The sequence below is a fragment of the Lichenostomus cassidix genome, chromosome 14, assembly GCF_008360975.1.
Source record: "Lichenostomus cassidix isolate B80296 chromosome 14, HeHo_3.0, whole genome shotgun sequence".
NCBI lineage: Eukaryota > Metazoa > Chordata > Aves > Passeriformes > Meliphagidae > Lichenostomus > Lichenostomus cassidix.
Window position 1 is genome coordinate 1,566,189 of NC_139495.1, and position 134,778 is coordinate 1,700,966.

General features: G+C 49.6%; 1 protein-coding gene across 1 annotated transcript; it reads right to left on the minus strand.

Moving 5' to 3' along the window:
• Positions 1 to 17,369: 17,369 nt before the first annotated feature.
• On the minus strand, positions 17,370 to 103,066 carry LOC146430591 (lipase maturation factor 1-like). The gene is made up of 9 exons (XM_085075319.1): positions 103,051 to 103,066; positions 102,166 to 102,314; positions 91,746 to 91,811; positions 59,120 to 59,287; positions 36,828 to 36,996; positions 33,614 to 33,767; positions 31,266 to 31,449; positions 23,646 to 23,758; positions 17,370 to 18,022 (listed from the first exon to the last, which is right to left on the minus strand). Exons 1-9 carry the CDS (start codon positions 103,064 to 103,066, stop codon positions 17,848 to 17,850), a joined length of 1,194 nt encoding a protein of 397 aa, XP_084931445.1. The 3' UTR covers positions 17,370 to 17,847.
• Positions 103,067 to 134,778: the final 31,712 nt, after the last annotated feature.

The window sequence follows — 134,778 nt, forward strand, 5'->3', positions numbered from 1 at the left end:
ACCTCCACCCCCAAGCCCAGCCAGCAGATCTTATCTCCCAGAGGTTTATTTCCAGTCCTCTTTTCAAGACATGATGTCAGGATTCTAATAACCTGACTCAGGCAAATCCTGGATGGAATTACCATTGTGTTTATCAATTCCCTCCTCTCTTTTCTTCTCCTGTCCCCATTAATCATGGGACAGCAGGATGGAAAAGTCCTGTTAGCCCAACCTGCCAGCCAAGGCAGACCTGCTCCTTGCTCCTCCATCTTCTGTTCCATCCAGGTTATTTTTAAACATTCCCCTGGGGAGCAGAATTGTTGAATTGCAGGAGTGAGGAGTGGAAAAGACCTCTGAGCTCATGCAGTGTCTGCTGGCCAGGCCAGCCCTGCAGCACAGCCTGCCCTGCCTCAGCTTCCACCTTGGGCTCCCTGGGGATTCTCCTGCTGGAGAGCAGATCTCACACCCGGGTTTGTGTTGATGTCATGTTGGAAAGGAAAACCGTGCTGGATTCAGCTGGCTGAAGGGGTTTTGAGGCTGATTTTGGGGTGGAGGAGTGGGATTTGCCCTGGTTGGGTCATGGGGCACTCAGGACCTGGGAATTGCTGGGAATGGAGTTATTCTGCTCCAAACCTCTGGGCATTCCCTGCTGCCGTGCCAAACCTGGGGCTTAGGAACAACATGGACAAGGTGGACAGCCCAAATGGGGACAGGCTAATTAGCTGCAGCCTCCCTGTTAATTGGTTTTGAGGCAGCAAAGGCACAGATCTCCCTGCAAACATCCATCCTGCCCGGAGCACCTGAGCTCCTCCTGCAGCCACAGTGCCCAAAGCTGCTCCGCTTGCCCCTGGCACCCTCAGGGGGCTGGGATGGCTGCTGGGGGCTCCCTTGGGCGCTGGGGGCTCCCTTGGGTGCTGGGGGCACCCTTGGGTGCTGGACCTGCCCAGCCAAGGTGCCCAAAGTGCCCTGGATCCCCGGCGACACTCAGCTCTGCCCCAGCCTTATCAGCCTCCAGTAATCACAAATAATTGGTGGCTCCCCAGTGGCCTGATCTAATAGCAGCACGAATAAAGTTATTTTGAACAGTTGTTCATGAGTTCATCTCCTGGAAAGCCTCGGGCCCAGCTGTTGCTGTGCTTTTGATTAAAAAAAAAAAAAAAAAAAAAAAAAAAAATTAAACCGGGGATTATCGGGGCTAAGCACGTCTCAGCGCTCCCTCCTCCCCGTGTCAGGTGCCCGGCCGGGCTATAAACCCCTCTTTGTGTGCTGCTGCCTCGGCCCTTTCTCCCGGAGCTGGCAGCGGCACGGCGGCGGTTTGGCAGCGCTCCGGGATGCCGGGCAGGGATGCTGGCAGCTCGCGGTGCCCAGCCCGCCTGGCAGCAGCCGCAGCGGCCAAATGGGCAGCCAGGCCTCCGGCCAAGTCCCTTTGTTAATGGTCAAGCTATGGGGAGCTGGGCGGGGAGAGGAGAATTGGATTCGGCACGAGGAGGGGGGAGGGAGGGAGCGGGGATGGGATATTGGGATATTGGGATATTGGGATATTGGGATATTGGGATATTGGGATATTGGGATGGGGATAGGGCCCTGCGGGTCTCCAGCCCGCAGAGGGGGAGGTGGCACTCCGGAGGCTTGAGGACAGTGTAACGGCGAAGGAGCTGCAGCGCTAACTGTCCCCAAAGCCCCAGAGTGGCGCTGTCCCCTCAGAGCCCCTGGCTGTCCCCGCCGCCCGCCCCGGGCAGGGGAGATCCCTAGATCCCTGGGATCGCAGACCCCCAGCCCATCCCGGCACTGCCACCGCCCCCGTCACCTCCCGGTGTCCCCCAGGACACACTCCGGGCTCGGCGGGACTCAGGGGCTTTCCAGCTCCTCCTTCCCCAGCCCGACCCCCGCTCTGACCACCCCGGGCAGGCAGGATGGCGCGGGATGGCAGTGTCCCCTGTCCCCTGCCCGGAGGTGGCCGCGGGACCCTGCAGAGGTGGGGAGAGCGAGGCTGAGGCTCCCAAAATCCGGGCCGGAGCAGCTCGGGTGAGCTCAGCTCTCCCCGCTCCGGGCTCTGGCCGGGACCAGCCGTGCTCTGGGACCAGGGTGGGTGATGGTCAGTGCCTTGAGCCCCCCTCGGCCATCCCCGTGCCCAGGACAGCTGTGCCATCCACATCTGGCAGCTCTCAACCCCAAACCCAGCTGGGCACACATCCCGGCAGCTGGACGGCAGAGTGACAACCTCATCCCCTTCCCACACCTGCGGCAGCCCGCTCGGCTCTGCCCGGCTGCAATTCCCTGCTCAGAGCCCTCTGGAGGAGCAGCCAGGCCGTGCGGAGGAACTCTCGCCGAGGCAGAACAATCCGGGCCTGCAGCACTCGGGGATGCTCTTGCTGAGAAAGGCTAATTAGGGAGAGGATTCGGACAAGGAGGAAGAGTTTCACACTTAACTCCCCTTGTCCAATCGGTCAGGGAGGAGCAGAGCCCTTCCGTGCACCCACCCAGGGAGGTCCCAATTTTAAAAACAGAGAGATGAACTCGCACCAATCGTCACCCAAAGGTTGGGAGAAGTTGGGAGCAATGCAAGTGGAAAAAGGAAAATGAGATCAAAAAGCAGAAAAAAATCGATAACACCAAATCCTCGATACATTCAAGGCCAAATATAGACAATATTGTCTTAAAGCTCAACCTGCTAAGGAGATCAGCAGCTGATCATCACCAGACTGACTTCCTTAAGATATTAATTCCCAATCTCTAAACCTCCTTCTCCAACTCTTTCCCCATTTCCAAAATAAAGCCACAAACCCCTGCAGGTTTCCCGAAGCCACTTCCACCCAGCATCCCCCTCCCCTGCGGCTCTGATTTTCCTTCTCAGCATCATCAGCCTCCAAACATCTGGCTGGTGGTGCAGCTCGGAGCTGGAAGCGACACAACCTAGTGAGAAAGGATGTTTTTGTGCTATTTCCAACCTTCCCCGAACAGAGACCTTCAGAGAGCTCCTCACAAAGGCTGCTTTCTTCCTCCCCACCACTCGGAAAAGCTGGGTGAGATCCTCCCTTATCTGCCTCCAGCAGCCTTGTACGAGACAGAGACCATCCAAAAGGAGGGGGAAGGGGTGACAAACCCCCGCCAAGAGGGTTTTTTTTTGGTGGTTTTGTTTGTTTCTTTTTAGCTTCTTTTGGTGTAAACTGGAGGTTTGGAGGCACTCCAGCCTCCTCTCCGTGCTGGGGGAGGATGGGAGATCATGAAGATTTACTCAAGACCCCCTCTGATTATAATTTGGCTTTCCCCCCATATTGAAATGTCTATTTTTTTTTGGTAAAATGTTGAATCAGAGTGAATTTGGGGGCAGTGGCGGGGAGTGGGTTTGAAGGAGCTGCACTGGGCTCAGCTGGTTGGAAAATCCAATCCCTCTGAGCATCCCTCCAAAATCCACGGGCACCAAGGCTTGGGAATCAGGACAAGGAGTTTCCCTCCTGCATCCAGAACGTCTTGTCAGAGAGTAGAAGCACCATGGCCAGGAGAGCCACAGCTGAGGGTGATGCTGACACTCTGCACCCAAAGCTGAGGGTGATGCTGACACTCTGCACCCAAAGCTGAGGGTGCAAATCCCCACAGATCCCCCTGGATAATGCCTGGGGCCAGAGCTCCATTTCCTAATCTTCAGTTTGGGAGCTAAATCCTCTTTGCCTCCCCCAGCCTGCTTTCCCAATGGGAAAGTTCCTGTCCTGATCCTTTCCCCAGTTTTTGTTCCTGCTTTGCACAGCAGATGCAGAACAGAGCAAAGTCCTGCTTTTCCATCCCTCATCCATCACCTCTCACTCCCTCAGTCCTTGGAGATTGAGCTCCACGTGGTCCCAAAGCCTCAGGAAAGCTCCCAGCTGCATCCCCTCTGCTCCTCTCCCCCTCACCATCTCTTTTGGGGTGTCAGGGATGCCTGGAAGCACCAGGATTTGTTGTCCCACCAAGCTGCTGAAAGATCAGCCAAACCCCAGGGCAGTGCTGAGGAGAAAGGGGAAAATGTGGATAAAACCACGGTGGGTGAGCTTCCTATCCTTCAGAACATCCTCCTGTAAAACCAGCCCAGCATCCCCATCCCATTCCTTGGGACAATCCCTGAGGGAAGAACCCCTGGGAAAAAACAGAACCTCCAGAGCATCCCTGGAGAAGAGCACAGGGACTCGAGGAACCCAAACAGGGCATTCCTGACCCCATTTGGCAGCACTGAGAGGGAATAACCCCAGCCCAGCTCCTCTCAGAGCTCCCAGCTCCTAGAAAACCATTCCCCATCCCTTCTGCAGCACATCCCTCCTCGCAGGCAGCCTGAGAACATATTTGATCTTCTACATAATCCCGAGGAGAGAAAAAAAAAGAAAAATTAAAAAAAAAAAAAAATCCCCTCGCCTTCGAGATTCCCAGACAGTTCACTCAGCATCCTCATGCTACTGATGTCATCCTGGAGGAAAATCCCCCGGCTTGGCCCCGCCGAGCTGGAGCTGCTCCGAGCCTTTTCCTGCCCCGGGGGTGGGCAGAGCCCCAAAACCCCTCGGCTCTGCCCCTCTGCGATAGCCCAGGCTGGTTTTTATGGCCCCGTTTATGCACTTGTTGAGTGCCTAAATTCCCCGAGCCCCCGCGGGGAACATTAATAGCTCAGCAGAGCTCGTTGCTAATTCCATCTTCTGTCCCCCCGCGCTCGCCTGCGAGAGAAATTAGCCAGGAATAAAAAATGACCTCAGAGCGAACAGCGCTGAACCCAAATCCACACATCCCCGAGGTGACTCTGCACCACCTCCGACCCCAAAATCTTCCCCCAAAAACCAACCGCAGGGCAAACCCTGAGCCGGAGTGAAACACCAGCTAAGGCAGTGGCGCTCGGCCAGGGTGAGGATGTGACCCAAATTGCTCCATCTCCAGCTGGTGGAGTGATTCAGCGCGTCCGAGGGGGTTGGAACTGCTCCCTGCTTGGGGCTGGTCTCCGCAGAGACGAGGGGAGCTTTGTTTGGTTTGTCGCAGCGCCTCGGTTAGCCGGGGAAGCGTGACACGCTGGTGACACGCTGGTGACACGCTGGTGACACGCGGTGGGAATGCTGCCCGCCGCTCCGGGGGATGGGGGGCTGGAGCTGCCTGCCCCAAACCTCGGGGCTCTCGGGTGGGATGCCCGAAACCACCTGAAACAGGCATTATTTGGGGTGTGAAAAGCAGACAAATGTATTTAAGGCCTTCAAGGGACAGTCAGGCAAGCCAAGTCCCCCTTGGGCTACACCTAAAAATTGGCTCAGGGTCAGGAGCTCTTCACCTTTTATACATTCTGTCCTGTTTGCATGTTGATCCCTAATTCTCCAATCACACCCTCAGGCTATGATGTTAACCACCCCAGCCCTGTTCCCCCCTTTCCACCGTTATTTACATATTTTCAGTATTTACAATATATAAAAATAAATATATAAAAATATATAAAAATATATAAATATATAAAATACATAAAAATATATCTATAAATATATAATATATAGATGTAAATATATAAAATATATTTACAATACATATATAATACATATATTCGTTACCCTGGAGTAAGGAATACACCCTTGAATCTCTATCCAGAGAGTTTTGTTTTGGCTCAAGGCGCTGAGAACAGAGGGTTTTAGCATTTTGTGAGAAGCACAGAACTACACCAAGTTACAGACAAGCGAAGAGGAAAAAAAAGAGAAATTATTAAAGCCTCAGTTGGAGCTCAGGGTGTCACCCCACAGCTCTGAGGGATAGCTGGGATGCAGGAGGACAATGTGAGGAATTGGATGGATCTGACAGGATTCTGAGCATCCCTGCAGCCCAAAATGCCTGCTTTTCATGGATAAATCCCACAGGAGCACCAGCAGGGACCCTGCCGTGCTTTGGGAGCTCTTTGGGCTTTGCCACAACCACAGACATGGGGTGGGGATGGAGGATGGAGCAGGAACCCAGGCTGGAGCTGAGCTTTCAAGCTGACTTGACAGGTTCAGCAAGGTTTTTGGAATCAGGAATTATAAAATCATGGAATCCTTCAGGCTGGAAAACACCTCTGGGATCACTGAGTCCCACAGTTCCCCCAGCCACTGCCCCATGTCCCCAAGTGCCACATCCCCACGGCTTTTAACTCACTCCAGGGATGGGGAACCACCCCTGCCCTGTCCCAGGAACTGTGCTTTCCCATGAAGTTTCCCTAACATCCAATCTAAATTCCCCTGGAACGGCTGGAGGCCAGCGGGGCTGTGGTTGAGCAGAGCAGCTGATGGGGAGGTGGGCGAGGTGAGGACCCTCAGCACCCAGCCCAGCCCAGCCCAGCCCAGCCCAGCCCAGCCCAGCCCAGCCCCAGCTCCACCCCGCCGGTTTTTTGGGATGCAAACCCCGCAGGGCTCAGCGCTTGGCCAGGCAACTTCTGGCAAAATGACCAGAAAAGAAATGCTGGAAATGAAAAAGCAACACATTCTCCACAGTTGCCTGTCCCTTCCCATTCGGGTTTTGCTTGGCTAAACGGTTCCTGAATAAGCCAAGCTGTGTCAGAAATGTCCTTTAATGAAGTGCAGCAGGGGCTCTGGCATTATTTCCCCAGCTCCAGCAAGGTTTAATCCTCTGCCTCCCTGAGCCACATATGCTTTAAAGAGGAGATTTTTCACTCCCTGGTATTTCACGCGTGTTTTACATTTTAAAGGCTGCTGCCAGTTCAGCTCAGAGCCCGAGAAAGTTGGTGGCACTGGGGGGTGGAGGTGGGAAGGGGCTTAGGGATAATCCCAGAGCAACCTCAGAGGAGGATGACCACGGCCTGAGTCTCCTGTGCTCTCCTGGAAAGGCTGGAGGTGTCCAAAAAAAAAATTTGGGAAGGGGTCTGGAAACATCCCGGGGGTGATGAGCACCCTGAATTCCCAGGGATGATCCCACAGGCACCAGGAATGGATTTTGTTAATTAGTCCTGGCTTAAGTGGAGCAAACTGTGTGCTCTGTTTGGTTCGGAGCAGCCTGGAGTGAGTCTGAGTGCTGCAGGGAGGAAAAGCCCTCCTGGCCTCTCCTCTCTTCCCTGGGAGAGCCCCACTCGGGGGGATATTAAAGGCTTTTGTTTCCAGGAGCTGTCAAAGCCCTCACCTTTCACAAGCACTAAAACGGCCCGGGGAAAAAGGAAAAAAAAAAAAAAAATCTGCAAGTGGAATAATAATTCTGAACTCATAAATCTGAGGCTGTAAATCAAGGATTGACGGGGAGGTCGCTGTAATGTCTCGGGAGTTCACAGTCGAGGGTTTCTTTCACCTGAGGAAAAGGGGAAAAAAACCCAAAAACCTCCCCAAGTCTGTGCCCGTCCACTGCGGGGATGCTGTAAATCACCTTAATGTTACACTCTGCCTCTTAAATAGCCCGAAAAGGAGCAGAGAGGCGGAGAGGGTGAGTTAAAAAGGACAGGGAAAAACGCTTTGATTTTCTGACAGTAACCCCACAGACCCAAACCATTCCCTCTTGTAAAAGCAGAGGGCAAATCCATCCTTCCCTCCCCGAGGCCAAGCCCTGCTCCTGGTCCTGCCGAGCTCAGGAGATCAGGGAGGACATGGAGGACAGCTTGGCTGAGCTGGAAAACCACTGGAAAACCAGGGATTGGCCTGGGAAGTCGGGAAGATGATGGGAAAAGATGGAGTGGGAGAAAACTCCCGGGCTGTGTCCACTTCGGCTCTCCCGCAGTTAAAGAATGTAGGTTTTCCCCACCGGGATTTCCTGTGATTTTACCTCTTTATTTCCCTGTGATTTTACCTGTTTGGGATAAAAAAGGATGAAGCTCACAGAGCCTGGAGTGCTGGAGGTGCTTTGGAGCATCTCCCGGGGATCCTCCCGGGGGCAGGAGGGTCCGGGAGCTGCGGGAGAGGGAAGAGGAGGGAAGGGGAAGGAGGAGGAGGAGGAGGAGGAGGAGGAGGAAGGCGCTGGCAGGTGGAGCACAAGTGCGGGACGAGAGCTCTGCGCTCCCTAATCCGCGCTTCAAAGCCACCGGGAGCTGCAGCTGCGGCGGCTGAGCTCCAACAGGTGACAGCTCAGCTGTCCCCTCCCCGCGGGGCTGGCAGGGGTCCTGGGGGGGCCACAGTGTCCCCAAAGCCTGAGCCAGCTCCGTGCTGCGCTCGGACAGTGCCAGCACCACTGGGTGGTGCCCGGCCGGCTCCGTGCTCTGCTCCCGGCGGGGTGGGCACGGCAGGGGATGGACACGGCAGGGGATGGACAGGGCAGGGGGTGGGCACGGCAGGGGATGGACAGGGCAGGGGGTGGACAGGGCTGCTGGGAGGGATTCGGGGTGAAAAACCTTCCCAGAAGAGCTCTGAGCTGCTGGGAAAGCTGGGAATGTCCTGTGAAAAATTCCCTCAGCAGTGCTCGCAGCTCCTGGGAGGAATTCGGGGTGAAAAACCCTACCAGAAATGTTCTGAGCTGCTGGGAAAGCTGGGAATGTCCTGTGCAAATTCTCCCCAAAAGCACTCTGAGTTGCTAGGAAAGGTGGGAATGTCCTAAGCAAAATTCTCCCAGAAGTGCTCGCAGCTCCTGGGAGGGATCCGGGGTGAAAAACTCTCCCAGAAGTGCTCTGAGCTGCTGGGAAAGGTGGGAATGTCTTGTGCAAATTTTCCCCAGAAACACTCTGAGCTGCTGGGAAAGGGGAGAATCTCCTGTGCAAAACCCAACCAGCAGTGCTTGGAGCTCCTGGGAGGTGATCCGGGGTGAAAAACCCTCCCAGAAGAGCTTGGAGCTGCTGGGAAAGGTGGGAATGTCCTAAGCAAAATTCTCCCAGAAGTGCTCAGAGCTCCTGGGAGCGATCTGGGGTGAAAAACCCTCCCAGAAGTGCTCTGAGCTGCTGGGAAAGGTGGGAATGTCCTGTGAAAAATCCCCCCAGAAGTGCTCGGAGCTCCTGGGAGGGATCCAGGTGCAAAATCTTCCCAGAAGCACTCAGAGCTGCAGGGAAAGGTGGGAATGTTCTGCACGGACACAGCACACACCCTGCCAGCAGAGCCTGCAGCTGCTGCCCTGTGGTGCCATCCAGGCCCTGCCAGCCCCCTGAGCCCTCCAGCACCTCATCTCCGGCAGGGAGAGCAGCCAGGGACACGGTGGGAGCAGCTCTTCCCACCCCTGGCCTTGAAAAATTCCTGCGGGAATCCCCTCTGCGGCAGGAGGTGATGAGCATCACCTCAAAAAAAAAAAAAAAAACAAAATTATGCCATCACTTTGGAAAAAGCATCCTTAATGGCTGTTCCCTTCAAAGCATCCGGCAGCAGCACCTGGAGAGGCTTTTAGGGCAAAACCAGCCAAATCCAGCAAATCCAGCAGCCAGGGAAGCTGGGGGGAGCTTTATTTCTGCTCCACACCAGCAGTAGGGTTATCCCGCTGCCACCAGGCGGGCAGGGAATGTGGAGCATCGCGGCCAAAATCCCCATCCCGCTGTCCCCGCCAGGCTGGGGCTGCGACAGTAGCACGGGCTGAGAAGGTCCGAGTCCATCGCTGGCCTCTGGAGAAGCTCAGCATCCCGCAGCGATCCCATTCCCACCGCCGAGGGATGCCCGAATTTCCCACATCCGCCCGTGCCAAACAAGCGTGACCCGAAACATTCCCTCCTCCAGCTGCAGCTCGGCCAGATAAACAACTCCCTCACCTCCAGAGCCTCCCCAAGCACCCGCTAAACCCCAAACCCCAAAGCGGGCAGGTGTGGGGGCAGCTCGGTGCCCCCCAGCCCGCGGAGCATCGCTCCTCAAGTGCCTGGAGCCGCCGCCGTCTGAGCAGCACCATTATCCCAGCGGCCCCCTTCCCCACCCTTCATTCCTCCTCATCTGCATATTTTATTGAAAATTAAAATCCTTTGGCATTTTTTCCCAGGGGCTCGGGAGGGAAGGATCTTTTCTCGCAGCCCTACTTGACTCCAATTAGTTGGGATAACAAAGCTGCCGCTGTCGGGGGATTATTGACAAATGCTCGAGGGGGATAAAAAATAAAAAAAAAAAGGAGCAGGAGAATGGTTTGTTAAAATGACAGCTTTTAAGGCTGGAAACAAAACCTCCAGCGCTGGGGAGGCGAGAAAAAAATACCAGTTCCCGGTTTTTTGTTGGCATTTCCATCGATCAGCCCCCTCGAGGCAGGATTTTGTGTCGCGCTTGGCCCGGGTCATCCCTCGCCAGCGGTGTCACCAGCAGCAGCTCTGGGGACGCTGGGGGTGTGGAAATCCATGCCGTGCCATCCTTTAGCTCCCAAATTCAGTTCCCATGGGCGCCCAGCGGCTGCTGCCCCTCCAAACCTGCTCCCTGCAGCTGCGCCGGCAGCACAAAAGGACTGAGGAGCATTGAGAGCAGCACAACTCCTTCACTGATAACTCCTTCATATTTTCTCCCCTGACTTCTTTTTTTTTTTCCCACCCCTTAATTTCAACTAAAAGAATAGAAGGGGGGGTAAAAAAAAAAAAGAAAATAAATGAAGCGCGCTTGATAAAGGGCAGCGAGTGTTATCCCGAAAAAAAAAAAAAGAAAAAAAAAAAATCCATAAAAACCGCACAGAGCTTTTTTTCTTCCCTAGGTGGCTCGGGCAGCTGGCTCTTTAAATATTAATCAGGGGGTTATTGATATGCAAATCCGGCAGAAGAGGGAATAATGCTGCCGCAGCTGCGCAGCCCCGGCCGAGAGCTGGCCTGCTCTCCAGCATGAATGGGAATTTCTGAGCGCCCAGGTGCAGGCAGCGCCGCGCTGCTCAATGCGGCAATTTGGGAGCGATGCTCCCGAGAGCCCGAGCGGGGCAATCTTCTCCCACTCGACGCTCTCTGACCGCCGAACAAGGTGTTAATCTCGTGATTGTGCTGCTGCCTGTTCCCTCGCAGCCCTGCTGGCCTTTTGCCCTGACACTTGGCCGGGGACAATCAGCCCCGCTGGCGGCTCGGCGCCGCGCCAGGCGATGGGCGAGGGATTATTGATTGTTCCCTTCCCAGAAAAGCAGCAGTAAACAGGAAGGATGGGGCATGCCACGGGGAGAGACGCTCGGGATGCTCGGCGGCCCTGTCCCCTGCCTGTCCCCTGTCTGTCCCCTGTCTGTCCCCCTGTCTGTCCCTTGTCTGTTCCCTGCCTGTCCCTTGTCTGTCCCCCTGTCTGTCCCCTGTCTGTCCCCTCTCTGTCCCCTGTCCCCCGCAGCTCTCACCTGGCTCTGCCGGGAAGGTGAGCACATCTCCCCTTGCCATCGGTGCCATTCGTGCCCAGGGACCTGCAGGGCTTGGGGTGTCACCACTGCTCCTCTTGCCTGCTGCCCACCCTCCTCTGGGCCCAAAGAGGGAGCAGAGGTGAGGTCAGCACTGCTGGACATCACCTTCGGGTGTCCTGGGCAGGTGGGACAGGCTGGGGTGGCCAACGGGAGCTCAGCCAGCCCCGTGCCCTGGCTCTGCAGTGACCATGGGGACCTTCAGCTGCTGCAGGAGGGACAGGGGGAAGGGGGACAGAGCCCTGAGCAGCATCTCAGGGAACCAGAGCAGAGCTGGACACCCCAAAGTGCCCCAAGGGCTCCACTCCCACAGCCTGGCGAGCCCTGGTGTTTGCACAGATCCCAGAATTCCAGAATCATGGAATACCCTGGGCTGGAAATGAGGCACAGGGATCATCCAACTCCTGGTGGGTCTGGGACCTGGGAAGGTGGGCAGGAAGGGTTTTTCTCCACCAGGACACGAAGGCCCCTCTGTAACCTCCCAAAAATCGCTGATTTAACCCTCAATCCTTAGCCAGCCATGCTCCCACCACCCCCTTGATCCCAGGCAGCATTTGGGGGCTGCTCCATCCCCAGAGACCCCACAGCCACATCCCACCCTTCCTCCTCCTCCAGCAGGACCAAACACTCGGGCCGGGGCGCATCCCACCCCGCCGGGCAGGGGGTTTTTAGGATTTGCCTCCTGCGGCTCCCACCCTCCTCTTCCCCTGCCAAGCACCCTCCCTCGAGCGATGAATGAGCGGCGCGGGTGTCGCCGTACCAGGAGCCGCAGCTGCTCCCGGCGGGCAGATGGCAGCGCCAGCTCCGTGCCACAGCTGCAGCCCCGCAGCTGGATGGCACAAAGGGACAGCAATCCCTCTGAGGGGCGGGAAAGGAGGGAGGGATGGCTCCAGGATGGGGATCGGGATCAGGCAGGGAGAAGCTCAGCCTTGCCAGGCTGCTCCGGCCTCCAGTGGGATTGAGGCTTTGGGTTATTCCCAAAGAAATTAAGGAAGATAGGGAGAAAGCCAGCTTCTCATCCGTGTCTTGTGACTCGAATTCTGGCCTGGCTGCTGCTGGCTCTTGGCCTTCGTGTTCTGCTCCAGGGGCAAAGAGAGGAGAGAATTCCACCAGACTTTACAGATTGGCCTTCTGGCTCCAAAGTGCATTTAGTGTTCCATTCCTGTGAATTACTAATAACCAATTATCAATGACAAATCATTGCTAATAATTCTAGTTATTCTATGTACAATGGATTTGCCTCTTCCCACACTTTTCCTGGGATCAAATCTGGATGTGCAGCCGGGGGTGTTGATCCCACCTTCCCACTCAGACCCACTCCAGGGGAGCAGCTGGAATTCTGTGCAGGAGATGAGGATTAATGAGCCAATTAACTGTCCCAGCCAGGGGACAGCACCTGGGGTCACTCGGGATGGCAAAGCCACCCTGGTCCTGCCCTACATCCAACTCCAACCCTGAGCTGCTGCTTCCAAAAAGCCAAAATCCTTTCCCCAGGGCTGCCCCGCGGCTGAAACGATCCCAAAAAAGGAGCTGCTGCGGGAGGATGGAGCTGTGCTGGGGGAGGACGAAGGTCGGATGACAGCGACATTCCCGGGATGTGCCGGGAGAGCACCGCAGGGGGATCTGCTGTCCCCGGAGCTCGTTAATGAACAAAGTGTGGGCGGCTGGGCCAGACAGGGAATGAACAGGGATTAGTGGCACGGAGCCCCCGAGCCAGGATCGGGCTCTTCCCCCTGGAAATCCAACTCCTCACTGCTCCATCCCGGAGTCTCCATCCCCTCCCTGCCATCATCAGCTGGGCAAAATCAGCTTTTCCGGGAGTTTTTCCAGCTCAACCCAGGCTTTTGTTCTGTTTTCCTGTGCCTGTGGAAGAGCAGAGGCAGTGCTGGAGCTGTGGGACATCCCTGTCCATCCTGCTGCATCCCAGTCATGGAATATCAGAGTCCCAGAATCCCAGAATGGGTTGGGTTGGGTTGGGTTGGGACCTTAAAACTCATGTCACTCCCGTCCCTGCCATGGGAACACCTTCCACCATCCCAGGGTGCTCCAAGCCCTGTCCAACCTGGCCTTGAAAAGACTTTTCAGATGATTTTCTCCAAGCAGGGAATGAAGTTTCTCCAATTAAAGACCCCAAAATGCCCCTTCAGCCCTAAACCACGGAGTGTCCCCACACTTGTCAGTGAACACCAGAATTTCCTCCTCTACAAAGCTGCAAAAACACCCAACCCGGGTTGCTCCATGCTCTGTAACGAGCAATTACTCCTTCCCGAAGCCCAATGAAATCAAACCCGTTCCCATAATCACCTACTGGATTTTATCAGCGTGTTTGGGTTACGCTCTGCCCCCTTTGGCTAATTCCTAATTGATTCTTTAATCTCGACAAGTTTTTTATTGCCTGATACAAGAGGGATTTAGCTGCTCCCAACCCCTCTGAGAGGTGGGACACGGGGCAGGGATGACCTCATCTGCAGCCAAGGCTTTATTTGATAATCTAGCACTTAGTTATTATTCCAAGTAACCACTTGCAGGTGCTGGGATTGCTGGGTTGTCCCAGCGGCCGGAATGCAGCGGGGAAAGCTCAGCAATGCTTGCTGGAGCTGCTGCTGCTGGGGAGGGAGTGGGATTCATGGGGAAACGTGGGGATGGGAATGGCAAAATCTGTGGAGAAATGGGGCAGGAGTTTGTCCTGAGAAACCCTTGTCAGGGTTTATTGAGCACAGCTTATAAGCACAGCTTATCGGGGGAATTGTGGAATGGTTTGGGGTGGAAGAGACCTTAGAGGTCATCCTGTTCAACCCAAACACCTTCCACCATCTCAGGCTGCTCCAAGCCCTGTCCAGCCTGGCCTTGGACATTCCAGGGATCCAGGGGCAGCCACAGCTTCTCAGGAATTCCATCCCAGCTCCTCCCCACCCTCACAGCCAGGAATTCCTTCCCAATGCCCCATCTAGCCCTGGGAAGGAGGCAGAGCAGGATGGAGACCCCAATCCCATGGGAGACCCCAATCCCATGGCAGACCCCAAACCCAACTCACACAGGGATGATTCCACAGCTCAGCTTCTCCCTCCTCACCTGCCTGCCTGGAAAACGGGACCAAAGTGAGGATCTGGGCAGTGACAGGGACCAGGACATGGCTGTGCTCACACCCCAGGCTGGCACTGCCCATGTCCCTCCCTGGGCCAGCTGGGGACACAGATGGCACCTGGAGGGCTCAGACAGGCACATCCCCTATAAAATCCTGTGCAAATCCAGAGTATGGATTTAGGAGCTAGCTCTGGATGTCCCTCTGCTGGTTTTTCCCTCCAAAACCCTAGGAAGAGGTGCCAGGGACACCCCAGGGAGGTGCCAGCAGCTCAGCTCCAGGAATCCCAAAGCCACCCCAGTGTCACCCCAGTGTCACCCCAGCGTCCCAAAGCTGCCCCTCTGCCCCAGCCAGGCCTGGCCAGGGTGTCCCCAAACTACAAAGCACGGGATTCACAGCCTTCCCAACCCTGGGGGATGCTGCTCCCCCTGGAGCTCCTCTGCTGCTCCCGAGGGTGGCAGCTGAGAGGAGGTGACAGAAACGAGCCCCTGAAGTGACAGCAGCAAGGGGCTTTTAGCAGCAATTAATGCTGCATTAGTGTCCCAGAGCCTGCAGCTGGAAATCCCCCCAGGACTGGAGGCACTGAAGTGTTTTCCCAGCGAGGAAGGAGGTGAGGATGAGGAGTTGGGTGCCTGGCAGCATCCCTGGATGCTTCCCGAATCCTCTGCCCCTCCTTGTCTGCCCAACAGACAACGTCGTTCCTGCCAAAGCAGAAAAACAGCATTTTGAGTGGCAAGACCCCACTGCTGCTTCAATTTTAACCCCAACTGGGGGGGAAGAAAAAAAAAAAAAGCAGGGAGTTGGGAGAATCATTTTTTCATTAAAATCAAAATCGAGCCGTAATGAAAATAGACTTGGAATGGGGAAAAGTCGAGTGCAAATGGAAGCTTTTAAAGATTCTTTTGACTGACAATAACCTGAAGACCCTCCAGGAACTCCAGCCTGGAATAATCAGATTAAATGGAAACTAATATACGATCTTGAAATGCATCCCATGCTGCTCTAAACTTGGAGCAGCTGGATAATTTCGCCTACAGGTTTGTGCCTCCTGCCCAGCAGTTCACACGGAATTGTTTGGCCAAACTTAATCTACCAGGAAGGGGGGGAAAAAAAAAAAATAAAAAGCTTTTTCCTTTCATATCTGTTAAAGTAAAGCCAGCTTCTCCAAGCAGCTGGGAGCAGGGAATGGATATGGCTGCAGGTATTTCCCGTGGGAATTCCCAGACTGCAGTTTGGCTACTTGAAAATCAGTAATTCTCTGATTTATAAAAGATCTAGGAATAAGGAGAACGTTGTAGTTGTTGGGAGAGATCTTGTGCTTCCAAAAGGCTGGAAAACTGGAAAAAAGGTGGGAAAAAGGCACTTCTGCCTTGGTTCTGTCAAGTGTATATTCCTGGGATACCCCAAGGGTCAGTAACTTCCATCTAGGAAAAGAAAATCAGAAATGAAATGGAATTTTTTGGATCCAGAATCTTCCCTGCGATGCCACTGTGGTTTTCCACTGAGGAACCCAAACTCCAGCATTTTCCTTCCACTGCAGAGCTCAGGGATAAAAACTCCACAAAAAACCCTCCCTGTGAGCAGATAACATAATGTGATTCCTATTTCCTCCCCACCACCTTGGAATAATTGTTCTTTTTATTTTTTAATCTTTTCTCTTTTCAACCTGTTGTCCCAGGGAAAGGTTTCCAATGGAATCCCCTGCCTGCCCCTTCGGATGGGAATTATCTTCCAGGCAGAGAGGGGGCTTGGATTGAAAAAAATGGGGGAAAAAAAAAAAAAAAGCTTAACAAGCAGCAAACAGGAATGGGGATGCTGGTCTGGCATCCATTATCCCTGACCCAGAGGTTGGGAAGCAAAAGAAATTCATTAAATTGGGGAGGGGGAGGCCAGGGCTGCTGGCTGCTGGTGTCCAGTCCATGGGGGTGCCTGGGGGTGTCACCTGTCCCCTGTCACCCATCACCTATCACCCTGTCCCCCAGGCCATTTCTGGGGCTCCCATGGAGCCATTGGGGCTGCTCTGTTTGTCCCCAGCAGAGCCACTTAAAATCCCATAAATCCCCTGGATCTGCGGGCAAGGCTGGCACAGGGAGGGGAGATCCTAAAAGGATCCTAAAAGGCTTTTTCCCGTGGCCAGGAGTGGGGCTGTCCCCATGGAGGTGGGACAGGGCTATGGGATGAGCCCAGAAAAATCAGGAGAAGGCTTCAAGCGATGCTTGACCCCAAACTCTGAGGGAAGCTGTGGTTATCTCCCATTCCCATGGACATCCTGCTGGTCACAGCCTGACCTCCACCCTCCCCAGCCCCTCCAGGGGTGGATAATGGGGTTGGGATGTGGGATCGTGCTGCTCACCCTCCCTGCTGCGATGGGAACACAACGTCCTCCCATTGTTCCCAGCTGCCTTCCAGCTACGGCAAACATTTAGGGAAACACAATGGAGCCCTAAATGGTATTTACAGCTTGGAGAGCCCAGCATCCCTCCAAGCACTCCAACTGCTCATCTGGGCTTGGAAAAGACATGGAAACATCGAGGATTTCCCCAGTTCCTGGATGGGAGAGTGAATGTCTTGCTGGAGCATGGCAGCTCCGGGTGATGTGCTCCAGAAATCCAAGATTTCCCTGCATTCCAGCTGCCAGGCATCCCTCCCTGCAGGCTGGCTCATCCCTGGCGAGGCCAGCCATCCCGGGGTACCTCCCTGCTGCTCCTGGAGGATCCTCCCAGCTCCCCTGGGAGCTCCTCAGACCCTCCCAGTCCCGAGGTTCTGCTGCTCCCTCCAGCCATCCTGAGCTGGATCCACCAGAGAAGGAGGAGCTTGGAAGGAAAATCCACGAAATCCCCATGAGAATGTGCCTTTGAGCCCCTGGAGAAGGGGAGGGAGGACTGTCCTCTCCCAGCCCTGGATCACCAGCACAGGGGTCAGACACTCTGACATGACACCAGGTTCTCCCTAAAACACAAATCAATCCCACAGCAGCCAGGATTTCTCCCCTGTCACCCCATTGCCATGGCACAGCCCTGCTGAGCCACAGCAGGACAGGCATTGCTGCTCCTTTTTTTTCCTTTTTAGCACTTCCAGGAAAAATAAAAACCCAGTGAAGCTCCCGCTGGTTACTCAAGAACTGTTTGCTTTAATCCCTTTCCAGGAACACGCTCTCAGTGCTGCCCATGTGGTCAAAAAGGTGGGAAAAACCATGGAAAAGGGCATTCCTGTGTCTGCATCCACAGCCCACACAGCCCCACAGTCACCTCCTGGTTTGCTTTCCCCTGTTTTTGTTCCAAAACCACATTCAGCTGCTTTTGGCAACACCAACGCCTCCCCCAAAACCACCCTTGGTTATTTGCTTCCCTTCTCCCCAGTTCCAGAGGTGCCAATTCCCAAGCAGAGCAGCCTGGCAGGAGAAATCCATCAGTGAGGTGAGAAAAAACAGCTCACAAAGCAAGCAGGCAAACTGGCTGGGGATTTTCTGGAAAATCAGTGTGAAGGATATGGATAAAAAATAGAGAGGGGGGAGATGTTTGGAAGGGAGCTGCCTGCTCCCCCTCTCCCCAGCTGGTCCCTCTTGGCCTGGCCATCCTTTCCCATCACTTCTGCACGGGGTAAGGCCAATTCCTGTCCTCAAAGAACTTCCTCAGGCCCTGCAGGTTGACAGGAGGGAAGTAGGGGCCAATCCTCTTGCGGATCCACCACTTGCCGTCGCTGGCGTGCTTCCCGCCGGGCTGGCTGAACTTGTACTTGAAGTGCTCCCCACGGATCCACCTGTGGGGGGAAAGAGTGGGAGCTCAGGGATTGGCAGGAAACCCTGGGATCATGTATTTGTTCCCTTGGGATTGGGATTTTGGAGCTTTTCTGGATGGAGAAATCAGCTTGAGGGTGTTCAGGCTGGCTGTGCGTCCCAGCGCTGCATCCATTTATCCATCCATGGATCCACCATCCATCCATCCATCCATCCATCCATCCATCCATCCATCCATTTATCCATCCATGGATCCATCATCCATCCCTCCATCCACCCATCATCCATCCATCCATCCATTTATCTATCCATGGATCCATCATCCATCCATCCATCCATCCATCCCTCCATCATCCCTCCATCCATCCATCTCTCCATCCATTTATCTATCCATGGATCCATCATCCATCCATCCATCCCTCCATCATCCATCCATCCATCCATCATCCATCCATCTCTCCCTCCATCCATCCATCATCTCTCCATCCATTTATTCATTCATCCATCCATCCATCATCCATCCACCCACCCTTGGCATGCCCACAGCCTCCAGCAGTGACACTGGGAAGCTCCCAGGCCCCTCTGGATGCCATCTAGGAATCCAGATGTGCCTCAGGAATGATGCACGAGGCAGAGCAGCTTACACACCCCCAGCTCTGAGCACACCCCATACACCTTTCCACAACTAACTATGAAAGGACAATAAAAAAACCAGCAATAATCAGCTTTTTTCCCTTTCCGAGAGCAATCCAGGAGTACTCCTGGGCTATTCTGGAGCAGGGATTTTGCCTCCCCCAGCACCCCCTGCCCCAGCCGGCGGCCGCTCCGTCAGCCCAGCTCCGAGCGCATCTGTTTCCCGGCTGCTCCGGGAGCTGACAGCAGAGCAGGTTTGAAAGCAGCGCGGAAAGAAACATTCATCAGTGTCGGGAAACACTCCGGGAGCTGCCCATGCCGCCGGCTCCGGGGGGTTTGGTCCCCCTTGATGGAGGACATGCTGACAAGGGCCGCAGCGGCGCTCTGCCTCTGCCGGGAGCATCGCCGTAAACCACCGCGAAATAAACCTGTCAAAGTCGTGTCAGTGCTCATTTGAAGCTGCTCGGCTGCAGCGGGGAAAGGCAAGCCCCGGGATCCTGCCGCGGCTGGGAAGGTCGTTCCTGCTGCTGAAATAAATTCGGGATGGATCCGATGGATTTGCCATCAGTGCTCGGTTTGGGGAGCAGGGCAGAGAGCAGGGCATGGGAAAACTGCATCCAGTCAAGAGCTGCTGCCAGCACAGCCCAACCAAACCTGTAAAAAATTCCTACAAAATCACTGTAGGAATGATTTTCCTACAAAATCACTGTAGGAATGATTTTCCTACAAAACCATGGGAACACGGAATGCCCAGGGAGGTGTGCAGTCCCCACCCTGGAGGTGGCATTCAGTGCTCCGGGTTGGGGACAAGGTGGGCATTGGGCACAGCTTGGACTCGATGGACTCAGAAGGCTTTTCCAACCTCAGTGGTCCTGGGATTCCCTGGGTTGTTCCCACAGGTTGTTCCTGCTTTGCAGGAGCACAAAATTCCTGTTAATAACTGGAGTGTTTCTGACCAGCCACTCCCTGAGGGTCCAGGCAGCCACAGGAGATGGTCCAGGGCCAGGATGGCTGGAGATTTCCAAGCTGTGCTGCCTGACTGCCTTCTGGAATTCCCAAAACAGATCCACTCCAAACCCAGACCCACCTCGTGGAAAAGCTGATTTTTTGGCAGTTCCTCCACCTGCCACACCTTTGCTTTGGGGCTTTTCCTTCCTCTGCTCCTGCAGAGCATCTCTTGGCCCATCTCCATATATTCCCAAAATAAAAGGGAGGAAGGGGAAAAACCTGGAGCCCAGGGGAATGTTTCCCTGCCAGGCTGAGGCTGGGAGAGCTGCAGTGTTTAATACCCACTGGAGCCTCTCGTTTCAGGGCTCACAGAGTTTACAAGCTTCTCCCGGTGTTTATAACCTGCCTGGGTGCCTCAATCCTGGAATTATGGGATTTCCCAGCTGGTCCTGCTCCCTCTTCCCGGGATTCAGGGACTCCTGCACTCACAGATTGCCTCCCCCAGGTCCATCACTCCAGGACTCACAGAGTCTGGGCAGTTTTGGGGATCCCACAGAGATCTCCTGGCTGCTGGAAGGGATCCACAGCTCTTGGAGCTTCCCTGATGCAGCAAAACTGAACCTGCAGGAGATTCCCTGATTCCCTCTCTGCAGGAACTGGAACAGCCTCCAGGAGGTGATGAAGGAGCTTCCACCCTCACCTGCAGCACCAGGATGTCCCAGGTGGTCCCAGGAGAAAGGATGGGAAAGATTCATGGGTGAGATTCATGGAAAGGTCAGGAAGGATGATCCCACACCAGCAGTTTCCCAGGATTTCCTGAGCAAGCACAAGCTGGCAGCTCCTCCTGACCCCCTGGGAAGCCCCTGCCAGCAGCTCCCATTGGAAAATGGTTTGAAACAGAGGGATTTAGATGGGATATTGGGAAGGAATTCCTCCCTGGGAGGATGGGGAGGCTGTGGAACAGATTCCCAGAGAAGCTGTGGTGCCCCTGGATCCCTGGGACTGTCCAAGGCCAGGCTGGATGGTGTCCAGTGAATGATGTCCCTGCCCATGGCAAGGGTGGGACTGGCTGGCATTCCAAGGACTCTTCCAGGAGATGGAAAACCCTCTCTGCTGAGACAACAACAACAAAAGGGGACAAAATGGCCCTTTGGGCAACTTCTGCTCCAGCAGCAGCGCCAGCAGGGCGAGGCTGGCAGCGGGACAGGGAGCACTGAGCCACCCCAAAGCACACCTCTACCCCACCCTGGGCCATCCCCACCCTGCTGGGCAAAGCCCTGCCCTCGGGGGGAGGCCAGAAAGACTAAAAATAATCCAGCCTGATTTTTAAAAATCACTATTTCTCCCCCAGCAGATGCCCAGGAGCAGCTGCCCTGCCGCGCTTTTGGGAGTCGCTCGTATATCAGTCCCTCCTGACATCTCCCAACTGGACGTGTTAGAAATTAGCAGCAATATTGGAGCTGCTGGGATGGAGGCCTAAATCTCCCAGACAGCTGTAATTAGTTCCAGAGGGTGCAGCTGTCTCCCTGCAACAGCTGAGGGGTTCCAGGGGAAAAACCAGGGGTGGTTTCTGCTGGAATTAATGGCCTGACAAGGCAGGGAGGGGTGGGAGAGGGAAGGGAGGAAGCAAAACATGGGGTGTCTTTGTGGGTTGGTGAGGGTGTCTTGGGGTTTTTTTCTCTTTTTTTTGGGGTGTTTTTCTTTTATCTCAAGGTTCCCTGCTCTGTTGGAAATCAGGTGGTGGGAATTCCAAATTCATCAGGGTAACAGAACCTCCACATCGCTGTTCCAGCCCTGGTGGAGGGAGGGAACACAAAATTCATTCATCTTGGCCCAAATTTGGGGGAATCAGGGCAGGTTTGGGGGTTGTTTTCGAAGTGCTGCTAACTCTGAGACTCCTGCAAGGTCTGGAGCATCCCCCAGGGCAGCTGATGCTCAAAATTCCCTTGGGATGGGCACAGTGGGGTTTTCCTCTCTGGATGGGTTGGAAAGGGAGGGTGGGAGAAGCAAACCTGGCTCTGGATGGAGCCAAGGCTGGAATTTTCCCTGCCAAGGAAGAGATCCTGTGCTGCTCCACAGCTCCCAGAGGTGGTTGGAAGAAGATTTCCCAGCCTGGGGGAAATGCTGCCAGCTTGGGATGAGCTCTGCCTGCCCTGAAGCACTGAGGTTGCTTTTACCCAAAGAAAATCCTTCAAACTTCCCCTCAGCGCTGTGGAATTTAATTCTGGTAATATCTGAGATTCACTTCCACCTCCATCCCAGTGATGTCTGGATTTTCCAGGAGTTCTCACTCCCTGCCTGCTCTCAGCAGCTCCACAGTTACCTTGACCCATTTTGGGAGGGTCCAAACCCCAAATTGGCTTCTACAAAGTGCAAATATATCCAAATTCTGCCATGGCTTGGGCTGATGGCACAGATCCCATGGGGAAGCACCCACATTCCTGCCAGGATCCACTGTACTCACAGCCCTGGAAACCCAGCCCAGGTGTGAAGTCAAGTCACTTTTCAATGGGAAATAAAAGGACAATCCATTGGAAAATAAATCCCAAATGCCACGTTCTCCTCGTGCTCCTGCAGCACCCAAAGGGAAGCAGCATTTCCCTCACCTCACTACAAATCCACACTGGGGCTTTCCCAACAAACTGCTCCCATAATTGGAATAAAAACCCTGAAGTGACCATGATTTAATACCAGAGACATCGAACACTTCGGGTCAGACACAAAAAACTGGGTTTTTTTCCCTCTCCTGTGGGCAAAAATCTGATTTTTGCTGTCTTTGATTGCCGCAGCCTTTTCCACAGTGAGCTCAACACTTCTTAATTTCTCAGCCCAAACCCCTCCTGTTCAGATTTATGAGGGCTGAGCTTTTATGAACTATCCACTGCCCCAAAATCTTTGGGAAATCCACATTCCCCAAACATCACCGGGCTTGGAAGTCCAAGCTTCCCCCTCAGCCAGGCTGAGCCCTCAACAATGCCCTCATTTTTAATCAGTCACCTGTTTCTCATTTGAAGTTTATCACACTTGAAAAAATACTATAATTTCTGGAGTTGTAAAGGACCCCTCCAAACCCTGCTCTCCGAAATTTCATTTCGAAGGCATTAACTCATTTTGAAAGTCCCTTGGCTATTGAAGGTGTAGAGTTTCCATTAGCAGAACAAACTCTGCAGAGGATGGAGAGGAAGGTTCTTATGGAAAACAGTCCCTTCCCCTAATTATTTAGTCTAGCAGGGAATGAAAATAATTAAGTCTCAAAATTCCCTTTAGAGTGGAGGGAAGGGGGGGAAATGATGGTAGGAAAATTAGGAGTTTTTTCCACCCAGCTACTGCAGGGAGCAGGGTTGAGGTGGGAATGAGGATCCCTAAGGGTGGCAGAAAGTTTTCCTGGATAAAAAAAAAAAAATCTGGATTAAAAAAAAAAATCCAGGATCACAGAATCCTTTATTCCCCACAGATCTGCATCCCTGCTTGCAGTGCATCCTGAGAGCCTCAACTGGAAAATATTACTGACAGCATCACATTGCTCGAGTTGATCCAAAATGCCCCAAAAAAATGTTTTCTCAGCTAAAAATAACTCCAGCAACAAAACAGACGCTTTTTGTGACAAAATTCCTTTTGTGTAAAACCTTGGAGTTTGCCTCTGAGCCTTCCCCTGGCTGATGTTGGCTTTGCCTCTCCCCTGAAAACACAAACAATCCCAAGACAAGTGTCCACAAACCCAACGATTCCTGCAGGGCTCCTTTGTCTCTGAAACACCTCAGGAGGTCCCTGGAGCTGCTGGGGTTTGACCTGAGCTCACAAGGACACCGTGGCAAAAACCCTAAAGCTGAGGGGCACAAAACCCTGCAGAATGGGCAATTATTGGCCAGGAGGAGCAATGCTGAGCCCTGCAGGGATTTTTTTTAGGAATTGACTCATCCCTGGGGCTCCTCCAGTGGGGAATCAAGGTGCTGGCAGGACTTTGGAATCCATCAAACCCATGAAATTCCACCAAGCACAAACCCCAACCACCAAGATGGGAACACTGTGGAGCTTCCAGGTCCCTTGGGATAGCTCCAGGCTTACCTCGGAGGTTCTCTGCCTGCAAAGGGGTTTGTGGCCAGCAGGGACAAGGTCTCCTCTTCCTGGGCCAGCAGCTTCCCAGCCAGGTGGATGATCCATTCATTCTGCTCGTAGGTCTTGGGGAAAGAAGAAGAAATGGAAATGTTAGGAACTGCTGGGCTCATCCTGGGATTGAAGATTTCTGTCCTTGGTGAGAGATTTCAGCAGATTTGGGTGGGAAATGATGGATTTCCCAGTGGTTCAGCCACCATCCCATGGGATCCTTGAGGTGCAGATGGAGACTCTGGCACCTGCAGGGAGCTTCCCTGAGTTTGTCTCATCCCTACCCCAGCTGGAGTGTTCCTGCCAACTCTGCCTGACCCCAAATAATTGATTTAAATAATTCATTTTAGCAGCAAACTCCCCAGGGGAACCAAACCTGCATGTTTGCTATAGATAATCCATCCATCCATCCATCCATCCATCCATCCATCCATCCATCCATCCATCCTTTTAATCCAGATTGCTTCCCCCTGGGGAAAGAGTTTGGCTTGGCTCCCTTGTGTTCTCCAAGGGGAAACAGGAGAAAGTGGCTTCTCTCTGCCCTGTTCCTGTCTCCTCTTTACTTCCTGCAGTGTGATCCATCCTCTTTAAATTCCTCCCACTTCTGGAGCAGCTCTGGGACCCCCAGGCAAGGCAGCAGTTTGCTCTGAATTGAGGCAGCCCTGCAGGAAGCAGGGAGTTGGACTGGATGATCCTCACAGATCCCTTCCAACCTGAGATATTCCCCAATTCTACGATTTCCCTCCCTGCAGGAATCCTGCTTTTTGCTCCTGTTAGTTCTCCATAAAAGCATTTCCCCACGGTGACTTTCTCTGCCTTGGGCTTCGCTAAGATTTCCTCTTTTCCTGCTTTTTCCGAAGTGGATTTTTGAGTGCCAGCAGCAGGGGACACTGTGGGCCAGGGAAAGCCGGGAGCTGTACCTGCAGGGCTCTGCTCCAACACCACCCCGAGGCACAGCGAGCCCAAAACCCGGTTTGTTATCCCCGTTGCCACGGGAAACGCGAGGGAAGCGCCATGGAGAACTGCAAGGAAAAGCCTATCCAGGGTAGCTCTGCCTCGCAGGGCTCCTGACCTCAGCTCGGCACAGGCTGGAGGAAAACCACAGTTCTCTGAGCCAAGGACTTTCTGAAAATGATGACTGTCCCCATCCATCCATCCATCCATCCATCCATCCATCCATCCATCCATCATCCATCCATCATCCATCCATCCATCCATCCATCCATCCATCCACCTGGGGCTGTGCTGCTCCTGCCATCTGCTGCCATCCCTCAGGGGTGGGTGATGCAGACTGGGATGTGTCTGTCACCCCCAAAACCAGCACCCTGGGCCACCTCCTGGTGCAGAGGAGCTGGGGTGGCACTCAGGGAGGGACAGGGGACCGAGGCCACCATGGCACTGAGGCCACCACGGCACTGAGGCCACCACGGTCCTGGCACAGCAATCTGGGCAAGGAGGCACTGTGAGCTCTGCAAGCAGGAGCTTGGCATTGGGTGGGATGTGAGGCACAAAGCTCACCCACATCCCAAAAAGCTGCAGGGAAAGCTGGCACTGTCCCCATCCCTGCCCAAGGCATCACCATGGATCATTCACTCCGTGTCCCTCAACAGCTCCGGGATGCTGGAGGTGCTTGAGCTGGAATTTGGGAAGGTAAACACCACCCTGGGAATCCCTGACTGGGATTTGGGAAGGTGAACACCATCCTGGGAATCCCTGGCTGGGATTTGGGAACGTGAGCACCATCCTGGGAATCCCTGGCTGGCAGAGAGGATCTCCCAAAAGGTGCAACAGCAATTTCAGGGATCAAAATCCCAAACGGCACCTCGAGCATCCCGTGTTTCCCTGGCCATCCCAGCGCTCTGGATGATTTTAAACATTATTCCCAGGGAGATTTGAGGGCTCCTGCATGCAGGCTGGGAGGCAACAGGAGAATGGAACCAGGAACCAGCAGACTCCCCCAGGCAGAGCCTGACAAAGACCCCCAACCCTTCAAAGCCTGCCTGAGAGCCGGGAGGCTCCGGGAAGGTGGGATCAGCTCCCCGTGGTCTCCAAATTGTTAATTAGCAGCTCCGTGCACACCAGAGCTGGACTTCTGGTTTTGTAAAGTGTTTTTCTTGTAAAATTTACAACATGTCTGGCCCCAGCGCAGTCTGCGGTGAGAGATTTCCAGCCGGTGCAGCTCCAGCCCCCCTTCCTGCCCTGGGATCTGCTGGAGCCCAGCTCTGCTAACGACCCTGCTTAGCTCATTACTGGGGAAAGCCACACGGGGGAAAAGAGGGGGATAAAAGAGTCCAGGAGATGCAGGCTGGGTCGTTCTGTGGGGTGGGAAGGTGATGTTCTCTGTCTGTGGATGGAGCTCTGAATGGGATCTGCACGGATCTGAGTGTGCAAGAGACTGAACCATGCAGTGGGTTCATTATAACAAACAAATAACCCCAAAAAATAAAACCCAACAAGCCAGGAGAGATGCAGACATTGCTGGGAGGTGGGCAGGCCCGTTTTGGGGTTCATCTTTAGGGTTTGGAGCACGAGAAGCAGCCAGGAGTGATCCTGATCCCTGAGCTGCTCCATCTCCATCAGGACATGGACCATGAGTCCCCCAGCTGCCCCTGGGGACAGAGCTCCCCCAGGTCACACAGAGCCTGTGCTGCATCCAAACTGGGGTTACTGGAACCCCCAGAGCCCCTGCAGAGAGGACAATCCCTGCCTGACCCTGCCCAGAGCATTCCTGGGGAGTGCAGCCCCCCCAGGGGAGGAACACCCTTCCCTTCCTCATCTCTGCAGAGTTTTCGTTCTGTTTCAGCACCAAAAGCAATTCAGGGACCTGAACACACAAAAACCCCCATTTCCAGCCCAACTGCAGAGGCTGGGACAGGCAGCACAGCAGGGCTGGGGGATCCCAAAGGAACACCTTTCTGTGCTCATGGACACCCCAAGCAGATCCAGGGGAATCTCCATGGGAATCTCCAGCCACGTCATCCTCAGTGTCCCTACAGCTGCCAGCAGCACCCAGAACCTCCAAAATTCCACTTTCAGGTACCACAGAGGGGATTAACAAAGAACTTCTCCAAAAATCCACTTTCAGGTACCACAGAGTGGATTAACAAAGAACTTCTCCAAAAATTCCACTTTCAGGCACCACAGGGTGGATTAACAAAGAACTTAGTGCTAAGAGCCCACAAGCTTTGATTTCCTGGTGGGTTCCAGCCTCGTGCAGTGCTCAGGCAGACATTTCCCCCATCCTTCCAAGCCAGTCTCACCCCAAATGCCATGTGGGGTTTTTGGGGGATTTGCTCCTTCTCCCAGCCACGTGAGGAGCTGAGCATCGCCGAGCAGCTCTGCCCCAGGACCTCCCTCCAGCTGTTGGCACTCCCTGACCTCTCCACTCCGACACTTTTCCAGGGAATAAACACGGTGTTCTCACCTCCAACACATTCACTGGTGTCCAGGAGAATTTAATAACTGCACAGAATGGAAACTCAACTCACTGCTGAGTCAGGCACCAGCAAGGAGCAAGGCAGCCACAGTAGCAACCAAACTCTGCTGATAACAAAGCCGAGGGAATGTTATCATCCCAAAAAAACCCCAAACAAACCCCCTGGCGCTACAGGGAACATGTTCCCAACTGAAATAATAATAGTAAGGAGCCTTTTCCTTGAGCTTTAATTGGTCATTTAATGAAAAAGGAGTGGGGATTAGTGTGGTGTTTTATGGAATCTCGGGGCTGGCACGGGAGCAGGAGGAGGTTGGGACGAGATGCACATGTGGGAACAGCTGGAAACTTGGCACAGGAGCCCAGGGTTATTATTTCACGTGCTCAGGAGCCCTGAGTGGTTTCACCTCGGAGGCAGGGGCTGGCAGAGGGGCAGGGAAGGTTCCATTTGCTGAGCTATGGCATGAGGAGTGAGTTTGTGTCACAGCTGGCACGCTGTGGATGGAACTTGGGGATTCCACCTTGGAATTCCACCATCCTGGGTATTCCCACCCCAGCTCCACACTGCTCTTTGCACTGCTTCATTGCTGTTCAGGGAGCTGGAGCCACCAGGAGAAACAATCTCTGTGCCACAGAAAGGAGGCCACAGCTGATGCCACCCTTTGTGGTTTATAGAATTCCAGCTCATTAATTTGTTACCATCCTGCTCTCCAAGCCTCTTGTCTGAGGAAGGTCCATTCTCATTATCTCCAACAACCACATGGAATCATGGAATGCTTGGGGTTGGAAGGACCTTCAAACTCATCCAGTCTCATCCAGGGTCACCTTCCACCATCCCAGGCTGCTCTAAGCCCTGTCCAGCCTGGCCTTGGACACTTCCAGGGATCCAAGGACAGCCACAGCTTCTCTGGACAACCTGTGCCAGGGCCTGACCACCCTCCCAGGGAGGAATTTTCTCCTATTTTCATCCCCTTTTTCTATTTCCCAAAAAGTTTCTGTGGGTCTGGCCCAGTGAGCAGCATTTCACTAACAGTCCATCCTGTTAGGAAACCCTTGGGAAAGCAGCTGCTCCCTGAAGGAGGCAGGGATAAAAATCTGCCTGAGAGAGCAGGGCAGGGCTTTGGGACTCAGCCCCACCATCCCACCTATGCAGGGCAAGGCACAGCTGGCACAGCTCCCACATCACCTCTGGCAGAGACAGAAAAGCCCCTTTGTTCCAGAGCAGGGTCTGGACAGGACACACTGCAGCCACTGTGGACAAGCAGCACTCCCTGCATGGCCAAGGTCTTGTTCTGTGTTTGCACAGCCCGTGGCACGATAGGATATCAGGATATTGGGATTCTGGGCACTTCCCTGGCAACCTTCCTGCTGGAGGTGAGGAATTCCTCACGGTCACAGGGAGACAATGATCTGGTGGGGAGGAGAAAAGCCAAACCTTCCTGCTGAACATGGAGCAGAAAGCTGCAGGGGGAAGTGGAAAGGAGCTGAGTCTGTGTTTGGAGAAGGGGAAGAGAGGAGATGGGAAGGGCTGAGCTGGGTGCAGGGAGCACCAGGCTGGATTACAACACTCACACCTCCTCCTCCCGGCAGCTTCTCCTCCAAGCACCTTCTGGCTGCAAGGCTGAGATAACAGGAGGCTTGAAGCAAATGTTTCACAAAAATATGAAGCTGCCTCCTCTATAAACTGGGTGACTTTTCCTCAGCTCTTCCAGCTGGTGCAGAACATGAAGTCTCCATCACTCCCTGTTAGCACCCAGGGGAGAAGCTCAGAGCACCAGCCCTGCTGCTGGAGGCTTTCTCTCCTCCTAGGAAAGCAGCTGAGGGTTATTTATAAAATTATATCATCTCTGGAAAACACTCACTGCTCCTCAGAGCATCCCAAACTCTGCTCCACGGCTGGTTTTCCATCCAGACACTCCTGGAGCAGCTCCAAGGTCCAATCCAACAAACACTGGACTTTAAAACCAATCTGAGCACAGCAATATTTCGTTATTTTGGAGCAGTTATTATTTGATAAGCACCAAAAAGGTGCTTTTGTGTCAGCCATGCAGTCCCCAAACAGAATAAATACCCTTCATGCCACACTAAGGAGAGGAAAAGCCTTTTCCTTTGATTTCTCCTTATTCAGAGCACTCAAGGCTTTCCCACTGGTGGAGAACAAACCTTTGGGGGGATAAACATCCAACTTTTGTAGAATCCAAAAACATCCCACCACCAGCAGGACTGACCAACTCGAAGCCCCACAGCTGTGAGCAGCATTTTGTTTTCTGGTTGTTATCGATCAGCGATGCTGAATCCAGAAATTTTAATGATTTTTCGTGCCAGCCCAGCTCAGTGCTGGGCTACACCTGAAATTTCAGCCCAAACCAGAAGTCCAATAATTCCAGCAGGGTTGGCATCAGTAGCTGAAGCACAGGCAAAGCTTTAACCATTTGTCACCAGCTCCTGCAAAATCAGGATGTTTCTGCACTAACCATTGGAAGTATCAAGGGGAGGAAAGTTATTCCTAATGCTTAACCTCAATTTTATGGGATTAAGTAATATTCTGCTATTTCAGCCATTATCTCCAAGGATGGGGAGGCCCTGGCACAGCCCTGAGATTCACTTCCCAGTGAATCCTGCAGCCAGTGCAAGGTGGAAAGCTCTGCAGGAATCCCAGAGTGAGGAGTTGGATGTCAGTGCTGATGAGGTGCAAAGAGGAGCCTGTCAGGAGCAGCACAAAGCCACGGGAAATATTCTTCCCCCAGGTGTGGGGCTTTTCCACAGCCTGTCAGAGCTGGGGATGTCAGCTCTGTCCCTGCCCACTGCCAGGGCAGTGCAAACCCAGCCCTGCAGTGATGGCTGCAGAAACAACCCAGGACTCCTGCAAACAAATTCAACCTAATCCAGAGGCTGAAGCCACTCGGTTTTATGGACTCTGGAAGCTCCTCTGGCTTCACGAGCTCCTCCTGGGCTTTCAGCTCCTGTTTCCCATCCTTGCTGTAGCTCCAGGTCTGAACTTCACCAAAGACTTGTTCTGCAGGACAAGCAGCCCAGGGAGGGCAGCTGGCAGCAGGTCTGCAGCTCCCAGAGCTCCAGCCAACAAGTGGCCATTCCAAACGGGATTTCCTGCCGTGCCTGAGCAGGTATTCACATGCCTGACCTCCCAACACTCACTGCTGTGCCCAGGCAACTCGCTGCCCCACTGTTTTGCACAGGAGTCATCCCCACTTCCCACTGTTTTTTTTTTTCCCTCCCTCCTTTTCTTAATAGCTCTTCTATTTATCTCATTCCTGCCCTAGGAAGAGCCTTTTGCTCACCTCAGAAACAACCTTTGCCTGGGGGAGTTCATTCCTCCCTGCTCAGAGCTCTCCCAAAACACAGCCTGACTCCAACCACCAGCTCCATCCACCTTTCCCTAGTGCCAGGCTCTGCTCCTGGCTGGAGTTTGGACCTTGGCTGGGGTTCTCCTGAGGGATAAGCAGCCCTAATGCAGATTAAATGAAATTCCAGCACACACATTGGTAAATATCCTGATGTCATCGCCCAGGAATCCCAAAGGCGCCGAGATGAAAACACCACAGGGAAAGCAAACACAGGAGCTTGGGGCAGAGGGGAGAAGATATTCCAAGAGAGGATGCAGGAGCAAAGAGAAAAGCCTGGGATCATCTGAGATGGGTTTGCCTCACGCCACTGCTGCCAGCCAGCTTTGTCAAACCCAGGCCAGGTCATGGGGGTGAGATTTGCAAAATAAGCCAAACAAGAATTCACATCAAAAACTCCTCCCTCTCATTTAATTTCTGGCTGGCACCTGTTTGCTGGAGCCACGTGGGGAAAATGTTTGGAGGGAACAATGTCCACGTGTGGGGAGGTGGGCAGTGGGAGCTGCTGTCCCCAGGAGTGTCCCCAGGGGTGTCCCCAGGGTGTCCCCAGGGGTGTCCCCAACAGGGATTCTCATTATTGCTAAGAACACCTTAAAAAAACCTCATGTAAAACTGCCAAGAGTTTCCTTACAGTAGCACAGCCCTTCAGGAACACACCCTTTGTTTTTGCTGTTTTTAAACACAATTAACTCAGCCATGCCTTCCAACATTCCCCTGTGACCCCAACAGGTAATAAATCCACAGAATTTGTTTCTCCTGCTCAAGGAAGATGTCAAAGGCACCCACCTGGAAGGCAGCAAACCACATGAGCCAGTCCAGGCGGTAGTGGTAGGGGGAGATGAGGCATGGCCTCCTCCTCAAGTCCCCAGGCTTGCACTTGAACTCAAACTCCTCCCAGACTGCTGTGGGATCGTTGGGATCCAGGCTGGATGTCCCCTGCAGGATGACTTCTGTCCTCTCCTTGGTGATGCTGGGGATACAACAGGCTCTTGGTATTTGTCTCAAGTCATGGAAAAGCATAAAATCACTGAATGCTTTGGGTGGGAAGTGATCTTAACGCCCAGCCAGTTCCAACCCCAACATGTTCCTCTGTCTCAGGTTGCTCCAAGCCCTGTCCAGCCTGACCTTGGACACTTCCAGGGATCCAGGGGCAGCCACAGCTTCTCTGGGAATCTGTGCCAGAGCCTCCTCACCCTCACAGGGAAGGATTTCTCCCCAGTATCTCAACTAAAAGCTCTGGTTCAGGAGAGTGGAACACAACTCACTAGCCTGGAGGTACAGCTGGATCCTGAGATCCAGAGACCCTCTGGATCCTGGGGATTTTCTGTCTCCAGCAGCAAAGTCAAATCCCACCTGCACTTGTTCCAGCCCAAGGGAGGACTGTGACCCAAGAAGATGATTCCTCAAGGAATGGGTGGGTCTGTGGCTGTGGAGCAGAGGCAGGCCATGGGCACTGCCATGGGGCTTGGCTGCACTCCCTGCACAGAGCAGTGGGAATGACAAACCCCATGGAGATCCCACATGGCAACACCTCCCTGGAGAGCTGGGTGAGCTGCCAGTGCCACCCACCTGCCCGAGGAGCTGCGCTCCAGAAGGAACAGGGAACTGTGGAAACCTGCCTGGTGAAGTTCTCCAGCTCCCAACACCCTTTCTGTTTTTTACAGCTTGGGCTCTGCCTCCTCCAACCCATGAAACCGAAAATTTGGGAACACACAACCTCCACCTAACGCCTTCCAGGGAGAGATGCTCCCAACCCAAGGAATGCTGAGCATCTCCTCTTTTAATTGTTCCCTCCATTGAGGAGATCTGTGAATTCTCCAGCCAAGCTCCATATTATCTGAGTTAAGAGCCATGGCCAGCTGCCCAAGGCTTGGGAACACCCTGTAAATCAGGGACACCCAGTGACCCATAAAAACCTGGTCCTACTGTGTGATTCCAAACCTGTCAGCTTCCACATCATCCCAGATCCATTATAAGCTGCAATCCTCTTTTTATTGGTTTACACAGGCTGGAATTACAAACACATTACAGCACATGCTCTGCAGGGCCTGCTAACTGCTGAAACAGAAACCCAAGGCTGAAGAGGAAAAAAGAACAACTCCCAAAGAAAACAATCTCCTGGAGCTTCACCATTCCAGCCTGCAGAGAGCTTCAGGGGCTATTTCTCTCTCTCAAAAAAAAGAGGAAATTTTGGCATTTTCTACAAGTAGCGATGATGGTTTTGATAATTTTTTTTCTAGGTTTTTTTTTCTGTCCACAGAAATTTCTGCTATTAGAAAAACTGAGGAAAAGATGATATTCATTTGATGTGTCCTCAGCACCTCCAGTGCTTGAATTCTTTGCTCTCTGCAGCAATGAATTCCCCAAGCCACTCATTGGGAATTTCCATTTGTTGGCCTAAAATCTGCCACCAAGAGCTGCTGGGGATAGGAAATCCACATAATTTGGGTTTACAAATCCAAATCTCCAAGAGGGAGAGCAAGGGAGTGCAGGGGAAGGGAAGTTCACCAGAAATAAAGAGGGCAGGGGATGGTGAAGACTATCCTGGATGAACTCTCCTGTGGATATTTTCATCCTGCTGTTGTGGATATTTTCATCCTGTTCTCACACTTGCTGTGTCGATGGAAGGGGCTGACTCATAAACAGCTCAGAGAAAATAAATTCAGGGGGAAAGAAACCTGTTCTCCTGTTCTCCTTCTGCCTCACAAACAGATATTCCATAAATTGTATTATTTCAGTGGGAAAAAACCTGCTCCTGTTGTCCTTCTGCCTCACTAACAGATATTCCATAAATTGGATTTCAGTGGGAAAGGAACCTGCTCCTTCCCTCCATCTCTCTCATAAACAGACACTCCAAGTCTAGAACAGACAGAAGGATAGAATGAGCTAACTAAAAACAGGTCAAAGCAAATAAATTCAGTGGGAAGGAAACCTGCTCCTTCCCTCCATCTTTCTCAAAACCAGATATTCCACAAATCCTGTTTCAGTGGGAAGGAAACCTGCTCCTCTCCTCCATCTATCTCAAAAGCAGATATTCCACAAACTGTATTTCAGTGGGAAGGAAACCTGCTCCTCTCCTCCATCTCTTTCCCACTGCAGGTCTCCTGGCAGGGTTTCTGTTGCCATTCCTGTACCTGCCGAAGGCTCCGTAGGTGTTGACGATCCTCAGGGGGTTGAAGGAGGTGTTCATCACCTGCCTGGAGCTCAGCAGGTTCACCACCACCGGGATGCTGAGGTAGGTGATGAGCAGAGCCAGGGAGATGTTCAGCACTCTGCGGACACAGGAGCCTGGGGGGACACGAAACCAGGCTTGAGGGAGGTGATTTCAGTGCTCTGCTCCCATTCCCATTATTCCCATTATTCCCATTATTCCCATTATTCCCATTATTCCCATTATTCCCATCCCCATTCCTGTTCCCATTCCCATTCCCATTGTTCTCATTATTCCCATTATTCCAATTATTCCCATTATTCTCATTATTCTCATTCTTCTCATTATTCCCATTCCCATTCCCAATCTCATTCTTCCCATTTTTCCATTCCCACTATTCCCATTCCCATTCCTGTTCATTATTCCCATTATTCCCATTCCCATTATTCCCATTATTCCCATTATTCCCATTATTCCCATTCCAATTCTTACCATTCCCATTTCCATTATTTCCATTATTCTCATCCCCATTCCCATCCCCACTCCCATTCCTGTTCCCGTTCCCATTATTCCCATTCCCATTCCCATTCTTCCCATCCCCATTCCCATTATTCCCATAATTCCCATTATTCCCATTATCCCCATTATTCCCACCCCAGTCTCCCCCACTCCATCCCCTCCATAATCACCCCGGCCTTGCCAACCCCGCTATCTCTGCCTGCATCTGCCTTTCCCCAAACAGTCTGAGCACGGGCTCAAGAGAAAAATGTCTACAATGTGACATCAATCGCGCCCTTAATGCCGGGGGAAAAACCACAGCTGGCACTTGCACCTTGCTCTCGAGCTGGGCGTGGAGTCCCTGCAGCTCCTGAGTGCTTTTCCTGCTGCAAAACCCTCATTCTCCCCCCCAAAATTCTCCTTGCTGGAGGCGTGTGTTGCCGTGCCAGCGCTCTGGGATGGGGTTTGCAGGAGCAGCACGGGCTGGGCTGGATCCCAGGCTGGGCAGACACACCACCATCCCACAAACAAGCAGAGGTGACCCCCGAGGGGCTCCTTCCCCCACGGCCCTCCTGGATTTATTTAACATCAACAGCCCGAGGATCAGATTCAAAGCAACTGCGTGGAGCTTTCCCCTTATCTCGGCGGGAGAGGGATGTTTATTTGAACCTCTCTCAGAAGCTATTAATAATTGTTTAGTCTGAGAACATTTCTGGAGAATCGTTTGAATCAGCCTTCCCTGTGCTATGGAGCACTCCTGTGCTGTGGAGGAGTCTTTTGGGTATTTTTTGGGGTTTTTTTTAGATGGGTTTGACTTCTTCCCCTGTAATTAAAGAGCAGGTGGAGACACAGAGCCCCAGCTTGGCTCCTCAGCCCCCATGGCCATGCAGGACCTGCTCATCCTTCAATATTCCTTGATTCTCCTGTCTCCAGGCCCTTGGGGTCACAGCCACTCAGCCAGAGAGAAGAAGGGGTTAATTCAGGGACAGAAACAACCTAGATGGCAAAGATGGAGCTAAACTCGGGGACAGCAGCCAGGGGGATGTGGATGGGGAGTGGAGGTCTCAGCAGGAATCAAACACACACTTCAAGGTCATGGGCAGGACATGGCTGGGTGACCTCCTGGTGGCCCTGGGCTCCTCTGATCCTCCTGGCACCCATCAGCTCAACAGCCCCTGCTTCCTCAGCAGGGAAAACACTCAGGAATTCCAATTCCCGGGATATTCCAGACACCCCACCCCTCTGGAGGGTGGGACAGCCACGCCCAGAGTGGGAGGTGTGGATGTTCTCCTCGCTGGGACAGCCTGGCTCAGCCAGACCTTCTGGAGAACATCACAGCAAAGGTGGAAGTTCCTCAAAACAGGATCTGCCTCCCCCTCACTGCCTCCCCTTGGCTTCTCCTCCCAAAAGCCTCCGAGCTGCTTGGGACTAAACTGAGCTGGTAAGAAAATCTCACAGCCTGGAAAGCAAAGCTCTAGGAAGGGAGAAGCTGATAAAGATTTATTCCAGCAAAACATGAGAGACACAAAAAGCTTAATGAAGCTGGGAACTCCCATTCTTCATTAACAAGCTGCTTCTTGGGAGAAAACACTGGAGACAGATGCTGCCTCTTGTTGACATTTTTCCTTCCTCTGACAGCTGTTTGGGATATTTCGCCCCAGCAGCTGTGATTGTTGTTGATATTACAGGCAATTTGTTGCTTATATGCGGTTTATAAAAATGCTGCAAACACAGCTCTCCATCTGTTACACAGCCTCATGAGAAACATCCCAGGGCTGCTTCTCCTGGATCAGGGCTGCTTGGAAAGTGCCTCTGGAAGGGGAAATCAGCCACCTCCAGCCCTTTTCTCCGAGTTATAACCCCCCTTGTATTTGCTTTTTCACATTGCTGGTAGGAACAGGAGTTCTGCTCCTCCCTGTTTTGGGGAATTCTCTCCCCACCATGGCGGTGGCCATGCTGCCAGTGAGGGCCACCAGCAGATGGTCCTTCCACTGTCCCAGGGTGATCCAAGCTCTGTCCAGGCTGGTCCTGGACACTGCCAGGGATCCAGGGGCAGCCACAGCTTCTCTGGGAATTCCATTCCAGCCTCTCCCCACCCTTCCAGGAAGGATTTCTTCCCAATATCCCACCTATCCCTGCCTTCAGCCAGTTTAAAGCCATTCCCTTTGTCCTGTCCCTCCATCCTTGTCCCCAGTCCCTCTCCAGCTCTCCTGGAGTCCCTTCAGGCCATGGAAGGAGCTCTGAGCTCTCCCTGGAACTTTCTCTTCACCATGCCTTGAAGGAGAGCAAGTGAGGAGAGCAAATGTGAGAACTCAACTTCTAACCCCACCTCATGTCACACCAGGTGTTTCATCCTTGACTTAATCAAAAATTTTGACTTAAGTCAAAATTAAAAAAAAAAAAAAGATAGAAAAAGCCATCAGAAGTGAAAGTCATTCAACTCCACAGTCTTATTTTGAGTCAAGCCTGACCTTCACCAGAAGCGATGTCCCCATGGGAATGTCCCCATGGCAAGATGCAATGTCCCCACATCAATGTCCCCACAGCCCCTCAAGAACCACCCACCACCTTCCCACCTCCACCTCCAAGCCCACTCCACCCACAGAGCAGCAAAGCCCCAGCTCTGCCCTCAAAGAGACAAAAGCCCTGAGCCAAGCACACCAAAAAGCCCATTTTTTCCCTGTCTGGGAATCACTCACCCAGGGAAAGCCTCTGTCCCTGTGTCCCCAAGAGCTGCAGCTGTGCCACCCTTTCCTTCTGCCGGGAGCTGAAGAGGAGCCCCAGGCTGGCATCATCAAAGCAGGCAATGCTGGGCACCATGGTCAGCCAGTTGAGGAAACTCAGGTTCCCACTGATGATCAGCAGCACCTAAATGGGAAACAAGGAGGTACAGAGATTGGATCTCCCTAAATGCCAACAGAACCACGTGGGGATGGATTTCAGCCTCCTAACGCTGATTTTCCAGGATGGCAAAGCCCTCCTGGAGCCCAAATTTCCATCCAGATGTGTCCTCCTGGTTCACACTGTGAGCTCTGCCTGTGCTTTTGGCAGGAGGGATCAGCCAGGGGACAGAGGGACTTGATTTCCACAGTGACTCCATTTCCACAGTGACTTGATTTCCATATTGCTCCCATGAGAATCACACACTCCCTGCTCATCCCCAGGGATCCATGACAGCAACACCCCTGAAACCCTTCAGGAGGAAATCTTGGAGCTTCTAATTAAAGAGCAGCGTTAAATATAGAAGCGTGCATTTGAAGAGGCATTATTTTGTGTCAATTTTAGCTTTTTTTTTTGGCCGTTCGGGAGAATATCTTGCACGTGGTCTCCCAAAATACCACTCCACGGTATAAACATCAGGAACACGTGGACAATTGCAGCCAGAGGAATTTCAGCCAGCGTTCTGTTTTAAAAAAAATCCATGTTTTCTCATTAAAAATGACAACAAATAAATGTTAAGGACGTGTGATTTCGTATTTTATACGACTGGCACCATGTTTTTTGCTACGGTGATTTGCAAGCTACAAGTTTTAAAACCCCAGCAGGACTCTTCAGAAAAGTCCCAGATTGTTAAAAAAAGGCAGAGCTCTGACCAATCCCAGCAAGGAACAAAAACACTAACCATTATTTAGTTAAGAAAATACTAATTTATGCCGAGTTGGATAATTACGAGGGGGGAAAAAAAGCTATTTCTATCTGAATTCCACACACACGTTGGGTCCTGGAAGGGAACGTGTTACACTCGAGGTTTGGGGCTCGCCCTGTGACCTGAATGTGATTTAGCTCCATGCATATTCATCAGCCTGGATTCATTAGCACACCTCTCACCGAGGGAGCTCTGCTCCTGTTCCGAGGTGGTTTTGCCTCGTCTGAAAATACTCCTGCACTTTGCCACTTCTGCAGCTCTGCAGGAACCCCTGGGTGGTCCACGGGAGGGTTTTTCCAGCACTGATTCACCTCTCTTTACTGCCTGGAAGTCAGGAGCGAGAGCTCCTATTTCCAGCAGCCCCCAAAAAAATCAGGGGATTCAAAAATAACACGAGTTTTGGCGTTTTCTGGGCTGCGGAGGAATCGCGGAGCTGACACGTTTTTAATTTCGGTGATTCTCGCCAAATCCTGCTCACACTGGGGTTGGGGAGACCAACCTGGACCTGCAGAGAAAATCCTCAGAGGAATTCCTGCTTCCAAGGCAATTAACAGGAAAACAGGATTTGTCACACGTGCTGAGGGGAGGTGTCCCAGCAAGAGGCTGTGGGGATGTATTGAGTGAGTTTTGTTATTTCATCATCATCATCATCATCATCATGGAATGGTTTGGGGTGGAAGAGATCTTAAAATCATCCAGTTCCAACCCCAACACCTTCCACTATCTCAGGATGCTCCAAGCCCTGTCCAACCTGGCCTTGGACATTCCAGGGATACATAAATTTTCCAGGAATTCTATCCCAGCCTCTCCCCACCCTCCCATGGAACAATTCCTCCCCAATATCCCATCCATCCCTGCCCTCTGGCAGTGGGAAGCCATTCCCTGTGTCCTGTCCCTCCATCCTTGTCCCCAGTCCCTCTCCAGCTCTCCTGGAGCTCCTTCAGACACTAGAAGGGTGTCAGACACTCAGATCCCCCTGGAGCTTCTTTTCCCCAGGTGAGTCCAGGATGGATTTCCCAGGGCAGATCCCTGCTGGCAGAGCACGTGGAGCTTCCCTGCTCCTTCCCACCAGGGAGGAGAACTCATCCACACTTCCCACAGCAACTCCAGCCTTTGTCACCTCGGCTTTTCCAAGCTCCAACCAACACCCACATCTCCATCCCCATCCATCCTCAGCCCTGATCTGTGCTCCACGAGTGTCTTTTCCTTGCTGGACACCACTGAACCTCCCAATTACACCAACCAGATGGGACCAAACCCCGTGGTGATGGGGAGAAATATTTTTTTATTGAAGCCCAGTATTAATCACGGTAATTGGGGAGGAACTTTGAGGTTATAAAACTACAGCATGTCTAATGAGCGAGCTCCTTCGAGGAGGAACTGAGGGTTTTAATCTAATAATGTCACTTTTATGGATTATGACTGGAGTTTTATGAAGTGTGATATGAAATACAGTGGATTCATGGCTCTCGCCGGATTAATTTGGAAAAGTAGTTTTCCTGGTTCTAGGCCCAAAACCAATTATTCCTCCCATTTCTGTCCCCTGCACGGTTACCAAACCCCTCTGTCAGAAAATGGGCACCAGAACCTTTTTTACAGGTTGGGCTCCTTTCTTTGGCTGGGGTTTGGGTTTTGTTGAAATCCCAGTTGCAAACTGTTAAATTTTGTTACAAACATCCAGTAGGCAGAGGAAGCTCTCATCCCGTGGCACAGGCTGGATATTTGTCCAGGAGGGACAAAAAACATGCTGGAAACTCTTTAAACACAGTTGAGTAGAATCTCTACCTGCACCAGAGTGTGTTTGTTAAGCTATACCTAGAAAAATACTCATATATGTAATTTCCCCCAAAAATTCATCATAGGCACAGACAAAAAAAAAATTCTCATTAAATAGCAGCAACAAGAATATTAATTCCCTCCCATTATTAATTTAATTTCTTGTTAACTCCTTAATTGGATATTTGCACGAGGATTTAATTTCTGCAGAGAAATACAGAGGAAAACAATCACCCCTGTCCACTTGCTCTGATTCAGAGAGGTTTTGGGAATCCCAGAGGAATTCCCAGAGCTATTGGAAGAAAAGGGGAAAAAGGAGCAGCTCAGCTCCTGCTGAGGAATAAACCAACTCTGGACACCCGAATGCACAATGTCCACTAAAACCTGTCCTTTTCTGGCTCAGGCTTTGACAAATCACAAATTGCACTGTCAGGTTGGTGCAATTCCAGACCTAAATCCCAGGTCTAAAAGCAAGAGGGACCCAAATCCTTCCCCTGCTGTCCCACACCCCACATTTGGTTTTGATCTGAGTGTGCAGCCATGGAAGTGTTTCCCTCCCAACTGGTTTTTAATTTTTTGCTACATGAGCCACCTACCAGAGATCCCACAGATTATGGGATTAGACTGGGAAGCATTGCTAGGGAGCAGCACCACTCCCAGATTTTTGGTGGAAAAAACCTCCAAGAGAAGTGAGAGAGTGAAAATGGAGTGATTACAGTTTATGTCTATCTAGCTGTATCTATATCTAAAAAATAAACCCACACATATATATTTGTTTATTCATAAATATAACATATAAATAAATATGAATAAAAATAAATAAATAAAAAAATATATATGTGCACCCCAAATCTCACACTTCAGAATAATCCTAAATATTTTGGCTGGCACTGGCAGGACTGGGCAATTCCTGCCTATTCAGGTTTGTCTGGGAACGTTTTGCTCCAGGTTTTTATTTTCCCTCTCTGCTGAGCTCTGCTCCATGCTCGGATATTAAGACATCATAAGAAAAATTCCAACACGGCAATGAATCATGGACTGTCACCGTTTGCCAGAAGGTGCAAATTTCAGGTTATAAAACTGTCAAAACCCCAAACAGTTACGGGGGTTTGGGTTGTGCTGTTGTGCCTCTGGAAGGGGATGTGGAGAAATCCCTGTGGAGCTGTGGGATGGAGAGCTTTGGGAACAGCCAGGGCACATCCTTGGGGGATATTTGATATCAGAGATCACATCTATGGTGATATTTGATATCAGAGATCACATCCATGGTGATATTTGATATCAGAGATCACATCCATGGCTGATATTTGATATCAGAGATCACATCCATGGTGATATTTGATATCAGAGATCACATCTATGGTGATATTTGATATCAGAGATCACATCTATGGTGATATTTGATATCAGGGATCACATCCATGGCTGATATTTGATATCAGAGATCACATCCATCTCTCATATTTATATCAGAGATCACATCCATGGTGATATTTGATATCAGAGATCACATCCATGGTGATATTTGATATCAGAGATCACATCCATGGCTGATATTTGGTATCAGAGATCACATCCATGGCTGATATTTGGGATCATGGAATTGCTGAGGTTGGCAAAGCCCTCTGAGATCATCGAGTCAAAACAATTGCCCAGACAAGCCAAGGCCACTACTGTCCCATGTCCCCAAGTGCCACATCCCTGTGGCTGTGAAATCTCTCCAGGGCTGGGGATCCCACCCTGGACAGCCCTTTCCATAAGGAATTTCCTCCCTGCTAAACCAACCCCAAAAGCCGACAGTCACTTACTCAAGTGGCACAACGAGGTTCCTTTGGTCCTCCACTGCAGCCAGGATGAGGAATTCCACCCCAGCCATTCCCAGCACCTTGGGAATTCCCAAAAACCTTCAGGCATGCAGGTTTTGGAGGATGCAACCAACCCTCAGCTCAGCTCCATGGGGCTTTTCCCACCAACTTCAGCAGGACCCAGACACTGCAAGGATAAACTCCTGACTTGGGCAAACCACAAACACCCTTTGATTTTGTGCTGCAGAGCCAGGATTATCCCCCAATATCAACACACAGGAAGAGTAGGAATCGGGAAAAACATCTTTCAGCCCAGTAGAAATCATCCTGGTTGGAGGTTTAATTACAGCCTGGCATGGGCTGTCAATAGGCACCAATCAATAACTCAATTACACAGAGCTGTAATTAATGCTGGATGATTACTGAGTGATCAGGAATAAAGTGGATCACCGTCAGGATTATAAAGTGACAGCCCTTCTTCCAGAATATCCTTCTCCCTATTAATTAGGACGTTTTTCAGCAGGAGATGGGTGAGTTCAAAACTCCCTGTGCGAGAAATGATGTGAATTAAACGCTGCTCTCAAATCCTGCATCAGCCCCAAGTCACATGGAACTGTTTATATTCCTTGATTGAAGGAATGCTAAAACACTTCTGGCAAAAAATGCTTCCATTCCCTTTCCCCACGCAGGCACTGGTGGAAAAAAGTGGTTTCTCCTTTGGAAACCACTTTTTCTGCAATATTTAGATGTGTTTAACAACTGCCAAAATCAGAGCAAAGCCCGTTTTTTTGGGAAGTGAGGAGGAGAACACATCAGAAAAAAAATCTATTCTGATAGCAAAGCTTTTCCCCAGTTCAGGTCTTGGTAAAATTTGGCTGAAATTGGTATGAAAGACAGAGTTAAACCCAATGTTTTTGGGAATAAATATGGATGGGAATGCTGAGTATGGCCAATCTCAGCCAGCCCTGGCAGAGCAAAATGGGATCTGCATCACAAACTCTTCCAAAACAAGTCAAACCCAAGGTTTTGGTTTCACCAGCTGTGGACACAACAGCTGGATTGGGACCCTGCTCCCCAAATTTACTCCAAGCCCAACTTTTCCTCCCCAAATTTACTCCAAGCCCAACACGGATTCAAAGCCATCTCTGCCTCCTCAAGCTAAAAGGAAAGGACACAGCCACACCCACAGGCACGGGGAAAACGCGAGGAGAAAGGCAAGGATGTCACATCTGATCAGCCTGACAGCAGGCTGGGAAACACTGGTGGCTCCCCTGATTTGGCTCTCCCTGCAGCTCCTCTCCTTGCCTCGTTAAATCCCTAATTTTGGGTAACTCTAAGCTCTGGAGCAACATCTGCAGTGAGGTATTGCACTTGGGTTGGCTACTCGGTGTCACTGCAAGCCAAGGCTGGGTGGATTTCCAGCTCCAGGGTGACCTGGGTTTTTCCACCAAGCCAAGAGCACGTTTTGGGGGAACACAGAGAGCCCTGGGAGAAATGGGAAACAGTTGTGGCGTGAAAACACACCAGGAAAAGCCAGCCTGGTGAAGTGGTTGGGGCTGGGCAGCATTTGATTTTAATAAAGCCAGGCTGCAAAAGCCTCGGGGATGAAAAAAAAAAAAAAAATAAATGAAGGAGTGGATGTAAAAAATTTTATGGAAATGCTATGATTAATAAATTAAAAAAAAAGGAAAAAAAAAAGGAGAAATGTGAAGGAAGGGCAGAACAGCCACCCTGCCTTGGTATCTCTGTCAGTGATGGAGATCTTTCCCTCAATTCTGCTGGAAAATAGCTTTAAAAAGTGTCCAAGGCCAGGCTGGACAGGGCTTGGAGCAGCCTGGGATGGTGGAATTGTCCCTGCCATGGCTGGGGTGGGAATGGTCACTAAGGTCCCTTCCAGCCCAAACCATTGCAAAATTCCAAGTCCCAACTCCTGGTTGGAACCACCCAGCTCACTGACACATTTAATCCCAAAACGTGCAAGCACTGGACATGGAGCTCTTGTTAAAATTTTCTGAGGTCAGAAGAAGAAAAGGGAGAAATAATAGACATTTTCCCGTTTTCCTTCCATCCCAGATGGCAATCCCTGAGCTGTTAGAGGTGGGGACTAAATAAATAGCAAATGAAATGTACCCTGGGCAAAACCAGAGATGCTTAAGAAAACACAAAATGTGTTAAAAATCACATTTTTTTATGCTGCCATCTGCAGCAGTTTCTTTTCAGCCTTACTCATAATTCCAGTTACAATGGGAGTGAGGTGTTAATTATGAAATGATAAAAAAAAAAAAAAAGATTTTTCAGCTCTTTCTTTCCCTGAGCAGTTAGTTCCACATGGGATGAAGTGATGCTGGGATGGAGGCAGGGAAGATCAGAGATTGGGATGCTCCTTGCTCCAGCCCTGCTGGGGGGGGGCTTTCATTTTATTTACATGGATTTATTTACATATAAATAAAAATTAAAAATATGAATTTATAAATATAAATAAAATTTCAGGAATCTGAGCTAAACCTCCAACACTGGAATTGATGGAGCACTAGATAGGAATGGAAACCAAAAGAAGCCCAAATCCTGCTTTCAGCCTTGCAGAGCAACACAAGCTGCTCCAAAGGGATGGAATAAAATCAACTCAGAGCCGTTTATCTTTGAAACTTGCATTTCAGGGCTGCTGGAGGAGCTCTGAAGCTCTCAGCCACAGCCAGCTGAGTGCAGTGGGTATTTCCTGGTAGCCTCATCCTGCTTTTCCCAGCCCGGATTTGGCCCGTGGCTCATCACACGAGGGGGGATCACACATCCATCCCCGAGGGTGCAGGGGAGGAAGCACAAAATGCCACCCACTTGCAAGGTCACAGCTGCAAGATCCTTGCTCACGCTGCTGCACTGATGGCTTACATATGAGAGGAACCTTGGGAGAGGAATGAAAACACAGGGAATGCTGCTGGAGAGACATTCTGAGTGCTCTGGTTGAATATTCTGGCTGAATATTCTGGTTGAATATTCCAACAGGAGGGGGAATGCTGCCCTGACCAACACCCCGTGGCAGCTGGGCTGTTAGCAGGGGAAGATGCTCCCCTGGAAAAGCTCTGCCCAGAGGTTTTGCAGCTCCGAGGAGTCAGCAGCAGAGGATGAAGAGCAGCTGCCTGTCGGTGAGGAAGTTCCTGCTCCCCACAGTGACTCATCCCGCAAAACCCCAGGGCAGCCCCATCAGCCACGGCGCTCGTTTTCAAAGGTTACTCATTATTCACCCACAAATTGGGTTTGTCAACAGAGGGGAAGAGAGAAAATCCACCATTGCCTCATCCTGTGATCCCAGCAGCCTCGCCCAGCGGGGTGGGTAAGGAGCCAGAGGGTGACCCTGGGGCAGGAGAGGACAGGGAAAGGGACAGCAGGGAGCAGAAGGTGCCAGGCACTGCCTGGTGCTGCTGGAGGAGCACTGGGAAGGGATTGATGAGAAGGAGCAGGGAGCTGAATGCTCCCAGGCTGCTGCATGTCAGCGCTGAGCTGGGGAAAGATGCAGAGAATGGGAGGGAAAATAATGCAGAGAGCTGGGAAAAGATGCAGAACACTGAGGGGAAAAATGCAGGGAGCTGGGAAAAGATGCAGAGAATTGAGGGGAAAAGATGCAGGGAGCTGGGAAAAATACAAGGAGCCAGGAAAAGATGCAGGGAGCTGGGAAAAGATGCAGAGAATGGGAGGAAAATGATGCAAAGAGCTGGGAAAAGATGCAGAGAACTGGGGGGAAAAGATGCAGAGAGCTGGGAAAAGATGCAGAACATTGGGGGGGAAAATGCAGGGAGTTGGGAAAAATGCAGGGAGCCAGGAGAAGATGCAGGGAGCTGAGAAAAGATGCAGAAATCTTTGCTATTCCAGTTTTTCTGCACCATCCCCACAGTGCTCAGAGCTTGCCCTCATTGCCAGGCCTGGCCATGGGATCAAGCAGGACAGTGGATGAGGTGACAGAGGATGTGCCCAGGTGTCCTGGATGGATCCTGCAGGGACAATCTGCCCTGCAGCCCTGGAAGCTCCTGCTGGCTTGGCATCTCCATCCCAGACCTTCAGGCCAGACTCTTTACGGAGAATTTGTCTGCCTTTGCAGCTTAATTCCTCCTGACAGCGAGAAAGAGCCCTCAAGGTCCGTGCAAACCAAACTGTTTCTGAGGCAGAGCCAAAGCCAGAGCAATCCCAAAGCTCCAGAAGTCCCTGCTGGAGCGCTAGCAGTGCCACAAGGCGTTTGGGGACGGACAGCTCGGAGTGACCAGCAGCCCAGGCAGCGCGGAGGGAAGGGAAATGAAGCAGCAAATTACAGCTCTGCCCAGGAGTTTCCAGCTGGGATCCCACTGAGGTATTTCCCAGTCCTCCCAGCTGTGGTTGGAGCTGCTCCTGCCTGGTGGCTGGTGGTGGCAGTGCTGCTGTCACCGCTGGGGACCGCAGGCAGTGACAGCAGGGGACAGCAGCACAGAGGGGACTGGGACAGAGCCAGGGAGATCCAAAGGGTGTGGAGGTGTCTCCTGCTCCTGCAGACCCTCAGTGCCCTGGTTTGGCCTTGCCCTGGATGAGGAATGTTCATCAGTGCTCATTACAGAGCTGTGACATGTGGCACTTTGCTGTCAGGGTCATCACAGGCTTGGCCAGCTCAGGATGGGACAAGAGGAGCAGCAGTGACACAGCAGCCATGGAGGTGGGAGCAGAGCCCACCCAGCACTCACTGCAGCCACCTCAGCTTGGGGACATCATCGACCTGAGCTTTGAGGAACAGCAGATCCACTCCTGACCCAACCCAGCTGCAGGAATCCCTCCACGGCCCCAAACACAGTCACCTTGCCCAGCTTGCCCAAATTCTCAATAAAAGTGCAAATTCCACGGCCCCAAACACAGTCACTTTGCCCATATTTTCAATAAAAGTGCAAATTCCATGACCCCAAACACAGTCACCTTGCCCAACTTGCCCATCTTTTCAATACAAGTGCAGATGCCATGGCCCCAACCACTTTGCCCAGCTTGCCCATATTTTCAACACAACTGCAGGCTATTTTGGCTGTCACAGCACGGAGCTTTGCACTCAGTCAGCAATCACTGCAAGGCAGGAGAAGCACCAGGAGCAGCAGCAGAACCACCAAGAACATCCCTGGAGCAACTTGCAGGCAGGATTTCTCCACCAGAGCATGGCCCAGGGCAGGGCCAGCCCAGGGAAGCCACCACGAGGATTCTTATCACAGCAGTGGCTGCATGTGGAGTATTTCATTTGGCACCCTTTGGAGCTCTCATAATCTTTTCCTTTATGATTAATATTAAACAAGTCATATTCCTTATGGAATTTCCCAACCCTGTCTGTTTATATTTTTCTCTACATCAGAGTTAATATTTTCAGATCGCCTCTCTCTCTTTTTTTTTTTTTTTTTCCCTTTTATTTCACGTTCATCTGTTTTTCCTCATTTTATAAATCAGGTTTCTTGTTTAGTAGCCATGACAACATCTGCCTGCGGTGGTTACACCACAGCCTGGGGCTTTTTATTTTCTTTTCTCCCCCCCTCAAAAGCTGCCTTAGGAAAAAAAAAATCCTTTAAATAAATAAAAGCATAAAATGAAAGGGGGCAAGCTCAGAACCACCTCCTCCCTCTTTTCCCTCCAATGACCCACTTCAACAAGACTTCCCAGCATGGTGGGTGAGGACTCCACTTGGCTTCCATCCTGCAAAGTCTTATCCACTTAGTTCACTTCAATGGGAACGCTCGGGAGTCAAACACATCTGAAAGTCTTTAAAAGCTCGAGGTCTGAGCCTGACGGGCGCAACGGCGAAAAGCTGGAGCTGCATTTTCCTGCTGGGCGTTGAGCTCTGCAGAGCAGCGAGAGGGTTGGGGTGGGATGGGGTGGGATGGGATGGTATGGGATGGGATGGGATGGATGGGGTGGGATGGGGTGGGATGGTTTGGGGTGGGTTGGGGTGGTTTGGGGTGGGATGGGGTGGTTTGGGGTGGTTGGAGTGGTTTGGGATGGTTTGGGGTGGGATGGGGTGGTTTGGGGTGGTTGGGGTGGGTTGGGATGGTTTGGGGTGGGATGGGATGGGATGGGGTGGTTTGGGTGGGATGGGGTGGTCTGGGGTGGGATGGGGTGGGATGGGGTGGTTTGGGGTGGTTTGGGGTGGTCTGGGGTGGTTTGGGGTGGGATGGGGTGGGTTGGGGTGGGATGGGGTGGTTTGGGGTGGTTTGGGGTGGGTTGGGGTGGTTTGGGGTGGGTTGGGGTGGGATGGAGATGTGCTGCTCCCCCAGGGAGGTTGGGGTCACTTCCAGGAGATGTTGGAGCTCAACGTCATCTCCTCGACAGGAATCACCACGTGGACCACCATGGATTTGGCCACCACAGCCACCCTGGTGGCTTTGGCACCTCCCTTGCTCTGGATTCCCAACCAAACCCCATGGCTGGAGGCTGCAGGATCCACATCCACCCTCTTATTTCAATTAAACCCTGTCAGGGTAACCTGGAGATCAGGCAAAGGGATTTCAAAGCAAAGGAGCATCACACCACCAAAGGCATTCCTAAAATCTAGGGAATATTAAGTAATAGGTTTTTGTTTTTCCTAAATTCAGTCTTTCAGGATGCTGGGAACCAGCAGCTTAGAGGGAATTCAGGCTTTTGGAAAAACAGGAGTGTGTTTTATTTTTGACTTCTCCCACGAGCACAGCAAATGGCCATGGAGCTCAGGACCTGTGCTTGCCCATGGAAATTCCACACTCTTCCCCCACTATTCCACACTAATTCCACCACTAAAATTCCACGGGGTGTTCCACCCAGGGAACCAGGAGATGGCCAGGAACAGTGACAGCAACACCGAATCCAGAGGAGGCAAGGAGGAAGGGGAAAAGCTGGGAACTGAACAAAGGCAGATGAACCTTGAACGCAGCAGAACCTCTGGGAGCCCTGAGCCACCGCCAGCAGATGTTCCGAGGTCGCTGTAACCTGACTCCGAGAAGGAAGAGGATGTGTTCCTCCCAAATTCCCTGCGGTGCTTTAATTCACTGCAGTCCTGCAGAGGCTGCATGTGGTGATCACAGGTGGGGCTTTCACACCGACCAGGAACATGGATTTGGGGGCAAAAGACTCCAATCCGTTCAGGTTTGGGAACAGATTGCCATGAAAACATCTCCCTTTCCCAATAATCGGGAAAACCCCCCAGCAGAGATTTTGCAGCAGCAAGGATTCTCTCACTGATGGCAAGCAGGAGCTGAGAGTGCCCAAGCAGCATTTTCCAGGTTTTTCCATCCCTTCCTGGCTGGGTGGAGGAAGGGAATTGGGAAGGAGCAGGAATTAAATGGATGCAACATTTTGAATCTCCAGTGAGGAGAACTGGCAGATTTGCCCTGGTTGCTCCAGAGGGGTTTGTGTGGGGATTACAGCTGCTTTTCAAGGAATAAATGACATTATTGATGCCATAAAAGCAAGTCCTGTCTCTTTCCCACTCCCTGCTCCTGCCATTCCCAACCCCATCCAAACGATCCATGCAATCTCATTTGTTTTTCCAGAGGAAATTTTGACATTTCTGTTGACTGAGGTGACCTGAGTTTGCTGCTGCTCCTGGATTTTGGCATCTCCCAGGAGCTGGCAGCTTCTCCAAGGGTGAGCCTGATGGTTCTGTGGAAGGTGTCCCTGCCAGGAGGAGCTTTTTGGGTTTTTCCAACCCAAACCATTCCAGGATTCCATGGAATACCTGTCCCTCTCTGCTCTTTGGCTCACAAAGTGCAGGAAATCCATCCATGTGCCATCCCAACCATCACTGGCCAAAATCTGGGACAAAACATCCCCAAACTGCTCTCTTGGTGCACTTTTCTCCCAGACTTCCCCTTGTATCCATGACTTGTGCAAGGAGGGCATTTCCTTTCTCAGCCTTCCCAAAACTGGCACTGAGCTGGGATTTCTCCCTGCTCCCAAGATTTTCTGACTGCACCAGGGTGTGAATTTAAAGTGTCACTTTTCTCTCTGAACAGCTCAGAGCAAACCCACGTGGTTCCTGCAGAGCTTAACCCATCTCCAGAGGAAAATGTGAATGTGGACAAATCATGGTAGAGATGGATTTCAAATCCAAGAGTCCCTCAGGGGAAAACAGGAGAGGTGCTGGCTGGATTGAGGGGTTTTGGGGCTCAGCTCAGGGTTGGGAGCAGCAAGAAAAATCTAGGACCCTCTGCACAATGCCAAACATGGAATTATGGAATGGTTTGGGTTGGAAAGGACCTCAAAGCTCATCTCCAACCCCCTGAGGGACATCTTCCACTGTCCCAGGCTGCTCCAAGCCCTGTCCAACCTGGCCTGGGACACCTCCAGGATGGGGAGGCCACAACCTGCTGGGAATGTTGTTAGGAAGTGAGATTGGGGTTTGCAAACAATCCCCCAGGGAATTGTCCCCACTGAGCACAGCACAGCATCTCCACCCCACATTCAGGGCAAGGACCTAACCCAGCACAGCACCAAACCAACCCCAGCTGCTCCAAACCCATCCTGCCCCAATCTCCGAGCCACAGCCCCAAAAATCCCAGTTTTTCCAGGGAGATGAAAGCAACGAGTGACACAGGTTTCCTGCAATTTCTGGCTGTTGCATCACCAAAGAGATAACGGCCCTGCTGGAGCCTGGGGAACGGGATAACACAGCTGTGTCAACTGCGTGTGGGCTGGAGCATCCCCAACACTTCCAAAGCAAAATAAAACCTCTCAGGGCTCCACAGGAACATTAAAGCCAGCCACTTGGCCCAGGGTGAGCGAAGGAGTGATTCTCATCAAAGCAGGGAAATAGAAAATCCATCCTCACCTCTGTCCCTGAGCAGGCTGGATGTTGAGATCCGTGCTCTGGGATTCTGTGGGATCGGTTGGAATGGCTTTAATTAGATCTCTGGGTGAGGGGCACTGGGGAAACTCACACCTCTGGGGTTTTTTTTTGCACATTTGCACATCCAGCTGACACGAGGTGGGCTCAGATCCCAACTATCCACGGGCAGAAAGCACACAGTCATTTAGCCTGATGGGACAGAACTGGCTGGAAAATGCAAATTAATTAAAAAAAACCCCAAAGTTGAGCTCCTCAGAGGGCAGAAGGCACAGGTTTGCCAAAGAAGCTGTGGCTGCACCATCCCTGGAATGTCCAAGGCCAGGCTGGACAGGACTTGGGATAGTGGGAGGTGTTGGGGTTGGAACTGGATGGGATTTAAGGTTCCTTCCCCCCAAACCATCCCAGGAAAACCACACCAGGAACCCACAGTGAGAACATAATCCAAACTGCTCTGACAGCCAGTGGGACCAGAGGGAAGATCAAGGAGCAGGGATGGCAAGAAGCCTCTTTGCAGCCAGGAGAGTCACTTTACCAGCAGCAAAACCCTCTCCTGGCTCCAAGAACACCACAGCAAAGGCATCATCCCACTCCAGCCCCTTCCACTCCTCAGATGGGCACTGTCTGTCTTCACACATCCATCTCTGACACCAAGAAATTATTTTCTTCATCATAAATGTATTAAAAATCCCCTTTTAAAAGAAGTTCCTCATCTGCCATCTGTTTCCAGTTAGGCTGTTCTGATTTCATCTTCTTCTTTTTTTTTTTGAAATGGAATAGAAAACATTATTTAAAGGTCCTGTGATCTTGCTGGTGGGAGGAAAGAACCCAAATCCCAAATCCCAAATCCCAAATCCCACCACTGTCACCCTGCTGAAGAGCAAAGGGAACCAAGAGCTGGGAAGGTGCAAAGGGATCAGCTCAGATCAGGACTAAGGGACAGAAAATGAGATTAAACTTGGAAGAACTTCACCATCTCCTCAAACCCTCGCCCTGAAAGTGGAGAAATTCAGTTTAAAGGCTTTGTGCACATTTTAGTGGGTGATTCCTCTGGCTTGGGCACAGCGCTGGGCTGTGATGGCTTCACTCACCATAAATAAATAAATAATCATCCCTGGAAATGTGAAATCCCCAGAACATGGTGCAGATGGTGCCATGGACACCAGGAACACCTCAGCTCTCCAGCTGCTCTGCCTCTCCTCAGGCAGAAATGTTTTCTGCCCTCCTCACCCACATGTGCAGCACATCCTTCATCCCCAGCCTGGCCCAGGGCTGAATCCCAGCTGGGAAGAGCAGATGTTGGAAGCTCCTGCAGCCTCCCCAGCTTGGATCATTTCACCCACAGCATCCTCAGCATGGATTTTCCCATCCAGCCCAAAACACCTGGAAATTCTGCTGGAGGACACAAAGGTTCTGAATCTTGAGAATCAGGTGCAAAATTCAACCAGGGAGAAAAATCAACCATCTCGAGCTGCCCCAGAGCCCAGGGAGGGGAAATCCTCCCCAGGCTCTTCCTTTGGGAAGGGAAACTCCCTGTCAGCCACATCATTCCATCAGCTCTGGAAGTGAAGTGAAGCACAGGAAGGCAGAGCTGAGAGCACCCAGGAAAACTGCAACGTGAATTTTCACCACATTGGAGGAAATCTTGCGATTTAAGGACCCAGGTGGTGATTTTGGAGTCAGCAATATGCCCAAGGAGGTGGCACCAAACTTCAGCACAACCCCAAACCCTGCTGGAACTCATCCCTTCTGCCCCAAACCAACTCCTGGATGGCCAAACCCATGGCAGCCCCAAAACCAAGAGCCCCAGTGCAGAGTGAAACCCAATCCCAACCTTCCTGCTGCCTTTTCACAGCCATGGCAGAGCTTCCCATCCCTGGGCCTCCCCTGGAAATCTGATTTCATGGCTGGGCAGCACATCTCCCTCTCAGGTTGAACCAAAGGTGAGCTGAGAGTCATGCCAGCCATCCCAAACCCTGCTCCATGCCCAACCAGCCCCTTCAGGAGCCATCTGGGGTGTCCTGGAGAGCCCAAATCCCCCATTTCCAGGAGCCCCAAGGCTGTGGGGTTCCTCCCTGTGGTGCCAGCAGGATGAGTGATGGGAAGGCAGCCCAGCTCCAGGCCTGCTGGAGTCACTGCCTGTCCCCTTTCCAATTAATCAACTTCCCATACTGATTAACAGCATGATTCATGGCTCTCGTTAGGAGCATTCTGGAACAAACAAGGCTGTATTTCAAGGCCACTGGCTTAATGGTTAAAATAAATACCTTCCAAATTTCTATTTTCAAGTAGCTGAACCTTTTCCACCTTTACAACTAATTCAGACTTCCTTCAAATTATTTTTCTAAGTAATATAACAATTTGTTTTTCATTAGAGCTTGTCAAAGCCGGGCTGGGGTTTATTTTGAGAGAAACCAGCGCTCTGCAGCAACTGTTTAGTGCAATCTGAATGACGCCCAAAGGGGTTATTGCAGCCACAATCAAAATAGAGTTTACAGCGCTGGCTTGGGGTGACACTTTATTTAATGATTTCCAAAAAAAAAAAAAAAAATAAAGAGGAAAAAAAAAACCTCCTCAGCGCCCCGAATCAGGAGCTAATTAAATGCACTCCTATGGCTCCCAGTAAGTGTTTCTCAACTCTCTGACTACTGCAGAATGCAAGGACTTAACTTGTTGCTAACTAATCCCAGACCCCATTATGGGAGCAGTGTTATTGACTGGTTTGGGGTGGTATGTGCTGCTGGTCCCGTGTCTGGCACTGCAGATCCTATCGAGCTGGATGTGAAATCAAATATCAGAGTGATTAAATCGCTCGGGCTCTGCCTGCTTAACCCAGGATTTTGTCTTGTTGGGGGGTGCATGGCTCGGTATTTAATTTAAGGGGGTTTAAATGTGACAGAAAATCTGCCCTGGGAGTGCTTTGATTTCACATTCCTTTTGTTTTGCCGAGGAGAAAAGCTGAGCTGGAGCATGGCCAGGGCTGAGGGAGGGGATTGGGGGATCTGGGGGATGCAGAGAGGGACAGGGACACCCCAGCCCAGGGTGGGGATCAACCTCCCCAATCCCAGCCCAAATCCAACATTCCCAAACTGAACCTCTCTCCCTGCATCTCCCATCTCCCTTAAAAAATCAGATTTTTCAAACAACTGCACTGCAAAACTCTTTTCCATGATTCCATCCCTGCAGTCGTGCTCTGCTGCTCGTTTTCCTGAGATTCTCTGCTTGTTGTTTCTCTCCAAACCACAACAAAATCAACACGATCTGGACTTTGGGGAAAGCTGAATTTCCTCTGTTTGCTCAGGCAGTGACACCCACCCTGTCCCACCCTGCCAGCAGTGCTGGGCTGGGGGAAGCACACTCCCCAGCATCCTTAGGGGTTTGGAAAAATGCAGGAAAGGAGCTTTGTACAGGAGTAGGTAGTGACAGAGCAAGGGGGAATGGGTTTAAACTGAAAAAAAGGAGATTTACATTGAATATTAGGAAGAAATTCCTCCCTGTGAGGGTGGGGAGAGGCTGGGATGGAATTCCCAAGAAGCTGTGGCTGTCCCTGGATCCCTGGAATGTCCAAGGCCAGGCTGGATGGGGTTTGGATCAACCTGGGATAGTGGAAGGTGCTGTTGGGGTTGGAATGGGATGAGCTTTACTGTCCCTTCTCACCCAAAATATTTTGTGATTCTGCAAACTACAGAATAACTCCTGAATTTCCTGGCTGCTCCATCCTCCAGTGAATTTGCCTTCACTCTCACCCAACACCTCAGCAACACCTCCAACCACCCTGCAAACCCCTCCTCAAGCATCACCCGTGTCCTGGGGGTGCCCAATTAAAGCCCTCCCGTTAATTAGGGCCTGATCCTGCTGCCACGAGGCTGGGATGGTGTAACCCTGCTAATCCAGCCCGAGACACCTCTGATTTCCACCAGCCTGGCAGCTACAACCAAGCCCAGCGCCGAGCTGACAAGTGAAAACAAACACTGGATTCAGACACTTTCTGCAGGCTGTTTCAGTTTTGTTCCCTTCTCTCCAGGCTGCTGCTGTGACCTCTGCCACCTCCTCAGCCAGCAACACAATCCCTTGCAGCTGTGGCACTGCTGATCCCATCTGTGTGTGTGTGGCTGCAGGGGCAGAGCTGGGACAGCAGGGATCTCGGTCCTCCCATCCCAAAAAATCAGGGGAAAAGCCCTGCTTGGCCTCTCCTGCCTTCCTGGAGAGATGGGAACAGAATCAACTGGAGGGAAAACGTCCGTTTCCATCAAAAGTTTGAAGAGGTTGGGGTTTGGCCAAGCTGAGGAGAAGGAAAAAAAAAAAAAAAGGCAGAAAATATCTGTTCAACAACTGGTTTCTGCCTGAAATGAAAAAAAAAAAAAAATAAAAGAGGAGGAAAATGCCTTTGCTCCTGCTCTCCTGCCCATTCCCTGGTGCAGTGCCCAGCTGGGCAAGGGTACTGCTGGGAGCTGCTTTGCCAAGGGAATTCCCAAGAGCTGGAGGCTCCTGCCACACTCCCCCTCTCTCCCTGGGTCTCCCATCCTTCTCCAGCTCCTAAAATCCCCAACTGCACCTCAGGGGTTCCTTCCCAGGGCTCTGAGTCCTGCAGGGCTTTTGGCTTTTGGGAGGTTTTCCCACTGCTGGCATTGCCATCCTGCTGGAAACCAGCCTGGCATCAATGGTGGGAGCAGGGAAGAGCTGGAGATGCCAAAATTCAGGATCTGGAGAGGGGGAAAAATAAATATTCCACAATTCCACCTCCTCCAGGGAATTCAGGATCTGGAGGGGAGGGAAAAGAAATATTCCACAACCTTTCCAGCTCCTCCAGGGAATTCTGTCCTGGCTGAGCTCACCCAGGGGGGAGCAGGGAAGAGCTGGAAATGCCAAAATTCAGGATCTGGAAGGGGAGAAAAATAAATATTCCACAACCACTCCACCTCCTCCAGGGAATTCAGGATCTGGAGGGGGGGAAAAGAAATATTCCACAGCCATTCCAGCTCCTCCAGGGAATTCTGTCCTGGCTGAGCTCACCCAGGGAGTTCTCCAGCCACAGGGATGCTCCACGCTGGAGGAAACACCAGGAGCTCAGAGGGGCCAAGGAAAGGAGTCAGACTCCCCTTAATCCACCTAATCCAAAGGGATTTAAGAGCTTAGAACTCTCCCCACATCCTAACCTCCCCAAACGGTGCCTTCATGGCTCTGAGAGGAAAGCAAAGCGCCGGATTTTCCATCCTAGTCGTTAATTTATGGATTTCACCTTTCTGATCCCGAAAGATTCCCTCCTGGCACTGCCAAAACTGTAGGAAAGCTCAGCCCCTTCACTCCCTCTCTCCAGCCCAGCACTACCTGCCAGCTCTGAGGGGCAAGGTGGCTTTTTCCTGCCTTTTTTTTTTTGGCTTTCCTCTCGCTTCCCCTCATCAACTCGTTTGCCAAGCACTGCAGTTTTACTGCCTGCCTTCCAAGGAGCCAAGAAACACGTTTGCTGGTGGGAGCTGGGAGTCAGCGTGAAAAACACACAGTTTCAGGGGTTTGAGGAGGAAAATCCAGGGGTTTGAGGAGGCAAATCCAGGGTTTTGAGGAGGAAAATCCAGGGGTTTGAGGAGGCAGATTCAGGGTTTTGAGGAGGCAGATTCAGGGTTTTGAGGAGGTGGATCCAGGGAGCAGCAAAATCTGCAGGATTTTCCTTCCCCAGCAGCACTTCCAACCTCCCTGTTCCTAAACCCAAAAAACTCCTTGGGGTTGCTCTTCCTAAACTCCAGAAACTCCTTGGGGTTGCTCTTCCTCAACCCCACAAACTCCAGCTCTGCCCTGGGGCTTCCACAGAATTGAGAATAAGAATCCACACCTCACCTGAGCTCTCCAAGACCTTCCAAGATCTCTTTTTTCCCCCCTCCAGGTACTGACAGCCACATTTTTAACTCCATTTCTCCTGAACGTTGGGGTTTCTCAGATCCAGCTGTGCATTTCTGAGGCTCAGAGCTGACCTCATTACAAAAACCATCCAACCCCAGAATTGTGAAGGCTGGAAAAGCTCGTTAAGACCATCAAATCTGACCATCAAATCCAACCATCCAGCACCACATCCACCACCAACCCAGCTCCTGAAGTGTCACATGCACGGGTCTGCTGAACATTTCCAGGGATGATTTATTCCCATGGAGGACACAAATCCATCCTCAGGCTGCTCAGCTCCTCCTCTCTGACGTTCCCAACCTCACTAAGCCTTTTTCCTTACAAACGTGAAGCAGGAGAGAAGAATAAGTTCACACTTGGAAAAAACCCCACTTTCCTTCTTTAAAGGCTGACTTTTTTTGGGTTCCTGACAAAGCAATATTCTCCAGGCCAGTTGGAATCTGGAAAAATACACTCACTCAACCTAGCCACCATGACTCCAATAACAATTATAAAATGTCCAATAAAACTTGTCTGTAATGTCAATTCAAATCTTGAAAAGCAGAATTAAGTGGTATATCAACATTAAACTTTATTGCTTCCTTTGCAGAGCACAAGGATTGTCAATAAAAGTCATTCTGAATGAAGAAAAGGGCAGTAAATATTAAATAAACAGGTTTTTGTTGAAATGCTATAAATGCACCAGAGCTGCCTCTTACACTGGGACCTTTTCTGCCTTGGCAGACTCCCCTCGTGATCGAAACGAGTCACTAATTGCCAACTATCAATAAAGGGCCAATTAAAGGGGGTTGATGCCTGCATTTGCTCGCTGTCATTAGGAGCCTTTATTGGGTGTACTCGGCTTTGCCAGGTCCCTGGGGCTCTGTCTGAGTCCCCCCAGCACTGCCAGGGCTGTGCTGCTCGGCTGGGGCCCTGCAGGAGCTGGAAGGAGCTGGGAAGGAGTTGGGAAGGAGTTGGGAAGAGCTGGGAATGAGCTGGAAGGAGTTGGGGAAGAGCTGGGAAGGAGCTGGAGAGATGGGAACAAAATCAACTGGAGGGAAGGAGTTGGGAAGGAGTTTAGGAAAGAGTTGGAAAGGAGTTAGGAAGAAGTTGGGAAGGAGTTGGGAAGAGCTGGAAGGAGTTGGGAAGGAGCTGGGAAGGAATTTAGGAAGGAGTTGGGAAGAGCTGGGAAGGAGTTAGGAAGGAGTTGGGAAGGAGTTGGGAAGGAGTTGTTGGGAAGGAGATGGAAAGAGCTGGGAAAGAGCTGGAAGGAGTTGGGAAGAGTTGGGAAGAGCTGGGAAGGAGTTAGGAAGGAGTAGTGAAGGAGTTGGGAAGAGCTGGAAGGAGCTGGAAAGAGTTGGGAAGGAGTTGGGAAGGAGTTGGGAAGGAGTTGGAAGGAGCTGGGAAAGAGATGGGAAAAAGTTGGGAAAGAGCTGGGAAGGAGTTGGGAAGGATTTGGGAAGGAGTTTAGGAAGGAGTTGGGAAAGAGTTGGGAAGGAGCTGGGAAGAGCTGGGAAAGAGTTTAGGAAGGAGCTGGGAAGGAGTTGGGAGGAGCTGGGAAGGAGTTGGAAAGGAGTTGGAAAGGAGTTTTGGAAGCAGTTGGGAAGGAGTTGGGAGGAGCTGGAGGTGTCACCAACCTGAGCCCTGCTGGGAGCTCAGCAGGGATGGAGCAACCCTGAGGGGAGAAGAGGATGAGAAGGAAGCATGGAATATGGGATGGGTTGGGTTGAAAGGAGCTTAAAGATCATCCCATTCCACCTGGCAGGGATTCCTTCCACTATCCCAGGCTGCTCCAAGCTGGCCTTGGACACCTCCAGGGAAGCCACAGCTTCTCTGGGAATTCTATTCCAGAGCCTCCCCACCCTCCCAGGGAAGAGTTTCTCCCTAATCTCTAATCTAAACCCACCCTCCTTCTTCTTAACCAACAGAAAAGGGAGGATTTGCTTTGTCCACGAGACAAAACAGGAGCTGTTTTATGGTTGGGCTGAATAAAATCCTCCTGGTGACACTGCAACCCGCAGGGGTGACTCGTGTCCCACACACATCTGGCACCTCTGGAGTCACAGCTCTCCCTGCAGCTGCCCAAGCTCCATCCCAACACAGCCAGAGCCGGGCAGAGGTACAATCTGCTGTCCAGCAGCTCCCAGACCCACCAGGAGTGGTTTGGATTGCGCGAGGGCAGAGCCGGCGGGTTTGCTGTCAGACCCTAAAAGCTGATCAGCATTTCTGTGCTTTCCCAAGGCAGCTCATGAGCTGTTCCCCACTTCAGTCACCACCTGGACTCACAGTCCCAGCTCCTGAGGATGGATTTCAGGATGCTGGAATGATGCTGGGCAAAGGGAGGGCAGCAAATGGAGTGGCTGAGAGGTTTTGGGAGCTCTTCCAACTCTGAGTTTTGCACAGGTACAAAAAAAAAAAACCCACCCAAAAAATCACCTGGATGGTGAACACCATGGAATTTTTAAGGAGTTATTTCCATTCTGGGTCTCACCTCAGCCCATCTGCTATTTGTGAAGAGCTGCTCAACCATTTTCAGAGATAAAGAACAATCCTCGAATGATAAGGAGAATGATGAGGAGAATGATAAGGAGAAATCTCCTGAAAGGAGAATCTCTTCAGAGGGGGAAAGATGTCTATAAAAATTAACTTTTGGGGAAATTACAAGGGGGAAAGGTGTCTATGAAAATGACTTTTTGGGGAAATTACAAGGCGGAAAGATGTCTATGAAAATGAACTTTTGGGGAAATTACAGGGGGAAAAGATGTCTATGAAAATGACCTTTTGGGGAAATCACAAGGGGGAAAGACGCCGATAAAAATGACCTTTTGAGGAAACGACAAGGATTCAGCACAGCTGTCAGAGCTGCAGGATCAACCCCTCTGCTCTGATCCTGGCTTTCCATTTCCCTGCAGTGGGAAACAGCCAGGAATTCCTAGCTGGGAATTCACCTTCATTCCCTGGAGCCTGAACTCCTGTCCTTCCCCAAGCCAGCTCCTCCAGTTGGGAACACCAGTGCTGGAGAGAACAGATTTTTGGATAGATTTTTGTTGCAATTTCATCCCTGGGGAAGCAAAGCAGCAATCTCACCTGGAAGAGGATCTGCAGGAGGCCGTGCAGGATGCACATCCTCCTCCCCAGCAGCAGGAAGAAAGGCACCAGCAGCTCGATGAAGTGGTTGACCAGAGTCTCCAGGCGGTGGAACCACCACGGCGAGCGATGCATGAAGTACGAGATGGGGTTGGGCACAGGCTGGGTCTGCAGTTAGAGAGGGAAAAAGGGATTAATCCAAACCAAAACTGGGTATGGAGGGCAACTATAAAATCCTGGCCTTATTTCGTATTTCTATCCTCAAATCTGCCCTCGGGAGAACCATCCTTCACCTCGGGGAATTCATCTCTTGGCAGAGAAAATTACTTTTTTCGAGTTGTTCTTCATGCATCTTTAAACCAATTCATCTCCCAAAACCCAAGAATTTTCCCTTTTAAATATTCCCTTTTGTCATCGCAACCAAACCCCATCCCAAATGAACCCCACTCTCTCCCAAAAACCAAGAATTTTCCCTTTTTAATTTATTTTCCCTTTTCAATTTTCCCTTTTGCCATCACAACCAAACCCCATCCCAAATGAACCCCACTCTCTCCTAAAAACCAAGAATTTTCCCTTTTGAATTTTCCCTTTTGAATTTTCCCTTTTGAATTTTCCCTTTTGAATTTTCCCTTTTGAATTTTGCCTTTTGAATTTTCCCTTTTTAATTTTCCCTTTTGTATTTTCCCTTTTTAATTTTCCCCTTTTGTCATCACAACCAAACCCCACCCCACATGAACCCCACTCTCCTTTAACACTGAAATCTTACACTTAGCTCAGCACAGAGGGATGTGAAACTGAGTGAAGATGCTCAGAGCAGATCCAGAAACTGAGCCCAAGATTTGCTCAGGGTCAGACCTTGGGTCAAACGGAGCCAGCAATGGAAACCAGATTTCCAAACCTCGGAGATCTGCTTTCAAAATGTTTAAAATTCAAAGAAATGTGGCGGTGGAGCTGCTTTCCAAGATGGTAATTTGGGAGAGGAAAGTGTAATTCCTCTAAACATGTTATACTGGTTAAGGTATTTACATACTGGCCTTGGGACAATATTATTCTTTTATCAGCCTGAAATTTTTTGACACTTGGAGGTTTTCCATCCAGGACGAGAAAGCTGCAAATTTTATCAAAGGGATCAACCCCAAACTCTGCTCTGTTAATAACTGCCACCCTAAAAAAAAACCCCACAACTGGAGCAAAAATAAATCTTAATTTATCTCAGCGTATCTGACAGCCTCAAATTCCCTCCTATTGTTTTAAAACTGACAACAACAAAAAAGACAAGAGCTCGAAAACCCCAAATGCTAATTGAAGGAGACACAACACATCTTTAAATTATTTGTAGCCCAAATCCAAAATACAAACAAAACAGGCAGAATCCTGCAGGATGCATGGCAGCCGAGCACGCTCCCCCTGCCAAATCCCACAACTATTGTAATTCCTTATTAGCAAAGCTGGGATTAATAAAGCTGTTGCTTTCCCTGGGCTGGAGGCTGCTGTGGCCCCTGAGGACAGCAGACCACATCCTTCCTTCCAGGATGGAGCCAGGCTGGGGTCAGGGAGCTCTGCCAAGGCCACTCTGGCCGGGCTGGGGGGTCAGTGTCCCCCAGTGCCCCCCAGGCTCCCCATCCTGCACCAGGAGCTGCTTCCAGTTAATCCCCTGTTGGATTCCTCACCACCATTCCCAGGGGGTGTTTTTCACCTTGATCCCAAATTGCTGAGAAATGCTTTTATCCTTCCCAGCGGGCAGGTTGTGCCTTGGCTCTTGGGAGTGTTGTTGGGATTGTTTTCAAGTGATTTAAACCAAACCTGGCCCAGCTGAGGGGTTGATCCGGCAGGTTGGAATGTTTGGCGCTCAGGGAGGAGGATGTGGTGGGCAGAGAGAGTTACAGGTGTAATTATCCACTTATTGGTGTAATTAATATATTAATAGGTATGATTCCCACTTGGACTGGAGATATCATCCCCCCCAAGCCTGCTCAAGGGCAGAAAGAGAAAATTCCAGCCTCAAATCCCACTGCAGCAGGGAGATCAAGGCTGGGTTGGAGGGTGTGAGGGTGGGGAGGAGCTGGGATAGAATTCCCAGAGAAGCTGTGGATGTGCCTGGAAGTGTCCAAGGCCAGGCTGGATGGGGTTTGGATCAACCTGGGATGGTGGAAATGTCCCTGGCAGGGCAGGGATGGGATGGGATGGGATGGGATGGGATGGGATGGGATGGGATGAGCTGTAAGGCTCCTTCACCCCAAACCATCGTGGGATTTCAGGATAAACCAAACCCCAGCGCTGGAGCAGTGATTCACACATCCCAGACATCCTCTCAGAGCTGCTGGGGGAGGAGATGTGTGTGTGTGTGTTCCTCCCAATGCCTTCCAGATGCTGCAGAGCACAGGTTTCCCGGGAAGAGAGCCCTGCTGACTCGGGATGGGGTGCTGAGGAAGCAGCAAACACCCAGAGCAGCCTGTGAATCCCCAGCAGCCTGGCATCCTGCAAAACTTCCCCAATTCCCTCTGTCCCCCAGTCCACCAGTGCTGGGGAACCTGCTGGGATTGGGATTTGCCACCCAGGGAACCTGCTGGGATTGGGATTTGGCACCCAGGGAACCCTGCTGGGATTGGGATTTGGCACCCAGGGAACCCTGCTGGGATTGGGATTTGCCCCACAGTCATCCCATCCCAGGGAACACCCCAGAGGTGTTGGGGTGGTGACAGAGCCCAGGAGGAGGGAAAAGCCTCCCAGGCTCTCCTCACCCAGCTTGTTGCTGGCATTTGGAGCTTTACACTTGGCTCTGTGGCTGCTCTGAGGAGAGTTATGGAAGCCCTGAATGGTTTGGGTTGGAAAAGAGCTGGAAGATGATTTAATTCCCAACCTCTGCCATGGCAGGGACACCTTCCCCCATCCCAGGTTGCTCCAAGCTCTGTCCCTCCTGGCCTTGGACACTTCCAGAGATCCAGGGGCAGCCACAGCTTCTCTGGGAATTCTATTCCAGCCTCTTCCCACTATCCCAGGGAACAATTCCATCCCAAAATCCCATCTAACCCTGTTCTTTTTCAGTCTGGAGCCATTCCCCCTTGTCCTGTCAGTCCTGATGCAGATTGCCTCTCCATCTCTCCATCCCAAGAAGCATCCTAGAAGCAGCCTGGAGCTCTCCTCAGGCAGAACTCTGATCTCCTGACACAGAAAACGCAGCTCCAAGTCAGATGGAACTGAACAAACAATCCCAAGGTGATGCCCATGGAGAGGGAGCTGTGGGCTCAGAGCAGCCCCATTTCTGAGACATCAAATGCTTGGAAATTAAAAACCAATCAGCAAATTGGTTTGCTCTGTGTGTCAGCACAGCACAACAACCCTCGTGCCTCCCTCGCAGCTCCAGCAGGTTTCTCCTGAGGGAAAACCTTCTGCAAACCTTCGGCAAGCAGGGCAGGAAAATGAATTCCATAATTCTCGGGGCAGATTTGTAAGGTGTGAGCCCTGCTGAAGGAGCTGTGGGTCGCCAGCTCAGGCCTGTTCCCTGCCCTGCATCGGGCAGCTTTTACGAGGGCTGCTAACAGAGGCTAAAAATATGCACAATAAACTGGTTTTTCTCCCCACGGGGTCTATGGTTTAATTATGTTCTTAGTGAGAGCCATTAAAGGGCTAAGTACCTGAAGACTCCTCATTTAGTAGAGGCTGCCCCACTAACAGCCAACAGAAGGCTATTATCCAGGGGGGAAGGCTCTTCTTGGGGGCTGGGAATGCCCACAGTCCCTCCTGCCAGCCCCTCACTGCCATGGCTGTACAGAAATTCTGATTTAATCCCAGGTTTGGACAGCCCAGCCTGGCTGAGGGAAAACTCCAGGCTGTCCTATGGGGAAACAAATCCCACCTTGTCCTCAGAGAACCCAACAGGGTTGGGATTGGGGCAGGCTGGGATGGGAGAAGGTGTCCCTGCCCATGGAATGGGATGGGATTGAAGGTCCTTCCAACCCAAACCATCTTTGGTTTGGTTCTTTGTTAGGCTCCCAGCACAGCTCTCTCACAAGGAATGGAGCAGCAGGAGATGGGGAGCTGGAGGGGAAGGAAACACAGGATTATGGAATGGTTTGGGTTGGAAAAGCTCTCCAGGATCAACGAGTCCAACCAAGTGCACTTCATGGCTGAGAAATCCTGATAAGCAGAAGGAAATGGAGCAACAGCAAACAGGAATAAATGATGAGAAAAAGCAACTCTTTGGTCAAAAGGAGGAGAATTCCAGAAGTTGGGTTGGAAGGGATCTGAAAGATCATCCTACCCACCCCCTGCCATGGCAGGGACACCTTCCACTGTCCCAGGCTGCTCCAAGCCCTGTCCAACCTGGCCTTGGGCACTGCCAGGGATCCAGGGGCAGCACAGCTTCTCTGGGAATTCTATTCCAGCCTCTCCCCACCCTCCCAGGGAAGGATTCATTCCCGATATCCCATCCATCCCTGCCCTGTGGCAGTGGGAAGCCATTCCCTGTGTCCTATGGAATCACGGAATCTCCTCCCCCTGACCCCCCAAAGGTGCAGTGAACACAGCAGAGCAGCTCAACAGTCAGGAGGGAGGGAAAGCCTTTGGCACAAACAGCTAAACCCCCTGGAAAAGCAGGCTGGGAGGTTTATTACATGTTTTCCTGAGTGCTGTGGAAGATCCAGATGAGCTGCAAAGCTCAGCTCTCCAGCTTCCCAAGCACTCAGGCATGAACTCATCTCCTCGGCTTCAAAGCAGAGCCTCGCTTCTCTTGTGCTTTGGACCAAAAACCAAAAAAGGATTCTCCATCGTGGAGAATCATAATTGGATCAACGTGGTCCAGCAGGCTTTTCCCTGCCAGTCCATCCTGCCTCAGCTGCTCACCGTGGCTCCTCAGGCATCTGCACATCAAAGCTCCACATTCCCAAACCCGAGCAGGAACATCTCCCAGCCCTGAGGAGATGGAGGAGGTCACTCCCAGCTGCTGGGAGGTGTGGACAGATGAGTGTCCTGCCTGAAATCAGACTGTCTCAGGCTCTACAGCAAGCAGGGACTCCCAAAAACCACCCTGCGTGGAAAGGGGGGAATCACAGAGATTCCTCACCATGATGAGCCTGACTGATGAGCACCAGAGGGATTTTGCACAAGGACACTCCTGCAGGGAACGATTTGGGAATTGAACAGAGCAGGGAACAGCTCAGGCTGGGTTCAAACCCAGCAGCACCTGGTGTTTTACCCGTGCACTCGAAGCTCCACGTCCACGCGACCGAAATACTCGCACGACAGCTCAGCGCTTAAAAATAGCCCCTTCAAAACTTTCCAGTTATTAATAAGATTCCAATCCAAACAAAATCAGAAGGGGAAAGGAAAAAAAAAAAAAAGAAAAAGCTGTATCTGGCTCCAAATGCACTCTGCTCTAACATCCAGCGGGTCACAAGGGGTCGGCTCTTCAGCAGCGCAATATCAAAATAACCAAACCTCGATAAAGCAATAAAAAGAGAAGTTGCCTGGACGTTCTTGCTGGGCAGAGCTCCCCTCGCCCAGTCAATAGGAATATTCAGCCCGTAGAAAAACAGACTGGAATCTGCCTGTTTAAGACAGCGGAGCAAGCCAAGGAGATGTGTGTTTGACTCGGTGCCAGCACGGCCATAAAATGTTGGCAATTTAGTAGAGACGTGGTGCCGCGCCACTCTCCCAAAGGACCTAAATAAACTTCAGATGGAGAACATATATTTTTACTTTTTATATATATAAAAAAATCTGCTGGTTCACTTTTAACTCCTTTCCCTCGCTCGGAGGTTTTTTTCAGAGCTCGAGCAGGTCTCCCTTCCTCCCGGCTGAGCGAAGCCTCAGCGAGGAAAAGTTAAAAGCGTGAAAAATCCCAGCAGTGATTCACGTCTGGATTTCTTAGGGAATGGTGGCTGCAGCCGCCGGAGGGGAGAGGGGGCTTGGGGAGAAGATCCTGCTCTGCAATTTCATGCCTCAGCACTGTAAAATATCCCAGGGAATTTGTTGTTTTCCCCTCTGCCAACGCTGCACTTGCAAAGCCCTGGGTGGAGGTGAAACCTTCCTGCCACGTTTAGGGTGAGTCGGGAACGATGGGGTTGGAATTCCAGCGAGCTGGGTGGGGGCAGAAATCTCGTTTTGTTTGCTTTTCCAGCCTGCACCCACCTCCTGCTCCGAGCCATCCCTCTGCAGGAACAGAGCCCACATTTCCAGGCCCCACAGCATCCCTGTTTATTGACTCTGCTCCTCCGTAACGTGCTCCGAGCTGCTCCCGGAATATCCACTTAATTGGGGATGGATTACAGATTCACCTATTTATTCTGGACATTCTTGGAGAGGTCCTGAGCTAAAATTACACAAGGAACCACTGAGCTGTCGAGGCTATTTATTTGTTCAAAACCCCGTTCAAATAACTGGTGCAGCCTGGGGCAGACGGCTTGGCTCTGGTGGAACCAACCGTGGGTCCTCCCTGCTTTTGGGGAGAAGGTTGGGGTGTGCAGGGCAGCAGAAATGGGGTATGTTGGGTTCAGGGAGCAGGACAGGCTGGAAGGATCAGAGAACAAAACCTCCAGGATCATCCAGTCCAACCTCTGACCCAACACCACCCTGGCAACTAAACCATATCGGGAAGAAAAACCAAGATTTAAGGGCAACACAAGAAGGTTTCACCCCAAAGGCAATGGATGAGCCAAAATCCCTCTCCAGGTTTGCTGCTTCCATCAGATGGTGCTGTTCTGTCTCTCGCTCTGGGATTTTCCAATTCAGGAACTCCCTGGCTCGGAGCTCCCTTTCCCCACAGATCACTCACCAATATTTTAAATTGCCATTTAAGAGCATATTGCAAACGTGATCCTTTAATTGGTCACTGTTATGACTCTCTATTAGAGAAGACAAGTTTTTCCACACAAGGTAAGCCCTGAAAATGTTTAAAAACAACCCAGAGCTGATGTATTTATTATGCATTTCTCCATATATAAATAATTCCATGAAAAGGGACGTAGTGAGTGGAAACTCCATTTAAAATGTGATCCCAGATGGTGGCAAAGCTCTAAAATTGCAAGGCAACATGTAAAGAAAGATTAACGACCTCAAACAGCCCCAAATTTATGAGGTGAAAGCCCCTGTAATCCTGGAGAAAAATGACACCAAACCTTAGACCAGACAGCAAGAAAATACCTCTGCTCCCTCCATGTGCCCTCTGCCATTTCACATTTGCGTTTAGCACCCATTATTTGGGGTTCACTTGGTGTTTTCTCCCGCAGGCCAGAGGTTTCCCTGTGGTTCATGAGCTCCGGGAGGGATTTGCCAGCTCTCACCAGGAGCCACTGATAAATCAGGGAGCAGGGAAAGTGATGGGAATAAAGGAGGGAAAACAGAGCCAGGACACCAGGAGAAGCCTGGAATGTCACCAGAGCTCCAGCACAGAGGGCTGAGGTGACAGAGCTCAACAAGTCCAACCTCAAGCTCTTGTTCTGCCCAAGCAGGGAACATCCCCATGGGAAGGGAAGGATGTTTCCTCCCAAGGAATGTGGGTCATCCCAGGCCAGCAGCATCATCCATGCTCTCCTCTCCAGCCAGGAGCAGCCTGGGTGGCACAGCCCATCCCCTGGGATCCTCCTGCCCGTTCCCACCTCACCAAGGCCACCTGGACTGTTGCACCACAACGTTTTTCAGCGCAATGGCATTTTCCAGCCTTTTCCACAGAGTCCCTTGCACAGTCTGGTGCCTTGAAGGACAACCCTACACTTTTGGAGAGCGAAAACACATCTTTCTGGTCATTTTTCCAACAGAGAACACTCAGAGCTCTACCCTTCCACTCCCAACCCCAAAACCACCCCATTGCTGTTCTCCCACAGCCCCTCACTCCTTCATTTTTTTTTCCCCTTTAAAAAGTCCATGCTAAACCCAGCACCAGCCTCGTTCAGAGGGTTTTTTTTCAGTGTGTGCTCATAAACACGAGCTCAGCACCAGGCCAAGGAACACAGCGAGCGCCGGCTCGTGCCTGTGTTTGGATTAGGCAGCTCCACGGCCTGGACGTTTACAGTCGGGTTGGGGTTGGTTTTTTTTTTCTTTTTCCCCCCTCCACAAACACTGAGAGCTTTCATAAAATGTGCTCACAAAGGGTAAATTGTGCCACGAGGAGCTGACTACCTGGTTGGTCACTGGAATTCTCCGAACTGGAATGGCACGGCGCTCCGAGCCAAAGGCAGCGCCGGCGGCAGGATGGGGAAATCATTTAACTCTGCAGCTGCCCTGGACATACAGAACCATTCAGGGATTCTGGAAAACACCCCCAAATCCATTGAGCCCAAGGCCACCAGCAAGCCATGTCCCCAAGTGCCACATCCACATGGTTTGAAATCTCCAGCTCTGCAGGAATCACCGCGACTGATTCGGCTCTGAACCTCGACTGATTCAGCTCTGAACCTCCTGTTCATCCAAGAGAACTGGGATGAAAATAAGACATCAGGAAAAACCAGGTTGCTACCCCAAAGATGGAGCCAAAAGTTTAGGAGAGCTTGTTTCTGTTTCAGGCTTTCTCCCGAGTAACAAAGGATGCAGCCGGAAAGAATTTAGGACAAGCGAAGCAAGCCACAAGAGAACTCTTGGCCGTGAGGAGATGATGGACAAACTCTGCTGGGGGAATCCTGCAGCCAATTCTGCTCCCCCTCGCCAAGGAACGAGGGCCTGGAGTGGCAGCACAAGAGGGAGCAGCTTTCAGCTGAAAAAGGGGAGAATTAAATCAGAGATTAGGGAGAAATCCTTCCCTGGGAGGGTGGAGAGGCTCTGGCACAGATTCCCAGAGAAGCTGGAAGTGCCCAAGGCCAGGCTGGATGGGGCTTGGAGCAACCTGGGATAGTGGAAGGTATTCCTGCCTTTAAGGTCCTTCCCAACCCAAACCAGTTGGATTCTGTGATCCCACGAGCTGCACCTCCCAGCAGTGACACAGTGTGGCCATCATTCCAATAACTCCTTTTTAAACCATTAAGGGGTTAAAATAGTGACTTCCTACAAAAACATGACAATTCTCCCACACATAATACACACACGGTGACACAGAAATTTAAACAGAATTTTAAATCCTACTAATGCTAGGAAACAGCCTTGGGCATCTTTGAACTCCTGGATACCAAACTGCCCTTCTTAGAAATGTCCTTGTCCTGCTCAAGGCCTTGCTTGGGTAAAAACAAGAATTACCTACATTTTAAAGGAATTAAAATTTTACAGGAATTAAAAATTTTAAAGGAATTAAAATGACAGTTTTAGGAAAGTTCTCCAGCACAGCCCTTTCCCTTCTGACACAAAAACGTGGAGGATTTCAGGCAGCACGTGCCAGAGTTATCCCGTTATCCAGGAGGGAAGAAGCCTCTCCCAGCAGCACCAACCATCCCAATGTCCAAATCCTTCTGCCTCGAGCTCTGCCCTTGTGTAATCGCTTGTTTTGTAAGTGTTGCTCGTTCCTGCGCTTTTCTTATTAAAAAAAAAAAATAAAATAAATTCTCCAGGCAGATAAATTCCACCCAATAAATGTGTCGCTCCTCTATCCCCATGGACATAATAATGCCCTCACTCTTGTCCCGACTTGGAGAGCTCACAAATCACCATTAGAAATAAATCTGCCAACCTAAGGCAAACAGCTCGTTTTTAATAAAGCCTTTTACCTCCTTTCCCAATGCCAAACAAGATCTCAGAGCAGCTCCAGTGCTCTGTGCCAGCTAATCCCAGTGCCACCCTGGGGCTCGTGCCCTGTGCTTTCCTGGGATATATTTTGGATTGGATTTCTCCACCCCAGTGCCACCCTGGGGCTCGTGCCCTGTGCTTTCCTGGGATATATTTGGAGCTGGATTTCTCAGTCCCAGCACCACTGTGGGGCTCAATCCTTGTCTCTACACAGGATCAGTTTTGGGCTGGATTTCTCCATCCTGGTGCTGCCATGGGGCTCATGCCCTGTGTTTTCCTGGGATAGGTCTTGAGCTGGATTTCTTGGTGTTGGTGCTGTTGTGGGGCTCATGTTCTGTGCTTTCCCAGGACGGATTTTGGGCTGGATTTCTCCATCCCAGTGCTGCTGTGGGGCTCATGCCCTGTGTTTACCCAGGATAGATTTTGGGCTGGATTTCCCCATCCCAGCACCACCATGGGGCTCACACCCCATGTTTACCCAGGCTGTGCTCTGCCCTGGACCTCTCCCACCTCCCACCCCGCTGGCACCACCCCATCCCCCAGGAGCAGCACACTGCAGCCCCAAACACTGCCCCATTGATCAGGGGGGACGGAGGGGGCTCTGCCTGCCGAAATCGGGGTCTGGCCCATCTGGGTGTTTAATATTCCCCGTCATGCCGGGCTGTTTCTCCTCGCTGCTGCCTGTCAGCCCAGCCCGGGGATGTTTATTTTAACGGCCACTTGTGGTCAAGGCTGGTGCCAGTTGTACGGCGCTGGTTACGCAGATTTAGCGCTGGGGACTCAGCCCAGCTCCCCGAGCTCCCCGAGCACGGAAAGCAGCCAGGGCTGCCCAGCCTAATGTGAAACAACTGAACTCTTCCAGCAGCCCCTGCTCCGGCTTTAACCCTTGCTGGGCAGGAGCTGGCTGCATCCACAGCTCGGCATTCCTGTCCTTCCCCATGGCTCTCATCCTATCTTCTGCTCCCCAAACCCCCAAAGGAGCAGAACGTCTTGGGAAAACAGAAATCGTCTTGGGGTGATGATCTGAAACTGCCAGGAGGAGCAGGGAATGCACTCAGCTGCTTAAGGAAGAAGTTTTTTGGGGGGATGGAGAGGATTTTTATTGCTCCCATGGATTTAGAATGCTAAACTACACTCCAAGGGCACAGTGCAGTGCTGGGGGTGATAATGGAATCACTGAGGTTGGAAAAGTCCCCTGAGATCATCGAGTCCAAGGTGTGACCAGTCAGAACCAGAGCCCTGAGTGCTGTGGGATGCTCTCCATCCCTGCCTGGTGGACTGACACACCTTGGGACACAAAGCCAGGCCACCCCAGCTCCCTGGCAGCAGCCTGGCCTCGGCACACCCCAAACCCAACCCCAAACCTCGTGAGGAGCCAGAGCCGGGCGATGCTCAAACGTGAAACACCCCGGGGCTTGCAGCAAAACCCTGCATCACTTCTGATCGGCTGGACGAGCTCCAGGATGCTAATCAGCCCCAGATTAAGTCATCAAGCAAACTGATGAGCAATCACATTCTGTCCCTACAGCTGGACAGCATTACCCGGGAGCTCTGTGCCGCTGATCCAGCGGGAGGGGAGCAGCAGAGACCCAGAGGAGCTCTGCACAGCAGCAGCTCCAGCTCCTGGCCCTACCTGTGCTCCCAAAATTTGCCTTGACCACCCCAAGGTGACAAGGGTGGCCGTGCCAATCCCGATCCCAGAACATCCCGGAGTTTTCCTGAATTCCCACCCAAGGCAAGAGGGAACTTTGTTTTCCACGGAGAACCATCAGCCTGTGGAAGTGCTTTAACTAACTGGACCATTGCAGATCCTGTTAATAACCGTGAGGGACGATAATTAGCAGAAACCCGTTAATGGGGAGGCGCAGGGAAAATTGATGCTCAAATCCCAAGTTGATTTGGTGGGAATTTGTGAAGGGGAAGAGATTCCAGGCTTGCTCACAACTGGGTTTGCAGAGTTCTCACCCAGAGGGAGCTTTTCACTTAAACCTGCTCAGGAATTAAACCAAAACAGGAGGAGAAGCAGCCTAAGTGTCCAATAAGGAGATGCAAAAAACCTCAGGAAGTATCAGCACAAAATACAAATTCTGATTTTTCTTTTCGCTCTAAAATCAAATATGATAAAGATAGATAAATGCGGGTAATATTAATTAAGAGAAGGATTTCTACTTGCATTTTAATACTGCTTAGAGGAAACAAATTCGCTGGAATTGCTATCAGGGAATTCATTTTTTTCCCAGATCTTAGACATGGCTGACATTTCAGCCAGGACAGCAGCCCACAGCCTCTTTTTAATTCCTTCCCCTAAAAATAAAAACAAAAAATAAAGGAAAGAGAAGAACCTCTGCATTTCAGGGCAGGTGAACAGAGATGAAACCAGGACACAACTTTAGCACAAAGCCCTGGGAACACCAAGGCCAAGCTGCGCCGTGTCAAAATTCAAGGCTAATTTAAAATCTTGTTCCTCAGCGCAAAAGCTGGACAGACGCCCGAGCAGAGGGAGGAGGGAAAAAATAATAACCAAGCCAATTGTATATTTCTCCTAGAAATTCCATGTCAGGAGGTACCTCAGGACTGCACCCGCGGGCTCCAATTTCAATAAATCAACACGGCAACGGTAGCACGGAGCGCTGCTCTCCGGCGCGGCCCCGCCAGGTAAAATCGCCAGGAACAAAATGCCCATTCTTCCCGCTCCCTGGCAAGGGGACAAATTGCTTTCTGCACCTCGCTGTGCTGAAGGAGTGGTTATTAAATGCAGTCGGAGGTGCCTTTCCAGCCGCGCTGGGATGGAGGGCGGAATGGAGCGAGCGCCGCCGGCTGCGGGAAATCCAGCGAGGAGCACCTCCCAGCCCAGCCAGGGGTTTCAATTGTTGGGATTTGGGGTTGGAGCAAAGCTGGATGGACACAGCCCTGTGTCCTTAAAATCCTCAAAATCGTCGCAGCTCTCTTCCAAACTCTAAAAAGTGGTAACTTGGATTATTTTTGAGCTTTTTAATGAAATTATCCTGCTGTGTTTTAACCAGGAACTCAAAAAAGGGAGTGAATTCCTCATGGATCACTCCTGTGAAGAAGGCCCAGACAGACACAAGCCCAGATCTGTGAAACAGGCCATGATTTTTGCCAATGGTTTGTGGATTGATTTATTTATGGATTATTCCAACGGTCTCAGCCCAATAATTTGGATTATTCCAAGTGCTGCCAAGGGAGAGCAAACAAGAGGGTGAGAGGTGCTCTGAGGTGTCTCGTTTGCTCATCCCAAATGGCTCTGCACACCAAAAATCCCCGTGATTTTTATTGGAAAGCAGTTTGTCCATGTCTGGGACACAGGAATGTGAACACCATGGAAATGAGGGATCAGAAGGACTTATTGGAGGAAAGGAGCACAAAGCAGGGATGACCCTAAAACACAACATTAAATCAATAATTTGAAGAAGTCTCTCCCCATCCCTTGATTCCCCATCTCCATCATCCCCTCCATAAGGACATTTCACAGCATTTCTACTACAAATCATTTCCTATTTCCTTTCCAACCAACCCCTCTCCTCTGGTGTCACTTCCTTACTGGATAGGACTGGAATCTCCAACTCCAGATATTATCTCAAAGGATAATGGGAAAAACCAGCATTTGGAATAATTGTTTTCCTTTCTAACTCAGTGCTGAGAAGGAGACAGTTGGTGGGAACCAAAAATGTACATAGGGACTTCTAGAACAGATTTACTTTTTTTTTTACCCCTGAAATTGGAATTTTCACTGAGCCTCCCAGCATGTGGGTTTCTGGAAAGTTCCGATCAAGAGAAACGGGGTTTATTCCAATCCCAGCCAGAATGTCCAAGTGGTCACTGCATCCAACCACCCTTTCTGGCAGCCACATGCCAGTGGAAGATGTCCCACAGCCAGTGACCCTGAGTGCTCCAGAAACCCAGCAGGGAAAAGTAAAGACTTCAGGATCCAACTATTCCATAAAAAAAGCAGTAAAACCCAAATATAGCCACCGGCTCATCCTTTGGGACACAACTGGACGTGGCACTCAGCACCCTGGGCTGTGACAAGTCGACAGCCAAGGTTCCAAAACTGGGAATTGATGATCTTGGATTCTGGGATTCAGTGATTTTCAGGGGGCAGCAGAACACAGCCGGTAGGAATTTTGGATTTTCTCTGCCATTCTGCAGCATTTCTGCACAGACACAAACTTTCCCTGGATAACCCCTCAGCTATTTGTTGGTTTTGAATTCCATCTTTAGCTTGCCACATAAAACACCTCGGAGACTCTGTGCCTTCCATGAAATATTTCAAAAGGCAGCTTCTCGCCCACACAGGCAGCTCAGTGCCTTCAAAGTGTGCCCCGACCCCAAAAGAGAGCTGCTAGAACCTCTGCATCAGTGATTAACATATTTCCAAGTCCATGCATTAATTAAAATAAAATTAACACGCCGGGAAATAAAACTCCTGACCAGAACTGGCCATTAAAACTGTCTTTAGTTCAGCACAGCCAGCAATTTCCTCCTATATTTAGGGAAAAAATAGTTACTCTGTTGACCATTGCTCTGTGTTAATAACAGCATTCCCAAGGATTGGGAACAGACTGGCAAATATGGGAAGCACCCCGGGGTTGGATGGACTGGAGAGTCCATGGTTTCCCTCTGGATGGAGGAGAAAAATGGGGAGAGGGAGGATTTTAATGATGATTTTGATGATGATTTTAATAGGATTTATACACTGGGAGCACTGCAGCTCAACAGTGATGACACTTTGCAACGGGAAGGACCTGTTTGGTTTTTTTTTTTTTTGGGAAGGACCCAATGCAAAGGCAGCAGGAGGGAATGTGGTGCTGGTGGTGCCAGGATGGGATTCACAAGCAGGCACTAGGATCCCATCCAGCTCCAGCAGAGGAACCTGAGCGAGCAGTGGGATCCCCAGAGCCAGCTGGATGCAGATCAGAGGGCAGGATGCAGATCCATGGCTCCTCTGGTGCACATCTCCCACCTCATGGATGGGATCCAAGCCCTGCAGAGCTAATGGAGCAGGAACTTTTTCCAGAAATGAGGAATGTTGGGAGCACGGCGAGGAGAGCAAGGCTAAAGGCAGAGAACTCCTCTTTGCTTTGTCCAACAGCAATATCTGAGCTTCATCCCTCGTGGATTCTCCCTAAAAATGCAGCTCAGCGACTGCTGAATAGGAGGAGGAATTACTGCAAGGAATTCAGGAGGAGCTGCCATGGGCAGTGGAGAGGACAGAGCACAGGGCATGGAATCTAATGGTCTGTGAGCAATTAAAAATCATCCCACGTGTCATTGGTGTAAGATTTTCAACCACAAATCTTAGGCTGAAATCCTCAAAAATCATCACAGCAAGCGCTGAATCCTAAAAAGCGACAACTTAGACGAATTTTTGAGTTTTTTGATGAAATCTTCCTGCTCTGTTCGAACCAGGAACTTAAAAAATGAGCGAATTCCCCCTGGATCATTCCCATGAATAAACCAGAGACACACACTATTGATAATCCCCCTGCAGGCAGCTCCCAGCCGGCGGGGGAAGGGTTAACCCTGGGAACACTGCAGCTTTATGGTGTGAGCAGGCAGAGTGAGCTCCCAACCCCAAAATGAAACACCGGCAAAGCTGCCCCGCATTAGGGCCACTGGAACTCCATAATAATTTATGAACTGGACTCTGGTTTTTTACACCCCAGACAAACAACGGCCAGGCAGGAGGTCCGAGGAAGCTGAGGGTTAAAGGTGATTTTGTAGTACCTGAATTCCCCTCGGGAACTCAACACATGACCATTAGCCTGCTTTATCTGCCTCGATTAAGAAGAGCTGATGAAAACTTTTAATCTGCTTCCCGGTGGCTCCAGGCGCTGGGGGGAGAGGAGTTTGTTTGGTTGGGAGTGTGGAAATATAAAAAAATAAAAAATCAAATGAAATGTGGGGAGTGGGGCTGGCCAGCCCTCAGCAGGGATTTAGGAGCTGTGTCCTTGCTGTGGGTGACACTGCCCAGGTTAGGGTTTGATGGGATTTTGGGGAGGAATTCTTCCCTGGGAGGTTGGGAGACGCTGGAATGGAATTCCCAGAGAAGCTGTGCTGCCCCTGGATCCCTGAAATGTCCAAGGCCAGGCTGGACAGGGCTTGGAGCAACCTGGGATGGTGGAAGTGTCCCTGCCCATGGCACAGAGTGGAATGAGATGATTTTCAAGTTCCCTTCCAACCCAAACCATCCTGGGATTTCTGGAAGGAAAAACCCATCCTAAATTAACCCATCCACTGACTTCCTCCGGGTGACAAATCCCGTTTTTCCTTCCATCAGGATGACTTCCTGCACATTCCCTCCTGTCCTCCCCACTGCCCAGCACCAGCTCTGGTTGATAAATCCCACCCTGAATCCAGAGCATCCTGTGCAGATCCCAGGGATCTCCCTTCTCCTTCTGTCTCAATCCAGCACCAAAAACTGAGCAAATTCAACATGCTTTGCCCCAAAATGCCACCACTTTGGCTGACAACAGAATTGCCAGAAGGAATCCTTCCATGGGCTGGATGTGAGGGCAGCTGAGGGGATTTCAGAGCAGGGAGGTTCCTCCTGCTCCTCCTCCCCTTGGCACTACTCTCACTGTACAACAGGTTTAATCTCTGGAGTAGAAGTTGTGTGGGGAGAATCCAGGGGGAGAGCATCACCTGGGGAGGAGGGAATGGGATTTCCCTCAACCCCACAGCCTTGTCCTACCCAAAACCTGCCCACACTGCTCCTGCACTGCTCTGGCAGCACATTTTCAGCAGCATCTCTCCACCTCCAGGCCCTCCCAGAGCATCCCTTTTAAATAATTTTATTTTTAAACAACCCAGGATGGAATTCACCCAGCGCCTCACCCAGCCCTGCCCTGCAGCTCCAGCCACCCTCTGTGCATGTGAGCATGGCAAGAAAATAAACTCAGCTGAACTGGAAACCCTGGAAGGGGATTATTTATTTACTTATTTATCTGGAAGAGGATTATTTATTTATTTGCAAAGCAAAGCCAAGCCAGAGGCATCTACTGCCTGAAATCCTCTACAGACTGAGCCACTGCTTAAGGAGGACAAATTGGGGATGTTTAAGGAACTTCTAGCAGAAATAAACAGTGCAGCCTGAAGCAGAGGGAAAACACTGAGCAATCCCCAAAATCTGTCCAATCCAAGGTAGCAAGTTGGAGACACTCACTGCCCATTCCCAGGGCTGCTGGGGTGATCCACCTTCCCAGGCAAATCCATCATCCCAATCCATTCCCAGCAAACACAGGAAACTCCTCTGTGTTCTCAGTTTTTGGGAGGGCAGAACCTCAGTTCAGGGGGAGATGGATCACCCTGGGCTTCCCCATTTTTTGGGTTTTTGGGAGAGAAGAGCTTCAGTTCAGGGGGAGATGGATCACCCTAGGCTTCCCCATTTTTTGGGAGAGCAGAGCCTCAGTTCAGAGGGAGATGGATCACCCTGGGCTTCACCCATTTTTGGGGTTTTTGGGAGAGCAGAGCCTCAGTTCAGAGGGAGATGGATCACCCTGGGCTTCCCCATTTTTTGGGGTTTTGGAGAGCAGAGCCTCAGTTCAGGGGGAGATGGATCACCCTGGGCTTCACCCTAGGAAGCCCTGGGCAGGGCTGAACAGCTCTGGAAAATGGGAATCCCGAAAATGGGAGAGGATCCTGTGCCAGCCTCCTGTCCCAGCTGTCACCACCCAGCCTCTCGCTGTCCCCAGGGCAGTAACCAGCCTTTGATCAGGACAGACAGACACCTGCCAGAGCCCCAGGGAGCAGGGGGATGAGGGATGGAGCAGCAGCAATCACTCTGGGCTCTCCAGTTCCCACTCTGGGTCAGGGTGGCACAAACTGGGTGCAAACAGCAGGAAAATTAGGGATTTTCTCCATCACCTTTGCTCATCCCAGACAGCACCAACACCACCTTCCTGCTCCACCTAAATTGGGATGATCTGTGCTCCTGGGCAGCTCAAAAACTATATTTGCTCCAGTTCCAATGTCTGCAGTCCCCTGGGATTGCCACCCCAGCAGCTCCATCCTCCCAGCCAGCCCAGGGTGACCACAAGGAGCAGGGGTGGCACCAAGGGACACAGCCAGAGCACCCCAACTTCTCAGGGCACAGACCACAGGAGGTCTAAAATAAAATCCTAAAATAAAATGAAATCAGTTTCAAGCTGCCTGAAGCCCAAAGGCCAGGTGTATTTTTAATTTAATGGTGTATTTTTAATTTAATGGTGTATTTTTAATTTCATGGTGTATTTTTAATTGCAGGTACAAACAAGGAGGGAAAGGCAAGGCAGCAGCCCATGCACCCAGGATGGCAATGTGGGCTGGGAGAAGCAAAATCCACTAATAAAAATAATAAAAAATAAACCAAAACGCCTCTCCTCTCCCTGTGAGCTTCCCAGACAGGACAGGAACTGGAAGTTGCCCACTTTGGGGGTTTGAAATCCCCCAGGACTCAAACCAATCCCTCCTCTCCCTCTCTCTATAAAACCCTCTAGGCAGGTAGAAAAATAAAATCTCAATTAGAGCTACTGTAACTCCCCAATTGTTTAGACACGATTGTCTAAATAAAATAAAAAGCTTAATTAGCAAGATCATCAACATAAAGGCAGATTTGAATAAACATTCCCTGCGTCAGTCACAAGCAATTAAGGTTTCTCTTGATAAGACCAATCTCAGCTGGATGCAGATGTTTTTAATAATGCAAATATTTTTCCTACTTGGAATAATTAAGCTCACGGTTTTGGAAAAGGAACTCTGCAAAGGCTGAGGCTGGGAATAATCAATATTTCCCCTTCTCCCCCAGGAACTACATCGTCCTTGAATCCTTGATCAGGGAATTTTCAACAGCAAGGGAAGTGTCCTCACACTGAGGATTGACAAGAAATATTTTTGTAAATCGGGCAAATTTTTGTTTTTAGTAGAAAGAAACACCTCCTGGCCTTTAAAGGTCTCTTTGATTTCACGTAGGAATATGAAAAGATATTTAATTTATTAATTTTATTTATTTATTATTAATATAACTATATTTATTTATTATATTTAATTCATTTAATACCCTCTGGATGGGCTTTGCTGGCTATCCAGGGGGAAGAATATGATGGTAAAAATAAGAAAAAATCACCCTGCAACTCCATTCTGGTGAAGCAGGGCTGAATTGCTGCTCCTGGCTGATCCATCTGCACAACCCTGCTAATCAGCTCAGCCCTCCCTCCCTCCCTCCCCTCTGCCCCAAACTGCGCTTAAAACACAAATAATAATAATAAAACATCATAAAAACGTCACCAGACAAAGCCAATACACCAGAAACCCCCCCAAACCTGCTCTCGCTGATATTCTGTCCCAAACCCCTATAAAATTAACTTTTACAACTTTTACTGGCAACTCCAACCTGGGTTGAAATTATTCTCTGATTACTGTGCCCATATATCTCAGGGCAGCCAGTGACCCTCATCCAATTACCTCCAGGAACACTTCTGCACACACCCAGGCTCCACAATTAAAGCTGGGAGCAAAGCACACCCCACTCCCGGGGAGGAAAAGTCTCCCTGGATGATTTGGAACGTGGCAAAAAAAAAAAAAAAAAAAAAGAGAAATTAAAAAAAAAAAATTTTGCTCTTTTAATCCTAAAATCAATCATGCACAAAGTTTAACAGCCCAGGAGGGTCATGAGGGGTTTTTTTGGTTTTATTTTGTTTGGGTTTTTTTTGGTTTTTTGTTGTTTTTCAGACACAAAAAAGCCAAATAAAAGCCCCTCAGCATGCACGGTGCTGGCTTTAATTTCCTTGAGTAAACAGCGTGTTGTGGGGGGAAGAGGAATTTGGAATTTGGGCTCGTTACTGCCCTTTGGAATAGATCTGCTGTGGCTGATATGGGCAGTTCAGCCTGGCTTACCCAAGTCTGGGATGTGCAGCTGGATTATCCCAGGCAGCAGCTTGGGGCTGAGGAATAAAACCAGATTGTGCTCTGAGCAGCTTCAGCCCCAAAACCAGGGCAAGGGAAATGGGTTGTGGTGGTTTTGCTCGGCTCAGAACATCAGCAAGGTGTCTTCAGCATCTCCAGGTTAGCCTGAAGAAGTGGCTGAAGGTGGGGAGTGACAAAAGGATGTCTCCTGGGTGTCCTGAGTGAAAGTTCTGCAAGTTTTTCCCCAAGTCCAGCAGAGCAAAATCTCTGCTGGCTCTGCAGATGATGGACAAAGTTGCTGGCCAAGCCTGGGACAATCAGATCTCTAATTTTTATGTTGTGCTCAAACACAGGTTGAGGACTGAGCAGAAATTTCAGCTGGAGTGGGTCAGAGGCAGTTCCCATGTTGCTCTGGAAGGTTTGGGATCAATGGATTTCCATGGGATTTATCCCATTTTAAGGTTTCCTGCCAGCTCCAGAGCTGTGGCACAGATCCTTTGGGCAGACAGACCCTTTGGGAAGAGCTGTCTCATCCCAAAAGATGCTCAGATTTTGGGAATGCTCCCCATGGAGCCTGGCTGGACACCTCCCCTGGCAGGGACCAGGGAGCAGAGCCATCCCAGAGCAACTCCTGCTGCTGCTTTAATTCCTGAGCTAGCAGGGACAGCTTGGGGCAGCAGCTGGGGATTACTGCCCCGACACACTTCCCACCCTGATTTATCCAGCCTGATGGACACATTCCTGCTCTGCCAGCAGCTCTGCCCCTCAGCTGTGGATTCCCTGGAAAAAAAGGGGATTTTTTAGGGAAAACCTCATGTGTGTACTGGGAGGGCAGAGCTCAGGGAGCACAAAGCAAACAGGGAAGCTAAAACCCCCTGGAATCTGCTGATGGTTTGTTTGGAATTTCAGTTTAAGGATGTGAATTGTAATAGAAATGATAGAAAATAGAATTATAGACAACAAAACTGTGCTTTCAAGGGTCACAGTGCTACCCAGAAGCTTGAATTTGCCATGCAAAAAATAACTGAAGAGGCTGAACTATCAAAAGGCAGAAAAATCCCAATGCTAGAGAGATCCAGACTTGCTCCAGCAGCATTCCCAAAAGTCAGAGCTCAGTCAGCAGATAAGGAGCAGAACAGTGCAAATCCTCCCAAAAAAAAGGACTGAACTGACTACAAAAAGCAAATCTAAAGAATAACCAACAAACCCCAAATTCAGCAGGAGCCCCAGGAAAGGAGCACAAAGAGCATCACAGAGAATCCTAAACTCTCCCGAGCTGGAAGGAGTTGCATCAAGTCCAACTCCTGGCTCTGCACAGGACAATCCCAACAACAATCCCAACAATCCCAGCCTGGTTCCATCCCACCAGCTCCCTGCACAACTCTGGGCATCACCTCTGCTGAGAAAAATCAAACACAAAAATCAAACAAAGGGATGACTCCACCAGCACAGAGGATTTTGGGAGGAGCTGGAGAGGAAGCCACACCAAAAAGAGCTGTCAGGAAATCCTCCTTCCCCTCCAAAGAATTGGAGAGGACAGGCAGGGCATGGGGCAGGGAAGTGTGAAAATGGGAGAGGGAGGAGAATCCTGTGATGCCCTCAGGTATTCCATGTGCAGCTCCTGCCCTGGGCTGGGATGGACAAAGAGCTCCTTCTTCCCAGGGCACAGAGAGCCATGCAGAACATTCACCATGGCTAATTAATTTCGGCCCCTCAATTACCGGGGGGATCTCGTGACACAGCTTTATTTGTAGCCTCTTTTTCTTTTTTTTTTCCCCCTTTTTTTCTAATAAACAAAAAGCAGATAAGAAGCGTGACACCTTCAACGGCTTTACAATGGTTTTACAATGGCTTTACAATGGTTTTACAATGGCTTTCCTGCCAGCACATCCCACGTGGAAAGCCTTGTCCTGCTTTTGGGAATCCCTAGATTCACCACTCATCCCTAATCGGATCATCCCACAGCCATGGAATGGTTTGGGGTTGGAAAAGACCCTAAAGCTCATCCCATTCCAACCCCATTCCACTGGAATATCCATCCAAAATCTCTGTGCAATGGAAATGCACCTCGTCCCAGCCCCTGTAAAATGAACTTTTACTGGCAACTCCAACCTTGGCTGGAGAAAAAGCACTAGAAATGGAATTACTTCTGATCTCAAACAGAAAAAAAATCCAATTTTATTACAAAAGATTTGCTTCCTCAGTTGGTGCTTTCAGGCAGGAGATGCCTGGAGTTGCTGGACAAAAACCCCAGGAATAAATGGGATATTTATTGGGGTGAAGCCCTGGGGAGAACCCAAACTGCTCCCTCCTCCTCCTGCCAGCCCTGCCAAGCACACAGAGCAGCCATGAGTGCCTGGGAATAATGGGAATATTCTTCCTCCCACCCCAAACCTCCCACAGAAGGACTGCAGGATCAGCCTGATTGTATTTAAAGGGACAAAAGACATTCCCTGAGCAGCCAGGCTGGAAAGAAACCCTAAAGCCAAGGGTTGGAATTCACAGATTTAATATCCAGGGGGGAATTGCATGGAGTGGTGTCTAAAAAACTAGGATTGACCATCCTGGGTCAATTATATATATATAAAAAATATATAAAATATATTTATGGTTTGCCAGGAGTCAGAACAGAGTATTTCTGGGAGCTGCTGGTGAAATTCCTGTTCCTGGGAAAGTGGGAATTCTCCATCCTCACTGCAGCTCAGCTGAGAACCACAAGGTGCCTCAGAATTCCTGTCCTTTAATCAAGATAAATCTCAGATCCCTAGGGAATGAGCAGATCCTGGGATTTGGGAGGAGGAGCAGCTCCTGGTGTTTTGGGGCTCGAAATGAAATAAAAATGAAAAAGGAGGAGCCACTCCTGCCACACAGCTCGACATAAAACGCATTTTGGAGCAAACTTCAAAAGTTTCAACCATTGAAACAACCTCAATTTGGCAAAACATCAGCCCTGCTTGGAACCCCAAATCCACCCAGAGGAATGATGGCTCAGGAGAAGATAAAGTATTAAATTTCTGCGAAATCTCCAGCAATCAAATCAAACTCAAGCTCGGAGGGAAGGGAACGGAAAGGCTGATGTGGAATTGCTGGGTGAAATTTGTGTTTCATTTACTTCAGGGGGACATTTTTTGGGAGTTTATGAGAACCAGCTGCTGTCACAGACACACATCCATGGTCCTGGAACAGGGATGTGATTTATCCCACGAAATCTGGGAACCAAACAAGACAAAGCTCTCAATATCTTCCATAATAAATTCTTTCAGCAGGTAAAGCCAAGTCCTGCAGCAGGTTTTCCTAATGGGTTACAATGACAAAAATCAGGAATCCAAGAGCTTTGGATGGTTTTTAATTTTGAATGGTTTTGGGCTCTCCAAGGCTATAAAACCATTAAAAATGTGAATTATTAAATGATGAGTGAATTAATTACCACTGACACCTGGTGAGTGCCATGCTCAGGATTGGGATGAACAAAATTCCCAGCAAGGAATTCTTCCCAACATCCTCTCAGGAGAGCAAATTTTGGCTAAAAATCCAACATTTGGCTAAAATCCCAGCATTCCCATGGGCTGCCACCTTCCCAGCATGTTCTGTAGCAGCAGGAGAAACAAACTTCATCATTTCACCCACTACTCCAGGATTAAAATTCCCTCCTGGAGTCTCCAGCAGGCCCTAAAAAAAGGGAGATGGACTAGAAATCTCAGGTTCAGCTCTGTTTCCCAACACAGCTGCCCAGGGAAGGAGAAGGGAGGAAGCACTGGGAGCTGCCTGGAGACCTCAGGATCCTTCCCTGCTCCCAGAAAAACCCCTCAGGATGATTCTCAGCGATTTGAAAGTGTGGCAGAGACACCAAAAATCATTAATGAGTGACGCAAAGAGCCCAGAAACATTCCCAGTTCCTGCTGCTGTGGGATTCCCACATCCACACCAGTGTTCCCAGTCCTTCAGCTGGGATCAGAGCAGCATGGAGCTCCCATCACCTGCCAAACCCTCCCAGGCTGCTCAACCTGCAATTAACTCCTCCAATTAAAATATTCCCACCTCGGGGCCAAGGACAGCACATTCCAGCAGGTTTCCACTGTGGGCTGGAAATTCCACCACTGGGAATTCCCATCCCCAGGGACATTCCCACCATCCCAGGTTGCTCCAAGCCCTGTCCAACCTGGCCTGGGACACTGCCAGGGAGAAGAGCAGAACCAGCAGCAGGAATCCAGGAGTTCTCATTCCCTAGGGAAGGTGAATCCATGGAATTCCTTGGTTCTGGGAGAAGAAATCCTTCTCCTTGCTTGTCCCACCAAGCTTTAATTCCATTTAATGCCCACCAGGCAAGGTGGGCATTCCATCACCTCATCCTGGGATCTGTAAATCCATGGATTTACAGTTTGGGGATCCAACACGACAGTGGGAAATCCCATCTTGTCTCATCCTGGGATCTGCAAATCCATGGATTTACAGTTTGGGGATCCAACACAACAGTGGGAAATCCAATTGTGGCTATCACAGGCTTTTCCCACGAGAATTCTTCTTGTGTTTTATAAATAAAGATAAAGTTTGGATGTTGTTGGAACAGTGTCCCAGAACTTGGGCAGTGCAGGCCTGGCCAATCAGGCCTGGGGGAAGGCTTTTGACTGACCAATCTGGGTGACTTTTGAGAACTCTATAAATGTGATGAAATCAAAACAATAAAGGTCATTCCTTCTTGCCACTGAGAACTGGTGCCTTCATTACTCTGCTAGCTGCTCAACAGCAACATCCAATCTTGTCTCATCCTGGGATCTCTAAATCCATGGATTTACAGTTTGGGGATCCAACACGACAGTGGGAAATCCCATCTTGTCCCAGGTTTGTTGGACACAATCCAGCTCAGCCCTGTCACAAGTCCTGATTAATGCCAAGGCAGGAAAAGCCCTTTAGCCACCCAGACTGAGAGGGAACAGGAAGGATCTGATCCTTGGAAAACACACAGGAGTGGATTTGGGGATAGGAGGAAGAGAAATGCCATTTTTAATATGGATATTTCCACGATCTTGGCAAGGGCAGCAAGTCACAATCCTTATTTTCCGTGTAAATTGGTCGAGAGGGAAAAGCCTCTGGAGAGAGCCTGGAGGAGTCAAAGCTTTTCCCCTGGAATGGGGAATGACAGCAGGGTTAGGAAAAAGTTTTATTTCTTTGTCTTGAGCTGTTTTAGAGATGGACTAGAAAATTCTGCTGGCAAAATTCCGTAAGCAGAAATCCCATGAAGTGGAAGAAATGGCTCTGAAAATGGGAAAACTCCTAAGTCTGGGAAGAGAAACCAATCTGACTCCACATGGGATTTTCACCGTTTCAAAAAAATTAAAAATTAAAAAATCTCGAATGAACAAACAACCAGGAAAGGGTGTCTGGTTTTAAACCGGTGGGAAAAGTCTCCCTCCTGCTTTAAAATGAATTTCATCCCAAAAGTAGCTGTTTTTTGTTGCAGCACAAATGACATCATGCAGGAGATGATTGGATGGTTCCCCACACGATTTTACTGATCTGGGGAGTTTTTAGGGTTGAAAGAGCTAACCCACCCCGACTTCCCCTCCCAGCTTTCCTGCAGAATTCATCCCAAAAACCGATAAGCCAATTATCTTCCATTACATCTAATTACAGAAGCTCCTAATTACACATCCCCATCTCCAGGCAGCGGAGCAAACTCTGCTCTTCCCAGAACAGCAATTCCTGCAGTGAACAGTAAATCAGCTTGTGCTTGCCACCGATTTGAAACTTTAACCTATAAATTAAATTAATAAGAGACAAAGGCTCCTTTTGTGCCTTCGCAAGCCTGTAGGATTTTAGAAATAATAGGACTGGAAAGTGATTTATATTCCAAGATTAAAGGTCAGTTTGGCGCACACGACTTTGGAGCAAAACACCGCGGCAGGGACTTGAAATTAACTCATTCCTGCACCCCCTAACCATGGATTCTTCTTTTTCCAGAGCTTGCTGGGAGCACTGGAGTACTCAGAAGGCAGAAAAAAGCTGGAGAAATATGTGGAATTCTTGCCAATCTCTGGGAAGGAGGGAGAAGTGTTTGGGAATTGGTTTGGACCATCAGTCCCTGAGTGACCCAACCTGTGAGCTGCACTTCAAACCAACTGATGGCCAACATGGAAAGCTTGAAACCACAGGGAATTCCATGGAAATGGCATGAATTAACTGGGAATTGGAGCTATGCAGATAAAGGGAATTATGTTCCACTGTTTGTGAAGTTCTGCCCATGGTGATGTCTGCTGCTGGCCACACCTTGTTTTATTCTGTGGGAATAAAAAATCCAGCTGAGCTTAAAACCTTTGGTGCATGAAAAAATATTATAATGGAATCATGGAATGGTTTGGGTTGGAAGGGCATTAAAATCATCCACTCCATGGCAGGGAATTGCTGCTCCATTCCCCATCCAACCTGGCCTTGGATCCTTCCAGCCCAAACCATTCCATGTGACTCCTAAAGACTGGAAAATGCTCTTCTGCCATTTCCCCCTCTCGTTTCTGTCCTCCAGAAAGCATCAAAATTCGTCATCTTCCTTCTCTTTGCACAATTCCTAACACACCCCATGAAATGGCTCATAAATCCCTAATTTCAATAATTACCAGAGCCTTGCCTCTGCTCTATTCCAAGCTGCCAAACCTCCTGGGCCCTGCAGGTTTCAGGAGCAGTTTGTTATTCCCCACAGCCCTGGGAGGCAGAGGGATGTGATGGGATCCTAAATTCCTGTCCCTGGAAAACCCAGGGAGGACAAGAGCCACATCCATGAGAGCTGATGTTGTGAGGATTAATCTGATTAGGATTGAAAAAGACCCAACAGGAGGAGAGGGGGGAGGAAAAGGGAATATTGAAGGGAAGCAAGGAGGGTCCTGGGTGGTCTGTAAACGAGTTGGGAGCAGTGGGAGAGCACAAGGAAGGGATGAAATCCAATAGGTGTACAGGAAGCTTTCGCCAGGCTTAAAGCAAATCCTAAAGAGAAACAGCAAAGAATCCAGGAGGAGGAATTGTGTTACTGCTGGAAAGGATTGGCATATTCCCAGCGTGTGACTGACAGCTCTGCTGCTGCTCCTTCCTCTGCCTCCCAAACCTCCCAGCCCAGCCTTCCCCAGGGCAGCTCTGAAACCTCCCCTGGCTCATCCTGCTTGGGTTTGAATGGCTGGCAGTGATGGAGAGCTGAGGGAGCCAGCAGGGGACAGGAGGGGCAGGTGCCACCCAGCTGCTCAGCAAAGGGAATCCAGGAGGTGTTTCTGAGTAAATAGTGATGTTTTTGGTGGAGAATCACAGGGAGAAAAGCAGATCTGAACTGCAGTAAAGAGGTAAATGCTGCCCCAAATTCCAGTGCCTGGGGAAGGTGTGTCCAGGAGGGATTGTTACTGGAACTTGGATAGAATTTACGTGGAATTCTGGAATGGTTTGGGTTGGAAGGACCTTAAAGCTCAGCCAGTGCCATCCCCAGGGACATCTTCCACTACCCCAGGCTGCTCCAAGCCCTGTCCAGCCTGGCCTTGGACATTCCAGTGATCCAGGGGCAGCCACAGCTTCTCTGGGAATCTGTGCCAGGGCCTGCCCACCTCACAGGGAAGGATTTCTTCCCAATATTCCATCTAACCCTTCTCTCTTCCATTGGGAAGCCATTCCCTGTCCTGTGACACGCTTGTACAAGTTCCTGAATGATTTTCCTTTGGGAAGTTTCTCTCTGTCTCCATCCCATTTCCCCCAGCAGGGTGTGGCTTCCCAAAATCCAAAGTTCCTCTGGAAAGCTGCTTCCCTGCCTGGAATAAAACATCCCTTACCCCATCCCTGCATAAATCTGTTTTTTTTCTGTCTCCAGCCCAGTGCTGTTCATCAGCTCATCCTTCATGGCCAGGAGACCCGAAATTCCTTCCCACTTTTCAAACCCTCCACAACTGGGCATCACCATCAGTATTTATCACCACATCCCCCAGAGCTGCAGCTCCACCAGGACTGCTGGGAATTCACTGCTCTGACAGCTCAGCCCTCATTTTCCAAAGCTCTGCTCATCCACAGGACTTCCAATCCCTGCAACACCAGGGCTGCTTCCCAGAAGAGCTCAGCTGGAAGTGAAATCCCTAAATCTGTGCCAGCAAACCCGACCTGTGCAAACCCAGCAGCGCAGATCCTCCCAGCCAAACCCAAATCCCACCTTTCAGGCGTTCTGCTGCCTCTTTTCTGAAGTGCTGCACACCCTCAGCAGTGCAGAGCCAGCCCAGCCTTGGGAATAACAAACCTTTCCAGCAAACTGCCTTCAAAGATCCCCTGAATCCAAGGCACAGAGCTGGGATTCATCTGCAAAGCTGCCTGGGATCAAGCCCTCCTCCCAGAGCTCCACACAAAATCCAGACACAGCCTGACTAGCTTTTGATGTCCTGCTGATGTTTATCTGCCAAAATCACTGCTCCAAGCACTTGCCCTGAGATGGATCTCGTTATTTCATGGATCCCAGGCCAGCTCAGCCCTTGGCCATCCCTCCAGCCTCATGCAGCTCCCCAAAATCCAGCAGATTCCCCTCATCCTCCCCTCCCAACGCCCCCAAACAGCCCTTTGAGACGTGGGGATAAAGACAAGTGGGTTTGCGGAGATGCCTCTGGAAAGGTCACCTCCCAAAATTTATGGTCAAACAGGAAGGAAAAAATGAAGCAGCTGAGCCCAAGTGTGTTCTCCTTGTGCTATCAACCTCCTTGAGCTGAAGGGCTGTTGGTTGTTGCAGCAGGAGATGGAAATAAATCGTATTTTGAGCCCTGCAGGGGCAGAACTTTGCTCCTTCCTCACACAGAACTCAGCAACAGAGCTGATTTCCTACTCAGCATCCCAGAGATGCACCACAACTCATTTCACTCCTGTTTTCACGGAAACACAACTCCCAGAGGAGAGATTTTTCCTGTTTCACCTCCCAAATGCTGTGGTCACTTGGTGGCCATGAGGTCACAGCTGCTGTCCAGCTCACCCTGCAGGCAGAGGCTGCTGGATTTCCACAAACTTTGGAGAAATCTGGAAAACTTCCCCATCTCAAGGCTGCATCTTGTTCCCCTTTCAAGCCTCACAGTCCTGACCTGGAACCAGCAAAATCCATCAGCAAAACCCTTCAAATTCACAACCAGCCCGAAGGAAGGAGCAGAGACACAAATTATTCTGCTTTTCAGTAAATTTAGGAAGGAATCCTTCCCTGGCAGGCCCTGGCACGGGTCCAAGGATTGTAAATTTAGGATGCTCCATAAATATTTTATATTCTAATTATTAACGTTGCTAAACGAAACGATCCCCAAAATTATTTCCACCGTTACTTCTTTTAATAATTACTGTTTTCTGTTGAATTCAGCACCGCTTCCCTCGCTCGGATTCGCAACTTGAACGTTTTTCAGCACGAAATCTGAGCACCTGCTTCCCCCTGCTAGGAACATTTTCCCTTCCAGCCATGCAAACCGTTGGAACAAAGCCCACCCTGAGTCATCCGGGCTCAGAAAAGCAGCTCATTTTCTGATTCATCCAAACAGATTGCTAAATATTATTTACTTTTTGTTTCATAATGGCTCGGAAAAAGCTGGATGAAAAGCTTAACGAGGTCTAATCCAAGGGAGAGGAGGGAGGAAAGGAATGAAGAGGCAGTCAAGGAGCAGTTTGGGCTTCCTTATCGCCCTTATCAGCAGAGCTATCAGTCAGCAAGGCCTAATTAGGCACAAAAGACGTTGTGCTCCTTTTCCAGAGGTTCTCCAGGAGCTGAGGAGCTGCTGGAAGCACTGACTGACAGCCTCTGCTTGGGAAAAGCAGCTTGGCAATAATTAGGGACAGTTTGTCCCCACCAGGAGTGGCCTTGGTGGCTGGGCAGGGTTTGGGGACAGAGCAAAGCTTTTCCCCAGCAGCAGTGACACATTCAGAGTTGAAATGGGGATTGGATCCAGCAGAGGTTGGCTCAGGAAAACTCTCCAAACTTTCCTGCCCAACCCACCCTGAGCTCCTCCAGCAGGGAAGCAAATCCTGGATCTCACTTCCAATGCTTTCTAACAAAGATTTGCTGCTCTGGGAGTTCAGTTTTGCTTTCCCTGTATCCCTTTGGAATTGCTAAAGTTGGGAAGGACCTTCAAGAGCATCCAGTCCAACCCTCAACCAGCCCAACACCACGAGGTTCACACTGATCATGTCCCAAAGTGCCACATCCACGTGGGCTGGGAACACTTCCAGGGATGGGGACTCCACCTCCGTGCCAGGGCTTGAACACACTTTCCATGCAGGAGTTTTCCCTAAAATCCCACCTGAGCCTCCCCTGGCCCAGCCTGAGGCTGTTCCCTCTCCTCCTGTCCCTGTTCCCTGGAGCACAGCCTGACCCCCTGGCTGTCCCCTCCTGTCAGGAGCTGTGCAGAGCCACAAGGTCCCCCTGAGCCTCCTTTGCTCCAGGCTGAGCTCCTTTCCAGCTCCCTCAGCCTCTCCTGGTGCTCCATTCCCTTCCCTGGACATCTCCAGTGTCCCTCCTGTCCTCAGCCAGGTCGGTGATGTCCCTCAGCAGTGACCTGTGCCTGTGTCCAGCAGCTCTGGGCTGGATTTGGTGCCCAGCATGCCTCCTGCCCCAGCAGCTGCTCCCACAGCTGTTCCCACCAGTTGGTGGCTGAATTTTCCAAGATCTCTGGCTGGAATTAAAAAGCACTTTGGCAGCCACGAGGAAAAATGCATCACTGGATTGGATCCACCCTGGTGGGACATGGGATGGGAGAGATGTGGCCATGGAGACTTTCCCATCCCCAAACCCCTGGGATTATCAGCTGGACTGCTCTGCCAAAACCCCCAAAGGCTCTTTCTGGAGGGGTTGGGATCTGGGAATGATCCCTGTGGAGCAGGCAGGGATCCAAGGCTGCCTCTGCCCTCCTGGGATGTCCCAGACAGATGCCAGAGGCTCCAGGGGAAGCACAATTCCAGCTCCAGCAGCAATCCCTGCACGAGGATTTGTCAATTCTTGTGTCCACAGAGGATAAATCTCAATAATCCTGATGCCAAACAGAGCTGGGACTCAGAGCAGCTTCTCTCTGCAGCAGGAACAGGTTCCACTGAGGGAAAACTCCCTTTTCCTGGGATTTCCTGCAGGGCAAAGAGCCCTGTAAGTGCAGTGAAACAACAGCAGCCCCAAAAAGGGGTGAATAAACCCCATGGACTGCAGACCTCAGGGCTTCTCCTGCCAGCTGCCACCCAGGAGTGTCCATCAGGGATTGGGATCCCAACCCACAGACACTCCAGGTGCAAACCTCAGAGCCCCTGGCCTGGTTAGCACAGAAATCCACGGAGAAAGGAGGTGAAATTCCCTGTTTGGGGTGCATTGCCAGGCTGGGATCAGGGTTTGGGACTCCTGGCACCCACAGCCACCACGAATCCCCCAAATCCAGGCAGTGCCTGGTGCAGAGCCTGAATTCTCTCCCCCATTTCCTGGAGCCCATGTGCTCCTCAGGGATCCAGGAGGGTCAGGCTGATGGGAAAATCCCTCTCCTGTGTCAAAACTGTGCTTCCTGCCATTCCCCTCTCCAAATCCCACAGAGGGGAGGACAGAGATCCCTCAGTGAGCAGCAGAGCCCCAGGAAGGCTGGGATTAAGGCTCTGCTGGGATTAAAGCTCTGCACATCCCAAAGGGAAGAGGGAGGGAAAAGCACCCATTCAGCTCCCTGAGCCATCACAGCACTGCACTGCTCCAGCCACCATCCTGACAAAAGTGGGAATGTTCTTCTCCACCAGCAGAGCTGCAGGTCCTACTGCAAAGAAACAGTCCAGGCAGGGATGGAGGCAACGTGTTCCCATGAAATCTCCTGGCACAGGAGCCCATGGGGATCTTGGATGCAAGAGAGAGCAGAGCTGGGGTGGCCAACAGACATCCCAGCACACTCCAAATCCATCCCTGACCTGCTCCAATCCCCACTTTTATCATCCTAATCACCAGCAGATTCCCAGCTCCCTCCCTGCCTGCCAGAGGTGCTTCAGCTTCCCCTCTTCTCCCTCCCTCTGCCTGAAATCAGCAGGTGAATCCCAACCCTTTGCTATTTTTGTTCCCTTAATCCTGCTGGACAAAGCTTGGCCTCTTTCATTTTCCTTTCACTGCAGCCTCCTTTGTGTGGATTCAAATAATTGATAATTGATTAAAATCACTGACACTGATCTGCCCCCTCTCTGGTCCCAGTGACTAGCCCAGCCTGGGGATCCTCCTCTTGGATATGCCAGGAATGGTCCTCATTAGCCCTCTGGGCTCCACAAGTGCTGCTGGGATTGATTTGGGATCGTTCAGGCTGATTGTTGTGGCTTGGGGTCAGTGGCCTGGGCTTGCCTTGGAGCTGCACTTTCCCAGAGTGCTGCCAGGTGCCTGGAGAACTGGATAATTTACTGCAGCCACCCCCGTGTTTGGGATTAGGAACGACAGCCCTGAAGGGTCTTTTCACCCCAAGCTTTGCTGGGGATGAAGAATCACTCCCTTCCTCAACCCAGAGCTCCTCACTGCATGCAGCATTTTCCTTTTTGCCACCATTTACCCAAAACTCCAATGCAAAAATGGAGGTGAAGGGAGAAAGGGGAGCTGAGTTTGCCTCTGCAACCAGAGAGGAGAGAAACCCCAGAGCCAGCAAACAACCCCCAGTTTGTCATCAAAATGCACCATAATCACTGCAACAGATGTCAAAAAAGATAAACCCACCGAGTTGTGAACTGCCAAGGATCTGCTCTGTGGGTTGCAGAGCCCAGGGATGCTCTATTTCTGTCAAATGGCCCCATTTTGGGGAGGGTGAGCAGCAGCAGCACCACAGAAAACTCCTTTCTGTCCCTGCCCTGCTGCAGCTTTACTGTGGGAGTTCTCAGTGAGGCTCAGCTTTGCTCCTGGATCCACCACGGGGAGGGAAGGAGAAAAATTGGTGTTTTAGGGGGAAAAACAGCATCACCCAGCTGGCACATGGACCTGGCCTGACTGCCAGAGGCTGAGATAAAGAGGGAAAACATGGAGAGCTGCCTGGCAGGAGAGGAAAGGTTGGGGGAAAATTCTTTTACTGAGGAAAAGCAGACAAGAGCAATGAGGTTTTTTTGTGTGCACAGCACTCACCTCGTAGTGATAATCCATGCAAGTTAACTCTCTCCAGCAGCGATCTCCTCGGATTTTAATCAGCCCCTGGGGGGAAAAAGGCAAAAACACAGTCACAAACACTGAATTTTACTTGATTTTGGGTCTCAGGATGCCAAATTCTGTGGTTAAACTGGACGAGGCACAGCCTCAGCCTGGTCCAGCCGTTGTTCCCGAGGGAACACAGTGGATGTGACTCATCCCAGTGCCTGCTTTCTGGGAATGTGACACGAAATCCTTGTGGAATATGCCACTGTCCCCTCGGAGGGAGAAGCCTCCCCCACCCCTGAGCTCTGCTCAGCTCTGAGCAGCTCCTGGGAAGCAGCAACAGGGAAAAAACCAAAGGGTTAACAGACCAAACCCACAATTTGAACATCCAAACCCCATTGTTTCCCTCGGGAAAAAGCCTGGGGGAAAGGAAGCAGTGTCACAGAGCTGGGGACAGGGAGCAGGTGGGACTGCAGGGTGACCAGAGCAGCACATTTCCAAATCACTGCGTCCATCCCAGGGCTGGCAGCAATATTGGGATTGAATTTCTCTGCCTCAGTGATGAAGAGCAGAAAGGAATCAGTGGGCCAGAGCAGGACAGACACCTGGGCAGGGATGGGCTGGAGCAGGAAGCTGTGCAATCAAGGCTGCTTTGATGTCCCCTGATTAGGATCACAATGTCCCAAATTGAGGAAAGCTTCACTGGTCAAAAGGTTGGAGCAGCTCTGTCATCTGCAGACAATTAGGGGGGATTTGCTCTGACATTGCCCTGGTTAGAACAGCCCTGCCTTTTCCAGGAGAAAAACACCAGGAGGTTTGGGAAGGTCCCAGTGGGAGTTTTGGGAAGATCCCAATCGGTTTTTTGGGAAGATTCCTATCGGTTTTTTGGGAAGATCCCAATTGGTTTTTTGGGAAGATCCCAATTGGTTTTTTGGGAAGATCCCAATCGTTTTTTTGGGAAGATCCCAATCGGTTTTTTGGGAAGATCCCATGGTTGCTCCACAGGAGCATGAAGAGGATTCCTGGCATTTGCAGCAGGGAAAGGATCAGGGAGCTGCCAGTGCTAAAATCTGAGAGCTCAGAGGAGATTCCAGCATTGTGAATTCCATCTGAATTCCAACAGGATCAGAACAGGTTGGAAGTGACCATGGTGGCTCCTCTGTTCCAGCTGAAACAAACCTTCAATTCCAACATTAAACAAAGGTTTGGGGCTCAAAAAACCTTCAAAATTCCAATTCAAGACCCTCCAAAACCGCCCAGACCTCAGAAACACCCAAGGATATCCAATTCCCAAGGCTGTACATCTGTCTGGCTGTGTGACACCTGAGAGCAGAGCAGAGTTTATGAACTCCTGGCTGGAAAAAAAAAAGGGATGCAAAGTGATATCAGCCAGGATGTGTGGGATGGCAGAGCAGCTTTATCCCCAGGGATTTCCTCAGCACATCCCAGCAGTGTCCATCATCTCCCTGCAGGGCTGGAGGGACAGGGACAGGGACAGGGACAGTTCACCCTGGCTGTCAACAGCCACAGCTCCATCCTCCTGCCCTCTGAGCTTTTTTCCAATGACAGATCTGCAGATAGCATCTCCCAGGATGTGCTGCAGCTGGCAGCCCTGGCAGCCAGGCCACACTGAGGCAGAAATTCCCAATATTAAACCAGGACAGTTATCTTGATGACCTTCCCTCCTCCCTGCCCGGGCTCTATTCTTCAGCAGGGGATAATTAAAACCCCAATTAAAACAAGGAATCAAGCCGCTCTGAAAATCCCAATTTTCCCTGCAGTGACTCACTGAGGCAGCTCATCCTTTTTTTGTTTACTAGGAAGCTTTCAGGCAGGGAAGTCACTGCAAGCTCTTGGTATCCAAGATGTTTTGCAGCTCAGAGAACTCCCACTCTCATCGTTCAAAGGGCATTTCGAGGCAGCTTTGCCCCGAGGTCACTTCACTCCCACACTGACACCTGAGTTTCCCACTTTTCCCAAGCATTGGGATGGAGGAAGGAGAGCAAAATGTGCACAGAAAATCTCTGTATTTTGGGGTTGCAGCTTTGCTAAAGGGGGGCAGGAAAGGAGGAGGAGGAAAAACCAGAATGCTGGAATTGCTGAGGTTGGAAAAGATCTCTGAGATCACCAAGTCCAACCACCAATCATCACCATCACCGGGGTCACCTCTGTGTCCCCAAGTGCCACATCCACAGCTTTGTAACCCTTCCAGGGATGGTGACTCCACTATTCCTGTTTCAACCCTTCCCATGAAAACATTTTCCCTAATTTCCATTCCCTAATATCCACATCCCATGGATCCCAACCCTCCTCTCCCTGGGTGAGGACATGGAGGGAGCAGAAGGACAAGGAGCTCAGGACAATCCCTAAAAACCTCAGCAGACCTGGAATTTGGGACATTAGCTAGCAACACCCTGCAAGGAATATTTGCCAGGAGTATATTGGAGTTCAAGAAATCAAGGATAAGGACAAATTAAATGGAAAAGAAAAGGAGGAAGGGAATGGTTTAATTTAATTCCAGCTTGACATCATGATCCTGATATTGTCCCCAAATGGCATCATTTGGGAAACATGGGAAAGATGTGCTGCAGCCAACTCAGGGCACAAAGTCGTTTCTCCTTTCCTAAATATTAAAATCACTTAAAAAGTTGCTTTTCCCCCCCTTTTTTAAGTTTAAAAAAATTCGGGAAGTTTATTCCTGGTCCTGAGTTAGCAGAGCAGTAGTTAAAAACTGGAATTCTGCCTTTATTTTGATGCAGGGATTGGAGACAAATGGGCAGGAGATCGAGATTTTTGAAAACACTTTTGCCTTTTCCCTTTTTATGGATCAGTTTGAAGACACAAAATGAAGGAATATTTGTTGGAGGGGCAGGAAAATGGGTTTTAAATCCCTTTTCCCTTCCCAATGACACAATTCCAGGAGAAACCAGGCACCCCCACCACCACACTGGGAGATTCTCAGATCTGGGGAAGGGAAATTTTTCAGGAATACAAATTAAATCTGAGCTCAAGGCAAGGAAACAGGTGGCCAAGTGAACCAGCAGAGACCCTTTCACCCCCCTGGCCCTGCTGTGAATCCAACAGCAAGCAGCATTATTAAATCCCCTCTGCTGGCTGGGGCTGTGGAGCCACCGGGGTGGTGGCACTGGTGGCACTGGTGGCACTCCTGGTCCTTGGGATAATGAGCTCTGCTGGCCTGGCAAGGGGAGCTGGAGGTCCTTGTCACAGGGATTTACAGCAGGAGGAGTGGGAAATGTTGGCCCTGGGTGGAATTAAGCTGCAGGATGAAATATGGGTTCAACTCCTGCTCCCCTGGCAGGTTTGCTCCCCCAGGGCACAGAGGAGTTTGGGCAGGATGGAGGTGCAGCACCTGCTTGGACCTGGAAAACTCCAACCAGGAGTTTCCAGCACCTGCTTGGACCTGGAAAACTCCAACTCCCAGAATTAAAAAGGGCATTAAATCCACCAGCAGTTCTCCCAGGGCAAGGAAAATCACCTGCAGGGTTTGGTTTTTAATTCAGTTTAATTGCAGATAATACATCCAAACCAAACCCACAGCATCACCTCTCTCACTCCCATCCCTGACCTTCCTTCCCCAAAATTCCCACCCAGGCAGGAGCCTCAGCTCCAGACGAACCATCAGGCAATTCCACCAGGATGTGACGCTTTGAGCACGGAATAAAACATTACTCCATGGTAATAACATTCCCTTATCCCCAGGATGGCACAAAGGGGATCCAGGAGGATCTGCCATGGATCCAGGGGGGATCCAACCCCAAATCCTGCCCTTTCACCTCCCCAGCATGGCTGTGCCCAGCCCTGTCCCTTCCAGGCTGCTCAGCTTGGGGGATTCAAAGCGAGAAAAAGCCGCAATAATTAAAATGTCATTCAAGCCCTGAGCCCATATGAGTCACTGTTCCAAAAAATATCTGAAAAATTCCTGCAGGAGTGGGGGATAATTATATTCCTCCCTATCTATTGATTTTTCTCTACAATGCAGATGTCAGATTTTCCACGGGTTTTTTTTTTTTTGCCTTTTTCTCCTTTTTTTTTTTCCCCTTTTTTTTTTTTTTTTTTTTTCCCTGGAGTGAGTGTCAAGGAGGAACAAAGCACTTCTTTGAGACTTTTTCAGCCCAAAATTAATTCTGTAAAAAAAAAAAAAAAAAAGGTACAGACAGGCCAATAGCACGGGAAGCTGAGCAAAAAGCCTGGTGAGTCAAGCTATGTCTGCAAAATTCCCTATTGATCCCAGCTCCAGAGGGAAGGGTGGGGAATGGGGCACCCTCAGGATAAATTTAGAGGCAATTTAAAGACCTTTCCAAAGTGTCTCTGCTGTAGAAAAGATGGGCAAAAAGCCACCCCGAATTCCCAATCGAAATGCTGGATTTTAATTTTTGCTCCTGCTATAAATAAGAAATGCTTCCAGAGGAAAAAAACCCCCCAGATCTGTGCACTTCCCACCTCTGCTACCCACGGGATAAAGTGGTGTCACCAGCTCTGGGAAAGCCAAACCTCCACCAGGATATTCTGAAACAAGCTGAGGCCCCAGTTCATGGGAGAGGAAGGAGCTTCTTAAGGTGAAACATAAAAATAAAATTGAAAAAGGAAAATTTAGGGATAACAGGGAAGAGGCTCCTGGAGAAGCTAAATGTGAGGAACCCAACGAGTCCAACTTCTGCTGGGGATCTGAAACTCCCTCAGGGACTTCAGAACTTCCACAGACCTCGATGGATCAAGGTCAGGAAGGCTGAGCTGGATCCCAGGTTTTGTTTTCCTTAGGGAACATCCCACAGGGAACGGGTGACACGGGTGACACAGGTGACACAGGTGACACAGGTGACACGGGTGACACGGGTGATGCTCCAGGGCAGCAAACCCAGAGCTGCACCTGATGTTCACACCAACCTCACTGAATTCAGATTCCTGTGGATTCTTCCATGGGAAAAGAGGAATACCAGGATGCTCTATCCCTGGCAGTGTCCAAGGCCAGGCTGGACAGGGTTTGGAGCAGCCTGGGACAGTGGGAGGTGTCCCTGCTATGGCAGGGGTGGCACTGGATAGAATTTAAGGTCTATTCCAACCCAAACCATTCCAGGATTTCAGGATTCCTCAGCCAGGGCAGGACAGGTTTGTCTCCTGGGCTGACTCTGCACTTTGCCCTTCACTCCCAAGCCCACAGCCAGCCCAGCTCAGGTCCAAGCCTGGCACTTCCACACCATCCTGAGGACACTGGCAGTGCCCAAGGCCAGGCTGGACAGGGCTTGGAGCATCCTGGGGCAGTGGCAGCTCTCCCTGCCTGGGAAGGTTCCTCCTGAACCAAACCATTCCAGGATTCTGTGCCATCCGGGTGAACAAATCCCTCCAAGCTCAGCCCAGGACAGATCCCAGCCCTGAACACATCCATCCCATTGGAACAGCCCCAGGCTGATCAGCACAAACCCAAACCAGAACCACCTCAACCACACCGCAGGGACGGAAACCACACTCCTGCGGGAGAATTCCCCACCGTTGGCTTCTGCTCCCTTCAATTCTCCACTATTTCCCCCCTCTTTTCTCCCCAACGAGCCCCTCTGAGAGGCACCAGGAGCTCGGCAGCATCTGGGTGACTCCGAAGCAGTGGGTGAAAGGGATTCTGCACAGCCCTTGGCATTGGCGGCTCCTGCCTCTTCCAGCAGCCGAGGAACAACAAGTCCCTCTGCCAAGGGCTATTACCAGACAAACGGAGAGAGATCAGAGGCACAAAGGAGGTTGCTAAGGAGTCAAGTGTGGGATCCCTGCAGAGAGGAGGAGGCTGCAGCTGGGACGGCAAAGGTCAGAACATTGCAGACATCATTTTCCAAAAATTCCCATGAAGCCGCGGCGCGGGAGCAGCGCGCTGGCCCCGCCGAGGAATAATGAGAGAGGCAGCGAAGAAAGCTCCCTTTCTTCCCTCCTACCCACGCTAATGTAATAAAACAAATTAGAATAATTACTCTCCATTTCAGAGCCATCATGCCCAGGATCAGGGCACGCTTGTCACCGAGCTGACATCTACATCCGCTGGATTCTCCCCCTTCCCGCCTTTCGGGATCGCCTGAATTCCCACTTTTATCCCATTCCCCACGCGGTTTTACTGCAGGCATCCAGATCCTGCTCGCTTCAAAGTCTTCCTTATTTTTTTTTTTTGTGCCAGAAAGTTCATCTCCCTTCTTAGCTAATCACAGCCCCACCCTTCCCAGTAACCTTTCAAATGCCACCCACGTCCTGACACTTTCAACAGGATCCAAGCGAAAACAAAACAAGGAACACGGAGAGTTTCGCACGAACCGCGAGGTTCTGAGAGGATTTGCTGCAGTGGGTTAAAAGGAATAGTTTTTAACGGCAGAGGAAATGCAAAGCCGTTGGAAAACGTATTAAATATCGAGCGATGTGTAAATAATCTGGAAGGAGTTGATCATTTTTTTCTGTGAGAACGGATCTCTGAGAAAGACGGACAAACGGTGAAAATTTAAGGGGAAAAAAATTGATGAGTATAAATCTTTTTGAACTATTTTTTTCCCCCCAGGACTGTCACTTTAAATGATCTTTTATCCTCCTGCAAAAGGGGAAAATATCTCTTGTGTAGATTTGATCCAGCAAAGGATTGAAATTATTTTCTCTGCCTGCCAAAAAAATGCTTCCGAGGATGGACTGGAAGAGCTCAGAGAGGCTGAGCCTGGATTTGGGAAGAGAGAGGTCAGTTGGACAGTCAGAAAGGGAAATCTGGGAAGTGGGGAAAAAAAAAAAAAACCAAAAAAAGAGAAATGTTGTTTACAGGAAGCAGAGCAAGGGGAAGGATGGCCAAGTCACAAATCCCAAGTGGGAAAGATGCTCTTGGGTTTCCCTAAATTCCCCCTGAACTCCTCAGGATCTCATATATGATGTGAGGAGGAGCAGAGGGAGCAAATCCTGGGAAGGACTCCCCAAAATGTGAGGGTAAAAACCCATCCTGAGGAACCCCAGCCCAGATGCTGGGACAGTTTTTAGGGGATCACACAGGGAAGATGTCAAGGGCTCTGCAAACAGAGCAGATCATTCAATAAAAATACATTTCTGTTATAAATAACAGAATTGTGACAGAACACACCTGTTAAAGGATCTCATCCCTGGGCAAACCCGAGGTTTGGGATTGCACACAGACCTGAGTCCTCCCAGCCCCAACCCTTGCAGCAGCCAGGGAGAGATTGGCAGCTTTAAATCTGAATTCCCTTGCTCTGGGCACTTTTAAATTAAAGTGGTAATGTGCTTTAAATCCCATTTCCCTGGTTTTTCACTCCACTCTTCAATCCTTTCCTGCAGAAACTAATCAAGATGTCTCAGACTCACTCACACTCTCTGCCCCAGCCACCTTCCCTGGTAACTTATTCCACATGCTTGGGATGCTTTGCAGCTCCACCTTCACTCCCTGCTTTTTTCCAATTTTCCAGAGTTTCTCTGGGAAACAGGGATAATTATTTATTATTATTATTATTATTTATTATTCCCCATCCCTGGCAGTGTCCAAGGCCAGGCTGGACAGGGTTTGGAGCAGCCTGGGATGGTGGAAGGTGTTAGGGTTGGACTGGATGGGCTGGAAGGTCCTTTCCACCCCAAAAACCAGGCTGGGATTTTCTGTCATTGTCCCCAGGCTGCTGCAGGTGACAAAAGCCCTCAGTGGCACCAGGCCAAGGGCCCTGGGGCTGCTCCTCTAGGCAAACCCCCATGGCTTGTTTGCCACAGAATCCCAAAATCATCCAGGTTGGAAGAGACCTTGCAGAGCATGCAGTGCCACCCTCAGCCCAGCAGCCCTGAGCCTTTGTCCCCAAGTGCCACATCCACATCCCAAACTCCTCCACGGTGACTTCACCACCTCCCTGGGCAACCCATTGCAGTGCTGACCATTCCCTCAGAAAAAAAAAAATAAAATTAATATCTAAATAATCTAATATCTCCTGGTACAACCTGAGGCTGATTCCTCTCACCTCTTCACCTGAAGAATGACAGAAATCTCAGCACCTCGTGGCATCAAACCCCAAAATTTTATATCTCCCAAGCCTCCAGGAATCCGAGTGACAGAAAGCCACAAACAGGATGATGAAGCCACCAAACCACCGAGCTCTCCTGAGGGAAAGCAGCCCTGCAAAAGTGTGTTTGCATCCCTCACTGCCTCCCAAGCTGCTGGCTCACACAAAGAGCCCCCATTCTGTTGCCTAGGCGTGTTCCTGGGAAGCATCCCTCTTTACATCCCGCTCTAATGGATGATTAGGAACATCAAACATATAGATTGAATCACATAATTATGCCTTTTAAAAAAGGCAGCAATATTTGAGCTCAGCCCAGCGCTGGCTGCCAATCAAAGCCTGGCAGTGCCTGCCTGAGCTCCTCACAGCTGGGATTACCCCACTTTCCTGCTGCTGTGGCACCCCAAAACGAGCAGTTTGAACATTTCCAGGGGGATTGTGCACAATCAAGCAGGGTCTGGATGTGATTCTTTGTGGGAGGTTTAGCTAAGAAACAGCAAAAGTCCCTAATGATAAAATGGTTGGTGATGGAAAGGACCTTAAAGATCAACTCATCCCAAATCCTTCCTCCAGCAGCCTCCACCTGAGCAGGTGTGCTCTGTGCAGATGGTCAGAGCTCCACCTGGGGAAAGATCCCAAATCTGAGAGGCTGACTGGAGAAAAAGGGGCTGGAAAGGGCAATCAGCTGATGGAACAGGAACTGAGCATGGAAAACGGGAGAGATGGGATGAGAACCTGGAGCCCTCAGCCACCCAAGGGGCATTCCCAGCACATTCATTCCCAGCACATTCCCAGCACCCAGCAGAGCCAGGGACAGCCCAGCTGCCCCCAGGAAATGCTGTTTGCTTGGAGCATTTCCCCAGGAAAGCCTCACCCCAACCAGCCTGAGGAATCCCAGGAGAACCATGCAGGAAAACTGAATTTCCTGTGTAAAACACATGAATAAAACACCAACACTGCCAATCCCACCCCAGGAAAAATTCCTGGCAAGCTTGGGAGCAAACCAGATGCCATGGGAGAAAATCCACCTGAATTCCTGGAGTTTCCTTCTCCTTCCCACATCACCTCACCTCCTGCTGCCTGCAAGCACCATATCCCAACCTCAGGAGAAATCCTACACGGGTTTGGGCCCCAAAGGATTAAAGATCCCATAAATCACTTGCTTGTGGGGATCCCATTTAATGGCCTTTCCATGCTTTCCTGCCAGTGATATATCAGCATCCCAGGCATGCAGGGATTTGTCTTTTCCCAAAAATATCCAGAGAGTTATTGCTCTCCTGGTAAAGCTGAGAGCAGAGCAGAGATAACAGCAACAGAGATGTTTGGGAAGCACAGTTTGCCTCCAGAGCCATGATTCAGGAATTCCTAATTCTGTCCCATAATTCAGAATGGATGAGGCACATCAGCAGGAGCAAAGCTCGGGATGATCCCAATCCACAAGGAAAGCAGGGTGTGAACTGGTGATTGTGTCAATTTTGGAGGAAATTTGGGATGTTTCACTGCAGTTTCACTACAGTTGGTGTGTCATGGGCTGTCAATTCATTTAGTAATCAGAATTACAGCTGAGAACCACAGAATCCCAGAATGAGGATGGAAAAAACCTCCAAGATCAGTCCAAGCTGTGATCAATCCCCACCTTATTAACCAGAGCAGAGCCCTGAGTGCCAAATCCAGGCATTCCCTGAATCCAAAAAACCATCAGGAGCACAGGATTCAGCCTCCTGGGATGAAGGGCTTTAACATTTGGTTAAGATCCCATTGGTGAAAAATATCCCAAATAAAACCTTCAACCTGAGATGCCTGAAAAAAAATCCCAAACACAAAAAGCCACTCCAAAAAAAACCCCAAGCACTCCTCACAAATAACAAATAATGCTCATTAAACCTCATTTTTTTAATCAGTGATGATAATGAGCTGAAAATTTTGGGGTTTTCTGAACCATCCAAGCAGATGGAGCTGACAGGATAACACACCTGGATTTTCACAGGGATGTGTCAGCTCCTGCTGGATTCCTTCCCAAGGGAATTCCCTCTGGTTTTGGGACAGCTCTGCAGCAATTGTCCTGCTGGGAACCTCCCAGTGACACCTCAGCAAGGTTCCAAAGGAAAAGCAGCTCCGGGGAAAACTGGGAATTACCCACTGGATTCCAACAGTCTCAGGGAAAAACCACAACTTCCCTTTTTATCCCTCAGCAAAGCCACTCAAGTGCAGCAGCAGCAGCAGATAATTCCTGCTGCTTCTTCTATCCAAACCAACACCAGGAGAGAGCTGAAGGATCCTGAGAGGCACAGCAGGAAAAACTCCCAAACCAAGGGATCCCAAGGGTGATTCTCAGCTGGGATAGGATGTTGCTGCTGCTGTCACCTGCAGGAAGCAGAAGAGGAATTCCCACTCACCGCTCCGAGCATGATCCTGAAAATCAGCCAGCGGAACGCCCAGATGACAATCCTGGAGGGAGGAGAGCCCTGGGGCAGGGGGGACAGCGTCCAGAGGGGACACAGGAATATCCCCAGGAATCCTGTCTCCAGCAGCTGGGATTCCCATCCTGCAGCGCCAACGAGAAGGGAAAAGGGAAATCATTAGTGTACAAGGGCTGGATGTTAGCCTGGAATGAACTTGAGATGCTAAAGGATTAAAAAATAATGTAATGCTTTAAAATAATTATATATATAATATATTTAATACAATAATAATTATATATATATATATTTAAAATATATATATTTAAAATATATGTATGTATACATACATATATTTTATTAAATATATAAATATATATTTCTATATTTACATATATTAAACATATGTATATGTACATATATGTATGATACATATATTATATATATAATATATAATATATAATACATAATATATAATATATAATATAATATATAATATATAATATATAATATATAATATATAATATATAATATATAATATATATGTATAATACACAATGTATATATACATATAATATTACATACATATATAATTTATATAATACATATATGTATAATATATTTAATAAAATATATGTATGTCTATATGTATGTCTATATCTATATACATATATGTATATATATGTATAATATATTTAATAAAATAACCTGTAATGTTTTTAAGGTTAATTTTGGGGGAAATTAAGCACTAAAACAGACATCCCACACAGGGGATTCAGGTGTGGGAAGATTTTGGGTTGTGTTGTTCTCCTCCAAGCAAACACTGCATGAAAGTGAGGATTTTATCACTGCAAAAACAAAATCCCTCCAGCTTTGTCCCACCTCCAATCATGACCATTCTCAAAAGATTTCTGTGTGGTACAATTGTCCCATGAAACCATTAAAAAAAAAACAAAAAAACCCCACTAAATGGCCCATTGGTGAAGAGAAATCCTGAAAATCCCTCGTTGGAGCCAATTCAGGCACTGATATTCCCAGTGATAGAAATTAAACCAGGCAGGATTCACAGCTCCCATTCCTTCCCAAGGGTTCTCCAGACACTTCTCCAGCTTGATCCATAATAATTCCCTTTAAAAATCCTCCCTTCCAGCTCCAGCCTCATCCCACACCCCAAGATTTTCCATCCCCTGATTTGCTGTTGTCACACAAGCAAAGCCACACTGAGTTCGCTTCAAAATATTCCCAATAACGCTCCCAAAACCTCATTTTTTTATCCTAATGTGCACAAAACCCCTTAAATCAAAACGGAATTTTTTTAAAGCTCAGATTATTACACATCAGAGCCATTAAGAACTCCCCCTTCTCCCTGCACACATCCCGTGGTTCCCAGCACAGCCCAAATCAGGATTTCTGGGAGGAGAAATGAGCAATATTGTCCCAAAAAAGCAGCTGCGGCAGGAAAGCACGGGCTCGTCCCAAAAGTGAAAGGTTAATGGTGGCTGAACCCAGCTCTGGGGCTGACTGGCACCAAAAGGGGTCGTGCATCTCCCTCGCTCCTTCCCGCACAAGAATCCCACTGTTTGCCCTGTTTTCATATGGTAATCGTGGGTGTTGGGGTGGGATCCGAGCAGCCCCTGCATCCCTGAGCGTCCCTGAGTGTCCCTGAGCATCCCTGAGCATCCCTGAGCGTCCCTGAGCATCCCTGAGCGTCCCTGAGCGTCCCTGAGTGTCCCTGAGTGTCCCTGAGCATCCTTCCCTGCATCCCTGAGCATCCTCCCCTGCATCCCTGAGCATCCCTGAGCGTCCCTGAGCATCCTTCCCTGCATCCCTGAGCATCCCTGAGCATCCCTGAGCATCTCTGAGCATCCCTGAGCATCCCTGAGTGTCCCTGAGCAACCCTGAGTGTCCCTGAGCATCCCTGAGCGTCCCTGAGCATCCCTGAGCATCCCTGAGTGTCCCTGAGCGTCCCTGAGCAACCCTGAGTGTCCCTGAGCATCCCTGAGCGTCCCTGAGCATCCCTGAGTGTCCCTGAGTGTCCCTGAGCATCCCTGAGCATCCTTGAGCAGCCCTGAGCATCCTGAGCATCCCTGAGTGTCCCTGAGCATCCTTCCCAGCATCCCTGAGCATCCCTGAGCATCCCTGAGCATCCTCCCCTGCATCCCTGAACGTCCCTGAGCGTCCTTGTTGGTGTTGGTTGGTTGGTTTGTTGGATCCTTCCCAGCATCCCTGAGCATCCTCCCCTGCGTCCCTGAGCATCCCTGAGCGTCCTTCCCTCTGGAGAGCAGCAGGGCAGCTTTTCCTGCTTTATTTGGAACTCAAATCCCAGGGAGGTGAAGGGACAAGGCACAGAGGATCCTGCAGGACAGTTCCAGCACATCCTGCATTTCCAGGAGGATTCTCCTGCTTTATTTTGAACCCAAATCCCCAGGAAAGTGGAGGGAAGGGGCGCAGGAGGATCCTGCAGGACAATTCCTGCAGCTCCAGGAGGATTCTCCTCCTTTATTTTTAGCCCAAATCCCCAGGAATTCCCTGGAGGGAAAGGGCACAGAAGAATCCTGCAGGACAATTCCAACACATCCCACAGCTCCAGGAGGATTCTCCTGATTTATTTTGAACCCCAAATCCCCAGAAAAAGTGGAGGGAAAGGGCACAGAAAGATCCTGCAGGACAATTCCTGAACATACCACTACTCCAGGGTAATTCTCCTCCTTTATTTTGAAGCCAAATCCCCAGGAGGGTGGAGGGAAAAGGAACAGAGGGATCCTGCAGGACAATTCCAGCACCTCCCACAGCTCCAGCAGGATGCTCCCGCTTTATTTTGAACCCAAAGAAAAGTGGAGGGAAGGGGTGCAGGAGGATCCTGTAGGACAATTCCCACAATCCCACAACTCCTGGATAATTCTCCTCCTTTATTTTGAAGCCAAATCCCCAGGAGGGTGGAGGGAAAAGGAACAGAGGGATCCTGCAGGAAAATTCCCACACTTCCCACAACTCCAGGGTATTTCTCCTGCTTTATTTTGTACCCCAAATCCCAGGAAGGTGGGGAGAAAAGGCACAGGAGGATCCTGCAGGACAATCCCCACAATCCCACACCTCCAGCAGGATGCTCCCAGCAGCCACATGTCCCAAACCCAGCCGAAGCCACCCCAGGGTCACGAGCTCAGCCTGGCACCTGTGCTGCTGTCCCCAAGGCCAGGCTGCAGCCCTGGCACCAGCTGGCACCAGGCAGGGAGCAGTGGCGGGAAGGGCTCGGGGTAAACAGCCCTGCCAGCTGCTGGGACACAGCTCGGGCATGCTCTGCAGCCCCAAATGGGGTGAGCTGCAAGGACAGCCAGGGACAGGCTCTGCTGACAGCCCAGGGGGAGTCTGAGCCCCAAACTCCCCCCAGTTTGGGGTTGAATCCTGCCCGGGGTGTGACCCCAGGCTGTGTCACAGCGTCCTGCAAACCCAAGTTTAGTGGCAGAAAAGCTCCCAGAGGCTCTGATTTATCCACAGGAGGATAAACCCTGATCATAAATATCCTGAGGGATGGAGTGTCCCCAGCTGCCTGTGTGGGATTAGTTTTTTGGGATGCATCACCCACTGGAGTCAGCAGTGGAAGTTCCTTCTCAGTTTCCATCCATCCATGGATCCATCCCTCCATCCATTCCTCCATCCATCCATCATCCATCCATTCATGAATCCATCCATCCCTCCCAAGCAGCTCCTTGCCCTGGACCTTCCCTGCCCACAGCCTTCCCTCTCCCCAAAGCTGTCACCACTGTCCCCTTGTCCCTCAGCACAGACTCATCCTGACCTCAACCTGTCATTCCTAGAAAATCATTCAGCTTGGAGACCTCTAGGACCACCAAGCCCACTCCTCTTTCAGGCTTCTCCCTGTGCAAACCAAGCTGGATGTTGCTCCATGGCCAGAGGAAGCACTCGGGATGCTGGGATTACCCTGATGCTCCTGTGAATTTCTATTAAAATTCCACCTGAATCAGGAAGATCTGGGGATATGAACATGGTGAACCCCACAAGTGAACCCACAGCTCAGTGCTGGGCTGCACCTCAGCCTGGCTGGGCTGTAAGTTGATCTCAGAGCCAAGATTACCAAATCCATCAGCAGAACCTCCTGTTCCTCCCCCTGCCTCCCAAACAGTTGGTCACATCTGCCCTGAAAGCCTCTGACTGCAAATCCTGTGCATTCTCACACAGGTCCAGGGCTGCAGCCACCTCCCTGCTGAGGACTGGGCACTGAGCACCCCCAGGGGTCCCAAAACCCTCCTTGGGACACCCCAAGGTCACCCCAGCTGGGCAGGGGACACCTGAGGAGCAGCTGGCTCCTCCCTGACCCTCCCAGCTCAGTGACACCAGGATTTCTCTCCCTGTTGCCAAACAGGAGCAGTGAGGAAAGTGATGATTTAAAGTCCCAACCCAAACCATTCCAGGATCCCAAATGAGATTCATTTGCTGGTGTGGCAGTGCCAGGAGGCCAGCCTGGCCATGTCCTCTGTGTCACCAAACAGCCTGGGAAGCACATCAACCCTCCTGGGATGGCAGCAATCCCCAGCCTGGACATTCTGTAGGGCAGCTGTAACAGCAAACATGGACATGATGGAGTCATCTCCATGACCTGGGGGGGCTCAGAGCAGAAACTGGGATTGAATCCTGGAATGGTTTGGGTTGGAAGGACCTTAAAGGCCATCCAGTGTCACCTCTGCCATGGCAGGGACACCTTCCACTGTCCCAGGCTGCTTCAAGCTGGCCTTGGACACTTGCAGGGATGGAGCAACCCCACCTGGGACAGCTGCACTGTTATATTGCCCACTGGGAGCTTCAGGAGCATCCTGGATCCACAGAGCATCCCAAAAACCACAAACCAGCCCCAATCTGGGAACCAAGGCAGCACAGACCTGCCTGAAGCACTGCTGCTCCATCACCTCCAGCCACTCTCCCCAACCCTGGAGCTCTGGGGGCAAAACCCATCCCAAAACCCGCAGCAAACCCTGGCAGGGCTCTCTCCAGGAGACAATCCCCATCCTCCAAGCACCAAGCAGCACCCAGCTCCATCCCACTGATCCTGCTGGGAGCGAAAGGGTCACGCTGTTGACCCACCTGCTCCTGTTTTCCTCGCTTGGATCTCGTCAAATTTCAGCAGCTGCAGGGCAGCACAAACCCCCCATTGTTAGCTCGGGCGCAGCCGGGGAGGGAGCCACGGGCTGGGTTTTTTTGGGAGGGAAAAAAAAGGGAATAAAAGCCACTGCCAAGGGTGGCTGCGCTCGCCCCACACGCGCTGCCAGGGCTTGGGACATGCCTGGAGCTCAGGGTGGCAAAATCCAGCGTTTGGCATTTTGCAGAGGTCCCTGCTGGGGCAGGAGAGGAGGAGGAGGAGGAGGAGGAGCAGGGAGGATGTGCCAGAAGGAAGGGAGGAAGCAAACCCCAAACCTAAATAGGTTTTCCCATTTTCCTTTTAGGGTTTTCGAGTGTTTCGCTGCTTTATAATTCCCAAATCCCTCGTGCAATGTAGGGTTTGGATTCACAGCTCAGCAGCAAGTGATTTCCAGTTTTCATCTCTATTATTTACCATCAAATTTATCATCCCAAATCAGCCCAGCTTGGCCATGGAGAAGTCAGCACAGTCCCTTTTCCCCAATCTCCACACCCCAAACCAGTTTATTATCTGTATGGACAAGGGGAGAAAGCAGGGAGGGAGAAAAGGGCTGAAAGCCCTAAAATTAGGTTTTAGCTATAATAAAATGGTTTTATTAATTGGTCAAAATTAGGTTTTATCTATAATAAAATGATTTTATTAATTGGCTAAAATTAGGTTTTATCTAGAATAAAATTTTATCTAGAATAAAATATCTCTAATGAAATTTCTTATTTTCTGTTTTTCTGCCTATAAAAAAAATAAAAAATCACTGAGCCGAAATCAACCCTCATACCTGGCTACGCTAGCAACACCTCATGTGATAAATCTGTATTAATTCCTAAAATTCTATTAATTCCTAAAATTCTATTAAACCCTAAACCACAAGATAATTGTTTCTCCTTGCACAGCAACATCCACCCATCAAATTCACAGTCTGCATGGCACAGACAAATCCAACAGATCCAGATTTTCCAGCTCCCCCTGCAGCTGTCTCCCCGTGGATATTGTGTGTCACAGGGAGATATCCCAAGCCAGACTGATTTCCCTGGAATTAGACCTGCTCTAGCCCACCTCCCCGAAATCCAGCCTGCTTTGGGTTCAGTGCAGCCTTAAAGCACCTGTTGGAAATATCTGAGCTGTGCTGGGGAGCAGGGGAGAGCCTGGCCAGGGCTGGAACTGGGGTTCTGGGGGGATTTTGGGAAAATGGTGGGGGTTTTGGAGGGATTTTGGGAAAAATTCTGGGGTTTTTGGGGGAATTTTGGGAAAATGATGGGGTTTTTGGTGGGATTTTGGAAAAATTCTGGGGTTTTTGGTGGGATTTTGGGATGTCTGTGCAGAGGTAGGACTTAGAATGGATAAACCTTGTGGATCATTGCAACTTCCATCCTTCCCAGCAAAATCTTCCTCAGGGGAAAATAAAACTCCAAACCATCCCAAACTCCAAACCTCACTGCTTCATTCTGTACTGCCTGGACAACACATCCCCAGCCAGTCAAAACCTCAGAAATACCCCAAAAAATACCCCAAATCCAGTCAAAACCTCAGAAATACCCCAAAAATACCCAAAATCCAGTCAAAATACCCCAAATCCTGCTCCTGCCAGCTCACCACAAACACCTGTCCCACTCAAACCCAGAGAATTCCCCCAGTCCCAGCTGGGGTTTTTGTCCCAAATCCCAATTCCCACCTGCTGCAATGAGCTGCTTTTCCCTCTCCAGACCAGAGGGTTCTTCACTCACGAATTGCCTTTTTCTCGGGATTTTTTTTGCCTTTTCCCCAGGAATTTCTGATTTTCCAGGAGGACACCAACCCTCCCAGAAGGTCAGACTCTCCCTTTGCTCCCCAGCTTTCCCCTATCAGCACAACCAGAGACACAAAGCCACAGAAGAAACTCTCCAGTGTGGAGTTTTCCAATTTTCCCTCTTGCTGGACAGGATCTGTGGTGATTCCCAATGGGAAGAGCAACAATCACAACCTGGAGACATCAATCCCCTGTGAGTAACATTGAAAAGCTTCTCTGAATCACCTCCACCAGCAGGCAGAGGATTAATTTTGGGATAATTCAGGTTTTCCAGCCAGTGGGAAAGCAAAGCCCAGGCAGTGGCACAACAAAGCTCCCTTTCCCACCAATAAAAAGCAGAAAGTTTCAAATTTATCATTTCAGAACGCTGCAGAACGACAAGAAGGATTCACTTTGAGGTCATCCCCAAAAAAATCCTCCAGAAATTCTGAGCTGCTGCTCCGAGGAGCAGAGCTGAGATGGGACAGAGAAAGGAGAAATGATTAAAAAAAGGAAGGAATTGCCCATCAGATCTCTGAGGAGCAGCCAAAGAGCAAAGGCTGTGATTTATTGCTTCTCAGTCAGTGGTGCCTCTCACTGCCATCCCAGAACAAAGGGATGTCCCTCACCAGGCACCAGCCCTGCAGCGTTTTGAGGCTTTTCAAGGCTCTGAAAGCCAAAATTTGGGGGCTGAAGATCCGAATCCCCTCAGGCATCACACCCTGATAACCTCAGGACACCAACAAAGCCAAGATCTGATCCAACTCCCCACACCCAAACCCATCTTCCACCCTCACCATTAAATATTTCCCATTTCTTCCTCACCAAAATTTCCCCAAACTGGGATTATTTCCCATTTCTACAACCACCAGAAAACTTCTGGCTGTTGTCAGAAGATTTGGGGGGAAAAATGTTCGCAGGAACTTTTTGTTCTTAAAAGTATAAACTACCCGGCAGAAAAAAAAAAAAAAAAAAAAAAATTTAGCATAAAAACTTTTAAAAGCTTCCAAGTGCTCTCCAGGGTAGTCATTAGGAACTACTTAGGTAACAGGAGGGTGATAACAGGGAGTTAATGCAGCGTTAAATTAGCCCTCCTTCCATGCAGAACTTTAAGTGACAGAGGAATCAGTTGGGAGGATTTTTATTTTATTTTTTTAAATCATGAAGTTAATGGATTTCCTGTTTTTAGCTCTGTGGGCGGCTGTCAATTTGAGGGATCTGTACATACTGTATTTAATTACTCTGTCTTCGAGGGGAGGAAAATAAGTTCAGCCCTGCTCTTGGGAACTCCAGGAGCTCTCCAGCTTGGCCTGGAGGTGAGGAGAAGGTGGGCAGGGAGAAGGAGGAGATGTCCCTGGAGATGAAAAACAGAATTCCCTGTTGCCCAGAGAATTTTTGGTGCCCCTGGAAGTGTCCAAAGCCAGGCTGGATGGGGTTTGGAGCAGCCTGGGATGGTGGAAGGTGTTGGGGTTGGAATTGGATGGGATTTAAGGGTTTTTTCAACCCAAACCACTCCAGGATTGTCAACATCTCAACTATCCCTGAAAATCCTCCCAGCTGTGCCTCAAATGAGGGCAGGGAGGAGAACAAACAGCAGGAATGGCTCTGAGGCAGGGAGGGCAGAGGATTCCCAGGATTGTCCCCTAATTCAAAGCCAGGGACAGAATCCCAGATCACTGAGCTTGGGAAAGTCCTCCAGGATTGAGTCCAACCTCAGCCTGATCCCTGCTGTGTCCCCAGCCCAGAGTCACCTCCAGCAATCCCCTGAGCTCCTGCAGGGATGAGCACTCCAAACCCCCTGGGCACCTCCTGCCAAAGCCTGACCACCATTCCCATGGAGAAAATTCCATCCTGGAAAAAAGCAGAGCTTGGGGACACAGAGGGAATAACACCCTGGGAAGGGATGGAAAGGTCAGGATGCAAAATGAGGTGTCTGGGCTGGGAACAGCCAGCCAGGAGAGGTGATCCCAACTCATCCCAGGGCAATTCCCACCTTCCTGCACCACAATTCCATCTGCTCCTCCCAGCCAGGCTCTGTGCCCGAGGAGCTGAGCTGCCCCAAAACAGCTGCTGCTGGCTGGGAAATGCAGAAATCCTCCTCCAGAACCCACAGGCAGCTGTTCCCTGCTCTCCCAGCCCCATTCCCAAACTGGCATTCCCCACTCCAAGAGGGAACAAATCAAACCCAACACCACAGAGGCACCTGGCAGGAGGTTTTGCCAGCAGACAGCGAGCAAACCTCGGAATAAAAAGCAGATTAAAGCAAATTTTTCCTGCTGTGGGGTGTGAGATCCCCAGTGCCCTGCAGAGATCCAGGTTCAGCCTCGTGGGAGCACAAATTTCAGTGTTTGCAGGAGATAAATCCAGGCCAGGGGATGATTCCTTCATTCCTTCAGGATTCCCCTGTGGATTTGAAGTGAATCTCTCATGGAGATGATATTCTCATGGAATATCATCTCTGCCTTCCCTGATTTTTTTCCCCAAATATGGTGCTTTTAAAGCCCAGTTTGTCTGTGGAGCAGGGAAAATTGTTGGATAAATGATGAACCTCAAGGCAGATCTCTCCATCAACACACCAAAGGGCTGATCTGAAAGGTCTGCAGGAGAATTAGGGGATTTTTTAGGTTGGAAAAGATCTCTTTAAATCAAGTGTGATGGTCAATCCAGCAGCACTGTGCTCACTGTGTCCCCAGAGCCACATCTGTGTAGTTTTTGAATATTTCCAGGATTGGGAATTCCACTCCTGCCCTGGGCAGCCTCTTCCAGCCTTGGACAACTCTTTCCATGAAGAAATTCATCCTAAATTCCTAGAGAAGACCACGAGTGGTTCCTGATGGAATTTACCAGTGCAGAAGGAATTTTTTTACAGAAAGGGTTTCAGGCAGTGGAAGTGTCCAGGGAGGTTTGGAGTCCACATATCCCTGGAAATATCCAAGAAATAAATGGATTTGGCATTCAAGGATGGTCTTGGATGACTTTTCCAACCTCAATGATTCTGGGATTACTGCACTATCTCTTACACCCAAAATCTTAAAAAAAAATAAAAATCCCCCAAACCCAAGCAAACAAAAAACAACAAAAAAAAAGAAGTGAATCCTATTTATCCAAGAGACCACAACAAAACCATTCCAATACTTATTAATATGATTTTTCTGATTCTCAAAGGGGATCTGCTCTGCCCAGACTCCTGGCTATTTCTCAGGATTGCAGTTAAATAAGAAAATGGATATTTCCAGGTCCTTTTGGACATCCCTCCCTCCCAACAAAAGCAAAAAAGAGTCTCCACTCAGCTCCATCTCTCATGGAGCTCAACCAACCCCGAGGAAACTCTGCTGCAGCAGATCTGCTGTGCTTCAGGGCTAATTTAATCCCAGCCTTTTCCAACCCCATGAGCTCAGAAATGACCAAAGTGACCTCAAACACCCACAGCTCTGACCTCTGAGAACCTCCAGCAACAAAGGCAGAGGGAGCAGGAGGGAGGAGAGCAAATGTGCATCTCAGGAAATCCAACAAGCTGCTTTCCAATCCTGATTTCTCCCAGCTCTCCCTCCTCCTGCAGGGTGAAATATCAGCTTCGAGTGACTTTCTCTCAAAATAATGAAGAGATCTGATGAGACAGAGGAGGCAGCAGCAGCTTTTTTTTGGTCATTGTGGGGCAAATGGCAGAAAATCAGCAGGGCTGGGGAGTTGTTCTCTCCCTGCACAGTGCAAAGGGAGGAGCAAACACACCGAGAAATGCTGAATTCAGGGCCAAGGCTGGAAATCTGCCTGTTGATACAAAGGTGAATCAGTCCAGCAATTATTTAATAAATGAACACATTGAGGATTGTAAACCAGAGATGGTTGGGATGGGAAGGGATCCTGGGGTGGTGTGGATGGGAAGGGATTTTAGGATCTGCTAAAATCATGCTAAAATCATGCTAAAATCACGCTAAAATCATGCTAAAATCACGCTAAAATCATGCTAAAATCATGCCTGCCATGGACAGGGACATCTCAGGCTGCTCCAGGACATTCCCAGGGATGCAGAGCAGCCACAGCTCCTCTGGCAATCTCCAGGTGCTCATGGTGATGCCTAAAATGCTGGTAAAGACTGAGATGCAGACACCTCAGTATAGGAAAAAGGGAATTATTTTGGTTTAATAGGATCTCAGGACCACCATGATGAAAAAGAAAAAGAGAGTGACAGTATCACACGTATATAATTTATGGACTTCACCAATTAGCATACCTATCTAAAATTCCCCAATAAGAAACCTAACAGATGAAGTAATTGCCCCCTTATTCTAATTACCTCTCCCCAAAAAGGTTACAACTTAGTTTACAAAAACATGTCCCAGTGATGAGGTTCTGTTCAAGGTTGGTCCTTCATCTTCTTGAGATTGTGGAGATGTTTTGTCTTCCCCAAAGAACTCTGAACAAAGCTAGAGTGTAAGAATTATAAACATGTGGGGCTAAGATACAGGGAGTGAAAGTACAGGAATAGGAAGGGTAAAAAGTGTATAAAAAGAGTATAAAAGTACAATGAAAAAGGACAAAAAACCCATCAGGCATCAATGGCTTCTGCAGAAAGTCACAAAGTCAGAAAATCCAGTAAAATTCCACCCAGGGCAGCTCCAAAGATCTGCAGCCCTGCTGGTGAAGAGAGCAGGGCAGCAGCCAGCAGAGGGTTTTCCCCACAAATATTCCCATTCCCTGCCTTCTGCTGCCCCTTGGAAAAACTCAGCAGCATGGTGATAACACATCCCAGCAAGATTTTTCCCTCTGCTGCTCACTGCCACAGCCTGGGTGGTGTTTTCCCCTTTTTTTTTTCACCCCAGGCACTTGTGAGCACATTGCCCACCACAGAATTAAAGATTTTTCTTTTTTTTTTTTTGTTTTGTTTCTAATTTGAAGGAGCAGCTTTTTACATTTTGCTGGAAACCACTGGAATGGACCACATGAAAACAGCCACCAGCCAAGGGCAGTGACAAGGGATATTAAAACAGCTCCTCACAGATGTCCCAGCACCACGAGGCTCCTCCTGCCTGCAAGGAATCCAAGTGACTTCAGTGCCTAAAATGAACCAGATGAAATGATTTCAGTGCTCACTCGGCACTTCTTAAATCAGCCTGGAAATCCTACAGGGCTGTGGGGTGGGAGGGACCTGTGGGATCATAGGGGATGTGCACCCAGAGCTGGGATCAGGCGTGGAAAATGGGATTTTTGGAAGTGTTCGGCGAGATAAAGCCAAGCTGGAATTGTAAACTGGCAGGTAAAAAATGGTAAACTAGAAGGTAAAAAACTGGTAAACTAGCAGGTGAAAAAATGGCAAATAGCAGGTAAAAAATTGTAAAACTAGCAGGTAAAAAATAATGGTAAACTAACTAGCAGGTAAAAAAAAATTGTAAACTAGCAAGTAAAAAACCTGTAAACTAGCAGGTAAACTGTAAAATAGCAGGTAAAAAATTGTAAAAATAGCAGGTAAAAAAAATGGTAAACTAGCAGGTAAAAAAAATGGTAAACTAGCAGGTAAAAAAATGGTAAACCAGCAGGTAAAAAAATAATGGTAAACCAGCAGGTAAAAAAAAATGGCAAACTAGCAGGTAAAAAATTTGTAAAATAGCAGGTAAAAAAATGGTAAACTAGCAGGTAAAAAATTGTAAACCAGCAGGTAAAAACTAATGGTAAACCAGCAGGTAAAAAATTGTAAAAATAGCAGGTAAAAAAATGGTAAACTAGCAGGTAAAAAACTGTAAACTAGCAGGTAAAAAATTGTAAACCAGCAGGTAAAAACTAATTGTAAACTAGCAGGTAAAAAAAAATGGTAAACTAGCAGGTAAAAAATTTGTAAACTAGCAGGTAAAAAATTGTAAACTAGCAGGTAAAAAATTGTAAAACCAGCAGGTAAAAAACTGGTAACCTAGCAGGTGAAAAAATGGCAAATAGCAGGTAAAAAATTGTAAAAATAGCAGGTAAAAAATTGTAAACCAGCAGGTAAAAACTGGTAAACTAGCAGGTAAAAAATTGTAAAATAGTAGGTAAAAAATGGTAAAATAGCAGGTAAAAAATGGTTGGGTTGTGGGTTGGTTGGGTAAAAAGAAATAGCAGGTAAAAAATTGTAAAAATAGCAGGTAAAAAAACTGTAAACTAGCAGGTAAAAAACTGTAAAAATTGCAGGTAAAAAATGGTAAACTAGCAGGTAAAAAAACTGTAAACTAGCAGGTAAAAAATGGTAAAATAGCTCAGGGATTTTCCAGACAAATAGTCATTAATACCCCAAAAAGGAAAATATCCTGCCACTGCCTCAATCCTGCAATTTCCAGCACCTCTGGAGTTGCTGCTCCAAGAATAAATTGGATTTATTGACACCAATCACTGGCCAGGCTTTGATGCAAACCTTCCAGAGCTGATGGGGAAGTTGTCAGGAAAGTTGGGATTCCAGAATTAATGGGGAACTTGTCAGGAAAGTTGGGATTCCCTAACTGGAACCATGTGGGGAAGCAGCTGGAACACCAACACTGCTTATCCTGGGGATTTATCAACCACCTGAGACACCCTGGCTGGAGGAGAGAGAAATACCATTTAAATGTATTCATTCAAATATTATCAATTCAAATGATTCCCTTCAAATACCATTTAAAACGTGAAAAAAAGGGACTAAACCCGAACCTAAAATAGCTGCTGTTTGTTAAAATAATTATTAACCAGGTGGTTTTTAAATGTTGTTGTGTTTTGTGCATGAAAATGCTGTTCAGGAATCACAGAGAGGTTTGGGTTGGGGGCCTTAAAAAGAATTTAATTTTAAATTCTCAGGTCTAGAAAAGCATTTAGGAGAGCTCAGCCCTTTACAAAGTGACAGTGTCCCACTCTGAATGACCACACAGCAGGGTAAAGACAGATAGCAAAGGGAAATGACTTTTTAAAGCATCAAAAAAAGTGGAAATAAAGAGGAGTGAGCCCAGCAGAGCTCACAGAGGGAAAACTGCATTTCCAAAGAGCCCAGATCCTCCTCCTGACCCATCCCCAGAGAGGGCAGATTTTATTCTGAATCCCAGCATTCAAAAATGAAAATCAAACACTTCAAGACATTCCCATGCAGGATGATTTTCCAAAGGGAAAGTGCTGACCCTCGAAGAGCAGCACGTGTTGGGAGCTTTTGAATTTCATTTTATTTTAAAAACTCACCCAGGAGAAGTTCAAAACGCTGTTTGTAACTCTAAGGCAGAGCTAAAAGGTATTCCATAAAAACCCTCCACCGATTTCTCCTGGCCATAAATCCAAAAGGTAACGTTGTGCAACACCAGCCCTTCGTATTTAATAATAACAAACAGATGGGAGAATATTCTAATAAATTATTTTAACTGTCCAAGCTGTGTGCCAGAAAGCCCTGGCTGAATTCCCTTGCTTAACCATCTCTGGACCATTTTCCCTGCAGATCTCTGAGCTCTCCCTGTTCCTGGAGGGTGAAATTGCAGCATCAAGTGACTTTCTCTTCAAATAAATTTAAAAAAAAGAGATGAAATCTCTGTAACTCACCCCCTGAGTTACATCTCAGGGCTGACACAACACAGTGAAACACGAGGAAGGTTTTCCAGGGCAGGGAAGGAGCTACAGAGTGGATCAAACACCCAGCAGGTCATGGAAAACCTCCAGGGATGGGGATTTATCCCTGTTCTGAGGGCTGGGAGCTTGAAATCCCAAATGACACTTGGGGTTGAGCCTCTCCAGTTCCAACCCTGAGGTTCTGACAGCCAACCTGGCTGGAAATCCTGGAGTTTTTGTCTAAACCACCAAATCCTGACTTTCAAAGTTCTCCTCCTCCTCCTCCTCTCCCTGTTTGGAAAGCTGAACGAGCCAGGAGAATATTATTAAAAATACTGAGGAGCCACCTCAATGAGAATGGAAAATATTGATGTTCCACGTTGGGATAAAGAGGACAGCAAGTGGGATTTGAAAGCTTAGCAGAGGACAGACGGGAAGAGCTCCAGCTCTGCTTTATCCCCTTCAGGCACCTCCTGGCATTCCCTTCCCCATCCCTCTGGGAATTTCTGGGTTTCTGGCTGAGATTTCCAGCCCAGCTGGGCAAATCCCAGTGCACTGACAGCTGGAATTGGTGTTTCCCAGTCCATGTTGATCTCCAGTTTGCCCTGGTGGCACTGGGTGACAAAGGGCAGTGTCACACACCTCGCTGTCACACACCTCTCCCTCCCAAAATCCCAACACTCCCTCAGCAGCCCAAACCGAGGCACAAGGAATTTCCCCAGTTCTTTCTGCTGCTCATCCTTCCCCTTCCCCATGGCTTTTTTCCCCCCACAAGGATCATTCCCCACCTTCTCCCACATTGCATGGCTTGTTTATTCCCCCTCACTGTTTTTGGGAGAATAATCCTTGCTCTCTCTCCTCTCATTCCCTATTTTTTGGGAGCTGCAGGATGGCTTTTCCCTCAGTACCACCACCCTGTTCCCTGTGCTGTCCTGCTGCCCCAACACTCTTTTCCAGAGGGAAGAATTCCCTCTGCAGGGCAGCTGGGTGGTGACATCCCAGCAGCTCCAGGGGCTCATCCTGCTGTCCCCAGCAGCTCCAGGGGCTGACCCTGCTGTCCCCAGCCCCAGGGGCTGACCCTGCTGTCCCCAGCTCCAGGGGCTGACCCTGCTGTCCCCAGCTCCAGGGGCTCATCCTGCTGTCCCCAGCAGCTCCAGGGGCTCATCCTGCTGTCCCCAGCTCCAGGGGCTGACCCTGCTGTCCCCAGCAGCTCCAGGGGCTGACCCTGCTGTCCCCAGCAGCTCCAGGGGCTGACCCTGCTGTCCCCAGCAGCCCCAGGGGCTCATCCTGCTGTCCCCAGCTCCAGGGGCTGACCCTGCTGTCCCCAGCAGCTCCAGGGGCTGACCCTGCTGTCCCCAGCAGCTCCAGGGGCTGACCCTGCTGTCCCCAGCTCCAGGGGCTGACCCTGCTGTCCCCAGGATCCCTGGAATGGCTCTGCATGGAGCTCCAGGGAGGTTCAGCAACCCTGGGAGAGGCTCAGGCTGCACAGGGCAATCTCAATATTCCTCATCCTTCCCACTCCCTCCACCCCACAGAGCTCCCAGCCCAGCTCCAGGGGTGCTGCTGGGTGAGACACAACCCAACCAAACAACTGGGAAATCATCCTTTATCTCCTCCCTAATCAATTTGAAATCCAGAGGCAGCCTCAGCAAGCTGCACAGCTCCCCAAACCCCGGAGCTGTTTAGTCTGGTTGAATGGTTTAATCACCTCAGAGGCTGGAAGCTGAGGATAGGATGGAAATCCTGCTACTAAAACCTTGTTGTTTTAGGCACTGTGCCTTATCCAAGCTCTAACCTCCTGCTCCTATGGAGGAGCTGTGCAGAAAGGGCTGGGAACACCTTGGGGCAAGGCTGATCCCATTGGATATCCAGGGATGGGGATGTTATCCACGTGGATAACACAGCCCTGCCCTGGATGGGTGCATCCCTTGGGAACAGGAATTCCCCCAGGCCTCAAACCTTCTCCTGAGCAAGGGTAGGAGTGGCTTTTGCTCCTCCCAAGATGGCAAAGCTCAGCAGCCTCAGCTTCCCCATCCCCTCCTGGCTGGAATCCTCTCCAGCTCTGCTCCCTGCAGCCTCCCCACCACCCAGGGGTTTTCCTAGAGGGATTATCAAGGAATGCTTTAGGTTGGGAGGACCTTAAAGATCATCTAATTCCAGCCCTTGCCATGGCAGGGACATCATTCACCACCCCAGGTTGCTCGAAGCCCTGTCCAGCCTGGCCTTGGACATTCCCAGGGATCCAGGGGCAGCCACAGCTCCTCTGGGAATTCCATCCCAGCCAGGAATTCCTTCCCATGATCCAATCCATCCCTGCCCTCTGGCAGTGGGAAGCCATTCCCTGTGTCCTCTCACTCCATCCCTTATCAATAATCTCAGTCCATCTTTCCTGTCACCTCCTTCAGGCACCAAAATCCCCACTGAGGTCACCCTGCAGCCTCCTCTTCTCCAGCTTCAAACAAGTTCAGGTAATTCTGGGATACACCCAGTCCTCCCCTTCAGAAAAAAACCCCAGCAAAACACAAGAGAGCTGCCATAAAAATCAACAACCATCCCCAAACCTAGCAGATCCCAGCGCTGGCTTGGAATTCACTTTGAAATGCTGACACTTATCTGCCTGGCCCAGCAGCAAATATGTACCTTGGCTGCTTCCCACTTCCCAGGCACGGCTGGGAAGAGCAGGGCTTAACATTGTGGTTTCACCCTGCTCTGGGAAGGGAAAACAGCCCATGGGAAAAAGGATTCAAATAAATAAATGAATCCCCCCTTTTCTGGAGGGGGTTTCAGTGAGGGGGTGGCCAGAAATATTTGGCTAGGTAGCAATCGTCCTTCCATCAGGGATGAGGAATTTCAGGAAGTTGGAGCATCCCACACAGGGCTCAGCAGGAAGCAGGGGCTGGGAGTTGTGCACAAAGATGCCACAAATGGCAGAAAAAAAACCACACCAGAGGATTTCGTGTCCCAGCGAATTCCTGTCAACAAACAAAGCTTGGGGACAGGAGGAGAAGTGGTGGCTCCACTGCTGAGCTCCCTGATGGCTTTGGGGCACGACTGGAGCACAGCACACGTTTTTTTTCTGCTCTTTTCATTCAGATTTTGTACATCTATTGCTCTTGGACTGATTTAACCCCAAAGCTGAAGTTCAGATGATGCTGGAGAAAGCAGTGAAACTCCATAAAGTCCATAAAGACCCTGATTTTTAATGATGCTCAGTCATTAATCAGTTCCTGCTCACATTTAGAGGCAGGGAAATCCAGAAAATCTGGTTGCTAAGATGTTTTTCACCTGCAAACTCACCAAACCACACAACTTTTGTTACCCTGAGCACTAAAAATCTAAATTTCTATTTCTCTCTCAACTACAACACATTTCCTTCCTCATTTGAAGACGGAAGGACAAAAAAAAATTGCAACAATTCCAAAAACCCCAATTTCCTCTTCCCAATCCTGAAATCAGTTCGACCCCAGCGCATTCCCACAAATCATATCAAGGAAAAAACATTTTTGGCCAAAGGAACTTCAAGAAGAAATCCACATTCAGCTCCATTCAGGGAGCTCTGGGCACATCAAGGAGTCTGGAATTAGAGGAAGATCAAACCTGACCTCTGGCTCTCACTTCCACCAGTTTGTATGCATGGAGGGAACAGAGAAAAATGCAATAAACCTCAAAAGAGAGACTTGTGAAGAATCCCAGAGAATTCCAGAAGGGGCTCTGCCAGCATAAATACAATTAAACAATATTTAACCTTCAGTAGCATCGAGCTGTCAAATAAATATTCCCAAGAAGATGACTTAAAAGGAGGAAAAAAAAAAAAGAAAAAAAGCTCCACACCATTCCTCCTCCTCCTTCCAGTGAGAAAAATGGGATAAAAGAATAGATGAGAGCACAGGACAAATGTCCTGGAAACAAATCTTCATTTCATTCCTCAAGCCAATGGATTTTCAATCCATGGCCAAAAGACAGAGAGGATAAGATAGGAAAGGGCAGGAAAACGGAAATGTTTTTCCCTTTCCATTGCAGGAAAACTGAAATGTTTTTCCCTTTCCATTGCAGGAAAACTGAAATGTTTTTCCCTTTCCATTGCAGGAAAACTGGAATGTTTTTCCCTTCCCATGGCAATGCTGTGGCTGATTCCAGCTGGGATCCTGCAGGGAGATGCTGAAGGTGCTCCAAAGAGCTTTTTTAATCCTCTGACTCATTCAAAAAATTAAAAAAAAAAAACCAAAAAAAAAACCCAATCCATTTAACCTGAACCAAATAGCTTTTCTGCTCATTCCTGATGGAAAGCAACCAAAATCCAGCGATTTCCACCCAAACTTGCACACTGAAGAGGAATTCAAAGGAATTAAAAGGATGGAGAATATCCCAAGAGCTGGATTCCTTCAAAAAGGTCCATTTGGTCACCAACCTTCCCCACACAACTCCCAGCTGCCCAGAGATGTCCAATGCCAACAGCTCAACCCTTTAATTAATAATTTAATTAAATAATAATTTAATTTTTTTAAAAAATATTATTTAATTAATAATTCTTCCATGTCCCTTGGGAAAACCCACCAGGACTCACCATTCCCAGGATAAAAATGGAGCTCCAAAATTCCCTAGGAAAAGCTGGAATCATCCCCATAAATCACTGTAATAAAATTTCCATGGGATGTAGATCAGGGCAGAGAAAAAGGGCTTTGAAAAGGAACAAACCTCAGATAAACTGGATATTTGGAACAACAGTGTGGATAATGGAAAAGAAAAACTCCAGCAGCTCCCTGGACGCCCTTTGGTTTATTGGGATGATCCAGAGGTTACTCTGCACTCACCAAGGTTCATTTAACTTCAGGCAAACACAAAAATAAAACTCCAAAATCAAAGTTCAGAGCTGAACTTTGGGATGGAAGCAAGCCCTGAAGGGAGCTCTGCTCTGCCCAGCTCTCATCCTCCTGCCATCCAAAGCCTGGAGACAGCGCAGGGAATTCAAAGAGCTCCATGCTGGGAAGTGTCAGCCATGGAGCTGATCCACTGTTTGCCCTGGAGCATCCCCAGCTTCTCTTTCTCACTGAAAATAAGAGGAAAAAAACTTCCTATCTCTCGCTTTTGAGGTGGGTTCTGCTTTTAGGTGGGTTTTGGGTTTGTGGGATTTTCACCAGAGCTGATTGTTTCCAGGGGAAGCCAAGCAGGTGGATTTTCCCTGGAAAATCCTGCAGGGACCAAAAGTGCCAAATTCCTGCTCAACATCCTTCAAACACAAAGCCCTGAAATCCAAAAATATTCCATAAATGAGGTGAAAACCAGGCAGGATGGGGTTTGGAGCAGCCTGGGATAGTGGAAGATGTCCCTGGAACAGGATGAGCTCTAAGATCTCTTCCAACCCAAACCATTCCGTGATATAAAATACAACCAAAGTCCTCTGCAGTTGCTTCAACACCTGCCAAAGTCCTCTTGAGAGCACTTAGCTGGGTTTGGGGTTTAAAAATAGAGCAAAAGGATAAAAATAATCCCACCATGCAGTATTTACAGGAGCTCTTTGTGTGGCTCAGTTTGCTCCCATTTTCCAGAGGGAAAACTCATCCTTTTGTGCAATGGAAATGGGAAGAGCCAAAAGAGGGAGGAGCAATTCCCAGGAGTCAGAACAGCTGGAGCAGGGTCAGAGTGATCCCAAATCCCTGATTTTCTCCTCCAAACCCCCAGGACACAGGTGAGAGCCCTGCAGGTGACAGTGGCCAGGCCACACCTCCCAAACCCATCCCAAATCCCAGCTCAGCTCTCCTGGAGGATGCAGTAAATGGGGATCACATCACTGGGGTCATTGAAATTCCCACTGCCTGAAGGAGTGGGGGAATTAATCACCTTTTCCCAGCCCCATTCCAGCTGGGGAATCCTATGGGATGTCCTTAAACCCCCAGACAAAAGGGTGTAGTGTCCAGGTCACCCTGTCCCATGATGCTGAACCTCAGCCCAAAGTGGCAGCAGCACTTCCCTTCTTTATAGTGAACCTGGAACAAGCTTTCCTTGGGGGAAAAAAATGCCTTTTTTAGCACAGAGAAATCAGCCAGAGCTGGGATGTTTGGATATCAAATCCTCCTCAAACAGCAGCCATGGTTCAGAACAACCTCGCTGGGAAAAGCTGAATATTTTTTCAAGGACTGAGCTGGCATTTTCTGAAGCCCAGGCTCATTCCTGCTCTTGCACAGGGAACAGGCAGGAAGATGAAGGTTTAAGGAGAAGGATTAACACAAATCCAGTGTAAGCTCAGGATAGATAAAGAGAGGCTGGTGTGAGATAAGAACAAGTGCTGCTTGATAAGGAGCCCAGGAGAGCTCAGGGCAGAAGCCAAGTGTGCAGGTGGATCTGTGAACAGGATCTTACACCCTGAGAGCAATTACAGCTCATTAAACTAATTGCCTTTCTCCTAGTGTGGAATCACAGAATGGTTTGGGGTGGAAGGGACCTTAAAGCTCATCCAGTTCCAATCCCAACACCTTCCACTGTCCCAGGTTGCTCCAAGCCCTGTCCAGCCTGGCCTTGGATATTCCAGGGATCCAGGGGCACCACAAATTCTCTGGGAATCTGTGCCAGAGCCTCTCCACCCTCCCAGGGAGGAATTCCTTCCCAATATCCCATCAATCCCTGCCCTGTGGCAGTTTAAAACCACTGCCCCTTGTCCTGTCATGATCTGTCCCTATAAAAATCCTCTTTTTTGTCCAAAGCCACCCTCAGCTCTGCTCCACCAACAGCCAAACCCCCAGACTGGAAGAGGAGAGGATTCCCTCAGCCACACCACACCAGATCCTTCCTGCTGACTGCAGACTGTGTTTTCCCAAATTATGGGAGACAAGGATCCAGCTCTCTGCTCTGAAGCTAACATTGGGGACGATTTCAGTCAACTTGGCAACACTTCCCTCTGAGAGCCTCAAGGAAGGAGAACTCCACTCCTGCCAGTCACTCAGCCCAATTCATCCCTTCTGAAGGAAATCATGGAATCCCAGAACCATTTAAATTGGAAAAGACCTTCAAGATCACCAAGCCCAAGCTGTGCCTGATGCCCACCTTGTCCCCAAAGCACTCAGTGCCACCTCCAGGTGCTCCTTGGCCACCTGCAGGGCTGAGCACCCCAAACCCCCCTTGGCCAACCCCTTCCAAAGCCTCCCCACCCTTTCCAGGAGAAATTCCTCCGCCTGCCAAAGGCATTTTTGTTTGTTTCCCTTCCCTCCAGGCCAGGCCAAAAGCCGGTCACGAGAGCTGTGCAGCAACAATCCGCTCAGGGGAAAAGGGTTTCCCACTTTCTGCAAGGCCAGCGTTCCCATTCCACCCACTTACATTCCTGGATTAAGGGAAAATAAAAAAAAATCCCATCCGCAGCAGGCCGGGCAGCAGTCACACAGGTCGAGATCCAGGAACATGGCAAAGGCCTGGGAGAAAATTCCATTTCCAGCGTGGAAAGCTGCTGGGAGAAGTTCTGCACTCCTTTCCAGCCCCACCATTTCCATCAGGCCTCGTTAAGGAGGATTTTTATCCCTTCCACTCATTTGCATAATTGCCGCAATCAAAGGCACTACTTTGCTGTAATAACTTTAATGGCAGATTTTTCCTTAAACATGCTTTTTTTTTTAAATGCACCAAGGTTGGTTGCATCCATGTGCCAGGAGAAATACAGGCAGGAGGTGACACTTGGGGAACGTGGGGTGTGGAGAGGGACCAGTTGCTGTTTATTTTGGGATTATTTCTGCTTTATCATGCTCAAGGTGCATCCCAGCACCAAAATATTTGCCAGTTAAACAGCCTGGTTGGTACATTGGCAATTCCCTTTTTTCCCCCCATTAATATCGCTACTATTGTCTTATTAGGAGGGAATCTGCCTCATTTCCAGGCTAAAACCAGGTTTTGGGAAGGGAGAATCCCAATCTCCACCTTTGGTTTGCCTTCCCAGAATGGTTGGGGTTGGAAGGACCTTAAAGCCAATCCTATTCCAACCCCACAGCCACCTTCCACTGCAGGTTTGCCCTAACAAGCAGCACCTCTGGCCTGTTTTCCTCACTCCATGGAGACAAGAACATCTCCAAGGGCTTCAGCAGCCTTGTGAGGTTTATTTTGAAGACAGAGCAAGACCCACTGGCCTAATTTTTCATATAAAACACAGCCTTGGAGCAAACAAGTGGCAGCCAGCTGGGATTTCCACAGAGCACAATTCCAATTCCTGTGTCCTCCAGGAAACCTGCCAGGTGTTCCACCAGCACATCACCAAATCCATGCTGGGATGTTCCTCATGGAAAACTCCCCCAGCAGAATGGCAGCATCATGGATTTACCCAAGCACACCTCATCCCTGGGGCAGAAACCTTCATCTCTTCATTTGGAAGTCTCTGGATTTTGGTTACTTTCCATCAGGGATGAGCAGAAAAGCTATTTGGTTCGGGTTTAATGGCCTTGATTTTTTTTTTTTTTTTGCCTTTTTTGAATCAGTCAGAGGATTAAAAAAGCTCTTTAAAGCACCTTCAGCATCTCCCTGCAGGATCCCAGCTGGAATCAGCCACACCATTGCCATGGGAAGGGAAAAATATTTCAGTTTTCCTGCAATGGAAAGGGAAAACCATTCCAGTTTTCCTGCAATGGAAAGGGAAAACCATTCCAGTTTTCCTGCAATGGGAAGGGAAAAACATTCCAGTTTTCCTGCAATGGGAAGGGAAAAACATTTCAGTTTTCCTGCAATGGGAAGGGAAAACCATTCCAGTTTTCCTGCCCTTTCCTATCTTGTCCTCTTTTCCTTCTGGCCATGGATTGAAAACCCATTGGCTTGAGGAATGAAATAAAGATTTGTTTCCAGGACATTTGTCCTGTGCTCTCATCTATTCTTTTATCCCATTTTTCTCACTGGAAGGAGGAGGAGGAATGGTGTGGAGCTTTTTTTTTTTTTGAAAACCCATTGGCTCGAGGAACAAAATGCAGATTTTGGGGAGCACTCGCCCTTAATTGCTGCACTAAACCCAAACACAGTGCTGAACACGGGGCGAGGCTGGGGAGGGAATCAGCCAAGCCATAAATCCAAGCAGAGGATATGAATTCCATGCAGGCTGCAGTGTTTTGGGGTTACCCTGGGTCTGGAAGCAGTTTAGGGAGAGAAGCTGGAGTGGCTAAGGGCCAGCTCTGAGCGCAGCCACTCCGGGCTAATCGTTTCCTTCAGGCAGCCTACTCCAGCTCACTAATAGGTTTTAATAAAAACTTCCAATTGGGCCAGTAAACCCCTCATTAAGCTGTTTTTAAAGCATGAATTTAAGAGGGTTGGGGGTAAAAGGTCAGGGGGAGTTTTTAATTCAGAGCGGCTGGCAAAAGGTGCTGCTGTGATTGAAAACACCAGAGTTCAAGTGTCCAGGGCCACATAAACATCCGACTCTGTCACTAGACCTGCCTAAGTGACAGCTTGAAAAATAGATTTAATAAGACAGAGAGAAAAAAAAGTTTCCCACTCTTACACCAGCAAGGGCAGATCCCAATATTAGGCAGGAATGGGAACAGTTGGGAAGCAGCTCTGAATGGATAAAGAGCAGCTCGTGGCCAGCTGGGTGTCCAGCTATTCCCAGGGGCTTTGGGACACTCAGATCCAGGCTGGGAAGGGAGCAGAGCTCTCTGGGAATAACACAGGGCAGTCCAATGCCAGGTCCTGCTGCAGGATCTCCCCATGGGATGGCAGAATGGGAATTCCCTGCTGCCATGGGAACATCCCAGAACCCCACTCTGGGTTGGAAGAGACCTTCAGTTCCACCCCTGCATTCCATGGGCAGCTTTCCACTATCCCAGGGATGGTTTTCCACCATCCTTGCTGGCTTTGGGAGCTTCCAGGGATGGGGCAGCCACACTGCTCTGCCAGGGAATTCTCCTGGGAATCCTCCTGCACTGCTCTGAGCTCCCAGCCCCACCTCAGCACACTCAAACCAGCCAAATTTGACCTCAGCTGTTTCATTTTCCTCTCCTTCTCCTCCACGAGCACAGAGCTGCTCTCCAGGACAGTGCAGAGAAAGGAAAACTTTCCCCCTTTCCTTGGGAACACACACTCAGTGAGCAGCAACAGCTCCATCTCCCCCAGAAACCCCAGCTGTGCACTCCCAACATTTAATTTTATGTCAGTGCACATCGAAAATTCGAGATCCCTGAAGACCTTTTAAGAGAAAAATCCTCCTTGGAACAATTTGCATTGAAGCAAAGAGTGAGGATTTAACAAGTGATGGAGAATTGCAAATACTCGGCTCTCAACTTTTTATTCCACTTCTAATCAAAACACTCTTCAGCTCGAATTCTGAGCTAATAGATGCAATCTAAAATTTGGGGGGGGTGTTTTTTTGGGGGAGGAACTCGAGTTATTTGTTCATTCCATGTTTACAGATAATGGAAAAAAAAAAAAAAAAAAACCTCCAGAGTTCTTTCAGGGATTGTCTTCTCCCCACACCAAAATTAACAAGGAAGTTTACTGGGAGAGGAAGGGCAAAAAAAAATAAAAAAAAAAAAAAAAGCTTTTCCTTTTAAAATGTGCTTCTAATTCTGGCCTGCAAGGAGGGCAGCAGCCAGGCTGCCTGGAATGATCCCTAAGGAAACATTTGCTTTGGCTCCAAGCAGGACACTCTGGAGCATCAGGAGTCAGAGGAGATCAGCTGCTCCTCCATCCTTTCTGCTTAATGATCCCATTGATAGCCACGAGGTCAGCAGATGCATTCCTGCCTTTGCTGGGAATGGGGATTGAATAGGGATTGCTGCTCCTTGGAAGAGTCAGCATCTCTCTGGACACTGACCTCACTTTCCCTGGATTTTCACTCCACACAGATTTGCTACAACTCACTCCATGCCTGCAGTTTTCCTGCTTTTAATTCCCTTTTTTTGATCAAGATAGGCTCAGGACCACCAAACTCTCCCCTGAATATCTGAGGTTCCTTAAAACAAGGCAGAGCAGGAAAAAAAGAGGACAAGAGATTCTGGGAAAGAGCAGCACCTTTTCCAAACCTCTATTAGAGCAAGGATAATAAATCCCTACACTGAATCAGATTGCCTTTGGGGGGAAAAAGGAAATCCTTTGGGGTTTTTTAGGCAGAAACTTCACCAGGAGAGACCCCAGGGAGAGAAACAACCCCTGGCTGCTGCCAACTCCAGGATCTTCATCCCAGAGCAGCTCCTCACCCTGCAGGGATGAACAGCCCATCGTGCTGCTGTGAATTCTCATTTCCCAGCTCATCCCCTCCACTGAGGAGGGATTTTAATCACATTTCCCTGCCAGGAGTGAGAGCAAAGAGCAAAACCTGTGGCAGCACCAGTTGATCCCATTTGGCCTAACAGCTTGTTGCTATTTCCAGGCTCTGGAGTTCTTTTAACATTCATAGGGACAGCGTGGAGTTTGAATAGAGGCTACCAAAATCCATCCTGAGATGGGTCCAAAAAACCTCACACTTCCTGGAGGGGAAGAGGAAACAGTCAGCACTTACAAAGAGCTCTCCAGGAATTTTAAAATTTTTTTTTTGGGAGGATATTTCTTTGAAGTAAATGCTCCCAAAGATCCAGGCTCCCAGAGCTCAGCAATATTTGAAGCACTGCCCCAGCAAATGGGTGACAACGCTGTCGTTTCAGCTACATTGTAACAAAAATATTGTGGTTTTCCTGTATCCTAACAAAAGGAACCCGAGATTTACATCTCCTTCATCTCATTCCGAAGGAGCCCTGCAGCCAAAAAGCAGGGAAGGAGAGACCCCACTGCGTACAAAGGGTCCTTGCAGGGTGGCTCTCCTCTTGGGACACCAGGAAAAGCCAAAAAAAGATGAAACACCACTTGGAAAAGAAGGAAAAAAAAAAAAAAAAAAGTGATTTTTCTCTACACCCATCAGCGATGAGTAACTCGATCCTCTGGGTTTGTGTTGTGCTGGATGAAATATCCACATTCAGCAGGGAAGGATTATCTGGAATATTTCATGGATTATGATGGGAAAGTCTCTATGTTCCTCTGCTTCTCCACTTGAAGAAACTCCACCTCAACATCCCCACAAACCCCCAAAGTTTGGTCACTTCATGGTTACAAAAAATTACCAGAAAGGAGGAGACAACTGCAATTCCCACCAGGAAAAGGATCCAAACTCCCTAAAACTCCCACCCAGGTGGACTTGAACCATTCTGAACCATTCAGAATGACCAGATTCCATTTGGGATTGGGGATGGGAACACAAATCCCATCTGTGGGATCATCCACACCATCCTTCTCCACCCACCCCCGTTCCTGATGGGACACAACCCAGCCAAAGGGGTTGGTTTAAATCATTGTTCCATGGCAGGAATTCCCAGAAAATCAGCAGCACACTACCAGTTATCATAATAATTCCACAGGGGGGAATGCTTTCCAGCAGGATTTCTGATTTTCCATTTAGGGATGAGTTGGGAAAATGGAAAAAAAAGGAAAAAAAACCAAAAACAAAACCAACCAAACAAAAAAAACCTCCAAAAAACAAAAAAGAAACAAACAAAAAAAAACCCCCAAAAAACCAAAACCAAAAAAACCCCAAAACAAAACAAAAAAACCCCAAAAAACCCCCAAAAACAAAACCAAAACAACCAACAAAAAAAAAACAACAAAAAACCAATCTGGACAAAGCATATCCTGACCTCTGAGGGGGAAAATTCTACACCTCATCCCAGGAAAAATACTATGATGGGAATAAGAGGTTCCTAATATCCAAATCACCTGTGGAAAGGGAATTTGGGAGGAACAGATTTCCTCCCAGGAATGTCCTTCATTCCCTCCATGTTAAACAGAATCCAAACAATTCTGCTGGAATTTCCCCAACTCTTCCACCAACCCTCCTCAGCCTCAATTTACAGAATTCCCTTCCTTTAAGGGCAGAAAGAAATGCAGGGAAAGATAATCCAAAGCTTAACAAAAATAGAAACTTCACAAAAACACCCTTAATTGAAACAAATAAAAATCCAAATTTCAACATGGCACAGGAAGAGCAAACAAGCTGGAAAAGCAACATACTCACAAATGGATCAATAAATGATTACAGCAGCTTTTGGCTCAGTTTTAGTCACTTACCAAAGGAATACCTGCAAAACAAAAATGAAGAAAAGGCAAAAATCATTAAAATTGGGGTTGAGAAACTCGAGGGAATTTTTTTTTTTCCCTTTCACCTGAACTACACCACAGTGATTTTGTGTCGGATGACCAATTCTGATTAAAACTGACTTTTAATCCTCAAGTTCAGCAAGTTTTGAAGCTGCTGTTCTTCACCTGGAGTTTGTTCCCAGCCTGGCTTCAATCCCACATCAGGCCTTTATTATTTGTATCTGCAGCATATTAAACTAACCAAAAAACCCAAAAAAAACCAAAAAAAAACCCCAAAAACCAAAAAAAAACCCAAAAACCACCAAAACTTAAGAACACCCCAGGTTTTAAAGAGTTTCAGGATTTGCTACCACTGCAAACATCCTGATGAAGTGTGTTAATTTTATTCTCACACGCAGTTTGATGGGTTTCAAAACCAATATTTTGCACCACTTTTAACAACGATTTCCTCCAGATTTACCGACGGGGGAAGCAAACACTCGGAAATTCGTAGGCTGATTTGTCATTTTATCAATCACAATCGATTTTTTTTTTACAATTGAGTTTTTGAAAATTTATTTTTTTTAAATTACAAGTGATTTTGTAATTTTTTTTTTTTTTACAAAGAGATTTTTTCACAAAGAGAAATCCACTCCCCTGCTCCTCACCACCCTCCAACCCCAACTTGGAGGAATTATTCCTATTTTTTGGCAGAAGTGAAGAACCCCCTGAGGCTCGTTCCAAACACACACAGACACACACACCCCCAGCCAGGAATTCATCAAATATCCTATTTTCCCCTGAACCACATGAAGTTCTCTGACGTGTGTCTGCTGCTGATTACATCAATCCAGCCTCCTGGACTTGTCATGTGATGACAGCAGAACACTTGTGGATTTATTCCTCCCAAAAAGCCTGCCAGACAAATGCCAAGGAAAGCCAACCCAATGGACGACTCCAAAGGCATGGGAGCAGCAGGAATTCTTGCAGGGATTTTTTGGGGTTTTTTTTTTAATAGGGACAAGCAGGGCAGGGACCCAATTCCTACAGATTTCAGACTTTCATTACCAGATTTCCTTGTCAAGGTGCTCGTAAGGAGTTAGCAGAAGTATTTATTCCAAAAAATTGGCTTTTTTTTTTTCCCCCTCTACTACCCTTAGCATTTGAAGCATTCCCAACAGCAAGGAAAAAACATGGATTTGATTTTGCAGGTTTGGGGCAAATTTCACCAGCAGAACTTTTGATGTGCAGTGAACATCGTCCAACCCAGAAATCCTGCTGATTCCAAGAATATTCCACGTGGGTTGTCTAAATCAACTGAAAAGGTGATGTCATGGCTGTTTCCTGCTGGGAGAGACAGAATTTTTAGGCATGACTTGGCAGGGGAGCTAAACTCTGTGTCCCACTTAGCCCAGATCAGCTGGGAATCACCAAAAAAAAAAAAAAAATCAGCTGGGAATCACCAAAAATCATCAAATTGTTTTCACCACCTCGGCATGCTGATTAATTCTAGTTCCACTATATTCCTGGGAAGTAAAAACTGACAGCAAAACATGCTTTGAACCTCATTATCACTGAGGAAAACATTCCCTGCTGGCAGGGATTTGAGGACACTCAGGAAATTCCAGGGACCAGGAGTTCCCAAACCCACCCAGCACAAAACACCACCTTTTCCAGAGAATTCCCTTTTTTCCTGCATGCAAAGCACGTGGGATGATGGTTTTGCTTCAGGAGGAGGAAAAGCTTTTCTACCCAGAATCCCACCATGGTGTTATTGCCTCATCCCCACATCATGTCCTATCAGTGATGTCCTCAGTCCATCATGTCCTCAGTTATTATGGTTTTTTTTTTCCTTCCAGGAGGAAGAGAATATTCCCTCTTGAGCCTCTCCAGAGCCAGAATTTCCCAGCATTGCAGGAGTGTGATTCTGGCTCTTCCCAAACCAGTATGGAACGTTACCAATCCCAGAGCTCTACAAAAGAAAAGTGATATTTACTATGGTTTTGGTTTCACTGGGTGTAAGTAAATTAATTGGAATTAATTTAACTCCAATTAAACCACCTGCCTCAGAGCCAAGCCTCCCCAACCTGCTGGAGACTTGTCCTCCCAAGAAATCCTTTCCCACAAAAGCCTCAAGCTGCTCTCTTCCACCAGCTGAAGGTGGAAAACCAGCAGGAATTTTGGGGGCAGAAACACTGAGGCATCTCCTCACCTCTGGGCTGGAGCAACAGCAATGAAACTTGAAATTCTTAAACTCAAAAGCTGGATTTCTGGTTGTGTTCAGAGCTTTCAGTCTCACCTCACTGACCAAGGAAAAGCTGGATGGCAACTTATTTCTTTTCACTAATCACTCCCCACGATTCCTTTAACAAGTCTTAACCAAAAGCCTGAATTTGTTAATTATTTCTCTGTTTGGTCAGCAATAGAAACCACCAGCAAAAATCCATATTGTTACTTTTTCCTTCTAAAGCCTGGGCTTTCTCTCCTCCCACAGGGAATCCAACATTGTACAACCACTAACACCTTGCTGGAGAGGGAAAACACCCCCTGAGCATCTCCTGAGCCCCCAGCAGCTCCTGGGTGAAATTCTGATTAAATTCTGATTAAATCCTGCCTAGCCCAAGTGAGGTTTAAGAGGAAAATCTGACAAGCCAAGGGCTGTGGGTTGTGGACACAGTTCAGCACCTAGAACAAGTGGCAATGAGCTCCTGAGCACTGCTGCACCAGCAGGAAGGTTCTGCAGGTGAAATTTCTGCAGGTGAAATGCCAGGAAAACAGGATGGCAGTGATTCCTCAACTGAAAAAAAGAATTAATTGCATTCATTAATTAATCTCTCCAGGGTTGGGCCCTGCAGGCTGTGATTCCCCACTGCATTCACCTCACACCTTGTCTCCAGGATCCATCCCAGCCATGCATCTCCTCCTCCTGCCCATCCAGCCCAAATTCCAGGTGAGCAGCTGGCACTGCCCCAGCCCTGCTCCTAGCCCAGCCTGGGGGGTAAAACACCCCCTGCTTCACCCCTGCCAGCAGCCACCACCCCACTGGAACCCCAAACGTGGTTCTCATTAGCTCCTTAGCTCCCAGTTGCACTGCCAGGCAATGGTGTCACATGGAATTCATCTTTATTTTCATTAATGTCTCATCTCCAGCACAGCATCCTTTGAAAACGATCCATTCCCTCTCTTTGGGCAGGGAGGAAGTGCCAAAAAGCAGCTTCCTGGACAGGAAGGATGACCCCCTGAGATGCTGCAGCTCCAGGGATAATCTTTCCTTGCTGGGGAGAGCAGAAGGGATGAGAGGCTGTGAGCCACGATAACAAAGAGATTCCTGAGCTTCCCTGCCAAGGGCAGATCAAGGAGGAAGATATTCTAACTCTTGTATTTGTTCTCATTGGGATATTTTGGCAAATCAAAAGGGTTCTGTGCCAAGGATCATTTGCCAGGTCTTGAAAACCCCCAATTTAGCACAGCATCGAGGTGATGCTGCTTAATGAGATTGAGCTAAAATCTTAAGATATTTCTTTTCTAACACACAAAATTGCACACTGGACTCAGGCACAGTGTGAATTTCTGCTCCCACCTGCAACTTGAACAGAAAAGCTGCTCTCAGTTAGGAATTACAGCACAAGGCTGTATTATTTCCTGTATTCTATTCCAGCCAGGCTGGAAAAGCAGGATAGAGACTGATGGGAAAGCACTGCCAAGGTCACTGTGCTGAGCACTGCTGACACATCCACTGCTGCCTGTGCAGGGATCCCAGAGAACTTCTGAGCAAACCCAGGACACCTAGGGTCCTGTTCTCTCCTCACACTGCTCCTGGTTTTTCAGTGTCTGGAAAAAAAGTCTTCCTGAATTATCCAAACTGCTTAAAAACCCTGCACAGCTCCAGTGGGGATGCTCTGACCCTCCTGCAGGTATCTGAGCTGCTGGGAGCTCAGAGAGGGATTTTCTCATCTGCTGGGCTGGACAGGGATATTCCAACCTTTACTGGGCTGGATCACTGCAGACAAAAATCCAAAGGTGTAGAAAATGAGAGGAAAAAAAACACGGGAAGAGTTTCACTGAATGGCCACAAACACCTTGCTGGAGAGGGAAAACACCCCCAGAGCATCTCCTGAGCCCCCAGCAGCTCCTGGAGCTCACCCTGACTCAATCCCAAGTGCTTTTTAAAGAGCCACAAACCCCTCATGACACACCAGCCTTCCTCTCTGTGTCACAGATGAGCTTCTCAGGACAAGCATTTAATTGCAATTAAACCACCTGCCTCAGAGCCAAGCCTCCCCAACCTGCTGGAGACTTGTCCTCCCAAGAAATCCTTTCCCACAAAAGCCTCAAGCTGTTCTCTTCCACCAGCTGAAGGTGGAAAAGCAGCAGGAATTTTGGGGGCAGAAACACTGAGGCATCTCCTCACCTCTGGGCTGGAGCAACAGCAGTTTTTGGGGCTTCAAAGGGCACACAAGCTCTAGTTCATATTCCTTGGTTTTTGACCCTAAATCCCTGCTGGCAGTAGCTGCACCACCATTTCCATGAGGGAAGAACACACCAAAAAAAAATCCCTATAGGCGCCTCGTGCTACAACATTTTATTTATTGGCTTGTTTAACCTGCTCCCCTGAGCTCTTGTAATTCAACCAGAATATTACTCATGAAAGAAAAAAAGGTAACGGGGTTTAAAACCACAATTGCAGCTTTTTTAAAAAAAAAATCTGTGCTCTCCGACAATAGGCAACGAGATTTGGGAAAGGAAGGGTTTTCAGATTCAAATTGGAAATGCTGGGGGCAGAGAGGAAACAACAGCAGATCAGTGGCAGAGGAGCTGAAAAGTTTGTTTCTGTAAGAAAATGTAATAGCTCCCTGGAGACACCTTACTGGGGGATAAAAGTGAATTTATTCCAGAATTTCTGAGTCCCTTTGGAAGTGTATTGGTGATTCTGGGACAGAAATGGTTTCAGTTCTGCTGGAATTCTCTCCTGCCTTGGACAATTCTCATCTCCAAATAACAGGAATTCCAGCAGAAATCACACAGAATGGAACCACAAATGGAGGTTTTCTGGGGTCACCTGCAATGAGGATTTTTTGCAGCTTTTCCCATATCCTTGTTTAAATGGAATATTTAT

Coding starts and splice junctions, on each gene's coding strand:
- LOC146430591 (XM_085075319.1), bottom strand. Junction 31,450..33,613: donor ACCTACGGAGCCTTCGGCAG/GTACAGGAATGG, acceptor TTGTATCCCCAG/CATCACCAAGGAGAGGACAG. Junction 18,023..23,645: donor GCAGGCAGAGAACCTCCGAG/GTAAGCCTGGAG, acceptor TTCCCCCCACAG/GTGGATCCGTGGGGAGCACT.